We start from the raw sequence: 127,916 nt of genomic DNA on the forward strand, positions 1-127,916 counted from the left end.
ATATTTGCTAGGCTTGTGCATGTAGGCTGAACCTTGATCCATTTCTGCTGGCCAGATTCTGGTAGACCCCATTATCCATTTTCATGTGCCTCCCAAAAACGGGTGGGTAGCCAGGTAGCCATTTTTGGTCCGCAGCCGAAAAATACAGCTAGATCCGGCCCACTGGCAGCAATGGGGAACTTATGAGGTTCCCCTTTCCCTTTCTGGGACCATTTCCTTCATTCCTTCAAAGGAGCCTGGGTTTTCAGCAACAGGATTAAGGAAGTACGGACCCTTTTTTTCCCCCCCTTCAAGGGATTCTGGGTTTCAGCAACAGAGTTAAGGAAGCAGACACAGCTTGTGTAAAACACTGAATAGCATACCTGTGTGTTTGTGTATGCCTCCCCGAATAAGGAAGGAGGAGCTGTGATCGGCTGCCACGTGGTCCTGTAATGGATGAAAAAATGTGATGGCTGCGTCCTTACCATTATGGCCATCCGACCAAGCCGGATTGGCCAAAGAGAACCAATCAATCTGAATCTGTGGACAAGACTAATATTTACACAGCAAAGCATTTTATATCACCATAACTGTACTTCAACTTTGGAGGGACCCAGGGCCAACAGTTATTTAAAAGAAAATTCCACTCTAAATAATGGAATCTATATTACATAAAGATCACCATTTCCCAATTAACTTCATTTACAGACAAATGTATGTAATCTTGCTTTTAATGTTAAAAAATACACCTCTTAGCCTTTCACATATTCCAGTAGTGATGAAGGGATCAACACAGATCTCATCTAGCTTTCTATTGTTGGGATCGTTTTCATTATCCCTATTATTTTGCTGCAAGGTTGTATAAAGCAGGGATTATTTTCCAGATCATCCAAAGTACATGTTGCTGTCATGCTGTGTTTAACTCAAACATTAACCAAGTTTCTTTTAACTGCCTAAAGCAGTGGTTCTCAACCTGTGGGTCCCTAGATGTTTTGGCCTTCAACTCCCAGAAATCCTGACAGGCTGGGATTTCTGGGAGTTGTAGGCCAAAACACCTGGGGACTCACTGGTTGAGAATCATTGGCCTAAAGGGACCACAGCTCAGTATGTCTCCAACAGCTAATAATGGTATGATTTGTGTAGTCATGGTCCCATTTCAGTGCTTGCTAAAGTGGTGCTGGCAGTCACCTTTCATGGCAGCTCTCACATCACCAACAAAAACAAAATTGACATAACAAATACACAAAGAATGCTAAAACAGTAATGATGATGTGTAGCAGAGTGAAACACTGAAATGAAAATAATATCTGCAGCTATTGCTGATATAAAATGTGGTAAGTTAAGCTATATACACCAAGAAGGAATTCACATATGAAACATAAAATATAACACATCCACATATTATGAATACTATCAAAAATCATGGAATACTATGTGATCTATATGGATAAAAGCACACTTAATGCTTTGTCCCAATTAAGCAAATATAATAATAATAATAATAATAATAATAATAATAATAATAATATTTTTTTAAAAATCCAACCAAACATAAAAATGTATGGTTGGCAAGGCAAAAGATAGAAGAAAAAGAGAAAGGCCACATTCTAGATGAAAAATCAGGGAAGCTATGTTCCTGAGTCTGCAAGATCTGAGTAGGGCTGTTGATGATAGGGTAACTAGGATCAACAGCAAGACATGTTTGCGCAGAAAACAATATTTTGTGTGCAGCTAGCAGCATTTTCTGCAGAGAAATAATATATCTGCACAAAAATGTTATTTTCCACAAAGAAACAGGTGTTTGCTACACAGAATAACCAGAATACATTTTGAATTTTAAAGATTCTTGTGTGTCAAATATTTTATTTGTCAGGCCACAAAAACATTTTTGACCATTCTTTGAATCTTTCTGAATAGTCTTTCTAAGTGAAGCTGCGCTGGGTTTTAGTCCAAACTTTAGAGAGGTTATTGATAGTGCTAGATTTCTTGTGGGTTAGGTTTTAGTACCTGGGATTCAATTTTATTAGGAATATATTCATAACCTGTTAGGATTATGATACCAATATGGTTAGATATTGGTGCAGAGTAGCAAAAACACAGAAGACTAGAAGTTTATGTGAGCAGAGGTGAGAAAAAGAAAATAGCCAGCCTCCCTTTCCCTTTAAAAGGTCATGCGCATAAAATAAGCATCAGAGACATCAAAAGTAAAATAGTAAAAATATGTTTACTCACAATCTTGTATGATTTTTTTTTCCGTGTCAGGAGCAACTTGAGTTGCTTCTGGAGTGAGAGAATTGGCCGTCTGCAAGGACGTTGCCCAGGGGACGCCCAGATGTTTTGATGTTTTACCATCCTTGTGGGAGGTTTCTCTCATGTCCCCGCATGGAGCTGGAGCTGATAGAGGGAGCTCATCCGCACTCTCCCCGGGTGGAATTCAAACCTGGCAGCCTTCAGGTCAGCAACCCAACTTTCAAGGGACAAGGCTTTTATCTCCTAGGCCACCAGAGGCTCCGGATCTTGTATGATGATGGTCATACAGGCAAAAACATCTTAGTTCAAAAAGAATACAGTTCAGGATACTACATATCTCTTAACAAAAAGTAACATCAGCATGGCATGGCTGGATCAAGAAGCAGGAAGAGGCAAAAGAGGTGAAGAGAGAGAATAAAAAAAGTCTCTTCTTTTATGCCCCAAATTCTAAAGGCATATGTCACTTCCTGTAAGTCTGCAGGAAGTATACTCCCATTTCCCACATCACATGGAAAACCCCAAAATGGTGCCATCAACTCTGGAATGCAGCTTTGGCTTCAAGTTACTAAGCAACAAACAAAACTAACTACATCCCACATTGAAAATGCATGCATGATTGCTACATAACCCAACAAATTTCAAAATGAAATCAAGTGAATTCACTACCGTACTTTTCTAGAAATCAGCTACTCTCACTGTGTGAGATTATATGCCCTTGATCTGTGAATTATGGCTCTCAACTTACTATCAAGTGGAGTGGGTGAGGATCAAGTTTATGGCATCCAAAGATGGATGGGTTATTTTGTTTTCCAATGTGAAAAAGGTTTCTTAATGCAGTTTTGCCCCATGTTAGCCAGAGTCAAGGAATGCTCCAGAGCTTCCTTGAGACTCCGAATTAGTCCCACACTTTGTGGTCAAGCAATCTGTTGGGCGAGGGTTCTGAATTGGAACCAACCCAACTGTTCACACAGCTATCTCACTTTCCCTAGATTCCACGCCACAGGGACAAAGGATGGCATCTATCTTGGTGGTCCTACTACCATTCTTGTGGCACCCACAAAGCTCTGAAGAGCTCTTGGCTGTCTCTGGGTGCGATTGCTGATATCTGCAAGTGTCCCCGTGCACACTTGGAGAGGGGAGGGGGATCACCCCCCCTTTCATTCCTCCCCTTTCTAAGTTACAAAGGCACTCTTGCAAACATCAGCAATGGCACTCAAGGATGGCCAATGGCTCATTGGACTCCTGCAACAATGGAGATATGACCACCAAGTAAGAGTGGCTGTCCAATGGGTCAGAAGAGACCAGTGAAGTTGACCCAGGGCTGACATGCAACAGTTCCCCGGGTTTTCAGTCCATGTAGATGCAACCCAAGTGTGGAATTGGCTCTTCTGAATCAGGAATCAAGATTATCATCTACCATTGCCCATTTGAGACAGAAGCACTTAAAAGTCATCTGGAACCTACACTACTTTGTCAAAGACTGATTAAGTGAAATTCATATGTTGCTTTAATCAAATGTTGCTCTGACATTATGATTTTTTTTGTTAAAAACATCTGTATGTAATCTTGATTCCCATCTTTGAAATAAATTATCCTTAGAATTCCTTAGTATGTCTGAAAACTTTTCCATAAGCACGGTAAATCCTCTTGTTTCAAGAACACAAGTCCAAATTGGGCACAGAGAAGTTTTATGCTCTTTTGACCATAGTTTGGAAAGATCATTCAAATAAATGCCTGTAACATAATCCACTTACTCTTTCTCTTAACCATTCTTGACTTCCTTTAATAAACACTTGAAGACTTTAAAATTAAGATGAAAAAGTGGCACTAAATTCAAAAGTTAAACCTTATTTTTCATAGAAGAAACAGTACGTACTTATATTAATAGCCTGTCTGCTCTTAAAAAGATGCTATTTTTATTTGGTATTTATTTGGCTTCATGTTAGCACAATATGAAATGTGGCCTCTCCTCCTCAGAAAGACAATGTATTCATGTTTTGCTGGATGACTTTTGGACAACTCGAAAATGCAATCACAGATTTCTCTCCTCCTCCACTGCGTCAATTACACCTAGGCATGTCTCATTTTTTTAAAAAGTGTGTTTCCTGCATCCTGGCTATAGATGATGTGGATCTGAGATAATTTCTCAGATCAAGGAAGAGGCTCAAAATAAACAAACACCATTCTACAATGAGAACCATGTTATTCTTAACATTTTGGTTAAACCATGAGCTGTTGAACTTGCTGACCAAAAGGTCGGCGGTTTGAATCCGGGTAGCAGGGTGAGCTCTTGCCGTTAGCCCCAGTTTCTGCCAACCTAGCAGTTGGAAAACATGCAAATGTGAGTAGATCAATAGGTACTGCTCGGGCAGGAAGGTAACGGTGCTCCATGCAGTCATGCTGGCCACATGACCTTGGAGGTGTCTATAGAAAACGCTGGCTCTTCGGCTTAGAAATGGAGATTAGCACCAACCCCCAGGGTCGGACACGAATAGACTTAAGGTCAGGGCTTTACTTAGTCATGCTGAAATGTAGTGAATGGACACTGATTCTAGCATCTTTTCATGCTACGCAATTATACTTCTATGATTCCAATTTAACCATTAGAATCCTTAATTTGCAGTTTAGGGAAGGGTAGTTAGAAGTCTCTGCGAGAGTGTTGTAATGCTTCACCAAACTAGGGTCTCATAGGTTGTTGCCATGGGAGTAACAGTGGGATTACTATGCTATGATTGGGTAGTGTGAAGGGGCCATCTAGCTAAGATCAGTATGATGCCGAAGTTAGCTTACCTTTTGTCCTCTGTGATCTTGGCAACAGGACAATGGCATGTAGAAATGTTTTTTATAAAACATATATTTTTTTTGGGGGGGGGGGGGGGTCCAAGCACATTCTTCTGGATCCTGGGGACTTAATTTAAAATGAGATTAATACAGTGCTGCACATTTTATCGCTATGAGGTTGATACAGAATTTATCTGGGAATACAGCCATAGTAATCTGGACACGGATAAACATTTTGCATGAAAGTATATTACAGTAATTGCAGAATGGCAAATGCCTCACACTCTTATCTTTGTTCAAAATGGGATCATTATTTCCCAGCTATTGTAAGAGATTCTGAAAAATTGAATCTTTCCATAAGACTTCTCTGAAGTTTTAGAAATTTTTGCGGGTTCCACGTATTTCTTTGCTGCTTCTCCAGTTGTCCCCGTCCTTCAGTTTCCTTCCTTCTGCCTGTTTACTCTCCCCCATTCTTTCTTAAATATCTATCTCCCCATTGCAGCACAGAGGGATGCTTGTTAAATCTTCATTAAGGATGTAAACTCTTGTCTTACAAAGATATCTAGGAAACATTATTTGCTGTAATTTTTCAGAGCCCAGGAACTGTGGCCAACTACGCTTACAAGATGAGCATTTAGAGGAATAAAGAGGTCTGCATAACATCCTAATATGATAACTTACACAAATAGCTACAAATGTTCAAACAATTCTATAACATACATAGAAATGTATGCAAAGGAGACTTTCTTTTGGGAAAATGTTCAATTTTAATGAAGATCCGAGAAGCTGCTCATTGTTTCATGCTTTCATCATTGAGGCTGTGGGGAAATAAACATTTGGTTTGGAAAGATAACAAACACATTTAAAAGTTGCCTCTTGATGTCTGGCAACTTTCAAGTCAAAGAAACTCCAAATCCATCCTACATTTTCGTCCAAATGTTAAAATAACCATCTATGACCTCATCACACAGGACTTTTTTAGCATCTTAGGATGCTTCCCCATCACAAAACGTCAATGAACTTCCACTCCTGGAGTGGAAGCATTGCAACACAGGAGGCTTCCCTTGTTGTGCTGGTTCAAATGGAGCCAGGACACATCTGCACGGATTTCTTATTTTAACTGGTTTTGCTTCAAAAACAGAACAACATAAGATTTGGTGGAAGATTTTTCTGACCCTCTTTAATTTGGTCCATTTCACCTAGAGAATGCATACTTATTTTAAAGATAAATGGAGCAGAGATATGGAAGGCTGCCTGATGATATCTGGTTTGGCCCTAAACAATGGAATGTCGTCCATGTTCTAGAAAGATAAATGTATTGCTGCTTAGTAATCTTATCTCAGATTTCTATGGAACAAGTTGCTTAGAGTTTTCCCAGAACTTTGAGATATATTGTAGTTGACAAATACTTGGTTCTGTACAAATTCCATGTTATTCACAATATATTCACTGCATGCTTTCAGTGTTTCCTATCTCTTGGGACTTTATCAAACCAATTCACAGGTCCACTAGCATTGCATTGGCATAGTTAGTGAATATATATTAAGTCTTTGACATTGTACCTTTCATCATTAGTGTAATTGTGCCAATTTGTCATTTCATACTTCCTCACACCCTTGTAACCAGGCCTTCTTGCACTCCTGCAGTATCACCATCATCATCATCATCATCATCATCATCATCATTATTATTATTATTATTATTATTATTATTATTATAGGGCAGTTGTGCTATTCCAGCATTTAAAAACAAAAGGGGCAAATATAAAATAAAAGGGATACAAATAGTTTGGGAATAACTAAGAGGAAGGGGAGAGAGGGGGAGAATTACACTCTTAGATGTCACTTTACTGCTGGCAATTATGGGAAAGAGATTTACCACATCAAGATAGGTGATGGAAATATTGAAGGATTGGGAATTATTTTTTAAAATTAAATTCAAAGGAAAAAAAGACAAAAAAGCATGTTTACATAAATTACAATGTTGTTTTTTAAGGACTACAAGTAGCCCCAAAGTTACAAACAAGATAGATTCTGAAAGTTTGTTCTTAAGTTGAATTTATATCTAAGTAGGAACAGGAGCCCCGATGGCGAAGTGTGTTAAAGCACTGAGCTGCTGAACTTGCAGACCGAAAGGTCCCAGGTTCAAATCCTGGGAGCGGAGTGAGCGCCTGCTGTTAGCTCCAGTTTCTGCCAACCTAGCCGTTCGAAAACATGCCAATGTGAGTAGATCAATAGGTACCGCTCCAGCGGGAAGGTAATGGTGCTCCATGCAGTCATGCCGGCCACATGACCTTGGAGGTGTCTACAGACAACGCCGGCTCTTCAGAGTCAGAAATGACTGGACTTAACGTCAGAAGAAACCTTTACCTTTTAGGAACTGGTACATTTTCTAAGTGTTACTCGAGCCAAAAATATAGATTTTTTTCTGCTTTGGAAAGCATAAAAGGTAAAGGCAAAGGTTTCATTAAGGAGCTTTCAAGTTGATACTCTCCTTGGACTATATGGCCATCCTGACATGGTGAGGAGGAGACAATTGCCAGAGTTCGATTCATGAAGTATGATCAACAAATGATTTCTGTTTTCCTGAAAATGAATCAAAATAATTTTGGCCTCTCAAGTTGGCCTGATGATGGTCCATCAGTGAAGAGTGCATGACGAAAGAGAGAGGGAAGTACAGATAATATAGGCACACTGTGTGGATGGTCATGATTTCATTGTTTACAGGTGGAATGTCTGTGTTTATTTAGAGCATGAATTCAAACTCTCTATCAATCTTCCTTCCAGCTGATGAACTGCAAGGAAACAAAAAGGATTGCTAGGACAGTGGATCTCACAAGAACATGGATTGCTATGCCCATCCCCCTTCCATCTGAAAGTGAGGCCAGCATGCAAGTCTGAGAGCTGTTTTATTGGACTATATGTTGTCCAATCGTCCAGTTGTTACAGCTGTGTTATCTATAACCAGTTTTATGATTATGGGATCCCAAGGCTACATAATGTTCCCAATAATTAGGGATCAGGAATTCCCTTAGTGAACCAGTCTGTCCTGGTACTTAGGAGTAGGAGTAATAATAGTAATAATAATAATAATAATAATAATAATAATAATAATAATAATAATAATAATAATTTATTTGTTTGACCAGTCATATGACCATTTCAAAGTGCAACATAAATAAAAACAAGGCAAAAAGGATGGGAGGACAGGCAGCTGACCATCTGTTTGCCGACAAAATCTTATTTTCCTGATTCTTCTTTCAGGAAATGTGCTTTTTTCTTGAAAGCTTTCAGGATAAAAAGGCTTACTCTAATTATGGTGGATCTTTCTTGTCCTTGCAAGAGGGCTGTCAGAAGATCATTTCTGTTGGGAGACCTAAAATTAGATAGTAATGGATGTAAGTAACTGTGTCTAAGATCGGCATATGCTGGGCAATCAATCAAAAAATGTTCAATATCTTCCACTATTTGATCACCCCAGACACAGAATCTCTCATTTCTTGGGATGTTACAGTAGCAACCAGTTTGCATCATAATACCGAGTTGTTCAAACCTGGCCCTGGTGTATATTCTTCTTAAGGGCAACGGAACTGTAATAGTCAGATAGTGTTCTAAATGAGTATTCATTTTGTGGGAGGCTAAAAACTTTGTGGCAGAAGACCTACCTATACTTGCTAGGTCCAATTGAGCATAGATATCATGAGTGCGTTGCATGAGCACTTGTTTTGCCCTAGGTCCTAGATCATTCAAAAATTGTAAAGGAAGGCCAATTTTAGCCATCTCATTGTTTAAGGCCACTACCCATGATGACTTGTGGGCACGCTCGTCTTGATCCTCTAAACATAGGTGAGGAAGTCTACTGGAATTCATCTGATTTACCTTTGACCAGTAATTGAATTGTCTCATTAAAATTTGAGCTTTTACTGGGAGCATTCCTAGCTCTGCCCTTACAGCAGCCATCAGTGTTGTTCTGGAAAGTCCAAGGAGAATGCGAAGCTGCTTAACTTGGAAGGCTTCGATCTTGGCCAAATTGGTGTGCCCCCAAATTTCGGCCCCAAGTATGAGTGTTGGCATTATTTTTTTCTTAAAGACTTCCAGGGCAGGCCTGATTGTGCCTGGGTATCTATGATGGTATAGCTTGTAAATGGAACCTGCTGCTTTTGTTGCTCTTTGTATACTATGAGTAATATGATTAGACCAAGCACCAGATGATGAAAACGTAATGCCTAGATATTTGTAGCTATTAGTTTGTTCCAAGTGTACACCATTTAGGGTCCAAGTGTACCGCTTCCTGTTTTTTCCAAATATCATAATTTTGGATTTATCCTTATTCATAATGAGGGAATTTAGCTCACAATACAAATTGAATTTTGCCAGAGATCTTCTCAGTCCCACTGGAGACATTGCCAGGAGTAGGAGTAGTAAGTGAGTGGGTAGGGGGCAGGAATCACTACATGGTGGTTTATGCAGTTTTTAACTCACTAATGGGATTTTGACCAATATTTATATTGACCCTGAATTAAAGGTACCTTCGACTTCCCAGGGAAGTGGATACAGTTTATTGCTTTCCTTTATTCTGCTGCCACCTCCTAGCATCAGTGCCATAGCAGTCTTCCATCTTTCTGATGGCCTTGCCTACATTCACCCAAAACTTCAATTTGGATCAGAAGTCACTCCTGGATATCCATACATCTAGGGATGTCTGATCCGTAATACAGGGTAAAGCATGCTACAACATGATACAAACTCAGGGACACGGTATATTCATCAAGAGTCAGTTCATTTCAGTAGGCTGATCTGATCTCAGTCAACAAACCTTCAATTTTAATGCAACACCAACCAGGTTAATTTGGTTATTTCTGATTTAGCATGGTTAAAAATTAATACCCATTAGGCTTACTCAGTTATGATGGGAGAGGTGTAAGAGAAAGTTCATAGGGCATAGAGTTGGGGAGAACCACAGAGAGATTAATGGAGATGGATGATTTCTGAATCATGTAGCCATGAGAATCATGGCCATGATGGAATCACATTTGAGATTAAATTTCCTCACATGAGAAGTCCCTTTGCATCAGTATTGATATGTGCATAACAATGGGGTATACACCTGGGTGCATAGTTAAAATGAATTTCTGCATATTTCCTCTCTCTTGCAGATCTTGGCTAATGCTACAGAATAAAATGTGGGCCTAATTCAAAACACCTTTTCTGATCTGTTTTCTTATTTAGTCCTTTGAGGTGACAAATCAATGAAGACTGCAAAAATAAATCTCTGAAATAGACCCTTTTGTAACAAACCCATCTTGTGAATTTACATCATTTGGACGTGGTGGGGGGAGGCTCTCCATTGTTGCCTGGAATATATTGCCAAGAGAATGTCTCAAAAAGATGAAGTTGGTGATAGTTTGGCTTGCTGACACAGATTCATCTGGAATCCATTACACTGGTTTACACTGTCCAACAAAATTCTGTTGCAAACATTTCCAGAATTTTTCTTTTAAAAAAATGAACGCTAGATAGTATCATGAAATATACACTAAGTAAATATTAGCTAACCAGGATTCTGTGAAGCATGATGGCATAGTGTTGGCAGAACCATGTTATTCCAAATCTCTTTTCACACATGCAAATCACTCCCTAGGTCCAGTTCTTAGGTATTATCAAAAGTATCAAAGCTTTGATAAAACTGGGGAAACATATTATCCAAAAATACGCACAGGGAAAATGAATAGGAACCACTGAGAGAGAGAAATTAAATGTAGAAGACATCACACTGAAAACCACAACTTTTTATATTTAAAAATACAGATAGTTTTAGATTTTCTGATGTATACTGTCTATTTTTTCATAAGAGATATATACTGAAGTTTGTTTAACTGAAGTTTGTTTAAATTGTGGAAACTTTATAGTAAGATAAAAACATGGAAGTTTAGCTGTACTTTGGAAACAATGCACAGTACTAAAAGCTTATCATATTCATTTCAAATTCAAATGAGTTTTTCCATATATATATAAAGGTAAGGTAAAGGTTTCCCCTGACGTTAAGTTCAGTCGTGGCCGACTCTGGGGGTTGGTGCTCATCTCCATTTCTAAGCCGAAGAGCCGGCGTTGTCCATAGACACCTCCAAGGTCATGTGGCCGGAATGACTGCATGGAGCGCCATTACCTTCCTGCCGGAGCAGTACCTATTGATCTACTCACATTTGCATGTTTTTGAACTGCTAGGTTGGCAGAAGCTGGGGCTAACAGCAGGCGCTCATTCCGCTCCCGGGATTTGAACCTGGGACCTTTTGGTCCGCAAGTTCAGCAGCTCAGCAGTGTTCAGCTTTAACACACTGTGCCACCTCCCCCCCCCCCCCGCCCCAAATAAATAAATTATGGTCTGCAGTTCTACTGAGACATACAGTAAGCCCTGTGTTGACTTTTTTCCTTTGTTCTATTGTAACTTTCATGAATTTCCTTTGGAATGTGGCCTCACCGCACCCCTTATCTCAGGATGTAGACTCATGATTATCATAAAACCCTCATAATGCCCCAGGAAGACACATGGGACACTCAGTAGATTTGGGCAAGAGCCTCTGGGACTTTTCCTGTTTCTCTGTGATATGATCTGATTTATTCCTGGGAACGTTTCTTCATTTGTGCCACCTCCCTGACATTCTCACTGAATTGACCAGGCAACCCGAGCAGCCTGGACTGGCATTCGTATTAACAGGAGCTGAGTTATCAGTATCCTTTTCAGCTCGCTTGCCCCACGGCATTCCTTTCTAATTTCATCTCTCTCCCAGGTGGGTCAATAAATGGACATAGATCTTTAAAATAATCCAATGACAGTTTACTAAATTTTCTAACCATAGTGGAGACCAACCAGAAATGACATCAGATGAAACTCTGGACCTACCAGGGAATTGATCCTAGCTGGCCACTTTTGTACCAATCAGAAGCCAGCACAGTAGTCTTGAATAGCTGTTAAAGTATAATAAATATGCCTATGTATTTGCAATTGCAGTATGTCCGTTCTTTGGGGTGCCATCTCCAGTGACATCTTCTTTGGCCATTGAGAAGACTCTGGTTTTGCCTTCAAGCTGTCTGTGTCTCATCTGGCCTTTTGGGAAGCTTGGCACACCAGGATCTGAACCCACAGTTCTTGGCAAAGGCTGAAATTATATAACACTGTGATAAACAAAAAATGAAATATTGGACACATCTATTTCTCTAACTATTTTTACACATCAAATATGGGTATAGTTAAAAGTTTGGAACCCTAAGCCTTAAAATTGAGTGGATATACCTCTTTCCTACATTACTCTTTCTCACAGAAATTGTTTTGTCCAACATTAAAACAATAGACACACAATTTACTAAGGCTGGATCTACATTGCCATATAATGCAGTTTGGAAGTGCATTATATGGGCAGCATAGACCAGGGGTCCTCAAACTTTTAAAGCAGAGGGCCGGTCCACAATCCTTCAGATTGTCGAAGGGCCGAATTATCATTTGAAAAAAAACAAAAACGAACACACTGCACATGTCTTATTTGTAGTGCAAAACAACAACAACGAAAGAACAATACAATATTTAAAAATGGAAACAATTGTACCCAACATAAACCTATCAGGATTTCAATGGGAAGTGTGGGCCTGATTCTGGCCAATGAGATAGTCAAGTTAATTAGGATTGTTGTTGTTGTTGTGTGCCTTCAAGTCATTTCAGACTTTGGGCCTAAGTCTAAAATTATTTATTTATTCATTTACTACATTTATTTATTACATTTATATCCCGCCCTTCTCACCCCGAAGGGGACTCAGAGCAGCTGTATGTACATAAAATATATTTTATTACAGTAGAGTCTCACTTATCCAACATAAACGGGCCAGCAGAAGCTTGGATAAGTGAATATCTTGGATAATAAGGAGGGATTAAGGAAAAGCCTATTAAACATCAAATTAGGTTATGATTTTACAAATTAAGCACCAAAACATCATGTTATACACCAAATTTGACAGAAAAAGTAGTCCAATATGCAGTAATGCTATGTAGTAATTACTGTCAGCGGGGATGATGGGTAGCAGAGTGAAATCCAAAAAATTCACCATCCCGGTCTGCCTCCTTCTCTCCAGACTGTCTCCCGGTGTGGAAAACAGCACTGGACAAACTCACTCCAGTAGATGAGGGTTCAGTTGGTAGTCCAACGGCAAACAACTTTATTTACATGTTCTATTTACAGACAGAGCAAATTCAGTCCTTTCTCCTCCATGAGTGCTTGCCGAAAGCACCATGCACACACACAGTACATTGCTCATTGCTCATCGCTGTTCTCCTCTCGACACAGGAAAACTAACTCCCTCGCATTCCACAGGAACTAGATAGTAAGTCTTGGTCAATACACACTTGACCCCATTGGTCCTGTGATACATCAATCATAGCAGACTCTCATTAACTCCATAATTGCTGAATCCAGATTGATTTTAACATTTCACAATACACAGTACCCTGACAATTACTGTATTTACGAATTTAGCACCAAAATATCACGATGTATTGAAAACATTGACTACAAAAATGGCTTGGATAATACAGAGGCTTGGATAAGCGGGGTTTGGATAAGTGAGACTCTACTGTATTATCATAGCACAATATTAGCATTATATATTACTATATTGAACTATACCATTATACTGTAATATTATATGTAACTAGCTGTGCCCAGCCACGCGTTGCTATGGCAAAGTGGTGGTGGTATTGGTTAAAAATTGTTGTGTAATTTTTATTTGACATTATTTGTATTTTTTAATTCATTTTATTGTAAGTTATCTTTTTATTTAATATATTTTATTATTTTCTTGTATTATTTTTAGTTATTTTCTGTTATTATAGTATTTTATTGTATTAATTATTTAGTGGTTTTAATTATTTTTTAGTGTTTTTTATTATTTTTATTGGGTTGCTAGGATACCAAGTTGGAGGAGCTTAGCCTTCTAACTGGCAGCAATTGGATAAAAGCAATTATTCCTCTCTCTCTAATTAGGACTTTATTTTTCTTTTCTTTTTGTTGTATCAACCTAGAGCCATGGATGATGGATTGTGTTGTTAAATTTCAAGGTTGGGGGGCCTGTAGTTTTGTTGTTTTGTGGGTCGCCGTGATGCCATCACTCTTTTATATATATAGATATACAATTAATATTATTATATGGTATTATTATTAGTATTATATTGTATAACATTAAAATATTATTATCAATATTACATGTATATACAATATATTATATTATTTAAAATGATATAAAAATATTATATTATAAAATTGAGGGCGGGGGCCAGGTCAAGGATCTGGCCCCTGGGCCTTAGTTCGGGGACCCCTGGCATAGACCCATATAATGTAGTTTAAATTGATCAACACTGACCATGTAATGAAGTTCCTAACTGCATTATATGGCAGTGTAGATCCATCCTATAACTAGCACACTTTTACTTTTTTTTCTCTAGTGGTGACAATATCCACATTTAATACTTCCTTTTAACCTACATATAACAGCTGTGGCTTATCAAACTGGCTTAGCATCCTCTTAGTTATTCTCAATTCTGAATTACAAGCAGCTGTATTTATTTATGTTTCTTACAGTTTTACTGCTGTTCTCCGACAAGATACACGATGACTGCTTAAGCTATGCACCATGTGGGTTTAGTTTAACAAAACAGCTTTATCCGTAGCCATAGGGGGTTAGATTTGTAAAAGGAAGAAAACTAACCAAAGGGTTTACACATAAGTGTGCTATGCAGTACCATAAAAGGAAAGCATTTTGGCTATTATCATGCTTACATTTGTCTAAGACGCTGAAAAAAAACCCTCACACAATAAGAGAAACACCTGTGGATTTAGTTTCACTTTTCTCATGTGGTCGTCTTGCTTTAACATGAAGTGGGAAAGAACATGAAGAAGGGTGCTTTTGGATTCCGGGCCACATTTCGTGACTTTCCTTAAGGAAAGAAATCTTTAGGAAAGACATCCCTGTTCTTTCCCAGAGTTCCTTGAGTCCACCTTGTTCATAGCATTTTGCATTACTGCAGGGTTTTCAGCATCAGTGAAATTACACACTTTGTATGTAGCAATACATCCAAATTGTCAGTTTGAGTGATCAAGTGGCAAGTTGCTTTGTTCAGTTTACTACATACCGTATATACTCAAGTATAAGCCATCCCGAATATAAGCCGAGGCACCTAATTTTACCACAAAAAAACTGGGAAAACATTGACTCCAGTATAAGCCGAGATACCGATAAAATTACATTAATTGAAGCATCAGTAGTTTAAATGTTTTTGAATCTTTACGTCAAACTGTAATTTAAGATATGACTGTTCAACTCTGATTAAATCATTATTTTCATCTTCTTCAATGTAAATGTGCTTATGTCTCCTTTTAATAATAATAGAGTGAAATAATAAATGTAATAATAATAAAAATAGAGTAAAATAAATAAGTAACAACAATAATAGAGTAAAATAATAAATGTAATAATAATAATGACTAGAGTAAAATAAATAAGTAACAACAATAATAGAGTAAAATAATAAATGTAATAATAATAATGAATAGAGTAAAATAATAAATGTAACAATACCAATAATAATAGAGAAAAATAATAAATATACCGTATATACTTGAGTATAAGCCAAACTGACTATAAGCCCACCAGGACCCTCACCCGAGTACAAGCCGAGGAGGTTTTTTTCAGTCCTAAAAAAGGGCTGAAAAACTAGGCTTATACTCGAGTATATACAGTACCATGCCTTTGAGCAGAAAAAAAAATAACTTGCAATTACAATAGATGATGCTCATAAGCAAACATACAGAACCAGGGCAATTTTATATTGGGCCCACAGTATCCACTGGTGTTTGGTCTTAGGACCCCCGTGGATACCCAAATCCGTGGATGTTCGTCTCATTATATACAACAGTCTAGCAAAATGTTACTGTTCCATTATCTGGGTGGAGGTTACTATGGGGCGCTAGAGAGAGAAGGATAGTCCATTTTATGGAGGGGGGGGCAGTTGAAGGAGGAAAACCATTTTCTCTTTTTCCTGTTATTCCCCCCACCCATGTCCCCATAGTAGAAACAACCTTTGTTTATGATATGGGAGGGGGAATAACAAACAAAAATGGGGGAAATTATTTATCTGCTTCAACTCCCCCCCCCCCCCCCATAAAATTGACTATCCTTCTCTCTCTAGTGCCCTCTGCCCAGATAATGGAACAGTACCAGCAAAATGATTTCATTAATATAAAATGGCAAAATCAAGATTTGCTTACTGAAATGCTTTTACAAATATTTTCAAGTTGTGTTTGATTGAATCAGTGGATATAGAGTCTGTGGATATTGATGACCACCAGTACATGTAACAGAGAACAATTTCTTTAAAGTACTCTACTATTCCTGTCATCTTTCCAATATCATCCATGGCCTCTGTTTTGCCCCCATGCTATTAACTACTTGGAAGGTGAACAGGCTGTGCAAGGAACAGATCAGAGACTATATAGTTGAATCAAACAATCATTTATTAACTCACAAGAATTTTAGACTTTCTCTTCTCCTGAGCCTCACTACAAAGTCTTAATGAGGAGAGGTAAAGTCTTTGAGAGATAGACACAATTCTGACTGAACTGAGGTTCATGAATCCTTATTTCTTCTTATTGTCTCTTTCTTGTATTTTGTTCAACTGTCTCTAAGATGGTCTCAATAATTAACTTTGACTGGACGTGATTAGACTTGAATACAGCTCTGACTGAACTTGAGCTCCAACTGGACTTTCTGACCTTTCTCTTTCTTTACCTTCCAGTCATGAAAAGTCCGACTCTTCCAAGTGCCTTGCAATGAGTATGAAATTGAGTAAAGACCAATAGTTTGCATCTTAATGCAGATAAAATATTAATTAATAGGTGGGCCATCTAATGTTCATTGGGCATAGAATGCTGACTAACTGATCTGGGACTAATGCTGAACTAAAGAGGCAAGGAGTGATGGCAATCCTAGATAGAAGCAGTCTACTAAAGTGCAATATTCCACCGCAGAGCCCTCTATTTATATATTTAGCAAACTACCAACTTTTTATATATACATGAAAAAAATTACCTAGAGTTGCTTGAATTGATATTATGATTTGAATGAAAGACAGGTTTAAATATAGTTGTAAACCAAACATTGTTAACAGGATGCCTTGAGAAATTGTCAGGAGTGCAGGACAATCTGTCATGGAACACCATTTCCAACCAAAAGCATGTTTTCTACCAGTAAAAACTACTTCTAATCAGAAGGTGATATATAATGAAGTGCCACTGAAAAGTCAACTTAAATAAAACAATTTCAATAGATTCATACAACTATTTTTCCTGTAGTAACGAAGGTCAGTCATGGAAGGGGGTTGCAAAAATATGACCCCCATATCCATGAGACTTTTAATTTCACTTAATCCCATCTGAAAAAATATGACCTTTCTAGGCATTTTAGGTCCTCTCTTGTGATTTTAAGGTATGCTTCCACTAGAAGTTGACCAAAGAGTTGTCATGGAGGACCGAGAAATGCTAGTGAGCTGCTTTCTCTGGGCATTTTTGGTCATCCAGTGTGATTTTATGGAATTTGTCTACCAGACGTTGGCTGTCTATAGAGTCAACCTGGAGGACTTAGAAATGCCAGAAAGGTGTTTCCCCTAAGCATTTTCTAGTTCCTCCAACATGAACCCATATGTAGCATTTGCCAGAAGCCATTTCAGTAGGGTTCACTGTGATATTCAATTTCACTTCCCTCCCACAAAGGATATAAATGTATAATATTGAGGTTTGCTTAACTCAAGTTAATTTGTAATCTGATTTTTTCTCTCTTTTAATGCCACACTCATTCTAGAAAAAAATATTACCTGCAGCCCTGAGGCTTCTCTATGAGTATTACATGTTTTCCTTACTGATAGAAATGGGCTAATTTACTGCAATGTTCCCCTGAGTCTACTGGGATTGGTAGAAACACTGTTTGCAAATTTTGTGTGCCAATTTTTTAGCTTTCTTTAGCCTGGAAAATTTATCTGCTAAACAATAGAAGTTGACATTATGAAAAGCTTACTTAAGCAACAATCTGGAAGAGAATTATATTTTAATAGCAACTAGGCAATTAATACAATATTCACTCATACTATATTTCTTTCTAACTATATATTTTCTTTCTAACTTTGCCAAATATATTGTGAAAGATCTAAATAAATGTTGAAGTATGCAACTTAGTGTTCCTCTTAAAAGACAACCACCACCAAGAAAAAAAGTTTAGCTATGTGTCTTATGTTATGTATCTTCTAAACTTTCTAGAAAAGAAGGTAAGCTATAATGAAACAACTTACTCTTCAGAAACAAGGCACTGTTGTTGATTGCCATCAAGTTGTACACATGGCAATCCTACAAATCAGAGTCACTGTATTAACAATAACACTGCTGAAGTCCTGTAGACTGAGGGCCATGGCTTCCTTGTTGAGTCCAGTCATCTATAATGTGGTCTTTTCTTGTGAGTCACAACTTCTCGTGATATGACCAAAGTAAAACAGTTTCACTTTAGTTATCTTTTTGGGAGAGACTGGGCTTGATTTGCCCTGGAACCTATGTATTTGTCTTTTTAGAAATCCTCGATATCCATAGAACTCTTCTCCAGCTCCACATTTCAAAGGAGTTCATTTTCATCCTATCATCTTTCTTCATTGACCACTCAACCATTCATAGAAAATAGAAATACAATGGCATGGACAATCCTAACTAGCTCTTAATTATCTTTCTACTTCCTTCATAGTTGCCCTTCCAAGTTCAAGTCTTCTTCTGATTTCTTAACTGCAGTCCTCATTATGATTGATGACCAATTCAAGGTATAGCAAATTTTGAACTATTTCAGTGCCTCCAGTATTGAGGAAGATAAACTAGCAGAGATATATGTAAGTGTTCTAAGGATGGGATAATCCCTAGGTTTGTCAGAAGCTGGTTTCACACGTCCCTAAATGAACTACTCGGGGCGCTTCCAAACAGCACCAAAAATCCATGTTTTATATCTGAAAAAATCCCGGGACTTAACAACAGTCCACACACAGACCTGTTAGTCCCAGAATTGGGTCCTCTGCCATCCTCACAGCCTTCCTCTGTAGCAGATCAAGATGGAGGGTGGATGGGGACATCCGGTGGAAGTTTTTTTAAAAATCCCTCCATTATGCGCTGTACCATATATGTGCTCATGTGAATATCTTAATGTACACATATCTGGTCCAGCGCTTAATGGGGGGAATTTTTTAAATAACACTTCAGTCAGATCTCTCTCTTCCCCCAATTCTTAATTCAATATTTAAAATAAAGAGTTTCAGAGAGTTTTAATTGTTTTCCATTTGTGCTTCCTTTGTGCCACCTGTGTGTTCGTTTGACAGCCAGATTACCTGATCAGCTGTTCTGGGCTTTTAAAAAGTGCACATGCACGGGAGCAGTCTACAAATGGCGGAGGGAAGAAAAGCATGTGTTTTGCATGACTGCAGGGATATACAGAGATTTAAAGATGTACATTTGTCAGGCAGAATCAGATGCACCTTTTAAACACATGCTGTTTAGCCCTTAACACAATCCTTCCCACACATCGGCTAAACATATTTTAGAACCTCACCCCCTTTTGAACCAGTTCGTTCCGGGTTTTACAGCATGTGTAGAAAGGCCCTCAGTTGCACACACTGCTATGTGGAGTAACTTCATTATTCAGGTGGTGATAAACTCAATGAAAATAAACTTTTCACATAATTCCCCTGAATAAAGAAATGACAGGAAAAGCAATAGTTTTTCATTGCAAAAGCCTAGTTGACCTTGAGGTTGTTATATTAAAGGAAATGGCTGCTAGAAGGATAGCTAATGTGCTGGATCCAAGGACTGCTGATCTGCTGGGAATTGTATTGTAAAACTGGAATTTCTGAGAAACACAGCAATTTGTCTAACATTAACCTTAGCGAGATCGTCTAGAAATATGTCTGGCTACAAATATCCTAAGTCCATCAATGTGTTCATCTCGAGTAAGAGCATTTGAGCTTCTGCAGCAATTATTTCTTGCTGTCAGAGAAGATCAGGCCATGATGTTGTAGGCTCAAACAAACTCTCCGAGTTGCACTAAATGACTTTTCACCCTGGTCTTGGTGTTTGTCCATAATTGTTATGGAAATCTTTGCCATGCATTTATTCTGAGATCGAACATAGAAGGAAATGACAGAATGACAGAAGTGCAAGCATCAAACATCTCCTAGATCTAGTTTTAATGCCTGATGTCTTTTACTCTTCCTTTCGAGAGCTGTAATATTCAAACAGATATCTGGAGAGCCTGGAATTCATGGGGAGAAAACAACTTAGTAGCTAGTTGTTAAGTAATCTGTTTTATATTCCAGTTTAAAAGGCAATTAAATAATTGAAACCATAAAATTATGAAAACAACATTAAATCCAAAAGACAAGAATGTAATAAAACAGTAAAATAAGCAGTAATTGAAACAAACTACTGAAGCTCAAAACAAAGCTGTTGCCCCCAATGTCATCTTGACCGAATGATTGAAGACAATAATGTGTTTTCAAATCCAACTAATAGATGGTGGTCAAGTGGAAGCCTGCCGTTGCTAAGTGCAGAATAACACTAAGTAATATAATTTACCACTCTTATCTGGAATCAACAAAAAACTACACTAAAACTGTGACACTGGAACTGTGGGAACACAGCAGTCCTGGTAAGAATCAGGGACCCTTTACATCTGCAGCAAAGATGCAACAAAATGTCAAAGCCCCCCCCCCCCCCTTTCTGGCTTAGCCACAACTACCTGTTAAAAAGCATACACACAACCACTTACAAGAAAAACAAACTATGAAACAAAACTCATTTTTTTGAGACTTGACTGGAGTTTGTGTCAGTAGTGATGAGTGCGGGATTTGTTTCATCTGTTTCATTAGTCTATTTGTTTCGTATCGTCCATTCAGATGCATGAAATGAAAGATGCCATTTTCGGACGAAACAAAAGGCGAGAGAGAAAGCTGCACGGTCACCTTGCTTGCTTTCATTTTGCTTTTGTTTCAGGCTGCGTAACAATAAGCAGGTACTCACAGAGGGCTGCTTTTCCATTACAGCTGATGTGTACCAATGGGTGTTAATAATAATATTAATATTAATAACAATAGTTACTCTGGAACACTAAACTGAATCTGAGAGAGGTCTGCTTCCCCATGACAGCTGATGTGTGCCAATGGGTGGTAATAATAATAATAATAATAATAATAATAATAATAATAATAATAAATTGAAGGAAAAGCTGAGAAGGAGAAGACCTGGCTATGGCTCACAAATGGGACCCTGAAGAAGGAGACAGAAGGCCTGATCCTTGCAGCCCAGGAGCAAGCCATCAGAACAAATGCAATTAAGGCCAAGATCGAAAAATCAGCTGATGACCCAAAATGCAGACTGTGCAAGGAAACTGATGAAACCATTGATTATATCCTCAGCTGCTGTAAGAAAATCGCACAGACAGACTACAAACAGAGGCACAACTACGTGGCCCAAATGATTCATTGGAACTTATGCCTCAAGTACCACCTCCCAGCAGTAAAGAACTGGTGGCATCACAAACCTGCAAAGGTAATGGAAAATGCACACGCAAAAAATACTGTGGGACTTCAAAATCCAGACTGACAAAGTTCTGGAACACAACACACCAGACATCACAGTTGTGGAAAAGAAAAAGGTTTGGATCATTGATGTTGCCATCCCAGGTGACAGTCGCATTGACGAAAAACAACAGGAAAAACTCGGCCGCTATCAGGACCTCAAGATTGAACTTCAAAGACTGTGGCAGAAACCAGTACAGGTGGTCCCAGTGGTTATTTTTTTGTTTTGTTTTTTCGTGTCAGGAGCAACTTGAGTCGCTTCTGGAGTGAGATAATTGGCTGTCTGCAAAGACGTTGCCCAGGGGATGCCCGAATGTTTTGATGTTTTTACCATCTTTGTGGGAGGTTTCTCTCATGTCCCCACATGGAGCTGGAGCTGATAGAGGGAGCTCATCCGTGCTCTCCCCGGGTGGGATTCAAACCTGGCAGTTTTCAGGTCAGCAACCCAACCATCAAGTCACGAGGCTTTAGTCCACTACGCCATCAGAGGCTCTGGTGGTGATCGGCACATTGGGTGCTGTGCCAAAAGATCTCAGCCAACCTTTGGAAACAATAGACATTGACAAAATTACAATCTGCCAACTGCAAAAGGCCACCCTACTGGGATCTGCACATATCATCCGAAAATACATCACACAGTCCTAAACGCTTGAGAAGTGTTCGACTTGTGATTTTGTGATACGAAATCCAGCATATCTGTCTTGTTTGCTGTGTCATACAACGTCGTTGTGTCAATAACAATAATAATAGTACTCTGGGGAAGACCCAAATGTTTTTAAAGTTGGTGGGCTAAAAGAGGTCGAAATGCCCTCTGTGTGTGGCAATTTTCACCCCTCTAGCCCAAAAACCGAGGGGTGGGGGAAGATGAGCTTCGGAAGCCCTCCCATTGCCACCAATGGTCCGAACAGTTTTGCTTTTTTCGTGAGACAAAAATTCTATGTTTATAGGCACCCCGTTTTTTGAAACGGGGACAAATACGAAACTGCTTCAAAATGAATAAAGCTAAACAAAACGAGCTGTGATTCCATACAAATGTAGACTACTAGTCATTAGTTGTTTTTGTAATGCCTAACAGTTGGCAAGGCTTTGACTTTCAAATCATTGGCAAGTCACTGAAAGGCAAAATTGTGGAGACTATTTGCTCTGTGAGTTGGACTTCAAGAGAGAAACATGAAGTTTAAGAACCCCTTCTCTATAGCATCAAAGCTACTTATTTGCTTTTGACTTGTAATTGTTGGAGAAAGTGCAGTGATGCTATAGTATTCAATAACCAGACAAACAGCATGTAACAATTACAGTATACAATGCACTTTTAGTAGAGGTGTAGTTTGCTGGAACTCATAATCCATAAAACTTGTAAACAATATGAGCTTTTATCAGGGCCGGTCGGAGATAAATTTAAATATTAAGCGGGGGTGCTGAAAAGCGCCCCCCGCCGGCCCCGCCTCCTGCGCCCTGGCCCCGCCTCCCACGCTGCGTGGGAGGCGGGGCCAGGGCACGCTGGGTGGGAGGCGGGGCCAGGGTTGGCCCCGCCTCCCATGCTATTCGCCCTAGCCCCGCCTCCCACGCAGCGTGGGAGGCGCGGCCAGGGTTGGAAAGAGGGAGGCTTCGCCGCCCGGGGACGGGAGGAGGGGATCCCTCCTCCCCTCCCCGGGTGGCGAAAGAGGGAGCCACAAGGCCAGGGTGCACTGGTCGGGCGGCGGGGCACCGTCAGAGCGGTGCCCCGCCTCCCGCCCAGCCTGACGGCGCCCCCCGGGACCTGCGCCCGAGGCGTCGTCGTCACTGGCCTCTATGGTGGGGCCGGCCCTGGCTTTTATAGAAAACCTTGTGAAATTCATGATGTTGCCATAAAACAATAAGTGATTGAAGGCACATAAACACACACAGTCTACTGGTATGTTCGAAACCCTTTCCATGTGCTTGTTGCCCTGACCCTTTTAGTGTGACGGAATGTGGTATGGATTAGCAGGGAAGTGGCTATTCTGATTCATTCCAATGACAAATAAACCATTGGGCAGCCTTGTCACTGGAAAGATACTTGGCCCATCTCTCTTTCTACCTGTCATCCTACCACCTCATCACACGGGCCAATTTGCCCATTGTATGCTGCTGTTATATCCAAGCCGCCTTTGGGTTTTGAACCTGGTTCAGAAATGAACTTCGACCAGGATGAAGCTTACTTTGACTTTTCACTCAGTTCTCCTCCAAGTTCCTTCCAATTACAGACCCCAGCTGTGGATAGCTCCGAGGCGTCCTTAATTGGGAGAGAAGCTGATAACATTACTCCAGTGGAAGAATCAGATGTTTCAAGCTCCCCAGGTAATGTATCCTTTAACAGAAGACAGTTTTTGCAGTAACAGAGATCTCAGACACAGCAGCTTCACGGGAGTCAACGATTGGCATTTAGAGGGGATACTGGATAGCAGATTGCTTTGGGAACGTTTGGGGAGTTGAGCTCCCTTCGCTGTTATTAGATCTAACTTCTATAAAAGTGTCTTGCACTGTGGTGTCTATTTGTGGTGTCAACGTATCGACTTCACCGTTTCCAGTTCCTTGATTTCTCCAAGCCGAGTCTCCTGTTTCCTGGCGGCCAAGCCGAGCCGTGACTCCCGTTTTTAATCCAGAGTGAATTCATGTCCTTGCCTTGTTCCTGAATCCAGTTTGCTTTTAGCTTTGTCTTTTGCCTGCCTTGAAATCCAAGACTTTCTAGTGACTTTGGACTTTATTTACTCCTTCTTGCTTGTTGTATTCCCCGCTCAAAAACTTTCCAACAGTTTCGAGCGTGTTTCGGTTTCTGGACTTTGGACAATAATATTGGACATATCTCTTCAACGCTTTGGACTAATTCATACCATTCCTTAAAGGACTATTGCTCACTCATCCTTTCCACTTATTCTTTCCTGAATTTATTATTGTTTTAATAAAGATATTATATGATTATTGGTCTCTGTTTGGTTTCCAGTGTTCAAGCTGCCTTGGGGTGTTACAGCTGCTTCCCCTTCACTTTCAACACGGAGCCCTTCCCATGATGCTGAGGCACTTTGGGCTCGGCTCTGTGCCAAAAAGGAAGTGGCGCAGGCTATCAGCAATGTGGGGAAGCTGGGCAGTGATGCTCCCCCCCCCCATGGGATGAGGGGCACGATAAGGTGTCCAATGCGGGGCTTGAAATGATAGGTTATTCATACCCCCTGCCATGAGCCCATGGTTTTGCCCCAGTGCGGGGCGAATCCATGGGCCTTTATAATGAGGTCCCTAGTAACATACTAATTTCATTGTTAATTTACAGTCACAGTTATGCGTTCTGGAGTCATGCATTCTTAACTAATTTGTATTAATGACTCCTATCTCTTATTTAGTTTGATAGGTTCTGTGGGATTCCATCTTTAAAATGACTTTATAGTGTGTGAAACTAGGGGGGAATCAGCATATGATAAGGTCCCTAGATGGAGTAGAAACATTGTGCTGTCCATATTGGTTTTGTGTGTGTGTGTGTGTGTGTGTGTGTGTGTGTGTGTGTCAGGAGCAACCGGAGTTGCTTCTGGAGTGAGAGAATTGGCCGTCTGCAAGGACGTTGCCCAGGGGACACCCGGATGTTTTGATGTTTTACCATCCTTGTGGGAGGCTTCTCTCATGTCCCCGCATGGAGCTGGAGCTGATAGAGGGAGCTCATCCGTGCTCTCCCCATGTGGGATTCGAACCTGGCAGCCTTCAGGTCAGCAACCCAACCTTCAAGTCACAAGGCTTTTATCCCCTAGGCCATCGGAGGCTCCAGTCCATATTGGTGAGTTGGTAATCATTGCACTGCAGCTGGGGGGAAATTATTAATCACAGTATAGCAGATGTACTCTGCTGGCAGTGTCAGAAATGTAATTGTGGAGACCAAAATCCACTGCTTGTGGTAATATGAAAATAACCAAATAAACTCAATGTATATATTACAATAACATATATCCAAAAAATAGGACTGTTCCAATCGCATAGAAGTAGAAACCAGCAGTTCTTCTCTTGAAGTATAAAGCCAAGTTTTTCATGTAAGTAAATGTCCTGTTCTTTATTACGTATGAGTAGACTCCAGTTCTCATATAACTTGACTCAAACCTGCAACCGGTTTCGACTCACAGGAGTCTTCGTCAGGCGGTTGGGTCTACAAATAATACATATCATAAATATATACATGCAATCAAAAAAATTGTACAGAAAGTTTACGAAAAAGTTTACAACAAAGTATATTCAGGCACTCTACTTACTTCAATAATCAACAAAGGTTCAACTTTTGAGGTGAGAAATTCACCATCAGCTTTATGGATAGGTGGATCCTAAGGGGACATAGATAGTGGCTAAAGGTAATATTACATTGGAGCATCAGAGGTGGAGGATATCGCACATGTTTTGTTCAGCTGTGAATTGTATAAGAAAGAGAGACACCAATGCCTCGGGCCATACATTATTCACAAAACACACTGGGACCCACATATTAAAATTTCATTTTTGTTGGCCGGCCAGAATCCTAAAATAACACACAAAACAGCCCTTTTCCTATTCAAAGCCACACAACTGAGAATTGCATATCTGGAATCAATTGGGGTAAACTGTGCAGGTGATGCAGATATTTGACCTGAACGGGGTCTTGTTAACAGCTTGTTTATTTTAACTTCTTTTTTTACTGCGGGTTGTATGTTGTATGTTGTATGTATGTCTATGTGTTAAATGTTTTGATACGGCCGATGGGCTAATCAATAAAACGTGAAACAATTATGACATGAATAATAGAACATATATAGAAGAATATAAAATCTGTGAACCCAAAAAAGGCTATGATACTCACAGTTTGTCTTTATTAAACCATGTACTCTGCAAGGAGTCAAGTTATATGAGAACTGGAGTCTACTCATACGTAATAAAGAACAGGACATTTACTTACATGAAAAACTTGGCTTTATACTTCAAGAGAAGAACCGCTGGTTTCTACTTCTATGCGATTGGAACAGTCCTGTTTTTTTGATATATGTTATTGTAATATATACATTGAGTTTATTTGGTTATTTTCATATTACCACAAGCAGTGGATTTTGGTCTCCACAGTTTTAGGGGAACCCATTGTTCTTTTAGAAATGTAATTGTGTCATGCAACAATGTTGTACACTGGTACTGCACATTATGCATTGCTGTTGCATGTTGAGATTGTCAGTGTATATGGCTGCTGTGTGTTTTCTGGGCTGTATGGTCATGTTCCAGAAATATTCTCTCCTGATGTTTCACCCACATCTATAGCAGGCATCCTCAGAGGTTGTGAGGCATATCAGTGTATATACTGCATAATAATTATGAACTTCATCACACTAGGGCCTCTATCCACTTCAAATCTGGTTGCTGCCTCATGCAGAATTCTGGGCTTTGTAGTTTAAAGAGGGACCTTTAATCTGCTCTTCCAGAGAAGTCCAGGCTGCACTAAACTACAAACCTCGGAATTCGGCAGGATTTAAAGCTGATAGATGCTCTATTGCAGTGTTTCTCAAACTGTGCTCCTCCAGATGTTTTGGACTTCAGCTTCCAGAAATCCCAGCCAGTTTAACAGCTGTTAGGAATTGTGGGAGCTGAAGTCCAAAACATCTGGAGGAGCACAGTTTGAGAAACTCTGCTCTAGTGTGATGAAGTCCTCACAATGTTAGTACTCTGCATAGGTGCTGCAAAATGTTGGCATAGCACATGTCTACATGAAGTTGTTGGAAAGCTGAATTGTCGCTATTGTCTCCTTCCAAGTCGTGATATATAAAGGCAATCTAATGAGAGGATGATCTCTGTATGCTCAATTTATGTTTCATTAAAGAGAATTGAAGTAAAACATTAAATGTGTAGAAACAAAAACATCAGCACGTTTGTAGGGTAAAAGGGAAATTCAATAATTGGACAAAGATACTGAAAAAATATAAAAAATGGATGCTCAGGCTTTTAAAGTATTGTATATACTCGAGTATAAGCCTAGTTTTTCAGCCCTTTTTTAAAGACTGAAAAAGCCCCCCTCAGCTTATACTCGGGTGAGGGTTATGGTTGGCTTATATTTGGGTCATCTTATATTTGAGAATATATGGTACATTTATTATTTTTTTCTATTATTGGTATTATTACATTTATTATTTTTCTCTATTATTGTTGCTATTACATTTATTTTACTCTATTTTTATTATTAATAATAATACATTTATTTCACTCTGATATTATTATTATTACATTTATTATTTTACTCTATTTATTATTACATGTATTATTTCCTGTATTTATTATTATTACATGTATTATTTTGTTCTATTATTATTAAAAGGATACATAAGCGCATTTACATTGAAGAAGATGAGAATAATGATTTGATCAGAGTTGGACAGTCTTATCTTAAATTTGAGCTTTATGTAAATATTCAAAAACATTAAACCTACTGATGCCTCAAGTAATGTAATTTTATTGGTATCTGTTTTTATTTCTGAAATTTACCACCCTCGGCTTATACTGGAGTCAATGTTTTCCCAGGGTTTTTCAATGGTAAAATTAGGTGCCTCGGCTTATATTCGGGTTGCCTTATACTCGAGTATATACGGTAATTGTCATTTTATGTTGTTTTGTTTACTGTTGGAATGTTTTAATTTACTGTTAATTTCTGTGCTTGTAATGCTATGCTATGTTGTGTTCGGGCTTGTCCCTGTGTAAGCAGCCCCAAGTCCCTTAGGGGAGATGGTGGCGGGATATAATAATAAAGTTATTATTATTATTATTATTATTATTATTATTATTATTATTATTATTATTATTATTATTATTGTTAAGAAGAGAAAGTTATATCGGGAAAGTAAAACTAGTTTTAAAAGGTACTAAGTAGAAGAAGGGAAGTAAAAGATTTTATATACAGTAGAGTCTTGCTTATCCAACATAAACGGGCCGGCAGAACATTGGATAAGCGAATATGTTGGATAATAAGGAGAGATTAAGGAGAAGCCTATTAAACACCAAATTAGGTTATGATTTTACAAATTAAAGACCAAAACATCATGTTATACAACAAATTTGACAGAAAAAATAGTTCAATACGCAGTAATGCCATGTAGTAATTACTGTATTTACGAATTTAGCACCAAAATATCACGATGTATTGAAAACATTGACTACAAAAATGCGTTGGATAATCCAGAACGTTGGATAAGCGAGTGTTGGATAAGTGAGACTCTACTGTATGTTTATTTCTGAAATTTACCACCCTCAGCTTATACTGGAGTCAATGTTTTCCCAGGTTTTTTAATGGTAAAATTAGGTGCCTCGGCTTATATTCGGGTCAGCTTATACTTGAGTATATATGGTAATTGTCATGTTATGTCATTTTGTTTGCTGTTGGAATGTTTTAATTTACTGTTAATTTCTGTGCTTGTTGTGTTCGGGCTTGTCCCTGTGTAAGCAGCCCCAAGTCCCTTAGGGGAGATGGTGGCGGGATATAAGAATAAAGTTCTTCTTCTTCTTCTTCTTCTTCTTCTTCTTCTTATTATTATTATTATTATTATTATTATTATTATTATTATAGTTAAGAGAAAGTTATATCGGGAAAGTAAAACTAGTTTTAAAAGGTACTAAGTAGAAGAAGGGAAGTAAGAGATTTTATATATTTGCAAATTTATATGGTGGAATAATTGAAACACTGTAAAAGAAATATATTTTCTTATACAAAAGAAGAAAAGGGGATGAAATTATACAAACATATGCCCATTGCTTAGGAATCAACAACACAGGTATAAAAAATAAACATGTTACTTTATTGCATGTGCCACTGTAGCACACAATATTCCTTATTTTATTTACTTTCTATGTTTTAAAAACCCAGGACCCTTTAAACTGCCAAATACATTAGCGGATACAGGCCATGTAATACAATTACGTCAACAATGCTCAGTCAAACAGAGGTCATTACATTGCATCTTGCCAAAACAGAAACATTACTGAGTAGCCAAGGTTTTTACAAAATGGCTTAAGTGACAAACATTTCCGAAGGAACATTCACCAGTTTAACAGTGCAGTTCAGCAATCCTGGCTGGATTCCAGCAGAGATCTAGCCAAGCCACATACATGCCAATGCGATACTTTACAATGAGAAACAATATTTAAACTGATACTTGTTTGTTTTGAAAGTAAATTTCAACTTGTAAAGTGCATGGTAAGCAATATATAACAGACATAGCTTTGCTCATTTTGCTGGGACGGGAGGGTAAGGCAGCTCTCCAAATGCTGATGGGCTGCAACTCTCATGAACCTTGGTCAGGATAGCCATTGATGAAGAATGATGGGATCTGCCATCTGAAGGGCTACAAGATGCCCATCCTTGAAATGGGGACTTTATACCACTGTTGATGTCATTATACTATGCAGTGCCATGGTAAGCATTAGTGAATGTAGGTAGAAGTCAAAGTTCAGCACAAGCACTCTCCAGTTCAAATGTAAATACAAGGAAATCTGATCATAATTCCTTACATTCAAGTCTTCTAACTGCGGTTCCTTTCACACATTCAAAGGAAAGTCTGAGATACCTTTGCATTTAGGTTCTTCCAGGCAATTTTGTAGAGCAGGGCTAGGCAAGTATGTCTCTCCAGATGTTGTGCATTAGAAGATACAGCCTTGTTAAATTGATATATCACGTTTTCTTTGAAAAGTAAAAACGATAAGACCTCCTCCATGGATTTCCTGTGATTTATCTCATTAGAGCTTGTGATTCCCAGGAGTTGAGCACATTTGAAACATTTCAAAGAGACAAACGACACAGTTGGATGTAACTGGGAACATACAAATGCCTTCTGATCAATGATAAAGAACGTTTCTCTTTTTTTTTCATATCAGGACGATGATGTGATCTTCTAATCATCTGAAAAACATTAAAAGCAATTATGGGGACTAAAGAAAATTCATGTCAGAAACTGGAAGTCGCTTCTAATGTGAGAGAATTGGCTGCCTGCAAGGATGTTGCCCAGGGGACGCCCAGATGTTTTGACCATCCTTGTGGGAGGATTCGCTCATGTCCCCGCAGGGGAGCTCAACTACGCTCTCCCCGGGTTGGATTTGAACCAGCAACCTTCAGGTCAGCAACCCAACCTTCAAGTCAGCAATTCTGATGGCACAAGGGTTTAACCCACTGCGCCACTGGGGGCTCCATTATGGCGTTGAAGCTTTGAGAAGAGTCACAAAGATGAATAAACGGATAAAACAACTGGATTTCGACCATTTTAAATCCATTCTATACGTTTCCACAAATTATTGGCATCACCTATTTTATTCCCACAGTTTACCTCAAAATGGTCATGCAAATATTTCAGGTAGGAACCATCTAGGACAGGGGTATGAATTTCACCGAGGACCACCTTAGCCTTATGGTTGCCTTCAAGGACAGTTTGTCATTATAAGGTTTTATGAATGTAGCTATTTTGTCCTGACATTGAAAGCCTCGCAGGCCACATAGAACAATGTGGCAGGCCAGATTTGGGCCACAGGCCTTCCATTTGACATGTGTGTTCTTGTTGTTGTTTATTCGTTCAGTCACTTCCGACTCTTTGTGGCTTCATGGACCAACCCACGTCAGAGCTCCCTGTCAGCCGTTGTCACCCCCAGCTCCTTCAAGATCAAGCCAGTCACTTCAAGGATAACATGGTCGCAATCTGGCTGCAACATCTGTCAAACAGTTCAGCTGATCTTTCTGGCTAGATGGGTGTCCCTTTCCTCTGTCACCAAATGATTTTGTGCATTTAAATCAAATCAGTTAAAGTAGAGAATATGTTTTAATAATTCCATACATTGACTACAATTCATGTCTGCAGCTATTAACATGTAACCTAGTGCTTTGCATTCATGGCTAGTTAGTATTCACAATCTCTATATATTTAACAGAGTAGGGAATACATAGGTAAAGGTTTTCCCTGACGTTAAGTCTAGTCGTGTCCAACTTTGGGGGTTTGTGCTCATGTCCATTTCTAAGCTGAAGAGTTGGTGTTGTCCTGTAGACACCTCCAAGGTCTTGTGGCTAGCATGATTGCATGGAGCGCCGTTACCTTCCCGCCAGAGTGATACCTATTGATCTACTCACATTTGTATACTTTTGAACTACTAGGTTGGCAGAAGCTGGGGCTAATAGCAGGAACTCACCCCACTCCCTAGATTCAAACCACTGACCTTCCGGTCAGCAAATTCAGCAGCTCAGCGGTTTAATCTGCTGTGTCACCGGGGACTCCTAGGGAATACATAGGGTAAAGGTAAAGGTTTCCCCTGACGTTAAGTCCAGTCATGTCTGACTCTGGGTGTAGTGCTCATCTCCATTTCTAAGCCGAAGAACCGGCAATGTCCATAGACACCTCCAAGGTCATGTGGCCGACATGACTGCATGGAGTGCCGTTACCTTCCCGCCGGAGCGGTACCTATTGATCTACTCACATTGGCATGTTTTCAAACTGCTAGGTTGGCAGGAGCTGGAGCTAACAGCTGCCGCTCATGCCGCTCCCGGGGTTTGAACCTGGGACCTTTCAGGAATACATAGGAATCATGAAAGTCCCACAATACTGACTTGCCCAAAGGCAGTCATGATGAGCAACAGGGTTCTCTTTTCTGGTTGGTCAGGACACACAGATACAACACACTTCTCCTGCAAGCAATCTCTGGTGCTAGAGGGGATTTTAACAGGAATCCGGCTTTTGACTGTTGCACCAGAGATGGCTCATGGGGGGAGGGTGAAAACATCAGTCTCCTTTATCCCAATTGACAGGAGAACAGACCCCTGTTGTTTGCAGCAAGTGCTGCCTCGTACCTCTAGATGGGAGAATCAGAGTAGGAGATGCTGCTCAGATATGTCATTCTGTAGCTAAGTTGCTGATCAGGAATCATGGCCAACATCATTACAAGATACAGAAGACCTTCATTTCTATTTTAAGACATACATATACAATTTTGATTTGTATAGATTGTTCTTATACTTTGGAAACTGAGTGATCTATCCTAGACTACCAAGTCAATAATATTCTTCATGAATAAATGGTTGGGCTTACATGAGACTGAGACTCCTTGATGTGTATTTGGTTTTCTGAATGTTGATCTTGTTACATTTTGTTCTGAGTTCAGCTGGCGGATAGCTATTGATTCCATCTGTTGTGAAACAAAGAGCACAGAAATAATGCTGATAAAATGAATCAGGTATTGGCTAGATTTATTTCACTCAAGCACAATGCTGGAAACGACTCTGAGAGTTTGAACAAGGGTCAAAAGCAGGAAAAATATAAGTAAGGAGAATGTTTTTTCACTGCTGCATGTACATTTGTTTAAAAATATCAATATAAATATGTCTTAAGAATTAAAAGTTCATTTTCCAACTTTTTTCCATGTGCATTTCTCAAACTGGATGCAATTTTTATGCACAGTCTTCAAATAGATGCATGTATTTACATTATCTAATTGATAAAGTACATTTGGCAAGAATTTTCCCCATTGCTTTTGTCTTGCAAAATTTATTGTAAACTCAATTAAAATGTTACACCAGTGAATTTCTGATCTAGTCTTCACTGGTACTGAAAATTCTGAATTAAGAATACACTTGAAGGCAGCTTTTTCCCATCTGAAAAGTTGAGAGGCAGTTTTAATATGGTAGTAGAAAAGCACCCCTTAGAGAAAGAGAAAAAAGAGAATCCTGTTCAGGTTAGAGGGGAACACTTCTTTTTGTGCATAGCTGCTGAAAAGAAGGAACTAAAAACACTCAACTTTTCATGCAGCATGTTTTTCTCAAGAATTTATCATGTGGCTTGTACTTTTTGTTTCTTGTTTACTGAGCCCTGGGACTTGGCTTATATAAAGAGCAAAGGTAATGCTCAATATAAGGGATGTAGAGAGGAAACGAAGTCTCCGCATGTTGGAAAATATGGTTTTATTCTTGCAATTAATCCAAGATATTTCAGCCTAATTGAAAACAGGTTAGAATAATTGCAAGAATATAATTTTTTTTCAACACCTTGAAACTGCCTGCTCAAATAGCAAGCAAGTGGACCAGAGTGAAACCTTCACTTGGCTTCCTCCCATTCCACCCATTGTTCAATGTAGATGGATTGCTTTCCTGACTTTATCAGAGCTCACAAAAAAGAGGCACACTTCTGTGGAGTGTAAGGAAGTCAATGGCACAAAGAAGTGTTAATGTGGGATTTGTGTATTGATAATGTTTAAATGCAATTTGTGTCTTGGTTTGTATTGCATCCTGATTGCATCATCCAGAGTGTACTATAGTCTGGAAAGAGTTAATTACTAAGAAGCTGTGATGTCCTTGATGTGTGGCTGGAACTGGGGAGTAAAGTGTGTATGCTTTACTGATTACATCAGTTTAGTTCAGTTTTGTTCTGTCTGCCTAGAGTGAGAGTCCTGTTTCTATTGTCTGCAAGTCTGTTTGTCTTGTACAGTAAAACTTTGTATATAGTTTTACCAAAGTCTCTGGATGTCACTTCGTTCTGCGTTCCATTGACTCCATCTACTGCTGTGCTGCAAATTACTCTGACAAGAAGATGGTATGTAGTAGATTTTGTGAATGTAGATTTTGTTCATCCACCATGATTCCTTAGGTTATGCAACTGGTTGCACAGGAGTGACCTTATATACCGCATTAAAAGAGGTATAAATTCCTGTCTTAGTGCTATTCAGTAGACTTGTGCATTTCGGCTGAACTTCTATTTGTTTCTGCTGGCCAAATTTCAGGAGATCCCCGGATCCGTTTTCGCACACCTCCTGAAAACGGGCAGGAAGCCAAATAGCCATTTTCGGTCTGTAGCCAAAAAATGTGGCTAGATCCGGCCCAATGGCAGCAATGGAGGGTTTCCTGAGCTCCCCTTCCCATCATTTTAGGGCTATCAGGATGAAAATAACCATACTTAGAGGACACATCAACCACTATTAGCCCACTAAGTTTCATAACGTTTGAGTCATCCCCTGATTTTTAGGAATTCTTTTTCCTTTTAGAAATAAAATCTCCTTTAAAAATTCCGCACTGGCGCCACCCTGTAATTTCTCCAGGAGCAGCAGCAGGGCACCATTCTTTCCTGCCAAATGTCAAATATGCACTTCCACATCACAAAAGCCAGTGCCCCACTATTACACTTTCTTCTTTACTAATTTTAAAAAAACAAAAAACAAAACAACGGGAAGCAACTTCTTCCAAAGCTTTTGCATTTCTTGTTCTCACAAAACATACTGGAAGAGGTCAGCAGCAGCAAGCAGGCAAGCATTGACCTCTTATTAGTAAAACACTCCTGAATGATCTACTGGGGGGAATAAATTCAAAATGTATCATGGGAAATCTAGCTATGTTTGGGGGGAAAAACATTTTCGGACCATATTAAGTCTTGTGGTTCAGAGAGGTCATCAGCTGTACTGATTCAAAAAGGAAAGGCAGCAGAGGGACAATGCGTTCTTTTGGCTTGGCAAATGGCAAAGTTTTTCCACAGATTGAAGCCTAAAACTAATTTTTGTAGTTCCTCTTACTACTGGCAACATATTTTTTATTATTTTATTTTATTATGACACAGCAAACAAGATAGATATGCTGGATTTCGTATCACGAAATCACAAGTCGAACACTTCCCAAGTGTCTAGGACTGTGTGATGTATTTTCGGATGATGCGTGCAGATCCCAGCAGGGTGGCCTTCTGCAGTTGGCAGATCATGATTTTGTCAATGTCTATTGTTTCCAAATGCCGGCTGAGATCTTTTGGCATGGCACCTAATGTGCCCATCACCACCGGGACCACCTGCACTGGTTTCTGCCAGAGTCTTTGAAGTTCAATCTTGAGGTCCTGATAGCGGCTGAGTTTTTCCTGTTGTTTTTTGTCAATGCGACTGTCACCTGGGATGGCGACTTCAATGATCCAAGCCTTTTTCTTTTGCACAACTGTGATGTCTGGTGTGTTGTGTTCCAGAACTTTGTCAGTCTAGATTCGGAAGTCCCACAGTATCTTTGCGTGCTCATTTTCCAATACTTTTGCAGGTTTGTGATCCCACCAGTTCTTTACTGCTGGGAGGTGGTACTTGAGGCATAAGTTCCAATGGATCATTTGGGCCACATGGTCGTGCTTCTGTTTGTAGTCTGTCTGTGCGATTTTCTTACAGCAGCTGTGGATATGATCAATGTTTTCGTCAGTTTCCTTGCACAGTCTGCATTTTGGGTCATCAGCTGATTTTTCCATCTTGGCCTTAATTGCATTTGTTCTGATGGCTTGTTCCTAGGCTGCAAGGATCAGGCCTTCTGTCTCCTTCTTCAGGGTCCCATTCGTGAGCCATAGCCAGGTCTTCTCCTTATCAGCTTTTCCTTCAATTTTGTCAAGGAACTTTCCATGCAATGTTTTGTTGTGCCAACTGCCTGCTCTAGTTTGTAGTGCGGTTTTCTTGTACTGGTTTTTTGTCTGCTGTGCTTTGAGGAGTTTCTGATTTTTGACTTCAATCAAAGCAGGTTCTTCACTTTGCTTTACATATTCTGCCAGGGCATGTTCTTCTTCTTTGACTGCTTGTTTTACTTGTAAGAGTCCTCTGCCCCCTGATCTTCTAGGCAGATATAGCCGGTCAACATCACTGCGAGGGTGCATTGAGCTTGCTTTTCAGAATTTTTCTGACCCTTTGTGTGTATTCTTTGCTGACCACAGTTTTCACATGTTCATGCTTGATGTTGTCCAGCTGTAGTATGCCCAGATATTTATAGGCCTCTGGCTGGTGACACTTTATTGTTTGGCCATTAGGCATATTTATGCCCTCACTTTCAATGATTTTCCTTTCTTCAATGCCACTGTCGAACATTTGTCCAAACCAAACTCCATGCTGATATCAGTGCTAAAAATTCGGACAGTGTTAGTCAGAGACTGGATGTCAGTTTCTGTTTTCCCATATAGCTTCAAGTCATCCATGTACATCAGATGTGAAATTTTGTGAGATTTCTTAATTGTGTTGATAGCCGAGATTTGTTTTTTGTAACATATGTTTATTATTATTGTTATTATTATTATTTGTAATTCAAAAGGCAGAGAGCACAGAGAAAAATATAAACAGAGAGAACTTGTTTGCAAAGGAATGAAATTATAGGTAGGTAGGTAACTACATAGTAGTTTTCTGAGAATGAGGTCTTTCTGTTTGTCTGCTGGGGTTAATAATAATAATAATAATAATAATAATAATAATAATAATAATAATACAGTAATAATAATAATAATCTTCTAGAAGTATTTTCTGAAGGAGAGAAGGAGAGGAGAAAAAGAAGCCTAAGGGTGACTCTAATTTCTCAGAGGCATCCAAATATTTTTAAAGAAATGCACACCAAGAGCAAAGAGATGCTCTTTCTTTCTCCCAAGTCCCCAAACGCATGTGCACACCACCCACCCATCCCATACTTTCCCAGCTCCCAATCCCACTTAATAAAAAAAACAAGAAAATACAGCTGAGAGAGAGCGGCAAGGCAATTGGACTGAAGCACCTCTCTAGAGCCAGGATGTAACTGACAGCAATGGAGGTGCTTGCCCCATTAAATAGACAAACCTTGTGTAAGACACGATATGGTGTTCTTCTATTCTGATTTGCCCAAAAGGCAGGGTTCACAGGGAAACCCTTTGTGAGCATACTGCAGCCACTTTGCGTGCCGCGTGATGCTGAATAGGAGAGGAGGAGACATAACCGGCTGCTATGTGGCCTGTTTCAGTGGAAAAAAACAAGAAGGCTGAGCCCAAAACCATTATGGTCAGCAGAACAAGCCAGATTGGCCAAAGAGAACTGACCAAACTGAATCTGTGCACAAGCCTACTATTCAGGAATTGGATGGATCCTACTATGGAAATGAAAGAACAAGGGATGAATAAACTTTGTATACTTGAGAAAGACAGTAGCACTGTGCCACCAGCCTGCTTGATAGTAGTGTGCCTTGCTTGTGCCATTGTTAACCCAAGAATCTAGAACTAGGCAGGGGTCAGTAAACATTTCTGGGGGCTACAACTTTCAGGCTCCCCTTCACAGTGTGGGATTTGAGGTGCTGGAATCCAAAAAGTGAGTCTTCAAGTTCTGGAACTAAAGTGCTTCCTAAACAACCTCATTGGGGACTATCAGCACCAAAAGAAGGATGCCACTTTCTCTAATAATAGAATGAACATGTGGAAAACAAAGCCAAAACAGTCTAATGTGGTAAAAGCAAATGTGTTATTATTCATAATAACCAATTTTTAACGTAAGGTGGAAAGAGTCTTGCCCCAGCTGTGAGCTGTTTTAAAATCATGTATGAAATACTTACTCCGAAGGAGGTGTAGAAATGTTTTCAGGAACTGAAGTGCATAATCCAAATCAGGTTTGTGGATTCTCCCAAGCTGAATTAAGTGCTGCTCCAATGGTGGGCTTGCTACCTCCTCAAGTTCTGTAGTATTGTAAGTAGGTCCCAAAGAAAGTACCAGCAGGGCATAGCCTTGGCATTTGGCTCTGAGAGACACTTTCTTTAATAAATCTTTATCCCACGGGCTTGATTCCCCAGCAGATATGACCACAATAACTTTGTGTTTTCTTGGGCTGGGAGCTGATGAAAAAATGTGGTTAAGAGTCCACTGAATGGCATGGCCAACCGCAGGAGCTCCACCTAGATGTTGAAGGGATTCCTGGATATGCTTCTTCATCAACCGTGTCTCACCATAGGTCACCAAGTCAAACTCTTTCTTTACTGGATTTTTCTGTATTTGAGTTTGGAAGAGTGATGGTGCATGGCTCACTATAGCTACTCTGTCACCAAGTGAAGAAATTACAGGATCAGAAGAAACCACAAAATTGTCAAGAGCCCTGCTTAAGAAACTCCCCAGCTTCTCAAATTCACTGGGGTTCATTTTCCATGAGCTATCTAAAATAAAAGCAATGTCCACATACGCCCATGGTGGCTGATTTCTTCTGGTATGTTCACAAGCAAGATTTGGGTTGCATTTGTCTGGAAATGAAAAAGTTTTACAGATCTGTTTATTAACATCAGGTCAATGTTTTAGGAGTCAATTCTGTCTTGAACACAAGGTCAAGTAAGGCTATGTTTCAAAGCCAAAGTATTTCCCCAGAATCAAACCAGTTCACAGTTTGTATCACATGGTTGCAATCTGACTCAAGGGCATGCTGATTAATCCTGTTATTTATGTAAGTTTGCTTCAAACTTTATATGGCCTAATTAAAAGCAGTGGTTACACCAAATTCTTTTGCTGGAAGGGCAACAGTGCAGAAGCATGACACACTTTTATAAAACATTGTACAATTGGTTGTGCAGAATGCTGTGGTAAAAGGTCCTTAACAGCTGGCAGAGTGGCCCTTTTGAATTGTATGAAATTTGCATGTTCTGCTGATCTCAGGTATCATATCCATGACAAATTGGACATCAATTGGAGTTTCTCACATGATATGTTTCTTGGGCACCGAGCGTGCTTTTTCCTGTGGAAAATGCAACGAGCAGAGCAATTCTATGGCTCACAGGAGGAAGCACTACCTACAAAGCCTTACAAATTAATCCTAGAAATGTTTTTGACAACATTTCACATGTCAGCTTCTTGAAATCTCTGACCAGCTAGCCCAGGAATGTACAACTGATTCCTCTTATCAACTTAAATCATGGGACTAAAAAATGATTAACTTACTAAAAGGTCAATAAATTTCATTTCCGGAAGAGTCAGTGCTATTCCTGTTGGAAGAGCTATGTTTATTGGCCCCTACCTTGACCAAGTATCTTTGTTCACTTCTGTGGATTGGCTTTTCCTAGGATGTTGTTTGTTTGTCCTGTTTATAATCTACTGAAGCTGAGAGAGTAAGGGAAGTAAGGGAAGGGGCCGGGCTGTGGCACAGGCTGTTGAGCAGCTGCAATAAATCACTCTGACCATGAGGTCATGAGTTTGAGGCCAGCCCGTGGCGGGGTGAGCACCCGTCAATTAAAAATAAAAAATAGCCCCTGCTCGTTGCTGACCTAGCAACCCGAAAGATAATTGCATCTATCAAGTAGGAAATAAGGTACCACTTATAAAAGTGGGGAGGCAAATTTAACTAATTTACGACCTGGAATGAGGAAGTGCGGTCAGAGTGGATGATGCAGCTGCTCCCCCCTGTGGCCAGAATCGAACATCCCCTCAAAAGAAGGTTAAATTGCCTCTGCGTCTGTCTGTCTCGGTCTCTGTTTGATGTGTTTATGGGCATTGAATGTTTGCCCTATGTGTGTATAATGTGATCCGCCCTGTGTCCCCTTCGGGGTGAGAAGGGCGGAATATAAGTACTGTAAATAAATAAATAATAAATAAATTATCACTGAGTATTGTTTTAAATAAGTAGGTATGTTATGCCTAGTGGGAGGAGAATGGACATGAATTATGGTGAACATCAGAAGACACCATTAGGTGAAAGAGAGATCTCCAAAATTGCTTGTTAAATTTGTGGGATCTAGAGGTTGTGAAAGAGATTCCCTGTTGGTGTGGCCTGGGAAATATCTTCTCTTTCAGGTCTGGGTCTTGAGGAAGTAGTTCTTTGTGAAAGCCTTTCAAACAAGGACTGGTAAACTTGTTTTATGCTAGGGCAGTGGTTCTCAACCCGTGGGTCCCCAGATGTTTTGGCCTACAACTCCCATAAAACCCAGTCAGTTTACCAGCTGTTAGGATTTCTGGGAGTTGAAGACCAAAACATCTGGGGACCTGCAGGTTGAGAACAACTGGCTTACGGTTTGGGTGTCTTACACAAGGAATGTTAAGTAAGAAGTCGGGGGAGATACCCGCCTCAGCATATGTGATAGTTCCTTCCTTGCAAATCACAAATTAAATTCAAACTTGTGAATTGTCTCCTTATTTGTAAACCAATGCCTTATGTTTGTTCTCCTTATTTGCAATGCAGGACAGCACCTTACTAAATATTTGTCATGGGCCTGAATCTAATTGCTTGTCGCAATCAAAGTAAACCCACTGGATCAGGAGGATTTACTTAAGCAATGGATTAATTGGGTTTCTACTCTTGCTAAGGCTAGCAATTGGGTTTTCCTTTGGGAATTTGCCTTTCTGGGTCCTGATCCCATCTTCACTTGTGCCATTTGGATGCCACAAGTCTAACATTAATGTCGGTTTCATTACAATTGTCAGTTAGGAACACTTTATTTTTATTTTTACATTTATACAAAATTTAGTACTGTGTAAAGCAGTGGTTCTCAAACTGTGGGTCCCTGGGTGTTTTGGCCTACAACTCCCAGAAATCCCAGCCAGTTTACCAGCTGTTAGGATTTCTGGGAGTTGAAGGCCAAAACATCTGGGGACCCACAGGTTGAGAACTACTGGTGTAAAGGAAAATATTTTATTCAAACACTGGTGACATAAAACCTCTAGGTAAATCAAAACTGAAATATGCAATTTCAGGAGAAAGTGCACTTCATGTAGGTATTTACAGTTAATAGAAATCAATAGTGAATTGTTAAATAAGCCTAGAGACTTCTGCCAAGCTCTGTCAGGTCTATGGTGTGATATTATAAAACAGAGTTGTTCCCTGCCGAATGTAATTATAAGGAAATGATGGCTCATACCGTAGCATAGGGTACATAGCAGTAGTTTATGTAAAAAGGGTGTATAATCTCCTCTCCTGGGAATGGTAATGACTTGAAACTTTTCAGAATCATCCATCTAGAAACAGAAACAAAAAGCTTCAAATTGTGGGCAGAGCTTTCCAAACTGTGTGTCTTGACATATTACTGTACCAGCTGCAGTGCGTAGGTGTGTTGTGCAAACGTAATGAGAAACCCCTGAGTTTATGCGAAATAAACAACAAATTGTATATTTTTAAGATATATAAATGAAAGGTTTTCATGATATATGTTGTGTCCCCATACATTTCACTATTACAATTTTAATATGTGTCTGTGTGTCTTAGAAGGGTTCGTTTAACTTCTGATGTGCTGGTGAAATTGAATAAATGTGTTGCAAAATGATGTGTGTCTAAAAAGGTGTGTCATCAACATTTAAGGATATCATTTATGCAAAACAAAATATAATTACTTAGGTAAAGGTAAAGGTTTTCCCCTGACGTTAAGTCCAGTCATGTCTGACTCTGGGGGTTGGTGCTCATCTCCATTTCTAAGCCGAAGAGCCGGCGTTGTCTGTAGACACCTCCAAGGTCATGTGGCTGGCATGACTGCATGGAGCGCCGTTACCTTCCCACCGGAGCGGTACCTATTGATCTACTCACATTGGCATGTTTACGAACTGCTAGGTTGGCAGGAGCTGGAGCTAACAGCGGCCGCTCACGCCTCTCCCGGGGTTTGAACCTGGGACCTTTTGGTCTCCAGATCAGTGCTTTTACACACTCTGCCACCGGGGCTCCCTATAATTACTTAATGTAATATAAATTAAAGATAAAACGTTTCTCACCGTTAAAGCACGATTGATCTCAGAAGTGCTATTAAAAGTAATGGCTGCCAGAACAATATCGAAAGCACTGAATTCCAAGATTGCTGTGTTGATGGAATTTAGATTAACAGATTGACCACTGCTGAAAAATACAGCAACTTTCCTCACGGTTGCCCCTGGGAGAGTTCTCTTGAAGATATTCCTGGCAACATATCTCATAGACCGACCAAGGTCTGCTTTATTTGCCAATCTCTGATAAGAAAGAGCAGCAAGTTCTTGAATCAATTGCCTCTTCCTGTGGAAATCGGAAAAGCGAATGAGATGGTCGGTATCTGAGCTGTAGGACACGACAGCCACTCTGGCTCCCTCCGGGCAATTGCTTTCCCTAATTTTGGTATTGTTGACAACTTCTATGACAATCTCCTTCATTCTTTGAAATAGCTGGGGTGTGGTGTCATGGGAAACATCCAAGGCAAATACCAACTCAGTGGGATACACTGGGCATTCCAGTCTTCCTAGCATGCAAAACAAAGCAATTGGTAACACAGAAAAAGAATTCTGGAAGAAAACACAAATTCATAAATTTATGGGACTATCCAGCTGAATGTAAGTGCTTAAAATGTAAACAAGTACAGTAGAGTCTCACTTATCCAACATAAACGGGCCGGCAGAATGTTGGATAAGCGAATATGTTGGATAATAAGGAGGCATTAAGGAAAAGCCTATTAAACATCAAATGAGGTTATGATTTTACAAATTAAGCACCAAAACATCATGTTATACAACAAATTTCACAGAAAAAGTAGTTCAATACACAGTAATGCTATGTACTAATTACTGTATTTACGAATTTAGCACCAAAATATCATGATGTATTGAAAACATTGACTACAAAAATGCGTTGGATAATCCAGAACGTTGGATAAGCGAGTGTTGGATAAGTGAGACTCTACTGTATAAGTATTAAATAATGGGGAGAGATGTAAAGAAGTTCTCGTTTTCGTTATCAGCCCTATTCACAACTTCCAATATGGCAGGAATAGTAGTTCAACAATATATGGAGAGCCAAAAGTTTCCCACCTCTGTTTTACTATGTTGACCCTGTCCCCAACAAGTTGCCACAATAATGTTAGACAGCATCATGGAGAGAAACCACACATTTGTTTCCATACATTTCCACACAGTAAACTAGTCAACACTTCTTGCATGGAGTACCTGCAAAAATAGGTCATACCATACCATAAAGCCATACCATGACTTCATGATCCCATGTCCATACTGTGAGAAGTAGCACTCAACCACTTTGCCAGATATGTGAACATGCTTGGAAAATGCAAGCAGTATTATGTTAAAGACCCACCTTCGTAACAAGCTAAAACAAAAGAAAGAAAAAAGATGTACAATTATTATACAATTAATATTAGAGCATCTCTTCTAAAATTATCACTAATATTAATTCTTGTAAATTAATCAATTAGATCAGTAGTTCCCAGTTGGTTCTTCAGGTATTTTGAGACCTTATGAGATGGGCAAAATTGTTTGTCCTATGACAGTTTGATTTCACTTCAGGCACTGAGCCTGCTGGATCCAATTACATAACTTAGATCTATTTCTGAAAGGGCTCCATGCCTGAAGTGAGATCAATCTGTCATACGAGGCAGCATCGACAACATGGGAGGCTTCCCGGGTTACATAAAAAACAATGAGAGGAAGCCGGGCAGCAACGCTTTCCTCCGTGGGATGATGTAAGGGGTGATGTGGGTGATGCGGTGCATGATCCATGGTGGATTCCATCACTATCACCCTGATCACTGACTTCAATGTGATGAGGTCCTTGGACTTCAGCTTCCACAATTCCTAACAGCTGGTAAGAGGGCTGGGATTTCTGTAAGTTGAAGTCCAAACGAACAGGAGAACCAAAGGTTGGGAAACACTTATTTAGATTAAATTATCAATCCTGCTGTTTTACCTTCTTAAATCCACCCATCCCATTGCTAAACAAGGGGCAAGAATGAATTCTGGCAAATAGGGCACCCCAAAGCTACCATGTAAACAGGTGGCTCCCTATTCAACTAGCTAATTGACAGTACAGTTTGCACTGAAGTGCCAAAGAACACCCGTAAACTCTGTATCAAACCATCTTCTTTGGTCCACTATGTGCTGTACAACAGAGAGCAATAAACTATGACCAGTAGATTGTTCATGCCATACATAGGTATAAGCCAATCTTACACGTGTTTATGTGGGGTTTTTAAAATTCTTTTCCTCTTTCTACATTACAACAACCAATGCATCTTTCTTGAATGACCGTATAGCCAAATGAAGCTCCCTCCAAGACCATGCTGTGCCTGAGGTGAGTGTAACGGATCTTGTCTACCTTACAGGGTTGGTGAGTGGTCTGCCTTGCAGAGCAGGTGTGTGGTAGGACTTGCTTGCAAAAGCTCAGCAGAGCAAGAGTGAGGAGCAACCAGGTAGCCATTACAGTAAGTGCAACCTGATTGGCTGATGCAAATGGAGAAGAGTTGCTTAGCAACTGGAGATGGGTGGAGCCAAAGTGACAGTTGGAGCTATGCAGCAGAAGAAGTTTTCAGTTTTGGAATTCAGTCAGAGAGTTGGTTTTTGAAGTGTGGAGATAGAGATAAGCTTTGGGGACTGTGCTTTTAAAAGGAAGCTTCTTTGAGGAATATAGTTAAAAGCCTTCAGGAAAGGAAGTGCTGAGAACTATATTGTGACTCTATAGTCTAGAGCAGGGGTCCTCAAACTTTTTAATCCGAGGGCCGGTCCACAATCCTTCAGACTGTTGAGGGGCCGGATTATCATTTGAAAAAAAAATACAAACAAATTCCGATGCACACTGCACATGTCTTATTTGGAGTGCAAAAACAACAACAAGAACAATGAAAGAACAATACAATATATAGAAATAAAAACAATTTTAACCCAACATACATTTATCAGGATTTCAATGGGAAGTGTGCTCCTGCTTCTGGCCAATGAGATAGTCAAGTTAATTAGGATTGTTGTTGTTGTTGTTGTTGTGTGCCTTCAAGTCATTTCAGACTTTGGGCGAGCCTAAAATGTATTTATTTATTATTTATTTATTTGCTGCATTTATTTACTACATTTGTATCACACCCTTCTCACCCCAAAGGGGACTCAGAGTGGCTTAGAAATTATATGTACATACAATATATTATATTATTATCATAGCACAATATTAGCATTATATATTACTATATTGAACTATACCACTATACTGTAATATTATTAGTAATATTATATGTAATATAGAATATATAATAAATATTATTATATGGTATTATTATTAGTGTTATATTGTATTACATTATAATATTATTATTATTATCAATATTATATGTATATACAATATATTATATTATAAAACTGAAGGCGGGGGCCGGGTAAATGAACTCGGAGGGCATCCGGCCCCCGGGCCTTAGTTTGGGGACCCCTGGTCTAGAGTATTGGCATTAAATCCCAGGAGAAAATGGATTTAAAAGTTTAAAATTGCCCTGTATGTGTTCCCTGCGTCAAGGAACATATTTCCACAGAATCCAAGTTATAAAACCATCCTTTGTAAAAGAAGAGCGTAACTTGTTATTGAAACCGCTACGCTTCATTACTGTTCAAATACAAATAAGCAACAACTTCTTATTTTCCTCACATAAAGTGTCTCGTGTGACTCTCTCAATATCCTAACATAGAAGAGGCTCCTGAATAAAACATTGGTGGCAGCATTAGTAGAGGTAGGGAGTTTGAATCCTTCCATATTTTGGTGGCAGCTGAAACCAAAGTCTCTGCAACTTTGGCAATTCTGAAAAATCCTCTAAATTATATATTTTTGAAAGAAATCCTCTATAGTGAATACTGATGTAAATTAATAATAATTTTAACTGATTTATATTGCACTGTATAATTTTTATATATGCGTTTTATTGTAAGCCGCCCTGAGTCCCCTGTTGGGTGAGAAGGGCGGGATATAAATATTGTAATAAAATTAATAAAATAAATAAATAGTGAGCAAGGAGAAAAACATTTGAAAAGTATCTATCTGGCTATGTTCTGTAGCCATCTGCTGAGACCTACAGATGACTCTGTCAGACTCCAGTGGATAATTCGATCATTTCACACCTGCCTGTGGGAGCAATTCCCCTGCCACTACTCTCTACCATATACACGGAATAGATATAGGGGTGAGGAGGAATGGTCAAGTGAAGCATAATTCTGGTTTCAGCCATACAGGATTCTGCATTAAGCCATAGATTATTTTGTATGTATGTGTGTGTATGTATGTATGTATGTATGTGTGTGTGTATATATATACACACACACACACACACACACACACACACACACACACACACACACACACTGTACTCTTATTCATATACACATTCATGCCTGTAACTAGTAAGTATGATTACTTACAGCTGTGCTCCTGAATATAAGCAATGAGCTCACAGGGCTGTAGAGTTAGAAAAGAAGAAAAGGGGTCACATGTTATCTCACAAATAATATTTTATAGGATATTTCTCGTGGCATAAGGGCTGTGTTGTAAATACATACCGAAAAGGAAGCAACACCCTTTTCACCCTTAATACCCTGAAAGGAAAGAAGAAAAAGAATGGGTAATTTTTTGAAAATTCCTAAGAACGTGTAAAGTTACAAATGCTAAGAAATTGAAAGGGGGTGCAACTGTTGCAGAGTATAAGTATTTAGTAAAGCAATTTGAATTGTTCTGTTATTTTATGTCGCATGAGATGCTATAAATGTGTATAATTTATGAGGCAATATAAAGTAGAAATTTGTTTTGAAACTATGCAGCTAGGTAACAGTTAGGGACCCTTATTGGTATTTGCAAGTGTTTTATTAACACCAGGCTCAGAGAATTCATGGAACTTTTATCATTGCAATACCAAGAAGTTTAAATGAATATCTTTCTTCTATACACATAATGAAAGTGAAAATCTGTTTGTGTGTATGTGGCAGGGGTGTCCTCTGGCCTCCGCAAACAGGCTATAGTTCCCACTGCTGAGGAGCCACCAAGTCACTCCCTCCCAAGACATTGCAGGTTACAGCGAGCACATTCCAGAGTTTCTTTCTCTCTCCATTTGCATGACTCCGCCCACTGCCTCTAACTTAATCGTTTCCTACCCTTTCCTATGGCACACAGCAAACACAGGACTTGATCAGCAACTGAACATACTAGAGAGAGAGGTTTGGGGAAAATTTATCATGACTTATAAGAGTTGTAGGGACTGGGATGTATAGTTCATCTGGAATCTAAGAGCACTCTGAACCCCACCAATGATGGACCTGAAGCTAACTTGGCACACAGATCCAACATGGCCAACTTTGCATACTGGGTTTGGGTGTGATTGATGATTGACCTTGACATCCAGGAGTTATAGTCCGTATTTAGAGAACACTGAACCTATCTGATGATGGATCTGGACGAAACTTGGCACACAGACCCAACATGGCCAACTGGGAATACTGGTGGACTTTGGGGGTGAGTGACCTTTAACTCTAGGAATTATAGTTCACCTGTGTTCCATGAGCCCTCTGAACCCCAGCAATGACGTATCTGGACCAAACTTGGCATACACACACAATACTGCCAACTTGACATGGTGATGAACTTTGGGGTGATTGACCTTGGCACCAGAGAGTTATAGTTTACCCGTAATCAGAGAACACTAAACCCAGCAAGTGACAGATCTGGATCAAACTTGGCACACAGATCCAACATGGTCAACTAAGGATTGACCTATGATTCTTCAAATTGTAGTTCACCCACATCCTGATGCATTTTCTAAAAACATTTGTTCATAAAAAAAACAAAAGGAAAGACTGGCTTTTTTCAAATAAATAGCATTACACATCAACAAACTAATGTTACCAAACTTCCCAAAACAAACAAGGTCTTTCTCAAATAACCCGGGCATCGCCTGGTACCCAAGTTAGTATGTAATAAAAACACAAGAAAAAGTAGGAGCAAGTAACCCTTATTCCTTATAAGGAAGATGGTTCTTATTCCATAATAAAAAGATTGTTATAATTTCATCTTGACCCACAGTGAAATATAGGGACACCAGAATTGTGTTAAGATGGCAGTGGCTCAACATTGGTAGGCAGGTTGTTATTAATTTGGTCTACTTAGTACTTACAGGTATCTACAGAAGGATGGCAAATTACCTTTCCTATCCATTGTCACTGAAACAGTAAGAGGACGGATACAACTTGGTTTCTGTTGTCCCAGAGACCTGGATCCAACTCTCTTAATAACACCATGCATCAAAATTTTCTGTTCCTGATTTGAAAGTATTATTCCTGTTGAATTGTGCGATTCTTACTGTAAAAGTAGTTGTCATGCCCCAGAAAGTTGGTTTTTGTGGCTGCCACAAATTATGTGGAATTGGTTGAGACTCTACAAGATATCCATTGAAAAACTAGAGCAAAATGTACTGCAAGATTTCCCTCCCACAAAAACAAAGTTTTTGCAGATTAATAAACTTTTCCTAAGTTTTAATGATAGAATCAATTAGGAAATTTCACATAAAACCCAGGAGCAAAAAATGTGTTACGTAGTGTAATTTTTAGTGTTTGATGATAGAATACATAGAATCATAGTTGGACGAGACCACAGGGCCATCCAGTCCAATCCACTGCCAAGAAGGAGGAAATCATATTCAAAGCACCCCCAACAGATGCCCATCCAGTCTCTGCTTAAAAAGATGTTTAAAATATCTTTAACATTATCTGCTGAAAAGTGCTTGTGCTTCACCAAACTTTAAATGCTCATAAAGTTTATGCTGAATCTGTGACTGGTTAACGTACCCTGCGTCCTGGAGGACCTCGATTTCCTGGTGTCCCCTTCATACCAGAAGCACCTGCAGGACCAAGAAGGGGTCGGGGGGGGGTTGAAAAAATATCTAGCCACACCTTTTGAGCACACAGGACAGGTGAATGGTGTCAATAATGATATACAGTAAGCGATCTGATGTAATAACAGTAATGAGTTAGTACTTATGAATGTTTGAAAAATCCTCTTAATCTTGAATTCCTTGTGCTTGGAATCTGTGCAATTCATGTTACGCAGCCAGGGGGAATTTGGTCGTGTTTCTGATCCTCCATTTTCTATATTCCACGTCTATTCATTTGTACAGGAAACAACTGTAAATTACAAGGTGTTGAGACCCACTGTTTAAAACAGTGGTTCCCAACCTTTTTTTTTGACCAGGGACCACTTGACCAGGGACCGCTCTCCAACATTAATACCAAAAGGGTTACGAATCAGTTTTTGGTCAATTTAATTTAGATTTGTTTTGTTTGGGGTACTGATTCAAAAAAAAAATGCATTGGACAGATCACATCAGCTCTAATTTCTGATACAGAACATATGCTGTCCAGTAGTCACCATCTGCTTGCCCACAGAAAACCCTATTTAGTAATCTAGAGCTGATGTGGTCTATCCAATGCAATTTTATGAATCAGCACCCCAAATAATCCCAGGAATAGACCTAAAAATGAAAACACCAAGAAATTTTTTTTTTGGTTGGACTGTATTATTATCCATAGTAGTAATAACGAGGCCGCAGACCATATTTTAGTTCTTGTAGAGAAATGTTTTGCATCTTACCCTCTAGTGATTTAAGCAATTTCTATGCTGCCTTTCAACCAAGTTTCTCTACCTGGAAATTAGTCCCCTATTCCCCCTTTCTAAAATATTCTCCAATTCTGATTTTCTTTGGGGAAATCTTACCTTATTATCTTTCATAATTATCTTTCCTTCTTACTAATTTCCATTGCTTTTTTCTTTGCTTAGGTACTCCTTATAGGTTCTCCTCTCCTCATTAAATACTGGATTTAAACTTCCTACATAGGTCGCAGCCATGGAGGTGTTTTTTTGCTCCATCCCTGCCTTGTATCTCTTCCAGATCGCAAGGAGACTCGTTCTTATAGTGTGTCTATTGAAATCTTTATTGGTCTTTTCTTTTTCGTACCACAAATGTGTTGGATTATGGTTGTATGTGTATGAAATGTAAATCAAGTGTTTTCTGCTGTTAAGCAAGAGTGTGTGTTTCAGTAATGAAACAGTTAACAGCAGGCTAGTTTTGACTGACAGCCTGTTGTGATTGCTCTGACCTATCAGGCATGATTTCGGCCTTTGGAGGTCGGGAACTTCCTTCGGACTGAGGAATGTTCTTAATCTCTGAGTGTGTTGAGCTGTGCTTGCCGAGTGAAGAGGCTGTAAAGAGAATGCCAGCTCAGAGCGATGGCTTTTGCTGTGCTTTGTAAATATGTAGATATTGAAATAAAAGTTTGGACTTCAGACTACACATGTCTTAGAGTCTAACATTGGAGAGGAATTGGTGAGGCGGTCGATTCACCAATTCATCAGGGTGCTGGTGTGCAGATGATTGATGGAGCTTGAAGAAACCCACCCAGCACGCACCCTGAGACCCCCACGCTGTCAAAATGCACATGCCATCCAAATCTTAAATGATATCCTTCTAGTTAAGTAAAGTATGGCTTTCTAATCTATTCCACTTCTTTATCCAGCTAAAGCCTGCAGCTTCATAGTAATACCTGAAGTACCTAAGTAATGCTTGAGACTCCCCACAGATACCAAATTGCATGGATGCTAAAGTTCCCTTACTTACAATGGCATTGTAAAATGGTGTTTCTTATGTAAAATGGTAAAATAAAGAATTGCCTTTTTGATTATATATATATATATATATATATATATATATATATATATATATATATATTCAAGCCATGGATTGAGAATTCATGGTTAAGGAGTGCTGATACTATGAATTTAAAAAGGAAAGTCGTCATATGATTTAAAGTACCATTTTTGATTTCTTGATTTTAACTTTTTATTTAGGTTTCTATTTTGTACCTCTTAATAGGTAATCAAAATATTTTTAATATACTTGATTCATTTTTTTAAACATGTTAGGTGTACAAACATGAAGTTCTTCTGGTTGAATGACAGTTTATATTATTTTAAGTGAGCAATAAACAAAAATAAATAAATAACCCATGCTAATATTTTGAACACTGAGTAGAAAGGAGCAATTTTGGTTGAAACTATATGAAACAATTTCTACAAATAAATTGTACAAACCCATTAAATCTATTATTAAATTAAGCTTTAAAAGACAAATAAAATAACTTGGGGAAGAATTGGCTTATTCAATCATCTCTTTGGTTGCTTACAACCAAGCACCAGACCAAAGTGGCTAATAAGTATCAGCCAAGCATCCTCTCATAAACCCCTAAAGTTTACAAAATTTATGTTTTGATGTCAAAGGTCCCACAATCCTCCATTCTCATAGCTATTGGATGAAGAGCTAAAAGAATTTTAAACAAACCGCTATTTTTTTCACTTTGCATTTGGCACAATTACGTGTTTCTACCTATTGTGTAAAAATCAGTGTAGAACCCCCCCCCCCCCACACACACACACACACCTTCCCTCCTCCTCATAGCTGGGAAGGCACCAAGGAAAGATTGTAAACAGCTTGGGTTGCTCTAAAAAACTGAGTTAAGATAAAACATAAAGTTTCCACTTGCCTTTTGCCCACGAATCCCTTTTGGTCCATGTTCTCCTGGAATTCCAGTGTCACCAACATCACCCTAAGTAAAATATATTTTAAAAACTACCAATGTTAAAAACAAGAAAAAATGATTATTTGGATTTTCTACTTATGAATCAAATTCAAATACATATAGCAGGCTTGTACATTTCAGGAGAATTGCTATCTGTTTCTGCTTGCTTAAATCCGGAAGCCCCGTCCCTTTTTTTGTGAGCCTCCTGAAAATGGGCATGCTCCCAAATGGGCATTTTTGTTCCACAAATGGAAAAAAAAGGCCCACTGGCAGCAATGGACAGACGTCCCAGTCTCCTCTTCCCCTCTGTTTTAGGACTAGAGCAGTGGTTTTCAACCTGGGGTCCCTTGATGTTTTTGACCTTCAACTCCCAGAAACCCTAACAAATGATAAACTGGCTGAGATTTCTGGGAGTTGTAGGCCAAAAACATCTGAGGGCACCAGGTTGAGAACCACTGGGCTAGAGGGATGAAAATCACCACACTTGGAGGACACATCTACCACTTTTAGCCAACCAAGTTTTATAACTCTTTCTGGGATTGTTTGTTCTTATATCCTTCATTAAGAACTGGATTTAAAGCATCAGAGTTAAGATACCACTCTTTCTGCGATGCTTTGTCCTTATATCCTTCATTAAGACCTGGATTAAAAGCATTACAGTTAAGATACCACTCTTTCTGCGATCCTTTGTCCTTATATCCTTCATTAAGACCTAGATTAAAAGCATTACAGTTAAGATACCACTCTTTCTGGGATCCTTTGCCCTTATATTCTTCATTAAGAACTGGCTTAAAAGCATCAGAGTTAAGATACCACTCTTTCAGGGATTGTTTGTTTTTATATCCTTCATTAAGACCTGGATTAAAAGCATCAGAGAGGCTCCCAGAGAAACCCGGTGCAAAGAGCACATGGTGCTCCTGAAAAGCAGAGGAGGAGCCAAGATCGGCTCTCGCTTACTTTCATGTCAGGCGGGTTTTCGTACCGGGAGGGCCTTTCCTGTTATGTGCTCCCAAAGGTACCAAAAGAAAACAGATCCACGCAGAACTCTAATGGCTAGCAACAAAAAAGTGGCTAACAGTATCAAATATAGAGTGAATAAATACAAATAGACTAGTGAAATTGTTCAGGGTACAGCCACTACAACAGTTCTATAAACCACAAATCCCATCTGAAATAAAACAGTATTGATCGTTTTAAAATCTAGGGGGAAGAAGTAAAGACACATCCATCATTGTGGTGCCATTATTGAAAAACCCATGTCTAGGGAAATCCCCTGCTCTATTTCAAATGGCAAGGAAACCTGAGTATTAAAGCAGAATTGATTGAGAAGGGAGTTTTACATGGGGAAAAAAGATTCTTCAAGTCACCTGCCTGGATCCAGGACCTTAGAAACCATTACTTTGTTTTGATGATGGCATGCTTTCAAGTCATTTCTGGCTTATGGATATTCTATCAGAGAGTTTTCTTGAGAAGATTTGTTCAGAAGGGATTTGCCTTTGCGTTTAAGAGAGTGAGGTTTATTCAAGGTCACCAAGTGAATGTCCATGACGGGTGGAGATTTTGGATCATGATGGTCATAATCTATTGTTTAAACTACTATGCCACACAGGCTCTCCATTACTTTGTACCAATTTTCAAAAGAAAATATGTGGTCAATACAGCTATTCCAAAATGCATGTCATATGTTCTCTGCAGTCCACTTCAGTGAAAAGGCCCATAGGAATGTCCTAGCTGCAGTATTTATTTATTCATTATTTATTTTATTACAACATTTATATCCCGCCCTTCTCACCCGAGAGGGGACTCAGTACTTAAAGTACTCTTTGTCACGCTTCCAGAAAAATTCTGCCATTAATCCACCAGGAGAGAAAGACAAGACTAGATGAATTTTAGGTAATCTGATAGCTATTGCAGTCTCTGGCATTTATAACATGGTGACCTAAATTAACAAAAGGCCATGCAAGCATCATTAAATAGGATCAGAGAATACAGGAAGTTAGAGCTGAAAGGCATCAAATTCCATGTGAAAAGAGGGTTGTTGTATGTCTTTCGGGCTGTGTGGCCATGTTCCAGAAGCATTCTCTCCTGACGTTTCGCCCACATCTATGGCAGGCATCCTCAGAGGCCTCTGAGGATGCCTGCCATAGATGTGGGCGAAACGTCAGGAGAGAATGCTTCTGGAACATGGCCACACAGCCCGAAAGACATACAACAACCCTGTGATCCCGGCCATGAAAGCCTTCGACAACACATGTGAAAAGAGACTGCAGTAATCCATGTGAAGGATAAAACAGCTTTGCAAAAGGATGTCAACAAAACAGAATTTGGGGGCAACTGATGCAAACAAATGGACCAAGACCCAAGTGAATGCAGAATTCTTAGATTGTTTTTGAGCATAAAAATATCGAGTTTTTAAAAACGATTTTGGAATATTTACAGTTTGTATACATTTTTGTTTGCATTGGTGATTTTATATGTAATTCAATGAAAGTTAATCTAAAATATACATATTTGGCAAGTATCTCCCCTAGCACAAAGTGTCTCGAATGTTAGTTTAATTAATATTTTTGGATGCTTTTTCCCACAGTATATAAACTTGACTGTAGTTTTATAAGGAAAGTCCATTGCAATTTTTAAGTATGATTTTTTTAAAGTATGAGATTGAGCTCATGTATTGGTTGACATTTTGGCCCCTTACTTTGCATTATCTGATTCGGATCATTTGCCCTCCCAGAAGGATGAAGTGATAAACTATGCTATGAAAGCTCTGCATTGAAGCATGAAGTAGGAGAGGGGAAGGCATGAGAGAGTAATAAATCAAAGCTACATGCCATTTCAACTGTCTTCCAATGTTCCTTAGTCAAGAATTTAGTACTTTGAAAGTACAGGCAGTTCCCGAGTTACAAACATCCGACTTACAAATGACTCAGATTTAGGAATGTGATTGAGACAACAGCAAGTGAGAGAAATCTACCTCTTGGAAGGGAAACTGTCTCCTGAAAGAGTTATCATACAATTATATATAAATTCAACTGGAAAACAAACCTACAGCATTTATCTTGTTCATAATTTGGGGATTGCTTGCACTTTGCCTTTCTTATATTGATACTATGGTGAATCTAAGTGCGTGTGCATGTATTTTCAAGTTGCCTGTCAACTTATGGAGATTTAGCTCTATGTTGGCTTATGCAATTTAATACCAATATTTTAGAAGTTATTTATTTATATTAACACTTAATTGTAATTATTAGTACGAACGGACCTGATTGGGATCAGGCTTTCAGAGAATAGCACAGGGCAATAATAGTTTTAGAATATGTGCAATGACTACAGAACAGCCTTAGACTACGATTTCTGATATTGAATGTAATGTTTTTAAATGTTTAATATATATTAATTTTAATTCAATTTATTTTAAGCTTATGTGTTGTATATGTTTAAGGCATTGAATAATTGGCATATATAAGCTGCCTTGAGTCCCCTTCAGGGTATAGAAAGGTAGGGTATAAATAGGGTAAATAAATAAATCCCTTATCTAGAAATCTGAATTACTATAAGATCCAAAATTATCCACTTGAGATAGAGACAACATTTTCTCAACAGTGCATAAGGAGACACTTTTCATTTCTGATGGTTCTGTGTGCACAAATTTTGTTTCACGCATGACATTATTTTTTAAATTGTATAGATGTGTATAAAATGTGTAGAAAACATAATGAATTTGATGTTCATGGGTCCCATCTTCAAGATATCTCATTATGTGTGTGAGTATACAAATACAGGTATTCCATAAGCTGCCCCAAATATGAATCCTTAAACATTTCTCATCCCAAGCATTTTGAAAAGGAAATTTTTAGTGGGTTAGTGAAGAGAAATGAAATCTTGATCAATAGGAGCACCCACGGGTACTTTTTTGAGATGGGAAATTCTCCAGTCTTTCTCATTGGGTCATGGTTCTTAGAATAGGAAAGGGCAAATCTTTGGGACTGGATTTGATCGGATTTTTCCTTTAGAGCAGTGGTTCCCAAACTTATTTGGCCTACCGCCCCCTTTCCACAAAAAAATATTACTCTGCGCCCCCTTGAAAGGGGTGTGTGGCTTAGAGGGGTGGGCGCGGCTCCTGCTCAAGACGGCGGGGCTGAGCCTCTCCCCTAGTCCAAGATGCAGGGCTGGGAGGGGGAGGTGAGCAGGGCCACAAATGGGAGGCCAGGACTGGGATGGGCAGAATTATGAGCTCTGAGGCAGGGCTGAGTTTCTATCCCTGTCCTGCAGTGCCTGCCAGGACACAGGAGGCGTGGCTAGAGGAGGGGGCGGGGCCTCTTCCCAAGTGCCTGATGGGGTTGAACCTCTATACCCCACCTCCGTGTTCTAACAAGCACCTCAGGGGAGGTAAACAGAGGCTCAGCCCTGTCATACCCCAGCTACCTTTGGCTTCTGAACCTGATCCAGAAATGAACTTTGACCAGGTTGAAGCTTATTCTGACCTTTTGACCAGTTCTCTGAGCTCCTTTCAGTTACAGCTGCCGGCTGTTGATAGTTCAGATGCTTCCTTAATTGGGAGAGATACTGGAGATGTTTGACATCTCGAGGGGATTGTGGATAAGAAGATTCCCTTGGGAACCTTTGGGGAGTTTGGTCTCCCTTCGTTGGGATCTGATCTTCGTTCCATAAAAGTGCCTTGCACTGCAAACACTTTGTGGTGTCAACGTAGCGTTTTCCTGAGAACATTTCACCGACTCCAGTTCCCTGATTTTACCAAGCCAAGCCTCTTGTTTCTGGCAGCCAAGCCAAGCCGCGACTCCCGATTTAAACCAGAGTAAATTCACTTCCTTGCCTTGTTCCTGAATCAAGTTTGATCTTCGCTTCATCTTGTTCCTGCTTTGATATCCACAATCTCCTAGTGACTGGGGACCTTGTTATTCAGCCTTGCTTCCTTGTTGTTCCCCACTCAAACTTCCCAACAGTTTGAGCGTGTTTCGGTTTTGGACTTTGGACAATAATATTGGACATTTTCCTTCATCTTTTTGGACTTATTCATACCTTTTCACAAAGGACTATTTCTCACTCATCCATTCTGCTTATGCATTCCTGAATTTATATTTGCTTTAATAAAGATATTATATGATTATTGGTCTCTGTCTAGTTTCCAGTGTTCACGCTGCCTTGGGGTGCAACAAGCCCTGTCTCACGCTCTTGGGAAGAGGCCCCGCCCCTAGCCCCACCCTTTAGTCCTAAAAGGCGTCTCAGGAGAAATATAGAGGCTCAGCCCTGTCTCGGGCTCTTGGAAGGAGGCCCCACCCCCTTCCCTAGCCCCTCCCTTTAGTCCTAAAAGGCCTCTCAGGAGAAGTATAGATTCTCAGCCCTGTCTCAGGCTCTTGGGAAGAAGCCATGCCCACTCCTCTAGCTCCACCCCCTGTGTCCTAATAGGCGCCTAAGGTGCTCAGCCCTGTCTTTGGCACTTGGGAAGAGGCTCCGCTCCTTTCTTGGCTCCGCCACGTCTCCTAATAGGTGCCATCACCGCCCCCCTAGATCGCTGCAGCGCCCACCAGGGGGCGGTAGCGCCCACTTTGGGAATCACTGATTTAGAGCTTGGAGAGAGGGTCAACATGTTCAGATTTCCTAGAATCAGATAGATCAGGGACAAGCTAGATTAGCTTGCCTCTGGGGCTGGATGCTTGACTTTAATGTGTTGGTATAAAGACAAGGGAACACTTGCTTGAGCTCATACTGTACTTAGCAGCGCTGTTATAGATCTGGATTAAATAGGTAATAAAATGGTTCTTAGTTTATCCATATATTTTGGGTATCTGTCATTGGGTGGGTTAAATAAAATAAAGGTTAATCAAATAACTATTTCCTTCCTTGCATAGAAAAGAGAGACAAAAAGAGAAAGAAGTGGGGCTGTGGGCCCTGGAGAAAACATCTTAATGAGAGATAGATTTTAAGTATAGATAATTCATTAGACGTGTTCTCAATTGGCTCCTTATTAAAGACAGAAATAAATGAGTGCAACCCCAGATAGAGGAGGGCATAATGAATTGATACTATCATAGGCCTTCAGTTTATACTGGGAAACACTGACACATAGCAACAATTGTATACAGGACTGGACAGAATTTCCAGACTGGGTTTATTCCCCAGACAGGTTCTTGATGTACTTTTTCAATTAACAGGCTGCCAAACAGCTACTTCTGCACCACAAACAAACCATTCATCGGCCGTCAAACACTATTTCCACTCTTTTGTGGATATAGTTACCAGATCATTGAAACACAGTGAAAACATTGGAGTAGTAATGCAGCTTGTCTTATTTTAACCTTGTTGGAAGTACATTACCTCCTGTCCTATATCTCCAGGAAATCCTTTCTGGCCCTGCAAATTACAAAAAGATTGAAAAACTAAGATTTATTTATGTCTATATGTTTTCTAAGGCCCCTTCCACACTGTCGCATAAAATCCAGATTATCTGTTTTGAACTGGATTATACGGCAGTGTAACCTCATATAATCCAGTTCCAAGCAGATAGTGTGGATTATCTGCTTTGATCATCTGTATTACATGGCAGTGTAGAAGGGGCCTTAGACAGTATTGTTATAAGCCCTCTTGGGTTCTATTGTTGAGGTAAAGCTGGTGCAATTATCAAATAAATAAAGAAATAATGGATCAGGGGAGATGGTAGTATGCGTAACAGTCAGTTAATATGCAGTGGTTTTTTTAAAAAAAAATAACGCAAGAGCAAATCAAGACAGGCAAATCTACTGAAACAACAAACTCAAATAAAAGTTAGCTTTCTTAGTGCATCTCTGCTGGGTTATGTCTCTCTACACCAATGGTTCCCAACCTTTTTTTGACCAGGGACCACTCTCCAACATTAGTACCAAAAGGGTTACAAATCAGTTTTTGGTCAGTTTTAGATTCAGTTTGTTTATTTGGGGTGCTGATTCAGAAAAATTGCCTTGGATAGACCACATCATCTCTAGTTTCTGATACAGAACATATGCCATCCAGTAGTCACCATCTGCTTGCCCACAGAAAACCATATTTAGTAATCTAGAGCTGATATGGTCTATCCAATGCAATTTTCTGAATCAGCATACCAAATATGCGCAGAAACAGGACTAAAAACGAATACAGCAAGAATTTTTTTTGGTTAGGCTGTTGTTCTTTGTAGTAATAACAGTGAGGGCCATATTTTACTTCTTGCCGACCAGAGGTTGGGAATCACTGCTCTACACCCGGCATGCATGCATTGGCTGGAATACTGCTAGTGACTTACATACATATGCATTATATGAAGTTTGTCAGTTCCTTTTTGGACAGGGGGTGGAAAGCTTATCTCTAGCCTTTGCATATTACTCAAAAGCTTTCCACTACCTGGCAGTTGCCAAATCCCAAGAGGGGCTTATCAGAGGGAAGAGGGTAGACAGACTTGGCAATTCATACCATGAAAATCCAGCTATTCTAAACATCTGAGTGATTATATAGATTATCTGCTTTGATAATCTGGATTATATGGCAGTGTAGAAGGGGCCAGAGACCTCCTTCCTGGGATGGTTTAGATCAGGGGTCCTCAAACTACGGCCCGGGGGCCACATGCGGCCCCTGGAAGACATCTATCCGGCCGCCACGGCAGTGGCTTCCTCCTCCTCCTCCTCCTCCTCCTCCGAGGAAGGTGCATGCCGCTGCTCCGTCCTTTCCCTGCACAAGCCTTTGCAGTCCTTTCTGACCTCTCCCTGCAAAAGGGTTTGCAGCCATTCCTGGCTCCTCCCTCTCTCTGCACAAGGCTTTCCCGCCTCCTTCCTTGCCCTGTGCCTGCCTGGGGTTGGAGTTGGAGTTTTGCCTGTGTTAACAAAGGTATTTTAATTATTATTTAATTTGTGGTGCACAAAGGCAGAAGAGGGCTGGACTAAATGGCCCAAGGGGTCTTTTCCAACCCTTGATATTATTTTTATTGTTATTATTACTAACATTGAGGCTGGGTGGCCATCTGCCAGGGGTGCTTTGCTTGTGGTGGGCAAAGGCAGAAGAGAGCGGACTAAGTGGCCCAAGGGATCTCTTCCAACCCTTGATACTATTTTTATTGTTATTATTACTAACATTGAGGCTGGGTGGCCATCTGCCAGGGGTGCTTTGCTTGTGGTGGACAAAGGGAGAAGAGGGCGGACTAAGTGGCCCAAGGGATCTCTTCCAACCCTTGATATTATTTTTATTGTTATTATTACTAACATTGAGGCTGGGTGGCCATCTGCCAGGGGTGCTTTGCTTGTGGTGGGCAAAGGCAGAAGACGGCGGACTAAGTGGCCCAAGGGATCTCTTCCAACCCTTGATATTATTTTTATTGTTATTATTACTAACATTGAGGCTGGGTGGCCATCTGCCAGGGGTGCTTTGCTTGTGGTGGGCAAAGGCAGAAGAGGGCGGACTAAGTGGCCCAAGGGATCTCTTCTAACCCTTGATATTATTTTTATTGTTATTATTACTAACATTTAGGCTGGGTGGCCATCTGCCAGGGGTGCTTTGCTTGTGGTGGACAAAGGCAGAAGAGGGCGGACTAAGTGGCCCAAGGGATCTCTTCCAACCCTTGATATTATTTTTATTGTTATTATTACTAACATTGAGGCTGGGTGGCCATCTGCCAGGGGTGCTTTGCTTGTGGTGGACAAAGGGAGAAGAGGGCGGACTAAGTGGCCCAAGGGATCTCTTCCAACCCTTGATATTATTTTTATTGTTATTATTACTAACATTGAGGCTGGGTGGCCATCTGCCAGGGGTGCTTTGCTTGTGGTGGGCAAAGGCAGAAGACGGCGGACTAAGTGGCCCAAGGGATCTCTTCCAACCCTTGATATTATTTTTATTGTTATTATTACTAACATTGAGGCTGGGTGGCCATCTGCCAGGGGTGCTTTGCTTGTGGTGGGCAAAGGCAGAAGAGGGCGGACTAAGTGGCCCAAGGGATCTCTTCTAACCCTTGATATTATTTTTATTGTTATTATTACTAACATTTAGGCTGGGTGGCCATCTGTCAGGGGTGCTTTGCTTGTGCTTTTAGTGGACAAAAGCAGATGGGGGTTGGACTACATGGCGCAACCCTCTTTATTATTTTCATGATGATGATGATTATTATTATTATTAACATTGAGGCTGTATTTGTTACCGTTTGGTTTTTTAAACTTCAAAGTAAGATGTGTGCAGTGTGCATAGGAATTTGTTCACAGTTTTTTTAAAAACAAAAAAAAACTATAGTCCGGCCCTCCAATGGTCTCAGGGACTGTGAACTGGCCCCCTGTTTAAAAAGTTTGGGGACCCCTGGTGTAGATGATGATATTCTTCCCCTCACATGTGCCAACTCTCCAGTGACAGGAATGGTCAGATCCCCCTCCATTGCCCTACACTCTAGTTGGAGGACTGGCTTTTAAGATGGGGTTTAGGGTAATTGTGGCTTGGCTGTGGTAATAGTGTCACAGTTACAAATGAGAACACAAAGCAGCCATGATGTCCCAGGTCCAACATTGTAACTGATTCAGCATGTATTTTAGTTGCATTTATTCCACCAAGAATTCTCTTATACTCACCTTAACTCCTTTATTTCCTGCCCCACCATAGCCAAGGGGACCATCAGCTCCCTGAAACAGAATAGTATTTACATTGTCATTCCATTTTCATCCCATCTTCTTTTTCATACACAGTGTTCTTTTGAGATAGTACTAAATGCAGAGGAATCAAAGGTGGATTTCTTGAGCAAGGAGAACATTGCAAGATACTTCTCCTAATTTCCTATATGGGCTGAGTTTTACTCAGACTCATAGGAAGAACAGATCAGTTGATTCTTCTCTTGAAGTAAATTCCTTTGTACTACAAAAATGGCAACAGGATTAAGACTGAAAGGTAAGCAGGAAAAATAAAATACAAACCCTCATTCCCCAAGATCCAGGTAGTCCGATCTCTCCTTTCATCCCAGGCTCACCAGGCTGGCCCTGTTAAATAAAGATAATAATAATAATAATAATAATAATAATAATAATAATAATAATAATAATAATAACAATCTGCCAACTGCAAAAGGCCACCCTACTGGGATCTGCATGCATCATCCAAAAATAAATCACACAGTCCTAGACACTTGGGAAGTGTTCGACTTGTGATTTTGTGATATGAAATCCAGCATGTCTATCTTGTTTGCTGTGTCATACAATAAAATAATAATAATAATAATAATAATAATAATAATAATAATAATAATAATAAAAACTTTATTTCTCTCTCACCCTATCTCCCCAATGGGGATTCAAGGCAGCTCACAACATACAGCAGCAAATATTCATTGCTGTAAAGTGCGACCAAAAAAAGCAAATAAACAAACCATAAATCAAATAATAACATATTAGACATCAACATCAGACATTACAGCAAAATAGACATCACACAATGAAAAATTCATGTTTTGACAAATAAACATTAAAAAAAAGACTTAAAAATTGAGATGGATCAGAATTAAACATTAAAATTTAACATTGATATTCTAGTTTAAATTGGTACTGTCTATGGAAGTAACAAGAATTATCATCTGAGATCAATATTAGAACAGTATCTCATATAACAACTAGGCTTGGGCCCGAATCAGTTTGAACAAAAATGATTTGTAATATTTTGTGGTCCACTTCATATAATTTCCTAAAACAGAACAAAGAGGATGGAAATGAAAACTTGATTAAAACGGATTAAGGGAGCCAGATTTATATTGGCTACTAGACAGGATGGAGTTAAGTCTGCAATATACCTGAGGCAGGGGTCTGCTGTGGGGCTCTTGGAGAAGATGCGTTTATTGCAGCATCTTTTTCTCTCTCCCCAGCAGCAGCAGTGTCAGTCCATTTCTTTTTGGAAAGTTTCCTATGCTCCTCCTTCAGAGAGGGCCATGCTGGGAACTCACTTTCCCAGCAGCACTTGCATGGGTGGGTATTAAAAAGTCTCTGAGTTCCTCTCGAAGCATGATGGGAATTGAAGTTTTTTTCTCTCTCTTTGTTTTTCAGCCAATAAAAAACCTTGCTGTGTCATGCTCTGATTGACTGAGAATAGACACAACCGGCAACTACAATTTGCAGAACCCTCTCTTGAGGTTGTCTTATTTTTAAATTGTTATGGTAAAAACTTAAAATAATTCTTTAAAAATCAGCAGATTGGTGAATTGTTTTGAAACTTGTCAGGCCTGCGGTTGTAAATGGGGTCTAAAACTGAGGTAGGTTTCATGCAGATAGGCCTTAAAATGTCTGAAGATTGAGCCTTTAAAGTTTCCCATTGGGACAAATCTTTGCCGAATGAAAATGGCAACACCCTCCCAATTTAATTTCACGGTAAACAAAATGAGGCTGTAAAAGGACTAATAACGACTAAGGCTCTTTCAGGCAGGGGGAAATCTTTTTTTATCCCACTGCTGCCACCAATTTGTAAAGGAGGGTAGCCTAGAAGACCCAATTAATAATGAATAGATGTCCCAAATAATAAAAGATAACTGCCACCGATTAGTGGAAATGCAGCCACCACTGTGTGGAGAGACACCCTTAGATTATAAAAGTGCTCAATCACCCAATAGCTCAGAGGAAGCCTTTTACTTTATTCGCTGTTAAAATGGTAGCGCAATTGTGCTGAGGGAGTCTATAGACGACAGAGGCTTTGATGTTGAAAGAACAATATCCAGTTTATTCAGGCACAGGCTTGGTGGTTACAAAAGATGTTTCACTTAGAGGTATTCTTATTAACAGTTACAATACTAGAATGAGATAAATCAAACTCTCTAAAGTATCACTTCTTTTACTTAAAGTAGTTAAAACGTCTTCCTCTGCTCCTTTTAAACTCTTACTCCAATGGATCTCTGTGAGTTCAGCTGGGATTGGTTCCCAAAGTCTGAAACTTGGACTATCCAGTGACTTCAAACCACAGTCACCCCTGTGATATACTATCACAGATTCTCTGTGCCTTTCCAGGACACAGACTACATTAAATAAGTCACCAAACTTATTTAAAACCAACTCAAAATGAACAATTGAGTCTCCTTGATCCCATCAACCTGGAATCAATCTTCCCTGTGCCTCATCACAGCACAGACTGAGGCTTCACTTTTAAAAAACCTCTTCACTTCTCCTCCCCTCAGATGGCTCCGCCCACATCTCCATGTCAACTGCCTCATAGGAGAGCCACTAAATGGCTGCCGCTGTCTCATACCTACCTAACCAAACCACAAGCACATAGTTAAACACAACAAACATGAATACAAAACTCATACTTCAATACAGAGGGACTAGCCAAAAATGGACCCCAAACTGGCATGCCTCTAATAACAACCTGGAAAACAACCTCTGATCAGTTTCAAAGTACTCTGCTTTAAAGATCTAAAAGATTTCTTAGAAAACTGCTGAGAACTGGAAAAGAAGGTTATTCTTTAAATGGGATATGATGCACAAAATCTCATGTTAGAATAAATCTGGTATAGTCTTAAAGGTGCTACAAGATTATTTATACAACAGAATATCATTGCTATTCCTTTGAAAATCGCTGAGGATTGGACAGCGATTTAAACATACTACTTTTAAAATTGAGTGAACATGGAGGGATAGAACAAAATGAAACTTCTTTATAGTTTTCTCCCTCTTAGAGCCCTTCCACACACCCATAATAGATCATATATGATATCAAGGCAGAAAATCCCACAATATCAGCTTTAAACTGGGTTATCTGAGTCCACACTGCCATATATTCCAGCTCAAAGCAGATAATGTGGGATTTTATTCAGTTGTGTGGAAGGGGCCTAAGTGATCTGTTATCCAAGCAAACAACTTTCTGGTTTTCACATTTTTATGATACAAGTATCTTCCAAAGAAATATCGTGATCTTTACCATTTAATGAGGCTGAGTCCTCATAACTATAAAAGTAAGTAAAAAGTAACAATTATATCTCTAAAGAATTAATATTTTTCTTCTTAAATTACAAGCACAATGTAGTTTAATCATGCATTTGTTATTGAAAGTAGTTACTGTACAAATAAGTGGTCATTTGTAAGTACAGTAGAGTCTCCCTTATCCAAGCTAAACGGGCTGGCAGAACCTTGGATAAGCGAATATCTTGGATAATAAGGAGGGATTAAGGAAAAGCCTATTAAACATCAAATTAGGTTATTTTACAAATTAAGCACAAAAACATCTTGTTATACAACAAATTTGACATAAAAAGTAGTTCAATATACAGTAATGTTATGTTGTAATTTTGAGATGTGCGAAATCAAAAGGATAATAGCGTTCCAACCTGCATGTTAACCCAGGAAATATGGACCAGAACCAAACATTTGGGAGAAGGGTGCAAGACTCAATTTAAGATACATTTTTCAGAGGTTCTGTTGTGATTATTTTTATAACCAAAGATATGACCTGGCATGTGGTCCAAATTCTAACATTCTTTCTCTTGTTATCAAAATTCCAGCCTGGTCATGACAGCTATTTTTATTGTGAGAAGTAAAATGAGCTGGGAGATGCCAAAACATACCTTACTCCCTTTGGTTCCCCAGTTCCCAGGAATCCCTGGTGGACCTGCTATTCCTGAGTGGCCCTGGAAGAAAAACAAAGAAATAAAGTAACACGATAGTAAGTGTCTAGGATTTTATGAGGCGCAATGTTATTTATTTTATCCCGCTCCCTAAGAATGTGCTGTTGGTACGTGCATTGCATAGCTTTGACATAACCGGGAATACTTCATTATTGAATTTCTGTCTGTTCTGCAGATGTTCAAGATAGGTAGGGAAAACAACTGTATTAAAGCAGCTTATACTGTGATCTGATATCCATCCACTAAAGGCCCATCCAGATAGTGTCTTTATCCCAGGAGCTTCTGCAGCAAACAGGAGGGTGGCTGTTTCCAGGAAATGGCTACAAAAGGCAAAAAGTGAGAATACCAGGTGTGGGAATATTGCGGTTTTTAGCCAAATATCTGGATGTTCACATGTCTGTATGTCCCTGCAATTGGAAATCACAGGATTTTTTTATCTAGGTTTGTTCCTGGGTTTTAGATGTTTGTTCCTTTTTGGTTGGATCCTAAAAGGAAGTTGACACTTGAATAGAAGGCAAAAACTTTATCCTGGGAAGAGGAACTTCATCCTTCACCTGTTTAATGAAGTTTGTGGCAGAAAAATGAAGTTCCTGGGGTGCAACAAGTACTTTCACATTAAGTAGTACACAACGAAACAGGAACAGACACTTTCAAACCAGGAACAGAATGCCATCGCTATTATAATTACTCAGACCTTGTTGTGTAGCTATCTGTGAAGACAGGTTTCATGGTGTACTTGTGTCAGGGAACGACAGGATGGGTTACTGGGTTATATATGTGGTTCCTCATTGGGTGTATGCTGACAACATGTGTACAATTTATTAAATGGCAAAAACTGAGTACTGGCTATTGGGACATGGATGTGCTGGAGAAGAAGGTAAATACTGAGAGCCAAAGTAATACAGGTGGATAATAGGAAAAGCCATGTATAACCCAGGAACAGCACCCTGTTGTTTGATGCCACAAGTACACAACCAAATCTGTCTGGACAGATGGCCAGTCAGCCAGGCTGTAAAAATAGTGGATAATGACAAAGTTCTGGTTTAAAAGTGTGTGTTCCTGTTTTATTGTGTACTACTGACTTGGGCAATAGTGGTCCTGCCCCATGACATTTATTTGTGTGAGAGATACTTCATAAAACATCTGGGGGACACAGTTTCTCTGGCCAGGACAAAGAACGGAACTTTTGCAGTGATCCGCATATCTGCATCTCCGAATCTCACCCATTTTTTTTAAAAAAAATAAAAATAAAATCTGAGGTTTCCAGTCCTGCGGCGGACATCTTGGGAACTTCTAACTCTTGGAACAAAGCAGCAAATCTGGACAACAGAGGCAAGAATGCCAGGACGTCTTCTGAAGTCCTGGGATTTTTTTGTCCCTGTTTAAAACCTGTGATTTAGTGCTGTCTGGAAGCACCCTAAATCAGTGTTTCTCAAACTGTGTGCCTCCAGAGGTTTTGAACTTCAACTCCCAAGAATTCCAGCCAGCTTACAAGCTGTTAGGAATTGTGGGAGCTGAAGTCCAAAACATGTGGAGGAGCACAGTTTGAGAAATATATGAGACAACAATAACTATGTGGACTGAAAAGTATGAAAAGCACTAGAATCAGGACAAAGAAAAGCCTGCTTGTCCATGGGTGTATCTAGATTGTAGAATCAATGTAGTTTAACACTAGTAATTGCCATTGTTTAGTGCTTTGGAATCATGGGAATTGTAGAATAACAAGATAATAATATACTTTATTTATATTCCACATTATCTCCCCAAGTGGACTTAGAGAGGATTGCAGGTCCATATATGGCAAACATTCAATGCCGTTATACAATTGACAAAGACAGACAGTACATAAACAGAGGTAAGGCTTCCCTCTTTTCATCTCCAGCATCCAGCTGTCCTTGACTCAGCTGTGGGGAGGTGATGTTGTTTAATTTTCCACGCCACGGAGTCTTTTGTCCATGGATGCCTTTCCTGGTCAGATTTTTGATAGCATGTTTTTCATGGATCTTTTTTACCTCCCCGCCAAAGAGGTACCTATTTATTCTATTTACATTATTGTTTCCAAACTGCTAGATGAGCAGATGTTGGGCTGATGGTGGGAGCTCACCCCGACCCGGACTTTAACTGTGGGAACTTCTATACCAGGCAGTTTAACCACTGTGCTAGCCTGGCCCTTAGAAAATCTTTAGACTGTGATAGCCTGGCCCTTAGAAGATCTGCCAAAAAATGCTTGTGACTTACCAACCTTACCAATCTACAAGTCCCAGGATTCCATAGCATCGAGTCATAGTATTTAAAGTGGTGTCAAACTGCATTCATTGTACAATGTAGCTGCACCTCATCTGTGCTTCAACCTTTGCTCTAGTAGGAATTCTTCATTCCTCATGGTAGTGCATTCTTAAGAGCCCCTGATATAGAAGGCCTCTACTTCTATATCAGGGGCACTACTTGCACTTTTGGCCCAGTTCTTTTTGGAACCAACCCAGGATTTTATCAGTATATTTATTGTATGTGACCTCATTTGTTTTATGATTTGTTTTATTGTTGATTGACTTGTTTTATTGTTATGTTTTTATATTGTCTGATGTCTGGGCTTGGCCCCATGTAAGCCGCCTCGAGTCTCTTCGGAAAGATGGGGCGGGGTATAAAAATAAAATTATTATTATTATTATTACAGGGTTGGGGACAGAGCTCCCATGCAGGACAAGGAACTGACTCACCTCTGAAACCTCCCAGTGCAGGGATACATGGCCAGGAACTGGCAACTGTTTAATAAACAGATTGTCCACTTTCCAGCTGATTTGAGTGCTTAAGTATGAAAAAGGATGAAAAGACAGAAGTGGTACATACTGGAAACCCTTTGCTTCCTTGATCTCCTTTCCTTCCCTTCATTCCCCGAATTCCTCTTTCACCCTAGAAACATATTCCACAAAAGAGAAACAATCAGACATCATATATCTTGTTCTTATTTTAATTTACTTCAGTTTTGCTAGCAAATATGGGAGCAGGTGTTTTGAATCATCCTTTGCGTTCAACAAAGAGAAAGAGTAAGGCAAAATACAAACTTGGAGAAAAAAAATAAAATGAGGCTTGATAGGAAGTGAAGTCAAGCCTGAAAAATATTGCAGAAGGCAGGAATACATTACATAATCTTGTCTCTGTTGTCCCTTACTGGTACAGATACTTATTTAAGAGGGCTTGCACCTCCTTTGTATAGATAACAACTTTGTTATCTATACAAAAGGTGATAAATAAAATTGAAACAGCCCTTGGGTAGATCTTACATAATTTTTCTCAATGTGGACACTCATGCTGAGACAGATTCTGCATTTCAGCTGGATAGTTATGAAGAAAGAAAAATGAGAATATGCTTTTCAGTCTGTTATCTTACACCTCTCATTTCCTTGTCTAAAACATACTCCATGCCAGGACAGTTTCTTTTTGTGCATTATTATATTCCATCTACAATACCATTCATCTTAAATGTCTGCAAAAATAGGTCCTGCCACTGGCTAATTCAAGAGTCAACTTTTGAATAGTGAGTCAACACATAGATAAATAGCGTTCATAAAATGGGTCTGGTTGGAACAACATTACAATTCAGGCGTTGGTCTATAGATCATAATAGGAATGTGCCAACTGAACTGCTGACCTGAAGGCCGGTGGTTCGAATCCGCAAGACAGGGTGAGCTCCCATCTGTCAGCCCCAGCTTCCCATGTGAGAACATGGGAGAAGCCTCCCACAGGATGGTGATAAATTGGGAATCCCTGGGCAACATATCTGTAGACAACCGATTCTTTCACACTTCAACCCCTGTAGAACCTGTGTTTCTGCATTTTCTACAAAATACTAATAGGCATTCCAGAATGTTTGTATTCAGTTAAGTTTCTATCAACCTTTAGCTCCAGTGAAGGAACTAGCATTTGCTCAGCAAACAAACAGATGTTCGTCACCATATGTGGAATATTATATAGCACAGTAGTCTCATTATTTTGATTTATTACATGGGAATAAGTATTATGCTTTCAAATACCCTCTTCAGTTATGGATTTTAAAATGTGGGATTAACATTCATTTGGTTAGGAGCCTCCGGTGGCCTAGGGGATAAAAGCCTTGTGACTTGAAGGTTGGGTTGCTGACCTGAAGGCTGCCAGGTTCGAATCCCACCCGGGGAGAGCGCGGATGAGCTCCCTCTATCAGCTCCAGCTCCATGCGGGGACATGAGAGAAGCCTCCCACAAGGATGGTAAAAACATCAAAACATCCGGATGTCCCCTGGGCAACGTCCTTGCAGATGGCCAATTCTCTCACTCCAGAAGCAACTCGGGTTGCTCCTGACACGGAAAAAAAAAATTTCATTTGGTTGCAAACTTGTTTCTTACAAACTCTGTTTCCACAAATAGTCTTAGGATCTCTTCACATGGAGCATTTTAGCCCCGTTTTGCCATTTTTAATTACAGCTTGGATGGGGTCTATTGTGCACCATCACATAATGCGCAGCAGGTCCCACCCACATTCCTCCCAAAGTGAAAGGGAAGTGGTAAAAGGTGTGTCCTCCACCACAACGGAAAGGAAAATGTGTTTTGGGTAGCTCTGATTGAGCTACCCATATTTTCCTCCTCTTTTCTCCGTATGATGGGGGAAAGGGGCAGCGGGGAAATGCACATTACCATGCATTGCCACCCTTTCCCCCATCTGATGGGGACGGGGATAGGGTGCGAATGCGCCCTGTCCCATCTCCATGGTATGGGAGGGAGAAGGGAGGGCACACGGGATGCCACAAGCTGCCCCGCACACCTTCCCTTTAACCGAGCAGTGCTGGTGAAGCAGTATGGCCCAAAAGACACATGTGAAGAAATTCATTATATCTGTACATTACTAAAGATGACTATAATTGGTTCATTACGAAAGTGGAAACATTGCAGAAAATTTGCACAAATCTATCCAAAATGCAGGTACATAATTATTGAGTTTTTCAAGCATGGATTTACTTACATCTTGGCTACATAATAGTCTTACTCCCTCCTCCCCCAAAAGAAAAGCTTTGAATATGCAAAGATACAGAATGGGGGACTCCTGGCTCGACAGCAGTATGTGTGAAAAAGATCTTGGAGTCCTCGTGGACAACAAGTTAAATATGAGCCTACAATGTGATGCGGCTGCTACAAAAGCCAATGAGATTCTGGCCTGCATCAATAGGGGTATAGCATCTAGATCCAGGGAAGTCATGCTCCTCCTCTATTCTGCCTTGGTCAGACCACACCTGGAATACTGTGTCCAATTTTGGGCACCGCAATTGAAGGGAAATGTCGACAAGCTGGAAAGCGTCCAGAGGAGGGTGACTAAAATGATTAAGGGTCTGGAGAACAAGCCCTATGAGGAGCGGCTTAAAGAACTGGGCATGTTTAGCCTGCAGAAGAGAAGGCTGAGAGGAGACATGATAGCCATGTACAAATACGTGAAGGGAAGTCATAGGGAGGAGGGAGCAAGTTTGTTTTCTGCTGCCCTGCAGACTAGGACGCGGAACAATGGCTTCAAACTACAGGAAAGGAGATTCCACCTGAACATTAGGAAGAACTTCCTGACTGTGAGAGCTGTTCAGCAGTGGAACTCTCTGCCCCGGACTGTGGTGGATGCTCCTTCTTTGGAGGTTTTAAAGCAGAGACTGGATGGCCATCTGTCGGGGGTGCTTTGAATGTGATTTCCTGCTACTTGGCAGGGGGTTGGACTGGATGGCCCATGAGGTCTCTTCCAACTCTACAATAATATAATAATAATAACTTTATTCGTACTCCCCGCCCCATCTCCCCGAAGGGACTCAGGGCGGCTTACATGGGGCTATGCCCGGACACAACAGCACAAAATCAAAACAAAAACAATAAACAAATACTATTCTACGATTCTATGATTCTATAAATAGTTTAAACGCTAACCTGTGGACCTTTAAATCCTTGCTGTCCTGGAAAACCACTGACTCCCTGTGATCCTCTTCTTCCCTGTAGGAACAAAAACATTTTTTTTATATTAAAGCACTTAGGAACCAAACCAGCGAAGGTGGTATAAATGTGAGTAGACTTTCCTTCTCTTTCCAAACAAAGCAAAACACCTCCTGACTCATTTAGTTCAGATGAACGTGATGTTCCTATGCAGTTTTGCAAAGGAAAATCAATATTCTTTTTGCTACAATACATAAAACAGCCTATCCCAAACACCTTGTCTCAATGTCATCTCTTCTGATTAGCTTGGTGGGATTTGTATTTTTAGGAATAACTTGCAACATAGAATTACAACTTTGCTTTAGGTGCATCCTAAACAAACAAGAACTTTAGTACTCAAATAAACAGGAACGGAAAAGAACAGGAAAGAGGGGACAAAGAGATTTAAACGCAATCAGTTAAGAAACATGTGTGAACCCTGAAAAACTATCAGAGAATGGTGTCTGTAAAAGATTAAAGGACAGATTGATGCCCAGGATATTTTGTAGAATTCAGTCCAAAATGGTAAAAGTTGCTCATCTCTTAGATTAATTAGAACATGTCAAACTCTTTAATAGAAACATCTGGTGAAAATACAGCATTATACATATGAGAAGAAATGTGGGCACAGCGAATTAAACAGCTGAGCTGCTGAACCGGCTGACAGAAAGGTCAGCAGTTTGAATTCAGGGAGCAGGGTAAGCTCCCCATGTTAGCCCCAGCTTCTGCCAACCTAGAAGTCTGAAAACATGTAAATGTAAGTACTGTAGATCAATAGGTACCACTCCAGCGGGAAGGTAACAGCACTCCATGCAGTCATGCCGGCCACATGACCTTGGAAGCATCTATGGACAACGCCGGCTCTTCAGCTTAGAAATGGAGATGAGCATCAACCCCCAGAGTTGGACATGACTAGACTTAATGTCAGGGGAAAATCTTAACCGTATCTTACAAGATATGCACACACCAGCTGAATCATTGGCATTATGCTCTGGTTTATTATGTGTTCTAATTTAGAAATTACCGTATATACTCGAGTATAAGCCAACCCGAATATAAGCCGAAGCACCTAATTTTACCACAAAAAAACTGGGGAAACATTGACTCCAGTATAAGCCAAGGGTGGTAAATTTCAGAAATAAAAATAGATACCAATAAAATTACATTAATTGAGGCATCAGTAGGTTAAATGTTTTTGAATATTTACATAAAGCTCAAATTTAAGATAAGACTGTCCAGCTCTGATCAAATCATTATTCTCATCTTCTTCCATGTAAATGTGCTTATGTATCCTTTTAATAATAATAGAGTAAAATAATACATGTAATAATAATAATAATAAATACAGGAAAATAATACATGTAATAATAAATAGAGTAAAATAATAAATGCAATAATAATAATAAGATCAGAGTGAAATAATAAATGTAATAATAATAATAATAATAGAGTAAAATAAATGTAACAGTAGCAACAATAATACAGAAAAATAATAAATGTAATAATACCAATAATAATAGAGAAAAATAATAATTGTACCATATATTCTCGAGTATAAGCTGACCCAGATATAAGCCAACCAGGACCCTCACCTGAGTACAAGCCGAGGGGGGCTTTTTCAGTCTTAAAAAAGGGCTGAAAAACTAGGCTTATACTTGAGTATATACAGTATGTGTTTTTAAAAAGAAATACAGTAGAGTCTCACTTATCCAACGTTCTGGATTATCCAACGCATTTTTGTAGTCAATGTTTTCAATATATCGTGGTATTTTGGTGCTAAATTCGTAAATACAGTAATTACTACATAGCATTAATGTGTAATGAACTACTTTTTCTGTCAAATTTGTTGTATAACATGATGTTTTGGTGCTTCATTTGTAAAATCATAACCTATTTTGATGTTTAATAGGCTTTTTCTTAATCTCTCCTTATTATCCAACATATTCACTTATCCAACATTCTGTCAGCCCGTTTATGTTGGATAAGTGAGACTCTACTGTACATATAAAATTAGAACAATCTCATACAATGCCTGTTTGATCTGAAGTATACTAACCCAGGCTCCACCTACACTGCCATATAATGCAGGGTGAGCTGCTTTATAATGGTTAGTGTAAACCATTATAGTAAAATGCTTCCAGATACAACTATGCTCCATTTTCCCACCTTCCAACGTGTCTCCTCCCGCTAAAGAACAACAACAGCAACCACAGCTGTAATTTTGCACCAGACTATAGGAAAATAGCCAGACACTGTGTGGCTGTCTCCTACCACTTAAAGACCATGTGGGAGAAGTGATAGGAGACAGGTCAGTTCAGTGGTTAAGAAGTTACTGCAGAACAATGGAAATAGTTAATAATGGTAAAAAGACATGAACAGATGAAGTTTGAACTTACACCTGAATATGTCATAAGCATTATTCTATAAGATAACCTTATTTATTTATTTATTTACAGTATTTATATTCCGCCCTTCTCACCCTGAAGGGGACTCAGGGCGGATTACAATGAACACATATATGGCAAACATTCAATGCCAACAGACAAACAACATATATAGACAAACACAGAGGCATTTAACATTTTTTTTTCCAGCTTCATGATTCTAGCCACAGGGGGAGTTGTTGCTTCACTGTCCAGTAGTGGCTGTACTTCCTCATTCCAGTCCTTGTGTTTTGCTGGCAGTTTTCTGATGTTGTAAATTAGTTAAATTAGCCTCCTGCAAAAAGCGTACCTAAATTTCCCTAATTGACAGATGCAACCGTCTTTCGGGCTGCATAGGTCAACAGCATGCCGGGCTATTTAATGGTCAGGGGCTTAACCCGACCCGGGCTTCGAACTCATGACCTCTCGGTCAGTAGTGATTTATTGCAGCTGGTTACTAGCCAGCTGCGCCACAGCCCGGCCCTTGTCATTATGATAACACATCATCTCCTTAAATTACTGTAAGATTCAAAATTATGTATACATACCTGAGGGCCTTGAGGACCTCTTTGACCTTGGTGTCCCTGAAATAATATAATTATAACAAAATTAGAAATAAATTGGAAGTGAAATAAATTGAAATAATACATATGAGGCCAATTATATCCTGAATTAGCATTTAACAATTCTGAGATCAAATACAGTAGAGTTTCACTTATCCAACATAAATGGGCTGGCAGAAAGTTGGATAAGTGAATATGTTGGATAATAAGGAGAGATTAAGGAGAAGCCTATTAAACATCAAATTAGGTTATGATTTTACAAATTAAGCACCAAAACATCATGTTATACAACAAATTCGACAGAAAAGTAGTTCAGTATGCAGTAATGCTACGTAGCAATTACTGTATTTACGAATTTAGCACCAAAATATCTTGATGTATTGAAAACATTGACTACAAAAATGCTTTGGATAATCCAGAATGTTGGATAAGCAAATGTTGGATAAGTGAGACTCTACCGTACTAAGGTTTTATCTACAGAAATTGCTGTATTTATTTATTTATATGCCATATTTATATCCCAGCTTTCTCTACCCCAAGGGGGACTCGAGACGTCTTACAAACGGCACTACATTGTTTTTACCAGGGGGTACTGAGAATTTATGATGCTGTATTGACTGTTTATTGTCTATGTTTTGTTTTGCACTTGCTGTATTTTGCATGTCACTCCTTGAGTGTTCTATGAGCCGCTCCGAGCCCCTCTGGCAGATGGTGGCAGGATATAAATAAAAGTTTGTTATGAAATTTACTAAGTGCCACTAGATTGAAAATGGTTGACTCACAAAAGATCTCATTTATTCCCTAGGTGAGATCAGAGTGGCTTTTGTAAACAATTATATAGAAAACAAAGAAAAAACGAATGGTAGTATATCTGAACTATATTGCTGGGAGTCTCAGCACCACCACCACCACCACCACTGAGCCACCACCACCCTCATCAATAAAGAAGGCAGCAACTCCATTTTGAACTAAAGTGAAAGTTTTGAAGAGTGCTCCCAGTAACAGGGTACTCAATGCAAAAGTTACCAAAGGTGAGACCTGCCTCTCCGAAGGAGGTCTGACCAGCTGACCTCAATAAATAAATTCTGGAAAGCTCACAGCATCCAAGAAATTCTGGCCATGAAATCTTTCAACAATACAAACCCTTGTTGCTTTTATTTATTTATTTATTATTTACATCATTTTTACCCCGCCCTTCTCACCCGGAGGGACTCAGGGCAGCTTACAACAGTCGGCAAATTACATTGCCCAAAATTCATTCAATAAAACAACGACATTTTAATAAACAATAAAACAGTACCACATCAATTAAAAGTCTAATTAGACTCTATTAAACCATGAATTATAGAATTTAAAATGCATGTATAGTTAAATTCGTCCACAAACACCTTCGAGTGCACCTTGATTCACGTCATATTGACCTCAGATGTTACTCCTCGAACGCTTGAGTACATAGCCATGTCTTCACAGCTTTCTTGAAACCTAGGAGAGTGGGATCTTGTCAAACACTACTGGGGAGGGCATTCCACAGCCGGGGAGCCACCACCAAGAAGGCCCTGTCCCTCGTTCCCACCAGCTGCGCCTGCAAGGCAGGTGGGACTGAGAGCAGGGCCTCTCCAGATGATCTTAACAACCTAGTAGGTTCATAGGAGGAGATACATTCGGACATGTAGTTTGGGCTTTATAGTTCAAGACCAACACTTTGAATTGGCCTCGGTAGCATATTGGCAGCCAGTGGAGCTGGCTTAGCAGGGGGGGGGGTGCGCTCCCTGTATGCCGCTCCAGTTATTAATCTGGCTGCCGCTTGTTGTACTAGTTGGAGCTTCTGGTCCGTCTTCAAAGGCAACCCCATGTAGAGAGCTTTGCAGTAGTCCGAACGGGATGTAACCAGAGCGTGGACCACGGTGGTCAAGTCCAGCTTCCCAAGGTATGGGCCCAGCTGGCGCACAAGTCTGAGTTGTGCGAAGGTTCCCCTGGCCACTGCTGAAACCTGGGGTTCCAGGCTCAGCGATAAGTCCAGGAGAACCCCCAGACTGCGAACCTAAGCCTTCAGGAGGAGTGTGACCCCATCCAACACAGGTTGCAACCCTGTAGCCTGTTCAGCCTTACGACTGACCAGGAGGACCTCCGTCTTGTCTGGATTGAGTTTCAATTTATTCGCCCTCATCCAGTCCTACACAGCGGCCAAGCATCGGTTCAGGACCTGGACAGCCTCCTTAGTGACAGGTGGAAAGGAGTGACAGAGCTGGACATTATCTGCATACAGATGACACCTCACCCCGAAACTCCAGATGATCTCCCCCAGCGGCTTCATGTATATGTTGAATAGCATGAATATGTTGAATTTTAGTAAATCACAAGGATTTGCCCCAAGTGGGTATATCTGCTCTAGTATCCAGTTATATTGGCTTCATGCCAATTTAACAGTCATTCTATAGGACACTTGGCTTTGTAATTTGACGAAGTACTTAGGATTCTTCCTAGAATTCTGCTTCCCATCTACAGAGAATTCTAAGTGCTGCAAACCCCAAGATCGCTTAGAATGGAGTCATGGGGCCCTTCCACACAACCATATAACTCAGAAAATCAATCCACAATATCTGCTTTGTACTGGGTTATCTGAGTCCACACTGCCATATGTTGATTTTATACAGCTGTGTGGAAGGGGCCATGGTGGTTAAAGTCGTATCAAACTATAATGACGTAGTGCAGATACAACTAAAAAGACAAGGGATTATTGTTTTCTGAGTTTGACAATCCACATTGAACTTTCAAACAGTTTTTTTTACTTATGGAAGGCAGCCTTGAGTCCCCCCAGGGAGAAAGGTGGGGTAAAAAATGATGCAAATCTATATATATAAAAGAGTGGTGGAATCCTGGCGACCGCCAAAACAACAAAACTAAACACCCCACAACCTCAAAAATTGACAACACAACCCATCATCCATGCCTCTAGGTTGATACAACAAAAAGAAAAGAAAAATAAAGTCCTAATTAGAGGGAGAGGAATAATTGTTTTTATCCAATTGCTGCCAGTTAGAAGGCTAAGCTCCGCCCACTTGGTCTCCTAGCAACCCACTCATCCAGGGGACAGGCAGAGTTAGGCCTCACTTAGGCCTCTTCCACACCGCCTATAAAATACAGATTATCAGATTTTAACTGGATTATATGGCAGTGTAGACTCAAGGCCCTTCCACACAGCTATATAACCCATATAATCTTATATATTATCTGCTTTAACTGGATTATCTGGACTCCACACCTTTACCCTTTACCTTAACTACCACCAGTTCCTCAATACTGTATTTCCCATACCACCATACTTTGCCACAGCAACGCGTGGCCGGGCACAGCTAGTAAATAAATAAATCTTTACTTTTACTGCCTGATAGCCCCACACAGTTGCTGCCTGCCTTGCATAATTGCTATAAGGCTCAATCACAGGGAAATTGGTTTTCTAGGTCTTACCCTTGCTCCTTTGGAATTTGGCAATCCTGTAAGGCCTGTTGGTCCCCTCTCACCCTGGAGACAAAACAAGGAATGTGAGTTACAAGTCACTTGGATGTATGCCTTGTCCCCAATTTTACAGTCTATTACCCCAGAAACAGCCAGATGTTTACAAAAATACATTGTTCAATTATTTTGTAATATGTATAAACTTCACATCTAATTACAGAAATTGGGAACAGAAGGTATATCTATCCTGGTGCAGGATATTACCAAATTTTAGAAAAAGAAAGGGCAAATGAGAACAAAAAAGGTTATTATCCTTCAGTCCCTATGACTAAGTTAATATATATATATCGCAAAGTTGTTTTATCTCTCTAAATGTGCAATACAGTATAACCCCTGTATTTATGGGTGATGTGTTCCCAGACTTTAAGAGGATATTCAAAACCACAGATAACCTTATTGAAATGATGAGCTTTCACCCCAATAATACATTGGAGAAAACACCTAGAGAAGTCATATTTTGTTGGATGTCGATAAATGAAATTTGTCCTGTGGACGCAGGGGTCATGCTGTAGCCCCCCCCCCTCCCCAGTTACTTAGATGTCCGTTTAACTGGGATTGCTTGAACATATTTCCAATAACGAATTGGTAGGTACAATTCTGTACCACTTACTTAATTCTGAACCATGTGGGATTTATTTCTCAGGAGACATGTGAAATTGTACATAAGATACACATGTAACGTGGATTTGGTGCAATTATTCAGTTGGTTTTTCTCCTAGGAAAAGCGTATTTTGAATCTGGATTTACTGTGTTCTGTATGCACTCAGTTTCTAGTTTACAATAAAATGATATCATAAATTTATCGTGGATATTTACAGAGAATTAACAGCATTTACAAGGAAGCTATGATGGTCTTGCATGTTCACAGCATTTGGCAGATCTGTGTTGAGTTTAGCTCAATGGAAGCAATTGCATTGGACTTTAATTTTGGAACTTTGAAGGATTTTCCAAAATCCTGGAACTATTTTGGGAATGTAAATTGATATTAATATTAATATTGATATAAATAATTCTAAATAACCAGCACCCTGAAGAACTCCTTTCAGGTTTAGCCTAAAATCCAGAGTGACTATACCATCCTGCTGACATGTTATCCTATGTACAATGTAATCCATTGGTTGCACTGTATTTCTAAGAACGTCTCCCATGCATCCCTTTCCTCTGTTTCCAAATCATTGTAATCCATTTTTGAAATGAAGTACAACAGAACCCATTACACGAGAGGCAGAAAAGAAAAGCCCATGAGGAGAAATGGGGTCAGAACAATATCTCTTGTCTCCATTGCGAGGAAAAGCAGAAGTGCCTATGAAGAGAAATGAGGTCTGTTTTAACTGCACTTACAAGAGTGATAAGTCTGAGAATGGATAATTTCAGGAGAAAAGGCAAGAAACAACACCATGGTATGGGCACTGATAAATGTCATGATATGATTTCTTATTAACGCAATGGAGCTAATCACCGCCATAGTAGGATAAGGTCCCCAGACAGCTATTTTCATTGTGTGGTGATTAAAAAAATCAGATGATAAAAAACAAGTTACCCCTCTTCCTCTCTCCCCTTGTAAACCTCTTGGTCCTGCCACATTCTTATCTACTCCAGAGGCACCCTAGTTACAAAGGAGAAGAAGTGTTAATGCCATGTTGCTTAATTTAAGAAAATATTCAGTACTGAATGATCACATCCAACCATAATTTGTAACGGCATCAATATACTAACACAACCATTTTAATGACTGCTGCATTAAAGTCTAAATCACCTGTGCAGAATCAATGGTATGATATATCAGTTACATAAAGGGAGTCCACAAGAAGAAGAAGAAGAAGAAGAAGAAGAAGAAGAAGAAGAAGAAGAAGAAGAAGAAGAAGAAGAAGAAGAAGAAGAAGAAGAAGAAGAAGAAGAAGAAGAGGAATACACACAAAGGGTCAGAGAAATTCTCAAAAGCAAGCTCAATGGAGGCAACACCATCAAGGCCATAAACACCTGGGCCATACCTGTCATAAGATATACTGCTGGCATTATAAACTGGACACAGGCGGAACTGGACAATTTGGACAGAAAAACAAGAAAACTCATGACCATCCATCATTCCCTGCACCCCCGCAGTGATGTTGACCGGCTATATCTGCCTAGAAGATCTGGTGGCAGAGGACTCTTACAAGTAAAACAAGCAGTTAAAGAAGAAGAACATGCCCTGGCAGAATATGTAAAGCAAAGTGAAGAACCTGCTTTGATTGAAGTCAAAAATCAGAAACTCCTCAAAGCACAGCAGACAAAAAATCAGTACAAGAAAACCACACTACAAACTAGAGCTGACAGCTGGCACCACAAAACATTGCATGGACTGGTGGGATCACAAACCTGCAAAAGTATTGGAAAATGAGCATGCAAAGATACTGTGGGGACTTCCGAATCCAGACTGACAAAATTCTGGAACACAACACACCAGACATCACAGTTGTGGAAAAGAAAAAGGTTTGGATCATTGATGTCGCCATCTCAGGTGACAGTCGCATTGACAAAAAACAACAGGAAAAACTCAGCCGCTATCAGGACCTCAAGATTGAACTTCAAAGACTCTGGCAGAAACCAGTGCAGATGGTCCCGGTGGTGATGGGCACACTGGGTGCCGTGCCAAAAGATCTCAGACGGCATTTGGAAACAATAGACATTGATAAAATTATGATCTGCCAACTGCAAAAGGCCACCCTACTGGGATCTGCACGCATCATCTGAAAATACATCACACAGTCCTAGACACTTGGGAAGTGTTCGACTTGTGATTTTGTGAAACGAAATCCAGCATATCTGTCTTGTTTTCTGTGTCATACAATAAAATAATAATAATAATAATAATAATAATAATAAGAAGAAGAAGAAGAAGAAGAAGAAGAAAAAGAGGATGAGGATGATGAGTTAGGAGGGGGGAGGAGGAGGGGGAGGGGGAGGGGGAGAAGGAGAAGGAGAAGGAGAAGGAGAAGGAGAAGGAGAAGGAGAAGGAGAAGGAGAAGGAGAAGGAGGAGGAGAAGGAGGAGAAGGAGGAGAAGGAGAAGGAGAAGTTCATTTTTATATCCTGCTAACCATCTCCCCGAAAGGACTCGGGGTGGTCTACAATCGGGATCAAGCCCAGAACATACAACAAATACAGCAACTAAAACACAGTTAAAAACATAATAGCATATAAACAATCCAATTAAAACAATTAAAAACACAGTAGGGTATAAAAACATCATTAAAAGAAAAACAAGCAAACTCATCAACCAGAACTAGGACTAGGGGCATGAATAGATTAGAGAGGGCTTGGCATAGACTTGTGCAAGAGTGGAATATAGGACCAGGGCTAGGTTAAAGTGCTGAGCAGAACCTTATTGGTAAATAGGGAAGGGCATTCATGAACAAGGACTAACCACTTTCAAATGCACGATAGAACAACCAAGTTTTCAAATCCCTATGGAAGATGTACAGAGAGGGGGCAAGTCATATCTCCCTGGGGAGAGAGTTCCAGAGACGGGGGGCCACCACGAGAAGGCCCTCTCTCCCGTCCCCACCAACCATGCCTATGACGGTGGCGGAAGCAAGAGGAGAGCCTCCCCGGCAGATCTCAGAGTCCATGCCAGTTCATAGGGAAAGATGTGGTTGCAAAGATATGTAGGACCTGAACTGTTTAATTTTATGCATGCATGCATAGCTCTTTATAGCAGGGGTCCCCAAACTAAGGCCCGGGGGCCGGATGCAGCCCTCCAAGGTCATTTACCTGGCCCCTGTCTTAAACTTTAGACTTAGGGTTGACCTAAGTCTGCCTGGTCTTTGGAGGTCATTTTGCTTACCTATGGTCTTATGAGATCATCTAGATGGTCTTTGAAGGTCTCTTTACTTAGCTACAGCCTTAGGAGACCATCTAGATGGCTTTTGGAGATCATTTTCTTTACCTATGGTCCTATGAGACCATCTAGATGGCCTTTGAGGGTCCCTTTCCTTACCTATGGTTTTATGAGATTGTCTAGATGGCCTTTGGAGGACCCTTTCCTTCTCTATGGTCTTATGAAACCATCAAGATGGTCTTTGAGGGTCCCTTTCCTTAGCTATGGTCTTCTGATGGCCTTATGAGATCATGTACATGGCCTTTGAAGGTCCTTTTCCTTACCTATGGTTTTATGAGACCATCTAGATGGTCTTTGGAGGTCTCTTTGCTTACCTATGGTCTTATGAGATCGTCTAGATCAGGGGTCCCCCAAACTAAGGCCCTCCAAGGTCATTTACCTGACCTCTGTCCTAAACTTTAGACTTAGGGTTGACCTAAGTCTGAAATGACTTGAAGGCACACAACAACAACAATCCTAATTTTGGACTATTTCATCATAGTCGGGGCCCCCAACAGTCTGAGGGACTGTGAATCGGCGCTCCACTTAAAACGTTTGAGGACCCCTGTTTTATAGCGACCCCATGGGGTTCATAGGGCTTTCGTAAGAAAGGCATATTCAGAGGCAATTTTGTCAGTTTCTTCCTCTGAAATACAGCAGTCTCTATCCAAGTCCCAACCAAGTTTGACCCTGTTTGATTTCCAAGGTGGCGAGCTTGCTGAGACCAATGGGGTGATAAGCATCCAGCACCAACCTTTGCAATAGTTAGGTTCTTGTAGACATGGGGTGATTCTACATTGATCCCAAAAGCAGACTCGAACTAGCATCCCAAACTCTGGTTTGAGCCTGCTTGGGTGAAAATGACTCTCTGAGCTACCTCAGTGGTGGCAACAATCTCTACTGATCACATCACACACCAATCTAAGTGGTCAATGTAGATGTGTCCCTGAAGAAATACAACTGGAATTGCTTAAACAGAACACATATTTCAGGTAAGAGAAGAGTTTAATCATTCCTGAAAAATATTATCCTTTATCCTTTATAATACTGCATATTTTGATGAACAGATATTTAATCTCGCAGGCTAGCTTGCTGAATAAAGGGGAGTGAGTTCAAAAACCAGGGTGATAAGCCGCAAATAGATTTTGTTTCATTGGACTCTGTCAAAACTTACAGGATGTCCTCGAAAACCCTTTTCACCACGTTCTCCGAGGACTCCTTTTGATCCTGGGCTGCCCTTTAAAAAAATAAAATGAAGACACAGCTTTGGGGTCAACATTCTAACTTATTTAAAAACTCTGATATTTTCAGCATCAAAACAGTTCAAATTATTCTAGTTTTTCTTTTGCTTCTGATGTAGATGAGAGGGCTATTCTTGCTATGTTTATTAGTCCAAAAAGAGCTAACAAACCTATCCCAAAAGAAGGTTCACTTCTATACTATTAAGGATTGAGCATCCCTTATCTGGAATTGCAAAATCCAAAATAATCCAAAATCCCAAATTACACACATGAGTGTCTTAAAATACATTTACATTATAGAATTGATGCAGTTTGACACCACTTCAACTGCTGTGGTTCAATGCTATGGAATCACAGAATTTATCATTTGATGAGGCACCAGCACACTTTAGGAGAAAAGACTAAAGATCTTGTCAAATGACAACTCATATAATTCCATAACATTGAGCTATGACTGCTAAATTGGTGTCAACTGCATTAATTCTAGCCACCAGGTTTAAATTTGCTTTTGTATTTATTTTCAGAGTTCGCATTCTTGTTTATATGTACTTTATCTAGTGTCTCATCTTGCATTTGAATCAGTTTAGTCAGTCTATTTCAGTTTTAATAAATACAATTACCTGATAGCCTGATTCACCCTTTTCACCTTTAATTCCTGGAAGCCCAGATGACCCCTGAAAGATAAAACCAACTGTAAATGTAGAAGATTTCCTTTGTTTTTCCCTTTAAAAACATACTTATAATGACTGAAAAATACTTCTAAAAAGAAATTTCAAAATCTTACTGGCTCTCCGTTAATGCCATCCATTCCTTTCTCTCCACTGTTTCCCTGAAAGAACAAATAAAACCAGGAATGATCTGCCAGATTCATTGTAGTTTATGTTGACGGAATTCAGGGTTGGAAAATTAGTCTGGGGGGTGATTTATGCGACCACCCAAGCACTAGCAAAAATGGACCTGCAATACACACACCAAGATTGAAATTGGGCAGTTTGAAAATAGATGAGGAGTTTTTGTTTGTTTGCTTTTGATATTAAACAATGCAAGGAGTCCAGGCAGCCTATGAAAAAAGACAAATTGTTGGTCCTAAACATTTTCAGAAGAGGCAGTTCATTCATTCCTAAAGTATTATTATTATTATTATTATTATTATTATTATTATTATTATTTTATTATGACACAGCAAACAAGATAGATATGTTGGATTTCGTATCACAAAATCACAAGTCGAACACTTCCCAAGTGTCTAGGACTGTGTGATGTATTTTCGGATGATGCGTGCAGATCCCAGTAGAGTGGCCTTTTGCAGTTGGCAGATCATAATTTTGTCAATGTCTATTGTTTCCAAATGCCGGCTGAGATCTTTTGGCACGGCACCCAATGTGCCCATCACTACCAGAACCTCCTGCACTGGTTTCTGCCAGAGTCTTTGAAGTTCAGTCTTGAGGTCCTGATAGCGGCTGAGTTTTTCCTGTTGTTTTTCGTCAATGCGACTGTCACCTGGGATGGCAACATCAATGATCCAAACTTTTTTCTTTTCCACAACAGTATCTTTGCGTGCTCATTCTCCAATACTTTTGCAGGTTTGTGATCCCACCAGTTCTTTACTGCTGGGAGGTGGTACTTGAGGCATAAGTTCCAATGAATCATTTGGGCCACATAGTTGTGCCTCTGTTTGTAGTCTGTCTGTGCGATTTTCTTACAGCAGCTGAGGATATGGTCAATGGTTTTGTCAGCTTCCTTGCACAGTCTGCATTTTGGGTCATCAGCTGATTTTTCAATCTTGGCCTTAATTGCATTTGTTCTGATGGCTTGCTCCATTAATTAATTAATAATAATAATAATAATAATAATAATAATAATAATAAATTATTATTATTATTATTATTATTATTATTATTATTATTATTATTATTATTATGTCAGAAAAACTATGGTTATGGGAATCCTGAGGATCTAGCTATGAGACTAAGGCAATTTTGGTTTTCCTGGAAGGTGATCCACACAGGGAACTGGGCGGGGGGGGGGGGGCATGTCCTTATTGGTTCTTCTGAATCTATGAGCAGCTTTCATTACCACTGTCCATGTTATCCTTTTGTGTCACCTCTATGAGATGAAGCTAGCGTTCCAGTCCTTCTTTGAGAGGTAGACTCAGGGGTTGGTGCTTTTGATGTTCAGTACCCTTGTTGTTGGCCTGCATGGTCTCCTCGGGACTCAGTTCTGCTCCCCCATGCTGTTTAATATCTTTATGAAACTGTTAGGACAGGTCATCGGGAGTTTTGAAGTCTGATGTCAGCAGTATTCTGATGACATCCAACTCTATCCCTCTTTCCCACCTTTCCCAAGGAAGGTTAGCCAATATTTGCTGAAAGTAATTGACTGGATTTGTGGGGGGGGGGGGGGGGGACTGAGACTTTTGTTCTAATTTAATCTTTATTTAATAAACACAACATATGCAGAACATTCTTTAGAAACATTTCTGTACCTTTCGACCAATTATTCCTCTCTGTCCCTGAAAAGAATTAGAAGAGCAAATGTAAGTGTAATGAGCTCTATATGCAAGACAATAATGGGGAGGGGGAGTCTACAAGATGCTAATAGATGCTTACCTTAGGGCCTCGGTTACCTCTACAACCTATGTAACCTCTGTCTCCCTCTGGTCCTGGTAACCCTCTTGGACCCTGAAAACAACAGGATGATGGTGAAGATTAATGATAAGTAAGACAGGGAGGGTGTACATGTGGGGTGTGGATATTTTTCATGTTAGAGAAAGGTCAAAGATGCCTCTAATCTTTAACTCTCTAAAAGGCTTACAGCCTTATCACACAGGGCAAAACACCGTATATACTCGAGTATAAGCCGACTCGAATATAAGCCGAGGCATCCAATTTTACCACAAAAAGCTGGGATAACTTATTGACTCGAGTATAAGCCGAGGGTGGGAAATGCAGCAGCATGGGTAAATTTCAAAATAAAAATAGATACCAATAAAATTTCATTAATCGAGGCATCAGTAGGTTAAATGTTTTTGAATATTTACCCTATTTCAAAGAAAAACAATAAACTAGCTCTATAAGTGGAAAAGTAGGGGCAACAAAAACAATATGGTATCAACAATAACCTAACAACAAGAACAACAACAACAACAACAAAAACTTCATTTGGATCCCACCCTATCTCCCCATGGGGACTCAGGCCAGCTTCCAACATAGTAACAGGCAAACATTCAATGCTTATATAAACAATGCAGAGCTAGATATAGATCTATAATTATAGATACTAATTTCACATATGTATTTTCCCCTGAAACATTTGCAAATCCCCTCTGTGTGTGTGTGTGTGTGCATTTCCCCCCTGTAATATTTGCAAGCCCTATATATAGGTAGGTAAGAATATATTCATATCTATCCAGACATCTCTCTTTATATAGATATTTGTAGAGACTTGCAAACATAAGAGGGTAAATTCATATATAAAAATAACGTATATGTATGGCTACAGATACACAGGTACATGGATCTACATGTATAAAGGATTTGCAAAAACCTGCAAACATATGAGGGGAAATTCATATATAAAATTAATGTATATAAATAGATACACATATAGAGATGGCAAAAGCTTGCAAGGAGATAGAGATGGCAAAAGCTTGCAAGGGGTTAATGCCTATATATCTGTAGGAGAGTTTAACAAATATTTCAGGGGAAAATGCTTTCATAAGATTAATGAATATATATATTTCTTCTTCCTGACTTGCAAGAGTGTTTCTCTTTTCAAAACATTCCCTAGATTAAGAGGGGGGGGGGGGATTTGCAAAAGAAAACACACTGGGCCCGGGCTGTGGTGCAGCTGGCTAGTAACCAGCTGCTATAAATCACTACTGACCGAGAGGTCATGAGTTCGAAGCCCGGGTCAGGTTAAGCCTCCGACCATTAATAGCCCCGGCTTGCTGTTGACCTATGCAGCCCCGAAAGACAGTGGCACCTGTCAGTTAGGGAAATTTAGGGACGCTTTATGCGGGAGGCTAATTTACAACACCATAAAACTGCCAGCAAAACACGAGGAAAGGAATGCGGAAGTACAGCCACTACTGGACGGTGAAGCAACATATTGTTTGCCATATATGTGTTCATTGTAATCCGCCCTGAGTCCCCTTCAGGGTGAGAAGGGCGGAATATAAATACTGTAAATAAATAAATAAATAAATAAATAAGGGGAGAAGAGAGAAATAGATCACATATTGCAAGCAATAGCCTGCAGGCTGCATTACCGGCCTTGACCTTGACCCGATTATAAGCCGAGGGAGGCTTTTTCAGCTCATAAATAAGGGCTGAAAAACTCAGCTTATCTTCGAGTATATACGGTAAGTGTCTTAGGACGCTTCTACCCCAGTTAATTCACGGAGCTCCACACCACACATCATACAACATTGGTTGACTTCCGGTAGGGCTCCATGAGTGAACTGTGGCAGCAGCATGGTGGGACTCTGCTGCCAACATGAAGACCTCCCTGTGTTCGGTAAGGAAAAGGGCTTCAGCAGAGCAGTGACATTTCCACGTGTGGGATGGGAAAGTGTCAGCTTGTGGCCGGGTTTCCAGGATTCCCCTGCCGCTACCCTGCTGCCACCTCGCTGCCACCCAGTTTTGCCACAGGGCCTGGCAAATCACAGCACTGGACCTCATCCACGTGATGAGGTCCTTAGACTTCCTCCCAGAGCCCTAGTCAGTATGGTCAGTGATAAGGAATTATGGGAGTCATAGAATCAAACATCTGAATGACCAAGCTTTCAGATCCCTGATCTATGTGAACCAATTGTGGCCATGTTATAGGTGTGCTTGAATGTTCTGTCTTTCAATGCACACTAAACATTGGATGTGACTCTGTGGTCAAATTCCACAAGAGTCTGTCCACAGAATCATGTTGGAGGGCCAACCAAGTCCAAGAGAATTGTTCTCAAGAATCTTTAGGCCTTCCAAGGTAATTCTATGGTCCACTTCTGGTAGAAATGGATCATGGCTGAAAAAAACACACGAATGAAGCAGCTTCATTATAAGTCAGAAAAACAGAAACATCTTTTACAAAGGGAAAGAACTTCTTAGAACCTGGAGAACATCATAGCCAGAGCCAGCCCTAGGTATTTTTCAAGTGTAGGCGAACAGAATTTTGCCCCCCCCCCCCCAAAAAAAAACAATCACTGAAAAATAAAAGTGTTGGATAAGCAAAAATGTTGAATAATAAGGAGGGATTAAGGAAGAGCCTATTAAACATCAAATTACATTAAGATTTTACAAATTAAGAACCAAAACATCATGTTTTACAACAAATCAACAGAAAAACTAGTCTCGACTGCGCCTCCATATGTTTGGCGCCCAAAGCGACCGTTTAATTCGCCTCATTGTTGGACCGGCTCTGATCATAGCACAATATTACTATTCGTTTCAGAAAACCATTGCATGTTCATTGGATCCTGGCCATAGTTTGATATACTCTTTTGTCAGACCAGAAATCTATAATTACAGTTTAATAGCTTACAGGTTCGCCTTCATTTCCTGCATGTCCAGGGCTTCCTTTAAGTCCTTGAAGACCCTGGAAAGATTAAGGAGGAAATTAAAATCTAATGTTGTGAAACTACAGCATTCTGATGCTTGAGCAGTTCCTATGTAATTCAAATCCATACACAAGATGAAGTTTGTCCTCCTTACCTCCATCCCATATCTTCCTTCCTCACCAGCTTCTCCCGCGTCACCAATGCATTTGCAAAACACACAGCAACAGGTGCGTTCAGCAATGTTGGTCTTGAAAAGAGAAGAAATATGTAAATGACGGCAAGGTTTTGTAATCTACAAGATGTTAATTTGTTTGTTTAGAGTACTAATACACCATCCTTCAGTCAAAGCAGTCCCTAACGTGGCCTACAAATCATTAAGAATTTGACAGTTCCCTGCCCTCAGGCTTACAATCTAAACAAGATATGACGCATAAGGAATAGGGAATGGCAATAAAGGAGATATCAAGTCCAGAAAATGCTGTATACTATTCTCTTCCTCAGAGGAGGATTTGAAAACTCTAAGGTAAAATGTATGGCATAACTATAACTCTATTAGATTTGTCCAGTAATCTGTTCTATCCCCTCCAATGTCTGAGTGTCATCATATCACAGGCATGTATTGGGCATGACTGTTTAGATCAGTGGTTCTCAACCTGGGGGCCCCAGATGTTTTTGGCCTTCAACTCCCAGAAATCCTAACAGCTGGTAAACTGGCTGGGATTTCTGGGAGTTGTAGGCCAAAAACATCTGGGAACCCCAGGTTGAGAACCACTGGTTTAGATCTTCACCTCCAATGGTTGAAACAAAAACCCTGCCATTGGAGAGAGTGATTTGAAAAGTCTTCAGTTAATAGAGGCCACAGCATTGTACCCTGAAATCCCATTGTTTTAAACAAACTTGCCCAATGTAGTCCTCCCATAGATTTGCCATCCTGTGCAGAGATGGTCCAACCACCAGGAGGGGGAAGCATTATCCTGTGGTACCCTCGTCCCGGGGCGCCATGGAGGCCCTGGTGGGATGGCGCTACCCCCCCCCCGCCTCCTTCTCCTTTCCAGGCCTTTTTTGGGGGGTGGGGCTGCATGGGGGCGGGGCCAGGCCGCGCGGGGGGGGGGGGGGGGGCAAGCCAGGCTCAAGAGACAAGTCCTTGAGCAATAGGTAACACCCAGCGTTCCTGCTTAGCAAAGAGGAGAAGCAACACTTGTAAAAAGATTTCAGCATGGGCATCCCTATCAGTTGCTATGTGGGGTCCTCTCTGTCATGGTATTCTCAACAACTGGAAGATTGGAAGCATATTTTTCTCAGACATACTGGCCCTGCCACCCGTGCCGTCTGGCCCCATCCCCCATGCCGCCTGGCCCCGCCCCGCCCCCCGCCACATCTCTATCAGTTGCTATGTGGGATCCTCTGTCATGGTATTCGCAACAACTGGAAGATTGGAAGCATATTTTTCTCAGACATACTGGCCCTGCCCCCCGTGCCGTCTGGCCCCACCCCCCATGCCGCCTGGCCCCGCCCCGCCCCCCGCCACATCTCTATCAGTTGCTATGTGGGATCCTCTGTCATGGTATTCGCAACAACTGGAATATTGGAATCATATTTTTCTCAGACATGCTGGCCCCGCCCCCTGTCACCTGGCCCCGCCCCCACACCACCTAGCCCTGCCCCTGTGCCACCTGGCCCTGCCCCCACACCACCTGGCCCCGCCCCTGTGCCACCTGGCCCCACCCCCCCCCCACCTGGCCCTGCCCCCCACTGCATCCCAACAGTTGCTATGTGGGGTCCTCTGTCATGGTATTCGCAACAACTGGAAGATTGGAAGCATATTTTTCTCAGACATACTGGCCTTGCCCCCGCCACCTGCCCCCGCCCCCATGCTGCCTGGCCCCACCCCGTGCCACCTGGCCGCGCCCCCACCCCACCTGGCCCTGTCCCCCGCTGCATCCCAACAGTTGCCATGTGGGGTCCTCTGTCATGGTATTCGCAACAACTGGAAGATTGGAAGCATATTTTTCTCAGACATACTGGCCCTGCCCCCACCTGGCCCCGGCCCCATGCCGCCCTGCCCTGTCCCACACCCCCCCCCATGCCACCTGACCCCGCCCCCACGCCATGGGGGGTATGTGCCAAAAATTACCTTTGCCTACTAGGGAAAATTCCCTAAGGACGGCTCTGATCCTGTGCAGTAAGATCAACTGAATATCTAGGACTTGTTTCTTAGAAGCACATATATGATTGCCTCATGAGTACATATATGTACCTCTGATGCATTACTTACCATATACTTGATCAACTGACTGTCAATATTTCTCATGCCAATATTCAGCTGTGTCTTGTATTCAAATCCTTTTCCAAACTCAATGTACTGAAGGTCATTAAAATTTGAAGGTCCTTCCAGAACAACGGTTATCAATGCATCCAGTCCTGTTTAAAGTGCAAAAGATTTGGTGAAAGCCAAGACAATGTCTTTGACACCTACTAGTTCAGGGATCATGTAACTAGGTTTTTAAAAAAAAGATGGACAGATTATTTTCAAAAGGAGAAATGGTTTCACATTAATAGACATGAATATTGCATGTTTCTTTGTAAATGTGTGCAGGAGTACATGATACTCTATGCATATTCCGAAATAAATATTAATCCTAATCCAGGAAGGGGGCCTCAAGGGTAGTGAGAGAGAAAAAATAGGGGTTAATGCCATTGGGACAATGAATGTACTCTGGATATGATTCTGAACTTTAAAGGACCTATCCAAGATGTTGAACATATTTGAAGGACAAAGGCTCATTTCTATTAATAAGGCCTTTAAACTTCCAATTGAAACGCAGAGCAATATAGGAAGAACAATCCAGACGGAGGAGTGGGAAGAAATGTGGAACAGGAAATTAAAGTATACATATGTGTATGACTTAAAGGAAAATTGGATGAAGATGATGCATAGATGGTACATAACACTGAACAAATTAGGAAAATGGTACAAAGATAAAAATATAAAATGTTGGAGGTTAGGCAAACAAGAGGGGACCTTTTACCACATGTGATGGTTATGTAAAAAAAAGCAAGAGATTATTGGCAAATCATGCATGAAGAGTCACAAAAATATTGAATTTAAACTTCCAGATGAGACCGGAAATATACTTACTGTATGTACTTGAGTATAAGCCTAGTTTTTCAGCCCTTTTTTTAAGACTGAAAAAGCCCCCCTCGGTTATACTCGGGTGAGGATCCTGGTTGCTCATATTTGGATCATCTTATACTCAAGAATATATGGTACATTTATTATTTTTCTCTATTATTATTGGTATTATTACATTTATTATTTTTCTCTATTATTGTTACTACTATTACATTTATTTTACTCTATTTTTATTATTATTAATGCATTTATTATTTCATTCTGATCTTATTATTATTGCATTTATTATTTTACTCTATTTATTATTACTTGTATTATTTTCCTGTATTATTTTATTATTATTATTATTATTATTATTATTATTATTATTATTACATGTATTATTTTACTCTATTATTATTAAAAGGATACATAAGCATATTTACATTGAAGAAGATGAGAATAATGATTTGATCAGAGTTGGACAGTCTTATCTTAAATTTGAGCTTTATGTAAATATTCAAAAATTTAACCTACTGATGCCTCAATTAATGTAATTTTATTGGGATCTATTTTTATTTCTGAAATTTACCACCCTCGGCTTATACTGGAGTCAATGTTTTCCCAGTTTTTTGTGGTAAAATTAGGTGCCTCAGCTTATATTCGGGTCAGCTTATACTCGAGTATATATGGTATTAGGAATGATAGATATGAAATTGGAGAAAAATACTAAACAATTTTTGAACTATATGACAACAGCTGCCAGGATCATATATGCCAAAGTCTGGAAACAAAACAAAACTCTCAACACGTTAAACTGATTAAACTATTAAAAATTTTAAAAATGGATAGATTGACATATCTAATGATAAAACAACAAGGAGGACCACAAAAAGAAACAGATTGGAGCCTAATAAAGGAATATTTTACAAAAGATAACAAGAACTAAATAAACAAACAAAATAAGAAAAAAATATACACCAGAAGGCAGAATGAAAAAGAAGGGAATAATTGTGTAAAGAGGGAAGAACAGAATAAAAATGTTGCATTGAGGATGACCGGAAGTCACAGTTATTTAGATCTTCAGGTTTTTTTTATATCCCCCCTTTTTTCTTTCTTTTTTTCTTTTTCCCCTCTTTTCTTTTCCTCTTCTTTCTTTTTTTCTTTCTCCCTCCCTACCTGTGATGTCTCAGGGACCTTTGGCTCATGACCCCCACAGCCATCATAGATCAAACTGAAGAGGATATGGGTTTTTTCACATCTCAGCAAGATTCTGTTCCATTCCAGATGTCCCCTGTTGACATTTTCGTGCCAAAGCCACTTACGGACGCCCTTGAAACAGAGCCTGGTTCCCCGGAAAGTGTTGTGTTGATAGGAAGTCCTTTCTCAAAACACATCGCTCCCATAAGCAGTTTCTGAGACGAAGCGCGAGATTAGCGGAGAGAGACGATTGTAATTAAACCGTTTCCCTTTGGAAGTTTCGGGGAGGCAGGCATGTTGAAACAGCTACTTTCTCTGGGAAGAATTGGGGAGTTAAACACCTGTTAGGGGAAGCTCTTTAACTTCCATAAAAGTTCTGCACTGAGCTTTGCCTATCGCGGTGTCAACGTGACTAATCAAAGAAGAACATCGTCCCTTGTTTCCGAGCTCCTAAGCGGCCCTTCGGTGCGCTTACTCACACGTAGACCAGGAGTTGCGTTTTCACTCCTGTTCAAGTTTGGACTGTGTTTCAGATCCACCACGAATTACCTTGCCTAGCCTCGAATCCTTGTCTGGACTTTACTTCAAGAATCTCCTGGTGAATCCTTGCTCTTTCCCCACTCAAACTTCCAAAGAGTTTGAGTGTGTTTCGGTTATTGGATTATAGACTTTGGACTCTAATACTGGACATATAACTTCATTTATTTGGACTATTTTTGATCTTTCCTAAAAGGACAATTGCTTGACTATATACTCTGCATATTCTTTTATTGCTTTAATAAAGATATTAGATTGTTTATTGGCCTCCGTGTTGGTTTCCAATGCTCACGCAGCCTAGGGGTGTTACACTACCCTCCATTTACTTTTTCTTTGAATTTTTCAATATGTATGGGAAAAAATAATAAAGATTATTTTTAAAAGAAACTCAAAGCAAGAGTCATTGCCCCACGGATGTCATCAAACTCATACCTTTTTCCCTAAGTTCTTCTGACTTCTCCTCCAGGATTTCTATTCTGTCATCCAAGCCATCCGAAAATATGAGTAGCACCTACAGAAAGTCAATTAAAATAACGGTTAGTGGACTTTATATACATGACTGACTTTGAGTGCATAAGGACGAAGGCGGAGCATGTACCTTTCTTCGATTTGCAGATTTCATTTGGAATGTTTCCCAAAGAGAATTCAAAAACTCCACATTCAAGTGAGTTGCATTCTGGATAGTGGTACCCTCAAGGCTGTTCAAAAGCTTTTCACTGTCAATTTGGAACTTTGAAGCCACAGGTGGATCTGTGTTTTTTACTTGCAGTGCCACACTGGTTTGTGACTGTGATCCAGGTTTACAACTCACACCAGTCAAGGACGTGAGAGCACTGACAATTTGAGGAAGGCGAGATTCCAGCTGGTATTGCCCTTGAAAGACACGGTCACCTTGCTTTTGTGAGGAGACATCGATTCCCACAACAACATCCATGAAGCATGCTGCGTTTGGGGGATTTTTTTAGGAAGAGAAAACAGTATCGATTACTACTATACATGACTGAAAGTGAAATACTGGGGAAGTAGAAATAACTTAAGTGAAAAATGCATAGTATGGATATAGATTGAATCATTAGGATAACTGAGAACCCCACTATCAAATGTAAAAGAAAAGACTGGAAACAACCAAGAGGCTGTTTGCATCGTTGAATATGTCATCACACCAAACCATACATTAACGAATACAGTAGAGTCTCGCTTATCCAAGCCTCGCTTATCCAAGCTTCTGGATTATCTAAGCCATTTTTGTAGTCAATGTTTTCAATATATCAAGATATTTTGGTGCTAAATTCATAAATATAATAATTACAACATAACATTACTGCGTATTGAATTACTTTTTCTGTCAAATTTGTTGTATAACATGATGTTTTGATGCTTAATTTGTAAAATCATAACCTAATTTGATGTTTAATAGGCTTTTCCTTAATCCCTCCTTATTATCCAAGATATTTGCTTATCCAAGCTTCTGCCGGCCCCGTTTAGCTTGGATAAGTGAGACTCTACTGTAGTTGATCATGTTTTACAAACGTTTCTAGAGTCTTAGCTAGATGTGTTGCCAAGTTATGGCATTAACAATTTGTAAAAGTTCAATATATAGCAATGTTCAATCATTGTTCCCCTCCCCTCCCATTAGAATAGTAACGGCTGATCTATTTAGACATTTATCAATAAAGGTAGGTAAAGGTTTCCCTCTGATATTAAGTCTAGTCGTGCCCGACTTTGTAAGTTTCTAAGTATTACGATTTTACCATTTATGTGTTTTAAATGCAATGTTTTATCCTGTATTTTTGTTTTAATTGATATATTGTATTACTGTTTTATCTTTTTATAGTGTGATTTGTATTATGTTGCCTATGTTTTGTTCTATGTTGTTTGGGCCTCTGCCCCATGTAAGCCGCCCCGAGTCCCCACGGGGAGATGGTGGTGGGGTATAAATAAAGTTTTTTTATTATTATTATTATTATTATTATTATTATTATTATTATTATTATTATTATAAAGTGGGGAGGCAAATTTAACTAATTTACAACGTTGGAATGAGGAAGTGCCGTTACAGTGGATGATGAAGTAGCTGCTCCCCCCTATGGCCAGAATCAAACATCCCCTCAGGAGAAGGTTAAATTGCCTCTGCATCTGTCTGTCTCTGTCTCGGTTCTATGTGTATATGGGCATTGAATGTTTGCCCTATATGTATATAATGTGATCCGCCCTGAGTCCCCTTCGGGGTGAGAAGGGCAGAATATAAATACTGTAAATAAATAATAAATAAATAAGTTGGTGCCCATCTTTATTTCTAAGCCAAAGAGTCAACATTGTCTGTAGACACCTCCAAGGTCATGTGGCCATGCATAGAGTGCCGTTATCTTCCCGCCGGAGTGGTACCTATTGATCTACTCACATTTGCATGTTTTGAACTGCTAAGTTGACCGAAGTTGGGGCTAACAGTGGGAGCTCATCCCACTCCCCGGATTTGAACTGCCAACCTTTTGGTCAACAAGTTCAGCAGCTCAGTGGTTTAACCCACTGCACCACCGGGAGCTCCATTTATCAATAAACATCTTTGTAATTGATGGTATAAAAACCAGGAGAGTTCAATAGAAATATGACCAATTTCCCATATATCCCAAAGCCCCAAGGATTCAGGAAAATTGAATTATTTGAATACTCGAAGTGAGAATACTTACTTGTTTTATCTTCTTCCTCACAAATATCATCAACTAGTCTTTTTTTAATTACCTTCAGTTCGCTGAAATTATCAACTGTGTATTTCCTGTCTGAGGAGCCAGCTATCTGACTAAGCTGCAAATGGTCAATTCTCCCTACTCCTATGGCATATATGTCAACACCTTTCTTTCTCAGATCTTCTGCTGCTTTCACCACTTTATCATGAGATCGTCCATCAGTGATCACCAGCAAAATCTGCTGAATGTTTTCATTTACTCTGCTGCCACCTTCTGGTGTGAAGAAGTTCCTCACTCTGTCAAGAGCTGCCCCGATGTAAGTCTGAAGTCCTTCCATCTGCCGAATTCGTCCAATTTGGGTTTCTAGTTCCAATTTGTGTGAGAACATATTCAGGCTGAATTCCTTCCGGTACCTGTCACTGTATTGAGCAATGCCAACTTGGACATTGTGACCGGTGTCAAATGGACGAACCACATCTTGCAGAAAATTCTTCATCTTGGTAAAGTCACTGTCACTTATACTGTTCGACCCATCGATAAGGAAGACCAGATCAGCTGGAATCCCACATTCTACACAGCAGCAAAAGAAAAAAAAAGACTTGTAAGCAAGTCGCAGGAAAAGATGTAAAGGTTTAGGCAGGATTTCTCAATTCTCTTTTATTATAATAACTAGCTGTGCCCAGCCACGCGTTGCTGTGGCGAAGTATGGTGGTATGGGAAATAAAGTATTGAGGAATTGGTGGTAGTTAAGGTAAAGGGTCCCCTGGGCTGAGTGGGTTGCTAGGAGACCAAGTGAACAGAGCTTAGCCTTCTAACTGGCAGCAATTGGATAAAAACAATTATTCCTCTCCCTCTAATTAGGACTTTATTTTTCTTTTCTTTTTGTTGTATCAACCTAGAGGCATGGATGATGGGTTGTGCTGGCAAGTTTCGAGGTTGTGGGGTGTTTACTTTTGTTGTTTTGTCCGCTGCCGTGATGCCATCACTCTTTTATATATATAGACATATACAGCTTAGGTCCAGGCTATGTGGCTGACTGCATTTCCTAATACCAGTGGTTCTCAACCTGTGGGTCCCCAGGTGTTTTGGCCTACAGAAATCCCAGTCAGTTTACCAGCTATTAGGATTTCTGGGAGTTAAAGGCCAAAACATCTGGGGACCCACAGGTTGAGAACCACTGCCATATACGAACCTGCCCAGGCCCTGAGATCTTCAGGAGAGGCCCTTCTCTCAGTCCCACCTCCATCTCAAGCCCGGTTGGTGAGAACGAGAGAGTGGGCCTTCTCGGTGGCTGTCCCTCAACTCTGGAACTCCCTGTCCAAGGAAGTCAGAATGGTCCCCTCCCTGCTGTCCTTCCGGAGGCAGGCTAAAACCTTTTAATTCAGGCAGACTTTTAAAGAAGAAGGTTTTTAAAGTCAGGGGATGCTGTGATTATTTGAATATGTTTTTAGGGATTTTAACGGAATTTTTAAAATACCAATGATATTTAATTCTGTTTTAATGTTTGTATGTTTGTAGATTTTAAACAGTAGGTAAAGGTAAAAGGTTTTCCCCTGACATTAAGTCTAGTCCCTCAGAGCCGGTCCAACAATGAGGCGAATTAAGCGGTCGCTTCGGGTGCAAAACATATGGGGGCGCAGTTGAGACTGCTTTTTCTGTTGATTTGTTGTAAAACATGATGTTTTGGTGCTTAATTTGTAAAAAATCTTAATGTAATTTGATGTTTAATAGGCTTTTCCTTAATCCCTCCTTATTATCCAACATTTTTGCTTATCCAACACTTTTATTTTTCAGTGATTGGTTTGGGGGGGGGGGGGCGCCAAAATTCTGTTCGTCTACACTTGAAAAATACCTAGGGCCGGCTCTGAGTCCTGTCTGACTATGCGGGTTGGTGCTCGTCTCCATTTCCAAGCCAAAGAGCCAGCGCTGTCTGTAGCCACCTTCAAGGTCATTTGGCCGGCATGACTGCATGGAGCGCTGTTAGCTTCCCACCGGAGCTGTACCTATTGATTTACTCACATTTGCATGTTTTTGAACTGCTAGGTTGGCAGAAGCTGGGGCTAACAGCAGGAGCTCATGCTGTTCCTGAATTCGAACCAATGACCTTTCAGTCAGCCAGTTCAGCAGCTCAGTGGTTTAACTCACTGCGCCATTGGGGGTTTAAACAGTATTGAAATGCTTTTAATGTAAACCACTTTGAGTCTCCTTGTGGAGAGAAAAAGTGGGGTATAAATAAATATATTAATAATAACAGCAGCAGCAGCATATGTATATGTGCATATAATCAATGAAACATTTCTTAAATGTTTATGTATTTCAACCTGGGGCCTCATCCCATGAATTCTGGGCTCTGTTTCGATGCACTTTGGAAATGAGTCCTATGAAAGCTATCACTTGACGTAAGGGCATTTCTAGTGGGACTCTGGGGGACTCCATTTCCACAATGCATGGAAGCAGAGCCCAGAATGTATCTTCAAAAGTTGGGTGCTAATTGACTCCAAATGGCTGCAGTTGGCGAAAAACAGTGAAAAAACAGGGGAAAGATGAGGAGATGGCTCATGGGATGAGGTCCCTGGTTTCTATAAACCTTTGCCTCCAATTTCCCTTAGGCCCTGACCAGAAAAATGGCTCCTACACTCTCTTTTAACTCAAAATTATAATAATTACTAGCTTGGGGACCCAGCGGTGCCCGGGTTATTTAAGAAACTTGTGTGCCAAGTTTAGTCCAGATCCGAAGTTGTCTAGGTTCAGTGCTGTCTGTATAAGGGTGAACTACAACTCACAGAGCACAGGTCAATCACCCCGATACCCTGCTGTATGCATAGTTGGGTACGATGAGGCAGTATGCCAAGTTTGGTCCAGATCCGTCATTGGCTGGGTTCAGTGCTGTCTGGGTAAGGGTGAACTACAACTCATAGAGCAAAGATCAATCACCCCAAAATCCTGCCTGTATGCTCAGTTGGACATGATGAGGCAGTGTGCCAAGTTTGGTCCAGATCCGAAGTCGGCTGGGTTCAGTGCTGTCTGTATAAGGGTGAACTACAACTCCCAGAGCCAAAGGGCAATCACCCTGAAACCCTGCCTGTATGCTCAGTTGGGCATTATGAGGCAGTGTGGCAAGTTTGGTCCAGATTCGAAGTCAGCTGGGTTCAGTGCTGTCTGTATAAGGGTGAACTTCAACTCCCAGAGTAAGAAGTGAGTGATGCTACTTGGTCCATCCTCCCCAATCTGCTCCAGGATGGAAAGGGTTTCATAGGGGTTCTGTGTGCCAAGTTTGATCCAGTTCCATCACTGCTGGGCGTCGCAGTGGCCTGTGGGAGCCGTTGAGATTGAAAGTACTACAAATCCCATCACCCATGGGCCATCGTCCCCCAAATGGCACCAGGCCGTAAAGTGCATCATGGGGGTTAAGCATGCCAAGTTTGGTCCATGTCAGTGATTCCTGGCGGTCACAGTGGCCTGCAATAGTGGCGGCCAATCAGAAAGCTGGCACATACTTGCATACATACCCGCATACATACATACCCGCATACAAACATTCACTTTTATTATATATATAGATATATAGATTTAGATTTAGATTTAGATTTAGATAACGATCAACTGCACAAATATCTAGGTGACTGTTATAGAAGAGAGGCCTCTTTTTGAGCAAATATACATAGTATTGCACTGAAATCTAGAGAATCTAAAATTACAGTCATTTCACCCTACCCAGTTATAGCATTGTGTTTTTATTTTAAGTGCCATGATTATATAAAATCATGAGATTTGTAGTTTAGAAGTCATACAGTATGAACCCTTTATCTGTGGATTCAATATCCATGGCTCCATTTACTTACATTCCCAAAAATATCCCCATCTCCCCAAAAGCATATGGCGCCCATGCCGTATTTCAAATTCCCAGCCAAATAACTTTATTCCCTCACCGAAATATAAATCTCAGGAATCCATAGGATGTTGTCATAGCAGTTGATGCATATTAGTGCATATTATAATCCTTTAATATTAGAGGTCACTTCGACCTCATCATACAGGGCTAGATTCAGCGGCAAACACCAATCTAACCCCAGTCACCCACATTGTGCCGACTACGTGGGTGCAGAGGGGGAGAACCAGAAATTCAACTTGGAGAATAATACGTCTCCTAAAATTTAATACCCACTTACCTGGTTTTGAAACACTGCAGATCTTTTCAGATATTCTAGGGTACAGGTGTTTTAGTCCTTCAAATGTATTAACATAAAAATATTTATCTTCGGATCCCGCCATGGTCAGAAGCTCATCTGGCCTGGCTCTTTCTATCCCAATTGCATAGATAATAATGCCATTTGCTCGGAGCTTCTTTGATACTTCATCGAGTTCTGCTGCATCATGGGAATCCCCATCAGTTATCACTATAAGAACTTGTGGGACCCCCCGGTGTTTACGGCTCCCATGCTCCTCCGAGAAAAGACCTTCTGAGTGTCTCAGTGCCTTGGCTGTGTATGTTGTTTCCCCAATAGATTTATCATTTTGGATAGCCCTAATGATTGCTGATTTTGTAGTATATCTGTTCAGATAGAAGAACGTTTCTGGCTCAGCAGAATATTTTACAGCCCCAAACTGAACTCGATCATGGCTGACATCAGATTTTTTCACCAGGGAAATCATGAATTCTTTCATAATATCATATTCTTTAGGATCTATACTTCCAGAACCATCGATGACAAACACAATATCTAGGCGTTCTATTCTCCGGCACTCTAGAAGAATAACAGTAAGAATAGATTAGAATAAATCTTTAACATTTTCTGCTTTGCTGCTAGAAGAGCCTATGAACTGCTTTTTGAGAGAATTTGCTTGGAACGCATATTTAAGAGCAAGGTTTGAAAGGGCAGCAGTTTCTTGGCTGTGTGACCAAACCTCAAAATGACATTAATAGAGACATCAAACTACATTCACTTGAGCATGACAACAAAATGTTTTTGGTATTTTAATGCTAGATGAATTTCCAGATGAACCCTTTAACCTCAAAATGTCCAATTTCAAGGTAGGTTTTTACTGAAGCTTTAGATGATGGCACCTCCCACTCACAACCTTCTATGTTTTCCATAGGCCGACTCCCGGGATCCTTCCTAAGGGAAATTCAGTTTTGGGAACTTTATGACATCTGGAGGGTCCACAATTCAACAAGGAAAGAGTATTCATACTATTCACATAGACATGGCACATCCTCAAGAATTGACCTGATATTTGGCACTAAGGAACTAGTGGGTAAAACAGAGAAGATCAAATTATTACCTAGAGTATTAGCCGACCATAATCCGATATTAATGAAATTAAGAGTGGGATACAAAAGAAATAGAACCTGGAGAATGAATGATTATATTTTAAAAATCAAGTCACATAGGGAAAAAATTAGAATGGGAATTAATAATTACTTTAAGGACAATGCTAAAGAAGGAATGAAGGAGGGAATAGTTTGGGAGATTGGAAAAGCAGTAATTAGAGGGTTATTGATACAACAAAACTTGATTTGGTACAAAGGAAAAAGTAAGGCCCAATTGGAACTGTTGTCAAAAAACAGGACAAAGGAATTAGAAATAGAAAAAGAAAAAGGTACAAAGACGAGATTACAAGGTGAACTAAAAAAATTGCACCAACAATACGAACAGCTAATTGCTAGTGAAATAGAAAGGAAAGTTATGTATAATAGATAGAACTTTTTTGAAAATGCAAACAAACCAGGGAAATTATTAGCTTGGCAAATAAAAGATGCAAAGAAAAAACCATTGATAATGAGGATAAAAAATAAAGGGAAAATTGTCACAGATTCACAACAGATACAAAAACTATTTGAAGAATACTATGCAAACTTATACAAAAGAACTCAGGGGGAGATTAAGACAATCTCCCAGTATGTAGAAGAGACAAACTTAAAACAAATTTCAGAAGGAATGAAAGCTGACTTAGACAAACAAATCACACCAGAGGAAGTAATCAGGACAATAAATATGACTAAAATAAATAAGTCCCCTGGGGCAGATGGACTTTCGACCCTATACTATAAAACGTTTAAGGAAGAGCTAGTACCACAGTTGGTATCAGTGATGAATTCGGTCTTGAAAAAGGGGGAACTCCCAGAATCGTGGAAGGAATCCACCAATTTTTTTTGAGAAAAAAATAATGAAGGTAGAAATGATACTCAATGATTGATAGTGTTGGACTCTTCTGCCTGGAAGCGCCTTGGACTTTTTGTGCCAGTAAATAGAAATCCAGCATTTCACAAGAAATGCATGTAGGACAGTGTTGCTAAAATGTGCATGACTACAGTTTTGGCAGTCTTCATGAAACATGCTATTTTTGTAAAAGAAGTAAAATTATTAGAGGCGATATTATCATTATCTCATTATTCTGCACACTGTGTATACCTATGATGCAATAAAATGTTGCATCTATGATAAAATGTTGTTGTGATAGAGGCAGTATTATATATCAGGGTCAGGCCTGAGATATCTGCGTCTAGTTGCAAATTCTTGATACCATTAAAGGGCAGCAATGTGTCTGTTCTGTCACGCGCTGGGCCTGTAACTATTGTCTTTGTATAGGACGTATACTTTATGCCCAGCGGGAAGCCAGGGCACCTCAAAGAGAGGTTCTTGAGGATTTTCCTGAAAAGGATAGTCCTTTGAGTCTTTAATGAGATAACAAAGTCTTTATTGTTGAACAAATAATAAATCTTCAAGGAGTCAAATAACACTTTAAGGTTTCCTTAATAGACTGTTGGCCCTTTCAGTCTTGTCCCCAAGGGACAGGCGATTGGCTTTGGATAACTGTGAAAACCCTCTTATAACATCTCCCAGGCTGTCTATCATATGGGCCTAGCTGATGTGGGACCCACTACCGATTCCAAGTGCGTCTGGGTATTGAGTGGACCTACCAACCAAGGCTTGTAGATGTTTCAGCTGGGGTTCCGTGGATCTGTGGTGCCGTTCTCTCTCCGAGGTTTCTTTGGAAATTTTAGGGCTGTTTCCCTCAGGAGCTGTGAGGCTGAGAGGCTGTAAGCTCTCAGCCAGAGCCTTTGGGACCTTTTCCCCTGGAATTTCCATTTCTGTTTTCTCGGATGTTCTATATCCCCGGATGTTATTGAGATATGAAGCTTTTTTACGGGATGAGCTGGTCTACATCCTATAGCTGAGCTTCCTTAAGTGAGACTGACTTAAAAATAGCTCCTTCCCTCCCAGAGCCCTGAACAAGGGGCGGAACCAAACTTGATGATTGACAGGCGGCCTGTCCTATGATTGCAAACATTAGCAGAGCTTCTGGTACAGCCATACCAGCACAGTGATTAAGTTATTATGCTGCCCAAATTCTTAATCAATTATACTTTCCCAAACACCTCAGCAGGAAGGGAAGGGTTGGTTATTTTAGGAGCAAAAGACATAATAGTTTGGAAAAGAGATAAGTGATATTCAAGGGAAACCAGCCACAAAATTGCAAGATAGGATTTCAATTATGGATGATGAAGCCAAGTGCAGGATAGCTTGTACTACTTACTGCCTTTCATCCCTTTTGAAAACATTTCTGTAGTATCCCTCAAACCTTTTATGAAACTTGAACCAACTGATAAAGTTGTCTAACAAGAATGCCTAGCTTCCATGACATGATTACAGTTCACAAGTTTCCTCATGGGAGTTATGTTGTGTGCATACATATGAACATGCACGCAAAGTAGAAAACTTTATCCCCATGTCTACCATCTGCATGTCAAAAAGCAGGGTATGATAAGAAATCTTTGGACAGATTAGTTAGGCCTATCTGTGCTGGGACATGGAATAGATGTGTGCATATAACTATTTTGTAGCATTATATTTGTCTCGGAAATAAGTGGCAGGAACACTTTTTTAAACCAAAACATTAACATGAACTACTGTATATACTTGAGTATAAGCCTAGTTTTTCAGCCCTTTTTTTAAGACTGAAAAAGCCCCCCTCGGCTTATACTTGGGTGAGGGTCCAGATTGGCTTATATTTGGGTCAGCTTATACTCAAGAATATATGGTACGCTTATTATTTCTCTTTATTATTATTGGTATTACATTTATTATTTTTCTCTATTATTGTTGCTACTATTACATTTATTTTACTCTATTATTATTATTATTATTATTATTATTATTATTATTATTATTATTATTATTACATTTATTATTTCACTCTGATATTATTATTATTATATTTATTATTTTACTCTATTATTACATGTATTATTTTCCTGTATTTATTATTATTATTATTACATGTATTATTTTACTCTATTATTATTAAAAGGATACATAAGCATATTTACATTGAAGAAGATGAGAATAATGATTTGATCAGAGTTGGACAGTCTTATCTTAAATTTGAGCTTTATGGAAATATTCAAAACATTTAACCTACTGATGCCTCAATTAATGTAATTTTATTGGGATCTATTTTTATTTCTGAAATTTACCACTCTCGGCTTATACTTGAGTCAATGTTTTCCCAGGGTTTTTTTTGGTAAAATTAGGTGCCTCGGCTTATATTCGGGTCGGCTTATACTCGAGTATATACGGTAAATCATTTACTAAATCATTCAGTACTTTCTATATTGCTTTTGTGCCAAACCTTTTCCTAAAAGGAATAATAATTTAAAGTCTTATCTCATGTCTACATTTAATATCTGGGGATTATCAAATTGGCTCTGAATTCTTAGTTGTCCCTTTAATTCTGGTTTTTTTTTTGTTGTTGTTTTTTTACTAAGGGCAGCTGTATTTTTAAAATGTCTCCTGTAGGGTTTTTTTTCCCCCGCAATCTTTGACAGAAGGCATGACCTTATGGCATGAGTTTTTATGTTCCACACCATATGTATTACTTTAACAAGACAGCTTTATCTGCAATAACAAGAGTCTGAAGCCAAAAAATGAGGAGAAAGAAAATAACTCTAAGTACTTCTCCACCTGATGACTCAAATGACATTTTGAACAGGGTCATCTATTTCACATCAGGATTATCAGAGTCACACAAACCTTAATTACATCAAAGCTGGAGTAGCCGGATTAGTGACATTAGCTGCAGTGGTCTAGTCTCCAATGAGAAAAAGCAGCTTAGACATGTCCAAAAATATCCTGTAACTTTCCATTTTCAATTTCTGCATGAGGCAAAAGTGAAAAGGCAAAAAAACCCCACCCATAATTTATTTCGTTATTGATTTTTGTGCAAGATCGTTGCATAAAAAGTAATTTGTAAAAAAAATTTCAAAAATCTCATCCTCTAGAAAGAAGCTTTGAGCTGGAGACCGAAAGGTCCCAGATTCAAACCCCGGGAGCGGAGTGAACGCCCGCTGTTAGCTCCAGCTCCTGCCAACCTAGCAGTTCGAAAACATGCCAATGTGAGTAGATCAATAGGTACCGCTCTGGCGGGAAGGTAACGGCGCTCCATGCAGTCATGCCGGCCACATGACCTTGGAGGTGTCTACAGACAACGCCGGCTCTTCGGCTTAGAAATGGAGATGAGCACCAACCCCCAGAGTCAGACATGACTGGACTTAACGTCAGGGGAAAACCTTTACCTTTACCTAGAAAGAATGCTTTTGAATTTTTGTAATTTTCGCATCTGAATTGAAAGAGATACAGATTTATATGACTAAAATGGATTAGAGTATTAGTAAGTTCAAAGGACTGATTTTGACATGCATTTTTAAAACTCTTGATACAGAAATGTCAGGTAATATTTTGAATAGAATAGGGTGTGATTTGAATTTGTAAATCCAATCAGGTTTATTGGCTACATCAGTAAAGATGGACCGTGAGACCTCTGTGTGGATCAGTTTCCATCTCCATGATGCTCACTAAAAGGTAAATGTTTGCCCTGACGTTAAGTCTAGTCATGTCTGACTCTGGGGGTTGGTGCTCATTTCCATTTCTAAGCCGAAGAGCCGGCGTTGTCTGTAGACACCTCCAAGGTCATGTGGCCGGCATGACTGAATGGAGTGCCGTTACCTTCCCGCCGGAGTGGTACCTATTGATCTACTCACATTGGCATGTTTTTGAACTGCTAGGTTGGTAGAAGCTGGAGCTAACAGCGGGCGCTCACTCTGCTCCCGGGATTTGAACCTGTGACCTTTTGGTCTGCAAGTTCAGCAGTTCAGTGCTTTAACACACTTCACCACCAAGGCTCCATGATACTCACTAGGGGTGTGCAATTCAGTTAAACTCCGAGCCTGTGCCATTAAAGCTGGCTGAAAGGGCCGAACCAGCCAAATCAGCTAGAGCCTATTTGTAAAAGCAAACATGTGCACAACCCTAATACTCACCATCATATGGGCTACATATTCCAAAGAGGATTTCGTTTTCTAAGTGCTTCAGAATGTCAAAATCTTCCACGTAAAACACCATCTCCGGCTTCCCACTTATCTCCACCAGCTGTGTTCTGTTTGCATTAAATACTCCCACAGAATAGACAATGATGCCTTCTTGTCGCAAAGCTTCTGCAGGGGTTTTTACATCATCCTGTGCTTCTCCATCTGTTATAAGTATAAGAATTTTCTTAACGTAGGGTCGGGAACCTTTGATGGGCCTGAAATAATCCAACACAAATTGCAGAGCTCCTCCCGTAAGTGTACTCTGTCCCATAAGAGACATTCTCCCAATAGCTCTGATGATGTCACTCTTTGTAGCATACTGGCTGAGACGAAATTCTTCTTTGTTTCTGCTGCTGAATTGGATGGCACCAACATGCATACGGTCTAAACCAATGTCAGATTTGTTCACTAATTCACTCATAAAGTCCTTCATTTTCAAAAAGTTATCTGGGCTGATGCTCCTAGAACTGTCCACCAGAAAGAGAATATCGCTTTTCTTTTCCTTGCAGGCTGTTTGAAGAAAAACAAAAGAAATGTCATTATGAATTGTTTATTTGGGAATTTAAATATACCACTTGGGTAATTTTACATTTGAACTGAGACAGAGACAGACAGATGCAGAGGCAATTTAACCTTCTCCTGAGGGGATGTTCGATTCTGGCCACAGGGGGGAGCAGCTGCTTCATCATCCACTCTGACCGCACTTCCTCATTCCAACGTCATAAATTAGTTAAATTTGCCTCCCCACTTTTATAAGTGGTACCTTATTTCCTACTTGATTGATGCAACTATCTTTCGGGTTGCTAGGTCAGCAACGAGGAGGGGCTATTTTTAATTTTTAATCCCGCCACGGGCTGGCCTCGAACTCATGACCTCATGGTCAGAGTGATTTATTGCAGCAGGCTGCTCACCAGCCTGCGCCACAGCCCGGCCCCCGGGTTTTCTTAAGCAAGAACTACTCAGAGATAGCTTTGCCAATTTCTTCTTCTGAAATATTGCCTAACCACCTGGTTTTCATTGATAGTTTTCCAAATATTAACTATTAATTGACCCTGTTTAACTTCCAATATCAGTTGGGATCTGATACTTTTAAGGATTTTAGGCCTCTAACAATTGCCTGCTGTATCAACAGACTTGTTAAAATCTTTCACCCACTGGATTTTTTTTGGTCTTCAAATCCCAAAAGGATCCTAAATTGGCAAAACAGCAAGTCATAGAATATGGGGAAACATATTATGGATTCTCATATTTTCATATCACTGTTGTGATTAGCACCCACCCTGTCCACATTCCGTAAAGACTTAAAAACATTGATGTTTCAATGTGCTTTTGAATAACATCAACAAATAACCATCACTGCCCAGTCCTAATTTATTTATTCTCCCAGCTTCCAGCACTTTATTCCCACTCCTGGTCCTATTGTCCTGTGTTTTACACAAGCCCTGCCCTTCCCTTATAATTTTCAATAGTCCCACTTTCAGTCTCTAATGTTTTTAGATGTATTTTAATATGTTTTATTCATTGGATTGTTTAATGGTTTTAATTATATTGTTCTGACTATGTTTTTTTTTTGCAAATATTTTTATTGTGCATTTTACAAGCAACCTGTATATTTCTTGTTACATAAAAAGAAATCATATTCTTTTCTCAATTTAATAAAATCACATCACGATAATCATCACCTAGAATAATGTGAAGGAAAAACTAACCAAAGCAATACTAATAAAAAGAAGGGGAAAAAAGAAATGAAGAGGAGAAAAAAAAGAGGTAAAAAGAAGGAAGATATATAATTCAACAGTTGCTATATTTTCCCTATAACTTCCAGAGCTCTGGATGTGGTCCTCTTTTTCTTTTTTTTCTCTTTGTTCATACGTTTTAAGTTTGTAGGTAAGAAAAATTTAACTACTTTAATTTTATGTTGTGATCCCAGGAAGTTTCATTAGTCTATGTAAAAATTAATTTTTTCCCTTTGTAAATATTCTTTCATAGGTTTCCAGTCAGTTCTATTTTTGAAGTTTCTGTCCCATGCTAGTTTTTGAGTCAATAAATCCATATTCATTATATCCAACACTTTCTGACTATGTTTTAATTCTTAAAATTGAACTCCTTGTTTTGGTCCTCATGTAAGCCGCCCCGAGTCCCTCTAGGAGGGTTATAAGAATAAAGTTGTTGTTGTTATTTATTATTATTATTATTATTATTATTATTATTATTATTATTATTATTATTAAGCTGTACTCAGAATGAAACTACAGAATGCTGTTTTTCTCCTTATTTTGGGAACAGTCTTTATTATTTTAAAACATGTCAGTTATATAGCAAAAATGATTATGGAATTTATATGGTCCCTTTGTCTTATTGCTGTTCTTACCTTCTACAGCACAGATGTCTCTGACAACTTCGTTCCTTATATGTTTCAAAGAGGCAAAATCATTCACAAAATAAGCTCTGTCTTTAGACTCTGCAATCTCATAAATCTGGGACTCATTGGCATGTCTAATACCAATGGCATAAATGCTGACCATTTCATTCTTCAACTTCTTGGCGGGTTCCTTCACAGGGTCTTCCGATATCTGGTCTGTTAATACCACCAGATGACAGGGAACATTTCTAGAATGTTGCCCTTGTGATTTCCTTAATAAAGGATGAATAAATTTCAAAGCTTTTCCTGTGTGAGGGTTCCCTCTTAATTGGCGGATGTTTTCGATGGCTTTCAAGATGTCACTTGTTTTACCATATTCCTCAGGTCCAAATTCCAGCTCATTGATTTCAGCATACTGTACAACTCCAAACCGAACCTTGTTAGGTCCAACCATAAAAAATTTGACTACTTCTTTCAAAAACAATTTTAGGTCCGCAAAGTCAAAATAATTCATACTTGAAGAACCACCGATGAGAAAATAAATATCAGCTTCTTCTGTATCCACACATCCTATGAAGAAGATAATTTTACACTCAAATGATGCATCTGGGTTGTTGTTTTTTCCATACAACAGTGAGAGAACTACATTCTAGCCTAGTGGTTAGTGGCCATAACACATGTTAGTCTCCAGCATGGAAATGCCAATTAAACAGGTGTACAAACTGCCAAAAATTTATAGATGTCCCAGGTGTTGATGAAACAAGAATATAATAATAATAATAATAATAATAATAATAATAATAATAATAATAATAATACATCACACAGTCCTAGACACTTGGGAAGTGTTCGACTTGTGATTTTGAGATACGAAATCCAGCATATCTATCTTGTTTGCTGTGTCATAATAAAATAATAATAATAATAATAATAATAATAATAATAATAATAATAATAATAATAATAATCTGTTGAAAAAAACAACAGGAAAAACTCAGCCGCTATCAGGACCTCAAGATTGAACTTCAAAGACTCTGGCAGAAACCAGTGCAGGTGGTCCCAGTGGTGATCGGCACATTGGGTGCCATGCCAAAAGATCTCAGCTGGCATTTGGAAACAATAGACATTCACAAAATTATAATCTGCCAACTGCAAAAGGCCACCCTACTGGGATCTGCACGCATCATCCGAAAAAATACATCACACAGTCCTAGACACTTGGGAAGTGTTCAACTTGTGATTTTGTGATACAAAATCCAGCATATCTATCTTGTTTGCTGTGACATAATAAAAAATAATAATAATCTGTAATAATAAACTATATATATTTTATATTTTAGCTGAATATATTTGAAAATCTTCAGGGTAAAAAGAATAAGCAGAAAAATTAGATTTAAAAGTAATGAGAAATTAAACATTCTCATAAACAATTTATCATAGAAGAGCAGGACTATTTTTTTTCTGTTACAGAGGCAATTGGTGGCTTAGATGCTTCAAAGTAGTACATTCACAATAAGTTTTATAAAAGCTACATTTCATAAGTGAACTATCCAAGGTATTGAATATATTTTGAAAATACGATTCAGCACCTTGGATAGCTCTCATAACATGTAGTAGACATTAATTCCCCAAAACAATGGTGTTACCAAAGATCTCTGATGCATTGGGGGGGGGGGGGAGGAAAAAGACAAAAGAACATACACATTTAAATATGTGAATGCACATGTTTAGGTGAAAATGTAGAAATCATTAGTAGCAATGTACCGCAACACAGATAAAATGTGTTTTGATGTTGATTGCTGATGAGCGACTAGCATTCTTTTACTGAAGAATAGGGTTTTAAACAATAATAATGGGCAATAGATTACCTCTTTTGAGAAGTTCTGCTCTTTTGGCGTCCAAGTAAAGCTTTTGCTGTATTTTATTCATGATCTTCTTATGAAATATCTGAGTTTTATTTGGCAAATGGGAAAATGTTTTTAAGCGAGTAAGGTGTTTTTCTGGAGGGTAAGCAACTATTTGAGCTAACTGGGTGGTGTTAGCTGCATCAATGCCAATGGCAAAGATAGTCACACCAGCCCTCCTGAGAGCAGTTGCTGCACCACTCACATCATCTTCCGAAGTCCTGTGGGTGATCACAATGGCTATTTGTTCCACTCCTTGAGACTTTCTGCTTCCTGCACTTTTGGAGAAGACTTTTTCCTTTGTGAAATGAATGACAGGCCCCAAGTTGGCCTTTCCTCCCTTGGGAGAAATACTTTGAATGCTCTGCAGGACATGAGTTTTATCCGTTGCCATTCTCAGTAAAGATGTCGCCTGGGGCTTATTGCTATATGTCACTAAGCCAATCCTCATACATTTGTCCTTCACATCCAGAGACGATACCAGCTTCTCTAAAAATATTTGAATCTTTTCGATGTTTGTTTGTGATGAGCCCACATCAACTATGAAAGCAACATCAGCAACTGCATCAGCATCACAAGCTGTAGGGAGAAGAAGACATGGGATCAAATGTTAGCAATTATTTAGTGAAAGGCACTAAAGCCATAGCAGAGCACTTGATGAACCAACCTGGACACAGTATATTATTTGAGAACACAGAAATGCTGGACCATTCCAACAACTATCATGTTAGACTACACAGAGAAGCCATTGAAATCCACAAGCATGTGGACAACTTCAACAGAAAGGAGGAAACCATGAAAATGAACAAAATCTGGCTACCAGTATTAAAAAACTCAAAAATCAGAACAGTAGATGGGAAGCAACACTCTGAGGGCAGAGGAGCCCCAAGGACGACTAATGACTCTGAACAAAGGATGCCCCCCAGGCAAGAGACAAACCTTTCCAATGCTAATTAGAGTGATTAATTGAAACATTAGCGCTAGCTTCCAACTGACAAAGGACACTTGTCACACCCTGGACTCTCCACAGATATATATATTTACCTTCCTTGCCTGGTGTATCCATGCCTCACAACCTCTGAGGATGCCTGCCATAGATGTGGACAAAACATCAGGAGAGAATACTTCTGAAACATTAGCACTGGCTTCCAACTGACAAAGGACTCTTGTCACACCCTGGACTCTCACAGATATATATATATTTACCTTCCTTGCCTAGTTTATCCATGCCTCACAACCTCTGAGGATGCCTGCCATAGATGTGGGTGAAAAGTCAGGAGAGAATACTTCTGGAACATGGCCACACATCCCGAAAGACATACAACAACCCAATTATTTAGTTATTCTGTGTACTTCTTAATTGTGACAAGGAAGTTGCTATGAATCCACTGGCTCCCATGCTTGGAAACAGCTCCTTCTAATTACAGAAGACTCTCACTTATCCAACCTTCGCTTATCCAACATTCTGTATTATCCAATGCATTATATCTTTTAGTAGTCAATGTTTTTGTAGTCAATGTTTTCAATACATTGCAATGTTTTGGTGCTAAATTCATAAATACAGTAATTACTACATAACGTTATTGTGTATTGAAATGCTTTTTCTATCAGTTTGTTGTAAAACATGATGTTTTGGTGCTTAATTTGTAAAATCATAGCGTAATTTGATGTTTAATAGACTTTTCCTTAATCCTTCCTTATTATCCAACATTTTCGTTTATTCAACGTTCTGCCGGCTTGATTATGTTGGATAAGTGAAACTGTACTGTAACTGTTTTTAGTTGCATAGATTTAGAATGGAATGGCTGATTCCTGAATATTGGAGTAGACTTCACTGGATCTTGGGAAATTCTACCTCCATGACCCCCACACCCCCAAATAATTAACGTTTCCTCCAGGAAATTTTCCATAATTCTGAGGTATCCTGCGAAGTTTTCAATACTGGAAAGTTGTCTTTCCTCAGTATAGAAAAGAGTGGATAGCACTTCTGGTTTGGGGGGGAAAGCTTTCCCAAACCCACACAAGGAAACAAAGAGAGAAATGGCATCCTGGAGGATGCTGAATGTTAAAGTTAAATTTTCCAAAATCTCTGGAGGTGAAACTGAAGATTCAGGCTTGGAGATTGCATGTGGCCACATCCAGAGTTTTAGCCTTGTGATAAACTGATTGAATTTGATGTTTAAAGGACGCTTAAAACCATTTGCTAAAGGTCATATCAATCAATTTGATATTGAACTGCGGCTGCATCTATGGTACTACAGTAGAGTCTCACTTATCCAACTTTCGCTTATCCAGCCTGCCTTCTGCCTGGATCTACAGCTGTTTCTCTAGGCAGCAAGGACTGAACTTTTTACGGATTTAACTTCCAACAATGTTACTATAAGTTTATTTTATGCAATTCTATCTTTATTTGTTAGTCAATTTTTTAGTAGTCAATGTTTTTGTAGTCAATGTTTTCAATACATTGCAATATCTTGGTGCTAAATTCGTAAATACAGTAATTACTACATAATGTTATCGTGTACTGAACTGCTTTTTCTATCAATTTGTTGCAAAACATGATTTTTGGTGCTTAATTTGTAAAATCATAATGTAATTGGACATTTAATAGGCTTTTCCTTAATCCCTCCTTATTATCCAACATTTTTGCTTATCCAACATTCTGCTGGCCTGTTTATGTTGGATAAGTGAGACTCTACTGCATTTACCAACAATAAAGCTTGTCTTATCACAGCGATATATGTTAATTGTAGGTATCAAAAAGTCTTGAGAATGCCTGAATCTGCAGCCTATTCTATTTTAGGATTATCCTTTGTGGGAATTTGGGTTTCAGACAACCAGGGTCAGACCCAGCCCAGGGAAAAAGGAAAATACACAGTGGTCTGTCAAAATGGATTCAGTGGGTCTCTTTCCATTGTTATCCCTGAGCAGGCAAGCATGGGGACAAAACTAATTGGGCAGGAAATCAGCTGTACAACACCTGAATGCTAATTCACACTTTATTGCTATACCCCACAAGATGACACAACCTGTCAACATTCCCAGACTATTATTTATTTATTTCCAATATTTCTATCCTTCCCTTCTCACCAAAAGGGACTCAGGGCGGTGTACAATTGGCAACAATTCGATGCCGACACATAATTAAAACAACAACATATAAAAATGTATTACAACCAGTTAAATACTGTAAAAAATGTAAAACATAAAACATATGCTTAAAATCCGTTCATCCAATATCCTCCTACTTTATCCATATAACAGTCTGGGTCGTCTTTATCATTTATTCGTTAAAAGCCTGGGCACATAGCCATGTTTTTAAGGCTTTTCTAAAACTCAAAAGGGTTGGGGCTTGCCGTATATCTCTGGGGAGGGTGTTCCACAGCCGGGGAGCCACCACCGAGAAGGCCCTGTCCCTCGTTCCCACCAGCCACGCTTGTGAGGCAGGCGGGACTGAGAGCAGGGCCTCTCCAGATGACCTTAGGGATCTTCCTGGCTCATAGGAGGAGATGCGTTCGGACAAGTAGATTGGGCCAGAACCGTTTAGGGCTTTATAGGTCAAAACCAGCACTTTGAATTGGGCTCGGTAGCATATCGGCAGCCAGTGGAGCTGGCTTAACAAGGGGGTGGTACGCGCCCTGTATGCCGCCCCAGTTATTAATCTGGCTGCCGCTCATTGTACTAGTTGGAGCTTCCGGGCCGTCTTCAAAGGCAACCCCACGTAGAGAGCGTTGCAATAGTCCAAATGGGATGTGACCAGAGCGTGGACCACCGTGGCCAAGTCAGACCTCCCAAGGAACGGGTGCAGCTGGCGCACAAGTCTTAGTTGTGCGAAGGCTCCCCTGGCCACCGCCGAGACCTGGGGCTCCAGGCTCAGCTATGAGTCCAGGATCACCCCCAGACTGCAAACCTGTCTTTAGGGGGAGTGTGACCCCGTCCAACACAGGCTGTAACCCTATTCCCTGTTCGGCCCTACGACTGACCAGGAGGACCTCTGTCTTGTCTGGATTCAATTTCAATTTGTTAGCCCTCATCCAGTCTGACACAGTGGCCAGACACTGGTTCAGGACCTGGACAGCCTCCTTAGTGACAGGTGGAAAGGAGTGACAGAGCTGGACATCATCTGCGTACAGATGACACCTTACCCCGAAACTCCGGATGACCTCTCCCAGTGGCTTCATGTAAATGTTAAACAACATGGGGGACAGTACTGAACCCTGCAGGACCCTACAAGTCAATGGTTGTGGGGCCGAGCAGGTGTCCCCCAAGGACACCATCTGGGAACGCCCCTCCAGGAAGGACCGGAGCCACTGCAAAACAGTACTTCCGAGCCCCATCCCGACGAGGCGTCCCAGAAGGATACCATGATTGACGGTATCGAAGGCCGCTGAGAGGTCCAGCAGAACCAGCAGGGACACACTCCCCCTGTCCAGATCGCGGCGTAGATCATCAACTAAGGCGACCAAGGCTATCTCGGTACCATGCCCTGGCCTGAAGCCACACTGTGCTGGATAATTTGATTCTCATTGACAAGATTTCATAACATTGCTGACAGAATCAAGCACCAAGCCAATGGAGAATACATATCCAAAATTATCTGAATTCACTGAAAACTCCAGTACTTGAGGCTTCAGGACATGGACAATAATCTCAGATTCAGCATGTATATGCTCCAAGGGCAGATGTATACTGGGCTAACCTGACCAGTGTAGACATACCTTCACTGAATGATTTTTTAAAAACCTTTTTGTGTTATTAAAACTAAGCACTTCCTTATAAACATATATTTCATTTCTTACCTTCTAATGCTGTTCCGTTATTTGATGGATCTGTGTGCAAAGCATCAACAATGATTCCAGAAATGTTCTGAGAAAATAAACTGAGTTCTTCCATTATAGGAAAAAAGAAAGAATATGGTTTTGTGGCTATGAGAAATAGTTCATCATGTGAAGCATTTTCCATCCCCAGTGCAACAGTCTTCACTCCAGCCTTCTGCAGCATTTGAGCAGCTTCTTTCACATCATCCTCAGATGGTTGAGGTGTCATAACTATCAAAATCTTGGACCTGTTTTGTCCTGTGATTGATTTCCAGTAAACTGATTCCTGAATCTTCCTGAGAGCATTGCCTGTTTTCAAAGGGCCACCTTTAAACACCAATTTACTTTTGATGTGGTTCAGCATTTGGTTCTTCCCTTTGTAGGTATCCAGGTGGAATTCATTGTATACCTGATCGCTGAACTGAGCAAGTGCTGCACGATACTCATTTGGCCCTAGAGGTAAGCTATTTATTGTTTTGCTAATAAATGTTTTAACATAAGGGGAAGATGCATTGCTGCTAGCAACCAAAAACACGATATCGGCAGTCTTGAGAGCTAAAAGGAAGAAAATAAAAGATAAGGTTAAGCAAAACTCAAATGTTCAAGTATTGAAGCCATTACTGTATTTCTCACATAACACAAGAAAAGTTTTTCAGAATGAAGCTGAAATGCAATTGTGACTATGTGCGAAGTGCAGGTATGTTTGGAAAACAAGTTACCATATATACTCGAGTATAAGCCAACCCAAATATAAGCTGAGGCACCTAATTTTACCACAAAAAAACTGGGAAAACTTATTGACTTGAGTATAAGCCGAGGGTGGGGAATGCAGCAGGTAAATAAATTAGAAACCAATAAAATTACATTAATTGAGGCATCAGTGGGTTAAATGTTTTGAATATTTACTGTATTTCAAAGAAAAACAGTAAACTAACTCTATAAATGGAAAAGCAGCAATAACTTTATAATCATCTTCAACAACAGCAACTTCATTTGTACCCTGCCTTATCTCCCTCTGGGGACTCAGGCCAGCTTCCAACATAGTAACAGGCAAACATATAATGCCTACATAAATAATGCAGAGCTAGATATAGATCTATCATTATATATACTAATTTCACATGTGTATTTCCCCCTGAAACCTTTGCAAATCCTCTCTCTATGTGCATTTTCCTCCTGCAATATTTGCAAGCCCTATTTATCAATGTTTATATCTATCTAGACATCTGTGTGTGTGTGCGCACGCACATTTTCCCTCTGCACTTGCAAACATGTGAGGGTAAAATTCATATATAAAATTAATGTATACATATAGGAACAGATATACAGGTACATGGAAATCTCTAGTTATCTATATTTACATAGGATTTGCAAAGACCTGTAAACATATGAGGGGGAAATTCATATATTAATGTATTTATAGGGGGAACATCTATATAAATATTTAGAAGCTTTGGGGCATGCATTTACCCAAGGAAGAAATGCAAGCAAAGTCCTCCTGAAAATAACTTTGTCCTCTTTTCTCCTGCCCTTTCCCACCTCTTTTCTTTCTCCCTTTTTCAAACTCTAAAAGTAGCTAGAAAAGGCTTTTTAAAACTTCTCTCCTCCTCCCAAAAAAACCCACCTCATTTTTGTTTCCTTAGGAATACACACCTTCTGTTGCTCTCTTTTCCCTCCTTCCCTCTCTTTGGACTCAAATGTTCTTTCAATAATAGTAGTAGTAGTGATAGTAATAGTAATGAATCGTGCAAATTTGCAAGAATATCTTTTTTTAATTCCCCTTCTACCCATGCAATCTGGCTTGCAAGGGTTTCTCTCACATTCTCCTTTCGCTTTTGAAAACATTCGCTTCTTCTCTGTCTCTCTCTCAAAAAAATATAAGATAACCAGCCTGGGAGGAGAAGCAGAGGAGGGAAGTTTTGGAAAAGAAAACATACTGTGGCCTCCAGGCTCTGCTGCTGGCTTGACCTTGACCCAAATATAAGCCGGGGGAGGCTTTTTCAGCTCATAAATAAGGGCTGAAAAACTCGGCTTATCTTCGAGTATATACGGTACATGTAAAATCAGTCAAGGCTGTGTGGAGAATAAAAAAACCAGTGTACCAGCTGTTGCATCACTGGCTACAAGCAACTCCCTGCCAGAGACTTGTTGGCAATGTCACTTCTGGTGGGGTCACATCAAGGTGACCAGCTATGTGACCAGAAATGCAATGACACAATTGGAAAAAAAAGAACATACTGGTGTACCTGGTTTCTGGGCCATAGAAGTGTACATCTCAATCATCAATAGAATAAGTGTTAATGGCATCTTCATCTTCTGAATAATCTTTCAAGCTTTAGCTGTAGAGAGAAAACAGAAACAACAAAAAACTCTTTATCTGGCTATCAACAGTTCATTATGCTGGAGAATAACTGATGATGAGAATAAATGATGGAGCAAAGTAGACTGATGCCAGTGGAGCATTGAATCCATTCTAGCTTTCTTTTGAACTTCAACAGGAGCTTGGCATCTGCTGGGGTTTGATTCCAGACGTCCATGCAGATAACAAAATCTCTGGATGCTCATGTCTCATCATCTACAATGGCATAGTATAGTGGGACTTGAGCATCATTGGAAACAATTAACCTCCCATTTTTAAGCCACCGGCATTTTAAAACCTATATGAAATCATTCAAAAATTAAGACAAAAAGAATAAAAGGGCAACCAGAGTGCCTATCAAAAGATCACTTAGATTGTGTCTAGACAGGAACAAAACCCACACTCACCTGGAATCTGACACTGGCAGTCTTCATGGTGCACACACAGTGATGTCTGGTAAATATCTGGAGTTTTGAGCCCTTAACCTAACTTTGCTCTGCAGTAAGCAAAGTCTGGGAATATTCTGGAGCTTCCAGGAAACTCCAGAGCGGGGGTCCCCAAACTAAGGCCCGGGGGCCGGATGCGGCCCTCCAAGGTCATTTACCAGGCCCCCGCCCTCATTTTTATAATATAATATTTTTATATCAGTTTTAATAATATAATATATTGCATATATTTTATTTATTTATTTATTTGCGACATTTATATCCCGCCCTTCTCACCCCGAAGGGGACTCAGGGCAGTTTACAAGTATATATACATACAATATATTATATTATACGACTAATATTGCAATATTATTAGTAATATTGCATGTAATATAAATATACAATTATAATAGTGAATTATAATTATTACTACATTGTATTACATCATAATATTATTATTAATATTACATGTATATACAATATATCATAATATAAGTATAGTATAATATTATTATATAATATTATATCATTAAATTGATACAGGAGACATGGTGGAAAGAAGTCTTCCTGGCCCCGTCTTCTTCATTCTGGTCCAGAATGGCAGTTAGACCTTTTGGGCGGGGGGGAGATATTACATATAATATAAATAATAATAATAATAATAATAATAATATATTATTATTATATGTAATATATTATATTATAATAATATATTATTATATTACATATAATATTGATAAAATATTATGTTATACAATATAATACCATATAATAATATTAATCATATGTTATATATTACATATAATATTACAGTATAGTGGTATAGTTCAATATAGTAATATATAATGCTAATATTGTGCTATGCTAATAATATATTGTATGTACATACAGCTGCTCTGAGTCCCCTTCGGGGTAAAAAGGGTGGGATATAAATGTAGTAAATAAAGGTAGTAAATAAATAAATATTTTAGACTTAGGCTCGCCCAAAGTCGGAAATGACTTGAAGGCACACAACAACAACAATCCTAATTAACTTGACTATCTCATTGGCCAATATCAGGCCCACACTTTCCATTGAAATCCTGATAAGTTTATTTTGGTTAAAATTGTTTTCATTTTTAAATATTGTATTGTTCTTTAATTGTTATTGTTGTATTGCACTACAAATAAGACATATGCAGTGTGCATAGGAATTTGTTCGCATTTTTTTTTCAAATGATAATTCGGCCCCTCAACAGTCTGAAGGATTGTAGACTGGCCCTCTGCTTTAAAAGTTTGAGGACCCCTGCTCCAGAGTATCTGCAGACTTTATAGCCATCTGAATAGCTAGATTGTTTCTGTTTCACTGGTTGGTGGAAAGTATGAAAGGGATTGGCCTAATCTCCAGGAGTAAATAATTCCACAGTCCGGAATGTTAAGATTGTAAAATTCCCCCCACTCCATTATTTCATACTTACTACAAATGCATGACCACATTATGGGTAATTCCCAATGAAAATAAGTTTCTTTTTTTCTCATGTCAGGAGCGACTTGAGAAACTGCAGGTCGCTTCTGATGTGAAAGAATTGGCCGTCTGCAAGGACGTTACCCAGGGGACATCCAGATGTTTTATATTTCATCATCCTGTGGGAGGCTTCTCTCATGTCCCCGCATGGGGAGCTAGAGTTGACAGTAATACAGAAATCATTAAACCTAAATTTAGTTCAATACATCAATATGAAAACAGATACAAAAGGCGTTGTTAAACAATCAAACAAAAGACTGTTACATTCACAGTAGAAACAATATTTTACTCTTGAAGGATGAATTTACTCCTCTTCTCATAAACAATAAATGTTCTTTTGTTCTTTGATTGTTCCACATACACAAATTGAGTCCTCTTCTTATTTATAATGATTGTTTGTTTCTTTATTATGGATAGTAGACTGCAAAACCACAACCGGTTTCAACTCAAAAGAGTCTTCATCAGGTGGATTGTAGTCCTTTTTTCAGTTGGTTTTTTGAGGGTTTTTTTAATGTGGATCCTATAGGGAACATATATAGTGGCTACCAGTTATTTACAATACATATAGTTACATGAGACATACACGATACACAACAAAGATAATGTAAAAGTCATACTCACAGAAAGATCTAAGTTTTAAACATGCATACTCTGCAAACAGTTTGATTCCAATGCGAATATGAAGCTGAGTAACTAATTTCACTCTTAAATGGCAAGCACAATGGTTGTAAAGTAATGTAATTGCTGTTACTCCAGAGTCACATTTAAAGGAAGACTATCAATTTTTACAAAAAACAATCATAAGAGTTGGTATTGTTCAACCCCTTCGGATGTTCCGTGATGGAACATGTGGGGCATGTGATGGCATAAATTACCCCCTCAGTGGAGCAAGTACAGTAGAGTCTCACTTATCCAAGCTAAACGGGCCGGCAGAAGCTTGGATAAGCGAATATGTTGGATAATAAAGAGGGATCAAGGAAAAGCCTATTAAACATCAAATAAGGTTATGATTTTACAAATAAGCACCAAAACATCATGTTATAGAACAAATTTGACAGAAAACGTAGTTCAATATGCAGTAATGTTATGGTGTAAATTACTGTATTTACGAATTTAGCACCAAAATATCACTGTATATTGAAAACATTGTCTACAAAAATGGCTTGGATAATCCAGAAACTTGGATAAGCGAGGCTTGGATAAGTGAGACTCTACTGTAATTACTAAATCCAACCTGGTGGGTAATTTCGCTTGTCACCATTGTTCTATATGCCTACAATTCGTACAGGCAAAGTTTTTTAAGGATCATCACATTAAATCTAAATCTAAATCCATAATAAAAGTGAAAACCTATATATGTGTATGTGGCACGGGTGTCCACTCGCACAGACAGCCTCTGGCCTCCACAAACAGGCTACACTTCCCACTCTTGAGAAGCCAGCAAGTCACTCTTTTCCACTGACATTGAGGTTACAGTGAGCACCATGAACATGTAGCCCAACCAGGGCTGGCCGGAGATATTTTTAAATGTTAAGCGGTTAAGCCCGTGCGCACAGCACAGATAGCCCATTTGGCCCTTACCTCCTGGTCGCGGCCACCGATCGCCCGGGCGATCGGCGGCCGCGACCAGGAAGTAAGGGCCAAATGGCCTATCTGTGCTGTGCGCATGCGCACTGCCAGATAGGCCATTTTGCCCTTAGTTTGTCGACTAAGGGCAAAATGGCATATCTGTTTTTAGCGGTTTGGCGCGGGCGCGGGGATTGAAGCCCCGCGCGGCCGCGCCAACACCGGAGGCGTCGGTGGCGCTACGGGCCGCCGTTGATGCCTCGACAGCGCCCCTAGCGGCCAGCGCCCGAGGCGGCCGCGTCAGCGGCCTCGTATAATCAACCGGCCCTGAGCCCAACCCCTGCCAATCTCCTCCCCAAACACTACAAACCACCCCCCAAGGAATGCTTTCATTCGGGGACCATTTCATCCTACATTTTGCTTTTTCTTCCACCACAGGCAGGCATCCCAGGGTTCTCCATTGCTGTGAAATTTGCATGGCCCCGCCTACTGCCCTTCCCTTTCCAATCTGTCTGTATAACAAACAGCAAAATTGAGCTGCAACTAAACTTACTGGAGGAGTTTGGGGGATTGAAGTTGTAGTTTACCCTGCATCCAGTCAAAGCCCTATGACTCCTACTGGGTAATGTAGAGGAGTTGTAGTTCACCTACACCCAGAATGCTATGAACCCAAACAACGATGGCTCTGGCCCAAACTTGCCATACAGACCCGATAGGCCCAGATTTGTATACTGGGGTTTTTTGAGGGGAACTGGCCTGGACATTTGGAATTTATAGTTCACCTGAAATGAATGAGCACTTTGAACCCCACCGATGATGGACCAGGACCAAACTTTCCACACAGAGCCCAGGGAGTTATAGTTCAGCTGCATTTGGCTCTGGGAGTTGGAGTTCACCCTTATCCAGACAGCACTGAACCCAGCCAATGACGGATCTGGACCAAACTTGGCACACTGCCTCATCGTACCCAACTATGCATACAGGCAGGGTATTGGGGTGATTGTCCTTTGGCTCTCAGAGTTGTAGTTCACCCTTATCCAGACAGCACTGAACCCAGCTGACTTCGGATCTGGACTAAACTTGGCTCACAAGTTTCTCAAATGACCCGGGCACCGCCGGGTCCCCAAGCTAGTTTCAGTATAAAATAAACTACTTTGCTACTTGCTCCACTGAGGGGGTAATTTATGCCATCACATGCCCCTGCTCCCTAATGTATATAGGCCAAACGAGCAGGGAAATCAAAGTCCGTATTATAGAACACAAACGTAAGATCAGGAAACATTCTACTGATTCGATTTTTATAAACATTTTGAAGATCTAAAACACAATCCTGAATCACTTCGGGTCCAGGTTCTAGAAGTTGTCACACCCTCCAAAGGTATAGATTTCCAGACGAAACTCCTACAGCGTGAATCTTTTTGGATTTTCACACTCCAAACGGAACATCCGAAGGGGTTGAACAATACCAACTCTTATGATTGTTTCTTGTAAAAATTGATAGTCTTCCTTTAAATGTGACTCTGGAGTAACAGCAATTACATTACTTTACAACCACCTGACCATTGTGCTTGCCATTTAAGAGTGAAATTAGTTACTCAGCTTCATACTCGCATTGGAATCAAACTGTTTGCAGAGTATGCGTGTTTAAAACTTAGATCTTTCTGTGAGTATGACTTTTACATTATCTTTGTTGTGTATCGTGTATGTCTCATGTAACTATATGTATTGTAAATAACTGGTAGCCACTATATATGTTCCCTATAGGGTAAAGGTAAAGGTTTTCCCCTGACGTTAAGTCCAGTCATGACTGACTCTGGGGGTTGGTGCTCATCTCCATTTCTATGCCGAAGAGCCGGCGTTGTCCGTAGGCACCTCCAAGGTCATGTGGCCGGCATGACTGCATGGAGCGCCGTTACCTTCCCACCGGAGCGGTACCTATTGATCTACTCACATTTGCATGTTTTCGAACTACTAGGTTGGCAGGAGCTGGAGCTAACAGCAGCCGCTCACGCCGCTCCCGGGGCTTGAACCTGGGACCTTTCGGTCTACAGCTCAGTGCTTTAGCTCACTTTGCCACCGGGGCTCCCTATGTTCCCTATAGGATGCACATTAAAAAAATTCAAAAAACCAACTGAAAAAAAAGGACTACAATCCACCTGATGAAGACTCTTTTGAGTTGAAACCGGTTGTGGTTTTGCAGTCTACTATCCATAATAAAGAAACAAGAACAATCATTATATATAAGAAGAGGACTCAATTTGTGTATGTGGAACAATCAAAGAACTAAAGAACATTTATTGGTTATGAGAAGAGGAGTAAATTCATCCTTCAAGAGTAAAATATTGTTTCTACTGTGAATGTAACAGTCCTTTGATTGTTTAACAACGCCTCTTGTATCTGTTTTCATATTGATGTATTGAACTAAATTTAGGTTTAATGATTTCTGTATTACTGCAATAGTGGATTCTTGTCTTTGTAGTTCCAGGAAACCCATTTTCATTTTTGGAGCTAGAGTTGACAGACAGGAGCTCACACCGCTCCCCAGATTCGAACCACCGACCTTGTGGTCAGCAGTCCCGCTGGCACAAGGGGCTCCTTTAATAAGTATCATGGCTTATGGGTATTTCTGGAGAGGTGGGTTCATGCTGGCAAGTGAGAAGATCAGTACTAGGAATGGATTTTCTTCCCCACAACATGAAAAAGAAATGGCTCTGGATCATTCACATCTTCCCAGCATCCTCTTTTCTACAACCTCAGAAATAAACTTATTTTTAGATTAACATAGGAAGCATTGGAGTACCATTCTAACTATGACCATTTATTTATTTGTTTTGCTTGCTTGCTGGGTTTTTTCACGACGTATTTTGGAGACAAAACATTTGTTTACATGAAAAGTTCATTGAATTTTACCAGAATTACATTTACATGTTTCAGGAATGGCAGTGAATATGATCCTTTCTGGCTGCCCTGATTTTTCTGGAAGAATGGAACGCTCCGAACATTTGTACTGTGAGCAAGGGGGAAAAGATGTGGTAGTGTCTGGAAGTTTAAACAAAAGCTATATTTGTATTTGGGGCTGTGAATTAAATTTGCCATCATGTAGGCCTCATTTTTCCATCAATTTTTAAAGAATTTCTTACTTGGGACAGCAGAATGTATGCTTTAAAACAGATGGCTTGGCAAAGTTTTAATTTGCTTTGCATATGGTAGTAAGCTTCCTGAGCCAAACTATGTTCTTGGACACTGAAGAATGGACTCTGGAATTCACTAAATTTATATAAGTGAACAGAGGTAAAGTGTCAGCAAAGGAGACAGTGATAAATGTCTCCCAAGTCCTCATATTTAGTATATGTGTGTGTGTGTATATATATACAGTGTTCCCTCACTACTTCGCGATTCACTTTTCACTGATTCGCTGTTTTGCGGTTTTTCAATAAACTCTAAAAGACTATTATAAATCATAAAAAAATACGATTTACAGCCTAAGGAAGGAAGGAAGGAAGAAGACAAAGGGAGAGAAAAGGAGCCTAAGTGGCAACGGGAGGAGAAGGATGCGATTTATCAACACACGATTGGTTGATAAAGACTTAAAATAGTGTATAACTACTAAAATAATGTATAAATATTAAAATAGATATAGTGTCTCTACTTTGCGGATTTTCACTTATTGCGGGTGGTCCTGGAACCTAACCCCAGCGATAAGGGAGGGAACACTGTATATATATTCATAAGAAACAATAGACAGCCAACTCACACACACACACACACACACATATTTATATGAAACCCACAGAAGACAAAAAAAACCAAAGTCAATAAATGATACATCATTCCTATCCATGCTACACATTAAAACAGACTTTCTGTTCTTCTCAGACAGCAATTTGCTAAGTTATACATGATATGTAATCTCTCTATATATATTTAAACCTGTAGTTACAATATCTCCTTCCTTCCTCTTTACATACTTTTACATACTTTTACATACTTTACATACATTTTAAAATCAGAGGTTGCCAGATTTTAAAATACATTTTTCTAGAGTTTTCTTTTGATAAATTTGTCAACTTCTCTGATTTAGTCAAACCCATTGATTTTCCATCCATTCTACAAAAGTTCGAGAAGCAGAAAGAAATTTCTAGTACAGTAGAGTCTCACTTATCCAACATAAACGGGCCGGCAGAACGTTGGATAAGTGAATATGTTGGATAATAAGGAGGGCTTAAGGAAAAGCCTATGAAACATCAAATTAGGTTATGATTTTACAAATTAAGCACCAAAACATCATGTTATACAACAAATTTGACAGAAAAAGTAGTTCAATATGCGGTAATGCTATGTAGTAATTACTGTATTTACAATTTTAGCACCAAAATATCACGATATATTGAAAACATTGACTACAAAAATGTGTTGGATAATCCAGAACGTTGGATAAGCGAGACTCTACTGTATTCTAGTATTGTGCATACACCAATCATGCAGCTGTTGGCATAACATATTAAAATTCTATACTCTCTTGCAATCCTATTTCCCAAAGATGATTGTCGTGAATGCACATTTTGAACGATATGTCCTGGCTAGGAAATTAAGTCCAGTGGCAAAGTGAAGTTTGTATGAAGAAAGGAGACCAATGATAGTATTGTCATAATTCCAGCCAAATTGGGTGCAGACATAACTGCTGCCAATTAATTGTCTTGTTTATAATGAGAGCCCCGGTGGCAAAGTGTGTTAAAGCACTGAGCTGCTGAACTTGCAGACCGAAAGGTCCCAGGTTCAAATCCCGGGAGAGGAGTGAGCGCTTGCTGTTAGCTCCAGCTTCTGCAAACCTAGCAGTTCAAAAACATGCCAATGTGAGTAGATGAATAGGTACTGCTCCAGCGGGAAGGTAATGGCGCTCCATGCAGTCATGCTGGCTACATGACTTTGGAGGTGTCTACGGACAACGCCAGCTCTTCGGCTTAGAAATGGAGATGAGCACCAAATCCCAGAGTCAGACATGTCTGGACTTAACGTCAGGGGAAACCTTTACCTTTACCTTATAATGAGATACTTAAAAGACTTGTAAAATGGCTACAACAACTCCAGTCTGTTCCAGATTACCTTGAAAGCATCCAATGAAGACCGCCAATTAAAAAATTGTCCTCATAAAGAAAACTTACAGTGGAGCCAACTATGTCATGGCATTCAAGGATAGGAAATACAATTCAGAATCTAAATTTCCATAGAATCTTACATTTCACAGGAGGTTAGCCCATGCCTGCCTTATTCTGCTCTTGGTCTTGCCAATAGTAAAGCATAACTTCGTGACTGTATCTGGTCCTATGAAACGGCACGGGCTTTAAGATGTGCCAGGGAGGCTTTTCTCTCAGTCCCACCACTGTCACAAGCTAAGTTGGTGAGGACACGTTTAGAGTAGCTTACCACTACTGGTTTATTTATTTTATGTTCTATTTTTGGCACTCTGTGCCATGTATAAGCCACCCAGAGTACCTCGGTCGATATTATTGCCCATTTTTAAAGACATTGATTTGGATTCTCAAGCAAGTTCACCTAAGGAACTACATGCAAAGAAAATGTATCTTCTTCCATGCTTCTTATCCTCCCTTCTGTTTGGTTGAAAGACCTTATGATCAATATGAAGGATGTTCAGAAGGGTCAGTTAGAGAAAAGAATAGGGTTAGAATCACCCTGAAGAAAATGTGTTTTCCATAATTTCCTCCCATTGCAATTCAAATTTTACTGAATATTTCTTCCACCCTCTGGAGTGAATGTGAGGCTGCGTACAGAAAAAAGGAATAGGAAACTTTCTTTTGATGGATTTCTTTAAGTTAACTTTTTTTAGGATCCAAGCCAAAGTATCTTTGGCTTGCAAAATGTTTTAATACCCACTGTTTTAAAGCTGTCATTAATTAATGCACTCTTAGCTATCGATGCTTTAAAAGCAATTTGCTGGAAGGCTATTTTTGTCAACTGGCAATGAGAAAGCGAAAAATGTAAAATTCAGCTTTTCACATTATTTTAATAGTGAGGAAAACTTGCAGAGGCATAGAAAACTGGCAAAAGATTGGAGGGCTATGTTAATACAATAGGGTAGGTAAAGGTTTCCCCTGATGTTAAGTCTAGTCCAACTCTGGGGTTGGTGCTCATCTCCATTTCTAAGCCAAAGAGCTGGCATTGTCCATAGACACCTCCAAGGTCATGTGGCTGGCATGACTGCATGGAGCGCCGTTACCTTCCTGCCGGAGCGGTACCTATTGATCTACTCACATTTGCATGTTTTCGAACTGCTAGGTTGGCAGGAGCTGGGGCTAACAGCGGGCGCTCATTCCGCTCCCGGGATTTGAATCTGGGACCCCTGTAATTGTAGAACCCGGATCCATGATTTCACTTACCGGTGAATTTACTAGGTCCTCCAGCAGATTCAGTGGCACATTTTCCCCTCAAAGTTATGAAAGAGTCACATAGGAAAATGTAATGAGTTTGTGGAAAGGCTATCTTTCTAGGAATCTCCATGTCCTCCAATGCAACTCTATATTGGTCTAAGGCTTTCCTAAACCATGGTTGGGGAGACTCTATGGCTCATTCAGTACAGTATTAAAAGTTTCATTTTAACTCATGGT

At 39.8% G+C, this 127,916-nt stretch overlaps 1 protein-coding gene across 1 annotated transcript; it reads right to left on the bottom strand.

The window, feature by feature from the left end:
- Positions 1 to 29,473: 29,473 nt before the first annotated feature.
- Positions 29,474 to 116,034, bottom strand: LOC100561835 (collagen alpha-6(VI) chain; the record flags this gene model as incomplete). The annotated part of the gene is made up of 35 exons (XM_062957850.1): positions 29,474 to 30,592; positions 32,757 to 32,853; positions 38,003 to 38,677; positions 41,276 to 41,372; positions 42,117 to 42,665; positions 43,448 to 43,467; positions 46,545 to 46,581; positions 46,683 to 46,718; positions 48,957 to 49,061; positions 51,666 to 51,767; positions 58,077 to 58,112; positions 61,313 to 61,363; positions 61,652 to 61,714; positions 65,272 to 65,334; positions 68,179 to 68,241; positions 71,262 to 71,324; positions 74,275 to 74,310; positions 77,758 to 77,879; positions 79,147 to 79,411; positions 82,837 to 82,899; positions 83,524 to 83,577; positions 83,688 to 83,732; positions 85,389 to 85,415; positions 85,513 to 85,584; positions 88,436 to 88,489; positions 88,606 to 88,698; positions 90,727 to 90,872; positions 93,733 to 93,811; positions 93,899 to 94,242; positions 95,988 to 96,554; positions 100,154 to 100,729; positions 106,306 to 106,863; positions 108,725 to 109,285; positions 110,584 to 111,198; positions 115,419 to 116,034. Coding segments are annotated over 35 exons (6,954 nt in total), but the record flags the coding sequence as incomplete, so codon positions are not given.
- Between the last annotated feature and the right edge of the window lie 11,882 nt (positions 116,035 to 127,916).

This window comes from Anolis carolinensis, chromosome 6 (assembly GCF_035594765.1).
Source record: "Anolis carolinensis isolate JA03-04 chromosome 6, rAnoCar3.1.pri, whole genome shotgun sequence".
NCBI lineage: Eukaryota > Metazoa > Chordata > Lepidosauria > Squamata > Dactyloidae > Anolis > Anolis carolinensis.